Source organism: Sminthopsis crassicaudata, chromosome 3, assembly GCF_048593235.1.
Source record: "Sminthopsis crassicaudata isolate SCR6 chromosome 3, ASM4859323v1, whole genome shotgun sequence".
Lineage (NCBI taxonomy): Eukaryota > Metazoa > Chordata > Mammalia > Dasyuromorphia > Dasyuridae > Sminthopsis > Sminthopsis crassicaudata.
The window spans coordinates 342254719-342359512 of record NC_133619.1 but is presented as its reverse complement, the minus strand read 5'-3'; the positions used below and the strand labels follow the sequence as shown (position 1 = coordinate 342359512).

Sequence of the window (104794 nt, the reverse complement as noted above, 5' to 3'; positions counted from 1 at the left end):
TTTATTTGCATCTAGCTACATCAGAGTAGTAGACAGCCAACAATTATTTATTAAGTGCCTAGAAGAAAGGCAAAAAACAATCTCTTATCTGAAGGAGCTTGTAAATCCCAGAACAAATTCTTTTCAAAGACAGATTAAAGGGGGCACTGTGGATAAAGCAGATTAATAAGAAACAAAGGATCAGGTCCCTGATATTTGTGTCAGCTACATCGAACTTCATCTCAGGAAAATAGCAATCTTAAGAATCCAGCCATTCTGGAGAACAATTTGGAACTATGCCCAAAAAGTTATCAAACTGTGCATACCCTTTGACCTAGCATTGCTGTTATTGGGATTATATCCCAAAGAAATACTAAAGAGGGGAAAGGGACCTGTATGTGCCAAAATGTTTGTGGCAGCTCTTTTTGTTGTAGCTAGAAACTGGAAGTTGAATGGATGTCCATCAATTCGGAGAATGGTTGGGTAAATTGTGGTATATGAAGGTTATGGAATATTATTGCTCTGTAAGAAATGACCAGCAGGAGGAATACAGAGAGGCTTGTTGCTGAGTGAAATGAGCAGAACCAGAAAATCACTATACACTTCAACAACAATACTGTATGAGGATGTATTCTGATGGAAGTGGAAATCTTCAACATAAAGAAGATCCAACTCACTTCTAGTTGATCAATGATGGACAGAAATAACTACACCCAGAGAAGGAACACTGGGAAGCAAATGCAAATTGTTAGCACTACTGTCTATCTACCCAGGTTACTTATACCTTCGGAAGCTAATACTTAATGTGCAACAAGAAAATGGTATTTACACACATATATTGTATCTAGGTTATATTGTAACACATGTAAAATGTATGGGATTACCTGTCATGGGGGGGGGGAGAGGGAGTGGAGGGAGGGAGGGGATAATTTGGAAAAATGAATAAAAAATTAAAAAAAAAAAAAAAAAAAAAAAAGGAAAATAGTAATCTTGCCTATCACCCGAGATCCTATGTCAATTCTGTTTTAATATCAGGCCTTTCATTTCAAAGATAGGTTTTCTGCCTTTTGAAGAGTTCATCACCTCTTAAGAGATGTGTGAAGAAATGCAGACTTTAAGTAAGAATTAAAGTACCTGCCCTCCTGGGGCTTCCATGCCAGTGAAAGCTGGAATGGGGGTGGTAAAACATGTATGAAGCTAATTGAAAATGCACTTTGAAGTGCAAAAGGAGGCCTAAAGTGGAAGATTGTTTGTTACAGAGAGATTAATTTGAGAAGGTTTTCTGAAGTCTTTTTCTCATTTCAATGGATTATAAAGAATTGGGATCATCTAGGTGGCACAATGGATAGTATGTCAGGTCTAGAGTCAGGAAGATTCCTCTTCTGAGTTTAAATCTGGCCTCAGACATTTTACTATCTGTGTGACCCTGGGCAAATCACTTAACCCTGTTTGCCTCTGTTTCCTCATCTGTAAATTAGCTGGAGAAAGAAATGGCAAACCACTCCAGTACCTTTGCCAAGACAATCCCAAATGGGGTCACTGAATAATCAGTCATGACTGAAAAATGCCTCAACAACTGCAACATAAAGAATTGAATAGGAATTTAATAGATCTAAAAGCCAGAGAAATCAACAAGGGAGATGACAAGCAGCATGAGAAGGGATATTTTAATTTTATTTTCAAAGGTAACTACTGATGCCATTTGATATTCCCATTTTGATTGACTGGACAAAAATAGATCAAACCAAACAGAGAATGTCCCATGCCATGTCAAATACTCGAAATGTGTCCAGGATATAAGTAGTTATTAGCAGTAACAGGAGAACTTTTATGAAAAATCTTATTTTTCATATTTTATTTTATAATCAATCAGCAAAAATCTGTTTCTTCTCTCTCCCATCCAATATCCCCCATTAACAGAAGAAAAACAAAACCTCTGTTAAAACTTTCAGAGTTAAGCAAAACAAATCTCCACATTAGTTATATCCATGAAACAATTTCTCATTATGTATTGGGAATCCTTCATTTCTCTATCAAGAAATGAATAGAATGTTTGTTTAGGGTTTTTTTATCATTAGGCCTGGAATCATGGTTGTTTAGAGTTTCTAATTCTTTCTAATTTGTTTATATTTACCATACTTTAGTCATTGAATAAATTATTTTAATTTGGTTTACCTAACTTTTCACTAGGTCATACAAGTCTTCCCAAGTTTCCCTGGAATTGTCCCCTTCATCATTTCTTATAGTACAAAAGTATTCCATTCTATTAATGTATCATAAATTATTCAGCTATTCCCCAACTTATAGGCATCCCCTCAGATTCCTATTTTTTGCCACATCAAAAAGAGCTATACATATTTTGCACATCCTTAATTGGAATTTATTTTGCTTAGAAGTAATCCCTCTTCTCTAATACTCTAATCTCACTGCTCCTTCTTAGTGTTGGCTGATAGGATCTTTAACACTGAAATTCTTTTTTTCTGAGTCTTTGCAACATTTTTTCTTTAATCTGGAAGCTCTAAGTTTTTGATATATTGTTCTTGGAAGTTTTCATTTTAAGATTTCTTTCAGGAGATGTCTGCTAGATTGTTTCTATTTCTATTTTGCCCTCTGGTTCTAATAGATTTGGGTAGTTATCTTTTAAGAATTTTTGAAATGGAATGTTTAAGTTCCTTTTTTGATCATAGCATTCAAATAATCCAGTATTCTTAAATTTATTCTCCTTGATCTGGTTTTTCATGGCAGTTGTTTTAAGGTATAAATACCTCACACTTTCTTCTATTTTTTCAGTCTTGTGGCTTTATTTTAATATTTCATGTTGCTTTATAGAGTCATTACTTTTCTTTAGGTCAATTCTAATTTTCAGAGAGCTTGTTTCTTGGATGGGGTTTCATAACTCTTGTGCCAAATTGTTCATTCTTTTTCCAGTTCTTTCTTTCATAGATCTCATCTCTTTTCCAGTTTTTTCCTCTAATGTTCTTATTTTATTTATAAAAAATTTGTAACTCTTCTTTTATCTTTTCCAGGAATTCAAGTAAAAATCTGTCCTCAAGCTGTGTTTTTTATTTGAGATTTTGCTTGTAGATATTTTGGAATCATTTTCTTCTTCTGGGTTTGTACATTAAGCATGCCTGTCACTATAATAGTCTTTTTAAAAATAATATTCCTTTTTTGATTGCTCATTTTTCAAGCCTACTTCCTTAAGTACAACTTGATGTTATGTGTGTTTTTCTGGAGGGAAGATCTGAGAAGGTATTGAGTGTTGGCTTATTCCAGGATCTCAGGGGCAGCTAAAGCTGGGGCCCGGAAAACTTTCAGGGTCCTCAAAGTGGTCTGATCCAGACAAATTTTGATTGCTGTCCCTCTGGTCTTGTTTGCAAGTTCCTGACCTCGGTTTGATTCTCAAAAATAGACTACTGTGGATTTGGTCACTATCAGCCAGGAACCTCTGCTGGTTCAGAGTAACAGAACTTTGAACTCAGATTCTCAATGTAGCTATTCCTTTGCAGGTTTCAGACTGGACTAAGACTCCACTCTGCCCTGAGATCTGAGTCACTCAAATACTGCTTGCTTCTGAATCTGCTCCTCTCTCAGTAAATAAAGCAGAGGTTTTAGCCACTAGTGGCTATAAACACTATGGCCGGAATCAATATTTCATCAAGAATGAATATAAAGACCTGCACTGAAATCCAAAACACCAATTACACAAGTAAAGTATACAGAAAATCTGATATGATAATATTTCATGTGTCAAAGTTTTTGGGGAGGGGGGGGTTAATTGCTGTCAAGTTTAATACAAGCCATCAATTAATATTTATTTCTTAAGCATCTTCTACAAACTAGTCCCTGTGCTAAAATCTGGGGAAACAAAAAGAGGCAAAATAATTCCTACCCTCATAAAGTTTACCACCCAATAGAGACAATATGCAAACAATATGTAACCAAACAAGTTATATAAAGGATAAATGGAGATAATTAACAAAAGGAAGGCACTGGGAATAAAAGAGGTTGGGAAAGCTTCCTGTATAATGTGTGATTTTAGTTGGGATTTAAAGAAAACCAGAAAGGTCAGTAGTTGGGAGGAAAGAACATTCTCTAAGTAGGGGAGACAGTCACAGAAAAATGCCTGGAGACAACAGAAGGAGTCTTATTCTTGGAGCAGCTAGAAGGCCAGAATCACTAGATCAAAGAGTATGTGTCAGGGCCTGAGGTATGAAAAGATTGGACATTTAGGAGCAGACTAGATTATGACAGGTTTTGAATGCTGAGCAGAGCATTTGTATTTGCTCCTGGAGACAACAGGAAGCTGCAGAGTTTATTGAGGGGAAGAAGGTGTAGTCTGGGACATGATAACATTTGTGTTTCAGGAAAATCATTTTACTATGGGAAGGGAGGATAGTTTGAAGTGGGGAAAGACTTGAGGCAAGCAGACCCACTAACAGGGTATTGCAGTAGCCCAAGAGTGAGGTAATGAGGGCCTGCACTAGAATGAGAGCAGGATCAGAGGAGAGAAGGGGGAACATTGGAGAGATACTGCAAAGATAAAAATCAACAGGCTTTGGGAAAAGATTGGATGTGGGAGAAACAATAAGGAAGGCAGGATGATTCCTAGGTTACAAACTAGAAGGCTGCTGTTGTCCTCTATAGGGGGATGGAGGTGAGGAAGATTTAGGGGAAAAAATCAAAAGTTCAGTTTTGGATATATTGAATTTAAGGCGTCTAGTGGACATTCTGTTCAAGATGTCCATTGACAGTTGGCAATGCAAGACTGGAGGTGAGCAGAGAAGTTGGGAAAGGATAGGTTGATCTGGAAATCATGGTGATTAAATTCATAGAAGCTGATGCATATTTTAGAAGAAGATGAGAAGAGGGACTGAGGGACACCTATGGTTAAAGGGCATGATCTAGATGGAGATTCGGCAAAAGAGACAGAGAAGGAGCCATGCAGTAGTGAACAAAGTCAAGTGTGATCATAGGTTACATTAATGGATATGTAAATAGATATAATCTCATATGCAGTTCTAGGTGCCAGGTGGTAAATTATAAAACTAAATACTTCCAAGAAGACCAGGGAGATGCTGCCATTCAAGATATGATTGAAGAAACAGACTATTCAGCCTTGAGCCATGGTGTCAATTCAAACAGAAATGGCTCCCTCTAGGGTGCATATTGATTTAGAAGAGCTCAAATTAAGATTAGGTATGCTATATTATATTTTTCTTTATCTTGTTAAACATTTCCCAATTAAGTTTTATTCTGTTTTGACTGCTGAAGTATGACAACTCTATCATAAAGAATGGGAAAACTTAAACAACATGAACAAATGATATGGATCTCACAGAAAAATTCACTAAAAGGGAAAAATAAATGAATTTCAACAAGGGTTAAAAAAACAAAACTGGACATAGAACAAAACATCAACTCCAAAGGGAAATATGTTAAAGAAAATGAAAACAAAATCTCATGTCAGTTTTTTTAAAAAGCTAATTCTGGTATGTATAATGAATCAGTCACCATTAAAGTTGGAATAAGACAAGGTCATATAGGCAAAAGTATGACTGTGGAGAGAGGCATAATAGTAGAATGTTCTAAGCCTGCTGAATACTATGATTAAGGTAATGCTCCACACATGAGTAAAGAAATAAGCAGTTCTTTAAAGAACTTGAAAGTACCTCAACATGGGGCAGCTAGTTGGTGTAGTAGGTAGAGCACCAGCCCTGAAGTCAGGAAGACACTTACTGGCTGTGTAACCTAGGCAAGTCACTTAATCCCAATTGGCTCAGGAAATAAATTTTTAAAAAAGAAAGTACCTCTAAATTACATTTTAAAAAAGCAGAGAAATTTTTAATTAGGGCAAGAAATTAAGGGAAAATGAAATTCTCAGATCAGAAAATCAGTCAGCAGAAACAACAAACAGAAAGAAGACCAAGGGATAAGTCAACTGAATAAATACTTGAAAAGGTTACAAATGGGGAAGATACAATTAGAAGACAGAACTTAGAGGAATAATTTGATACATTGGACTGCTTGCTTAGAAAATTCCAGGAAAGTCTAACCACTATTTTCTTCAGGAAATTATTCAAGAAAAATTCCTAGAAGTAGTAAGATCAAGGATTAGATTACAGATCAATGGAATTCATCAGATTTCCTCAGAGAGTAATATCAGATTCAGCTCAACTAAGACATCTTCAAAATTCCAGAGTTTCATTATTAATAAAGGAAGATTTTCATGAACAAATAAGAAGGTAAATATCACTTATAAAGGAAGCATAAATTTAATCAATCAAGATCCTTTCCTCATGATGGAATAACATAGAAAACATCTCTCTTTTTTCTCTTCTCTTCTTTCTCTCTCTCTCTCTCTCTCTCTCTCTCTCTCTCTCTCTCTCTCTCTCTTTCTCTCTCTCTCTCTCTCTCTCCTGTATAACACCAAGGGACAGTAAAGAAAATTTAACTTCACCACTTCTGAGGGGTGGAGCCAAGACGATGGGAGAGGACACACATTTCATTCTACCTTTTCCTACAATCCTCAGACTAATTAGCAAACCCAGCCTCTGAATTAGCTCTGGGCCAGCAGAATCCAAAATATTGGGAGTGCAACAAATTACCATGAGGAGATAATTTCAAAGATCTCCAGAAAAGATCTGTTTTAATCAGAATGGAGAGAGACAGGCCAAGCACAAGCAGGCAGAGCGCAAGCAGGCTGAGCACAGATGCCAGCACAGCCCATGCAGGGCTTGGGGGAAGGGGTGCAGACTCCGCACTGAAAAGAACAGATTTCAAACCCTGAGGAGACTAAAAACAGATTGTCTCCAGATGAAGCCCCAAAAAGTGACATAACCTGGTCCCCTTCTCACAAGGCTCTCATTGAAGAAATTAAAAAGGATCTTAAAAGAGAGCTAGATGAAAAATGGGGAAAGGAAAGGAAAACTTTGCAAAAAATTTTGGAAAAATTATATAACTCATTAAAAGATAGATATGATACAATGGAAAAAGAAAACAACTCCTTAAAAAACAGAATTTGTGAAATGGAAAAAAATTCCATAGAACAAAATGACTCATTTAAAAATTCAATTGGACAAATACAAAAAGTAAAAAAAAAAAAAAGTAAATGAAGAAACTACTTCACTAAAATTCAGAACTTAACAAATGGAAATGAATGATTCAATGAGACAAGAATCAATCAAGCAAAACCAAAAAAAATGAAAAAATAGAAAAAAATGTAAAATGCCTCATTGGGAAAATAACTGACCTGTTAAAGAGATCTAGGAGAGACAATCTAAGGATTATTGGATTCCCTGAAAACTATGATGAATGAAAGAGCCTAGACACTATTTTTCAGGAAATCAGGAAATGCCCAGAGATAATAGAATCAGAAGGTAAAATGACCATTGAAAGAATTCACTGAACACCTCCTGAAAGAAACCACAAAATTAAAAGCCCAAGAAATATCGTGGCTAAATTTCAGAACTATTGGACCAAGGAAAAAGATATTACAAGCAGCCAGAAAGAAGCAATTCAAGTATGGAGGAGCCACAATAAAAATTACCTGGGACCTAGCAGATTCCACTTCAAAGGATTAAAGGGCCTAGAATCTGATATTCTGAAAGGCAAAAGAACTTGGAATGCAGCCAATAATAAATTACCCTGCTAAACTGAGCCTTTTCTTTCAGGTTAAGAAGATGGACATTCAATAAAACAGGTGAATTCTATTTATTTCTGATGAAAAGACTGGAGCTGAACAAAAAACTTGACCTTCAAATATAGAACTCAAGAGAAGGATAAAAAGGTAAAAAGAAAAAAAAAACTCTTGAAAAATGTATTTCTGTTATGGGTATAGACAGAGAGTGCATATATAATCTGATTTTACAATTATAATATAAAAAAGAATCTAGAGGTGGAAAGGGGAATGTAATGGGAAAAAGGGGAAAGTGGAGGTAAAATGAGGAAAATTATATCTCAGAAAGAGGCAAAGAGAAGATGGCAGAGAAGACACATGCAGCTCCTCTCATAACCTTCACTTCTAATTACCAAATTCAGTGCTTGACTAGTAAAATCCACAAATACTGGAAGTACAGCAATTTGCTAGCCAAAGGTAATCTGGAAGATCACCAGAAAAGGTTCATCCCAAGTGGCGGGAGCAGGCCAGTGCAAACAGGGAGGTAAAACCAGAGGCTAGCATACTGAGTGTACCAGGGTGGGGGCAGTCTCTGTGGATGAAAAATTTGCAGGGAGGACCCTACCACAGGTCAGCTGCTCTGCTTTGGTTGCAAAGCAGTAGATCAGCAGACAAATAACAAAAAGGCCAAAGGTAGAGTGTACTCCAAACAATGCAAGAATCTATCAGGATCTGGCTACACCCACCCAGCACCAGAAGTGACTCAGCACAGACCACAGCAAAACTGTGCAGCCACATTCTACAGCACAGGGCTTTTGCCATGGGCAGTCACACTTCTCAGGGCAGCCTCTAATCTGCCCAGGTAGCCACAAATCTGCATAGCAAGAGGGCAAGAGGGCTCTAGAACCGGGGCAATAGAACTGTGCTGTTGTGCTTCCCAGGGCAGAAACACTTCCCATATGCAGGACTCTTGATGATCCGCACACAGTGGGATTCTGCCTGAGATACTGACACTTTTGCTGCTCAGTGGCTAGCCCCAGGGCAGCCACTGATTTGCACAGGGAGACTATTCCCAGGGCAGGGACACTTCTGGTATGGGGTTATTCCCAGAGCACTTCCACAGCTCAGCCTCTCTTAGCAGCCCATTTGCAGGATAGCTACTGTCCATATATCTATCCCTGCTCTGCAGAGGAAGCTGGTAATCTTTCCTTGCCCTGAAGGCAGACCCTAAGGGCTTTTAAAAAATGAGTAAGAAGGCCAAGCATACACTAACATAGATAGCCTCTATACAGAAAGAGCAAGTTTTCTTTTTTTTCCTTTTTTTAAAATAAATTTTATAATTATAAATTTTTTTGACAGTACATATGCACAGGTAATTTTTTTGCAACATTATCCCTTGTACTCACTTCTATTCCAAATTTTCCCCTCCTTCCCTCCACTCCCTCCCCTAGATGACAGGCAGTCCCATACATATTAAATGTATTATAGTATATCCTAGATACAATATATGTCTGCAGAACCGAATTTCTTGTTGCACAGGAAGAATTGGATTCAGAAAGTAAAAATAACCTGGAAAGAAAGACAAAAGTACAAACAGTTTATACTCATTTCCCAGTGTTCCTTCTCTTGGTGTAGCTGATTCTGTCCATCATTGACCAACTGGAACTGAATTAGATCAGCTCTATGTTGAAGATATCCACTTCCATTAAAATACATCTTCATACAGTATCGTCGTTGAAGTATATAATGATCTCCTGGTTCTGCTCATTTCACTCAGCATCAGTTGATGTAAGTTTCTCCAAGCCTCTTTGTATTCATCCTGCTGGTCATTTCTTACAGAACAATAATATTCCATAACCTTCGTATACTATAATTTACCCAACCATTCTCCAATTGATGGACATCCATTCATTTTCCAGGTTGTAGCCACTACAAAAAGGGCTGCTACAACATTTTGACACATGCAGGTCCCTTTCCCTTCTTTAGTATTTCCTTGGGATATAATCCCAGTAGTAGCATTGCTAGATCAAAGGGTATGCCCAATTTGATAACATATTGGGCATAATTCCAGATTGTTCTCCAGAATTGTTGGATTCTTTCACAACTCCACCAACAATGCATCAATGTCCCAGTTTTCCCATAGCCCCTCCAATATTCATCATTATTTTTTCCTGTCATCTTAGCCAATCTGACAAGTGTGTAGCGGTATCTCAGAGTTGTCTTAATTTGCATTTCTCTGATCAATAGTGATTTGGAACACTCTTTCATATGAGTGGAAATAGTTTCAATTTCATCATCTGCAAATTGTCTGTTCATATCCTTTGACCATTTATCAACTGGAGAATGGCTTGATTTCTTATAAATTAAAATCAATTCTCTGTATATTTTGGAGATGAGGCCTTTATCAGAACCTTTAACCATAAAAATATTTTCCCAATTTGTTACTTCTCTTCTAATCTTGTTTGCATTAGTTTTGTTTGTACAAAAGCTTCTTAATTTGATGTAATCAAAATCTTCTATTTTGTGATCAATAATGATCTCTAGTTCTCCTTTGGTCACAAATTCCTTCTTCCTCCACAAGTCTTAAGAGGTAAACTATCCAATGTTCCTCTAATTTATTTATGATCTCATTCTTTATGCCTAAATCATAGACCAATTTTGATCTTATCTTGGTATATGGTGTTAAGTGTGGATCCATATCTAATTTCTTCCATACTAATTTCCAGTTTTCCAACAGTTTTTGTCAAATAATGAATTCTTATCCCAAAAGTTGGGAACTTTGAGTTTGTCAAACACTAGATTGCTATACGTATTCACTATTTTGTCCTGTGAATCTAACCTTTTCCACTGATCAACTAATCTATTTCTTAGCCAATACCAAATGGTTTTGGTGACTGCTGCTTTATAATATAGTTTTAGATCAGGTACAGCTAGACCACCTTCATCTGATTTTTTTTTCATTAATTCCCTTGAGATTCTAGACCTTTTGTTCTTCCATATGAATTTTGTTATTTTTTTCTAGGTCATTAAAATAGTTTCTTAGGAGTCTGATTGTTATAGCACTAAATAAATAGATTAGTTTAGGGAGTATTGTCATCTTTATTATATTCGCTCAGCCTATCTAAGAGCACTTAATGTCTTTCCAATTATTTAAATCTGACTTTATTTTTGTGGCAAGTATTTTGTAATTTTGCTCATAAAATTCCTGACTTTCCTTTGGTAGATAGATTCCCAATATTTTATACTCTTGACAGTTGTTTTGAATGGAATTTCTCTTTTTATCTCTTGCTGTTGGATTTTGTTGGTGATGTATAAAAATGCTAAGGGTTTATGTGGATTTATTTTGTATCCTGCAATTTTGCTAAAGTTGTGGATTATTTCTAATAACTTTTTAGTAGAATCTCTTGGATTCTCTAAGAATACCATCATCTGCAAAGAGTGATAGTTTGACTTCCTCATTACCTACTCTAATTCCTTTAATCTCTTTCTCAACTCTTATTGCTGAGGCTAGCATTTCTAATACAATATTGAATAGTAATGGTGATAGTAGGCAACCTTGTTTCACTCCTGATCTTATTGGGAAATGTTCCAGCTTATCCCCATTACATATGATGCTTACTGACGGTTTTAAATATATGCTCCTGACTATTTTAAGGAATAGTCCATTTACTCCTATACTCTCAAGTGTTTTTAGTAGTAATGGATGTTAGATTTCATCAAATGCTTCTTCTGCATCTATTGAGATGATCATGTGGTTTTTGTTAATTTGATTATTAATATGGTCAATTATACTAATAGTTTTCCTAATATTAAACCAGCCCTGCATTCCTGGTATAAATCCTACTTGATCATGGTGTATTATCATGGGGATGATTTTCTGTAGTTTTTTTACTAATATTTTATTTAAGATTTTTTGTTTCTCTTCCCAGGTTATTTTTACCTTCCGAATCCAATTCTTCCTTTGCAACAACAACAACATAAACAAAATTCTCTTCTGCACATATATATTGTATCTAGGATATACTATAACATATTTAATATGTATGGGGATGCCTGCCATCTAGGGGAGGGGGTGGAGGGAAGGAGGGGAAAATTCAGAACAGAAGGGAGTACAAGGGATAATGTTGTAAAAAATTACCTATGTATATGTATTGTCAAAAATATTATAATTATAAAATTAATTTTAAAAATTTTAGCATCAATATTCATTAAGGAGATTGGTCTATAGTTTTCTTTCTCAGTTTTCAACCTACCTGGTTTAGGTATCAGTACCATGTCTGTATCATAAAAAAATTTTGGTAGGACTCCTTCATTCCCTATTTTTTTCAAATAGTTTATATAGCATTGGGGCTAATTGTTCTTTAAATGTTTGATAGAATTCACATGTAAATCCATCTGGTCCTGGGGATTTTTTCTTAGGGAGTTAATAGTTTTTTCTATTTCTTTTTCTGAAATGGGACTATTTAAGCAATTTACTTTCTCCTTTGTTAATCTGTTAATTTGGAGGTAGTCATCCATTTCACTTAGGTTATCAAATTTATTGGCATAAAGTTGGGCAAAGTAACTCCTTATTATTGCTCTAATTTCCTCTTTATTGGTGGAAAGTTCCCCCTTTTCATTTTTAAGACTAACAATTTTATTTTCCTCTTTCCTTTTTCTGATCATATTTACCAAAGGTTTATCTATTTATTGGCTTTTTCATAAAACCAACTCTTAGTTTTATTAATTCAATAGTTTTTTTTTTAACTTTCAATATTATTGATTTCTCCTTTTAATTTTAAAATTTCAAATTTAGTTGGGGGTTTTTAATTTGATCTTTTTCTAGCTTTTTAAGTTGCAGGCCCAAATCATTGATCTTCTCTTTCTCTATTTTATTCAAGTAAGCCTCTAAATATATAAAATTTCCCCTTATTACTGCTTTAGCTGCATCCCACAAATTTTGATATGATGTCTCATCATTGTCATTATCTTGAGTGAAATTATTATTTCTATAATTTGCTGTTTCACCCAATCATTCTTTAAGATGAGATTATTTAGTTTTTAATTACTTTTTGGTCTATTTGTCCCTAACTTTTTGCTGAATGTAGTTTTTATGGCATCGTGATCTGAAAAGAAAGCATTTATTATTTCTATCTTCCTGCATTTAATTTTGAGATCTTTATGTCCTTATAGTCAATTTTTGTATAGGTTCCATGAACTTCTGAGAAGAAAGTATACTCCTTTCTATCACCATTCAGTTTTCTCCAAAGATCTATCATACCTAATTTTTCTAATATTCTATTTACCTCTTTAATTTCTTATATGTTTTGTGGTTTGATTTATCTAATTCTGAGAGTACAAGATTGAGATCTCCCACTCTTATAGTTTTGCTGTCTATTTCTTCTTGCAACTCTCTTACCTTCTCCTTTAGGAAGTTAGATGCTATAACACTTGGTGCATATATGTTTAGTATTGATATAGCTTCATTGTCTATTGCTACCCTTTAGCAAGATATAGTTTCCTTCTTTATTTCTTTTAATTAGATCAATTTTTGCTTTTGCTTGATCTGAGATAAGGATGGCTACCCCTGTTTTTTTTTTTTTTACTTCACTTAAAGCATAATAGATTCCGCTCTAGCCTTTTACCTTTACTCTGTATGTATATCTTTGCTTTAAATGTGTTTCCTGTAAACAACATATTGTAGGGTTCTGACTTTTGATCCAGTCTGCTATCCACCTCTGCTTAATGGGAGAGTTCATCCCATTCACATTTACAGTTAAAATTACTAATTCTGTATTTCCTGCCATCATATTATCCCCAGATTATGCTTTTTTTCCTTGCTCCCCCTGAACCCCTCCCCCAGTATTAAACTTATGTGCCCCACTTGCATCATGCAGCCCTCCCTTTTTAGTATCCTTCTCCCCTCCCTTTAAATCCTTTCCCCTTTCTTGTACCCTTCCCTTATTACTCTTTTCCTTTTCCCTTTTCCTCTCCCCCTTTTTAATGAGGTGAGAGAGAATTCTCTGTAAAACAAATATTTCAATTATTTTCTCTTTGAGCTAATTCTGATAAGAGTACGATTCACACAATGTTCCTCCCCCTCTCTAAATTCTTTCAGATATGGTAAGTTTTCTTTGCCTCTTCCTAGGATGTAGTTTCCCTCTTTTTATCTCCACTTTTCCCATTTTCTGACAATATCCTCTTTCCATTTCTACTTCCCTTTTTTTATGTTATATCAGTAAAATCAGATTATACATGTGGACTTTCTGTATATCCACAACAGAAATACAGTTCTCAAGATTTCCTGTTACCTTTTTCTTCTTCTCTTGAGTCCTGTGGTTGGAGATCAAATTTTTTGTTTAGATCTGGTTTTTTCCTTAGAAACAAATGGAATTCATCTGTTTCATTAAATGTCCATCTTCTTCCATGGAAGAAAATGCTCACTTTAGCTGGGTAGTTCATTCTTGGCTGCATTCCAAGTTCTTTTGCTTTGTGGAACATCAGATTTCAGGCCCTTCAATGCTTTAACGTGGAGCCAGCCAGATCTTGAGTGACCCTTATTGTGGCACCTCGGTATTTGAATTGTTTTTTCCTGGCTGCTTGTAATATTTTTTCCTTAGTCTGATAGTTCTGAAATTTGACCACAATATTCCATGGAGTTTTTTTGTTTTTGTTTTTGTTTTTTTTTTTCAGGGTCTTTTTCAGAAAGTGTTTGATGAATTCTTTCAATGCTTATTTTACCTTCTGGTTCTATTACCTCTGGGCAGTTCTCTTTGATGATTTCCTGTAAAATAGAATCGAGACTCTTTTTTCATCATAATTTTCGGGAAGTCCAATAATCCTCAGATTATCCCTTCTAGATCTATTTTTCAGGTCTGTTGATTTTCCAAGTAAATATTTGACATTTTTCTCCAGCTTTTCATTTTTTTTGGTTTTGCTTGACTAATTCTTAGTGTCTCAATGAATCATTCATTTCTATTTGTTTAGTTCTGATTTTTAATGAGTTCTTTTCTTCATTCACTTTTTTTTTACTTCTTTTTGTATATGTCCAGTTGAGTTTTTAAATGAGTTTTGTTCTATGGAATTTTTTTTTTCTATTTCACTAATTTTTGTTTTTAGTGAGTTATTTTTTTCAATTCACAAATCCTACTTTCTTGAGAATTTTTTTTTATCTTTTCCAATTCACAAATCCTACTTTCCAGGGATTTTTAAATCTTTTCCAATTCACAAATTCTGTTTCCCTGCACTTCCTGTGAATTCTTTATCTTTTCCAATTCACATTTCAGGACGTTGTTACTCTTTTGTATAGCTTCTCTTTCCTTTCCCCATTTTTCTTCTCTCTTTTGAGGTTTTTTTTTTTTTTTATCATTTTTTTTTATTATATACATATATATATATATATATATATATATATATATATATATATATATATATATATATATATATATATATATATATTTTATAATATTATCCCTTGTATCCATTTTTCCAATTTACCCCCCCTCCCTCTATTCCCTCCCCCCGACGACAGGCAATACCATACATTTTACATGTGTTACAATATAGTCTAGGTACAATACATGTGTGCGAATATCACTTTCTTGTTGCACAATAAACATTAGAATCCGAAGGTACATGCAACCTGGGCAGACAGATATTAGTGCTAACAATTTTCATTCCCCTCCCAGTGTTTCTTCTCTGGGTGCAGCTACCTCTGTCCATCATTGATCAACTGGAAGTGAGTTGGATCTTCTTTATGTTGAAGATTTCCACTTCCATCAGAATACATCCTCATACAGCATTGTTGTTGAAGTGTACAGTGATCTTCTGGTTCTGCTCATTTCACTCAGCATCAGTTGATTTAAGTCTCTCCAGGCCTCTCTATATTCCTCCTGCTGGTCATTTCTTACCGAGCAATAATATTCCATAACCTTCATATACCACAATTTACCCAACCATTCTCCAACTGATGGACATCCATTCATCCTCCAGTTTCTAGCTACAACAAAAAGAGCTGCCACAAACATTTTGGCACATATATGTCTCTTTCCGCTCTTTAGTATTTCTTTGGGATATAATCCCAGTAGTAGCGCTGCTGGGTCAAAGGGTATGCACAGTTTGATAACTTTTTGGGCATAATTCCAGATTGCTCTCCAGAATGGCTGGATTCTTTCACAACTCCACCAGCAATGTATTAGTGTCCCAGTTTCCCCACATCCCCTCCAACATTTGTCATTATTTGTTCCTGTCATCTTAGCCAATCTGACAGGTGTGTAGTGGTATCTCAGAGTGGTCTTAATTTGCATTTCTCTGATCAGTAGTGATTTGGAACACTCTTTCATGTGAGTGGATATAGTTTCAATTTCTTCCTCTGAGAATTGTCTGTTCATATCCTTTGACCATTTATCAATTGGAGAATGGTTCGGTTTCTTATAAATTATGGTCAGTTCTCTATATATTTTGGAAATGAGACCTTTGTCAGAACCTTTGTTTTTAAAAATATTTTCCCAATTTGTTACTTCCCTTCTAATCTTGTTTGCATTAGTATTATTTGTACAGAAACTTTTTAGTTTGATGTAATCAAAATCTTCTATTTTGTGATCAATAATGATCTCTAGTTCTCCTCTGGTCATAAATTCCTTCCTCCTCCACAAGTCTGAGAGGTAGATTATCCTCTGTTCCTCTAATCTATTTATTATCTCCCTCTTTATGCCTAAATCATGGACCCATTTTGATCTTATCTTGGTATATGGTGTTAAGTGTGGATCCATATCTAATTTCTGCCATACTAATTTCCAGTTTTCCCAACAGTTTTTTCCGAATAATGAATTTTTATCCCTAATGTTGGAATCTTTGGGTTTGTCAAAGATTAGATTGCTATAGATGTACCCTTTTTTGTCCTTTGTATCTAATCTGTTCCACTGATCTACCAGTCTATTTCGTAGCCAATACCAAATGGTTTTGGTGACTGCTGCTATATAATATAGCTTTAGATCAGGTACACTTAGACCACCTTCCTCTGAGTTTTTTTTCATTAGTTCCCTTGCAATTCTTGACCTTTTATTCTTCCATATGAATTTTGTTGTTATTTTTTCTAGGTCATTAAAATAGTTTCTTGGGAGTCTGATTGGTATAGCACTAAATAAATAGATTAGTTTGGGGAGTATTGTCATCTTTATTATATTCGCTCGGCCTATCCAAGAGCACTGAATGTCTTTCCAATTATTTAAATCTGATTTTATTTTTGTGGCAAGTGTTTTGTAATTTTTCTCATATAATTCCTGACTTTTCTTTGGTAGATGGATTCCCAAATATTTTATACTCTCAACATTTGTTTGGAATGGAATTTCTCTTTGTATCTCTTGCTGTTGCATTTTGTTAGTGATATATAAAAATGCCGAGGATTTATGTGGATTTATTTTGTATCCTGCCACTTTGCTGAAATTTTGAATTATTTCTAGTAGTTTTTTAGCAGAGTCTTTGGGGTTCTCTAAGTATACCATCATGTCATCTGCAAAAAGTGATAGTTTGATTTCCTCATTTCCTACTCTAATTCCTTGAATCTCTTTCTCGGCTCTTATTGCCGAGGCTAGCGTTTCTAGTACTATATTGAATAGTAATGGTGATAGTGGGCAACCTTGTTTCACTCCTGATCTTACTGGGAAAGGTTGCAGTTTATTTCTATTGCATATTATGCTTACTGACGGTCTTAAATATATACTCCTGATTATTCTAAGGAATAATCCATTTATTCCTATACTCTCAAGAGTTTTTAGTAGGAATGGATGTTGGATTTTGTCAAATGCTTTTTCTGCATCTATTGAGATGATCATATGGTTCTTATTAATTTGATTTTTAATATGGTCAATTATATTAATAGTTTTCCTAATATTAAACCAGCCCTGCATTCCTGGAATAAATCCTACTTGATCATAGTGTATTATCTTGGAGATGATTTTCTGAAGTCTTTTTGCTAATATCTTATTTAAGATTTTAGCATCAATATTCATTAAGGAGATTGGTCTATAATTTTCTTTCTCAGTTTTCGATCTACCAGGTTTAGGTATCAGTACCATGTCTGTGTCATAAAAGGAGTTTGGTAGGACTCCTTCATCCCCTATTTGTTCAAATAATTTATATAACATTGGGGCTAATTGTTCTTTAAATGTTTGGTAGAATTCACATGTGAATCCATCTGGCCCTGGGGATTTTTTCCTGGGGAGTTGATTAATAGCTTGTTCTATTTCTTTTTCTGAAATGGGACTATTTAAGCAATTTATCTCCTCCTCTGTTAATCTAGGGAGCCTATATTTTTGGAGAAAGTCATCCATTTCACTTAAGTTATCAAATTTATTGGCATAAAGTTGGGCAAAGTAACTCCTTATTATTTCTCTAATTTCCTCTTCATTGGTGGAAAGATCCCCCTTTTCATTTGTAAGACTATCAATTTGATTTTCCTCTTTCTTTTTTTTGATCAAATTTACCAAAGGTTTATCTATTTTATTGGCTTTTTCATAAAACCAACTCTTGGTTTTATTTATTAATTCAATAGTTTTTTTACTTTCAATTTTATTGATTTCTCCTTTTAATTTTTGTATTTCGAGTTTAATTTTTGGTTGGGGGTTTATAATTTGGTCTTTTTCTAGACTTTTAAGTTGTAAGCCCAATTCGTTAATCTTCTCTTTCTCAATTTTCTTCAAATAAGCCTCTAAAGATATAAAATTTCCCCTTATTACTGCTTTAGCTGCATCCCAAAGATTTTGATATGATGTCTCATCATTATCATTATCTTGGGTGAAATTGTTAATTGTTTCTATAATTTGCTCTTTCACCCAGTCATTCTTTAAGATGAGATTATTCAGTTTCCAATTACTTTTTGGTCTATTTACCCCTAACTTTTTACTGAATGTAGCTTTTATTGCTTTGTGATCTGAGAAGAAGGCATTTATTATTTCTGCCTTCCTACATTTAATTTTGAGATCTTTATGTCCTAATATATGGTCAATTTTTGTATAGGATCCATGAACTGCTGAGAAGAAAGTATATTCCTTCCTATTGCCATTCAGTTTTCTCCAAAGGTCTATCATACCTAGTTTTTCTAATGTTCTATTTACTTTTTTAATTTCTTTCTTGTTTGTTTTGTGGTTTGATTTGTCTAAATCTGAGAGTGCTAGGTTGAGATCTCCCACTATTATAGTTTTACTGTCTATTTCTTCTTGCAGTTCTCTTAACTTTTCCTTTAGAAAGTTAGATGCTATACCACTTGGTGCATATATGTTTAGTATTGATATGGCTTCATTATTTATGCTACCTTTCAGCAGGATATAGTTTCCTTCCTTATCTTTTTTAACGAGATCTACTTCTGCTTTTGCTTGATCTGAGATAAGGATAGCTACCCCTGCTTTTTTGGCTTTACCTGAAGCATAATAGGCTCTGTTCCAACCTTTTACCTTTACTCTGTATGTATCTCCCTGCTTTAAGTGTGTTTCCTGTAGACAACATATTGTAGGGTTCTGCTTTTTGATCCAATCTGCTATCCGTCTCCGTTTGATGGGATCGTTCATCCCATTTACATTTACAGTTAAAATTACTAATTCTGTGTTTCCTGCCATCGTATTATCCCCAGATTATACTTTTTTCCCTTGACCCCCCTGATCCCCCTCCCCGATATTTAATTTACAGACCCCCCTTGTGACGCGCAACCCTCCCTCTTTTTTTTTTTTTTTTTTTTTTTTAGGATCCCTCCCCCCTCCCTCCAAGTCCCTTCACTTATTCTCCTTTTCCTTTCCCCTTTTCCTCTCCCCCCTTTTAATGAGGTGAGAGAAAATTCTCTGAAAAACAAATATGTTAATTATTTACTCTTTGAGCCTCTTCTGATGAGAGTAAGATTCACACAATGATTCTCCCCCTCACTAAGTTCCCTCAGATATGGTGTATTTTCTATGTCTCTTCCTGGGATGTAGTTTCCCTCTTTTTATCACTCCTTCCCCTTTTTCTAAACCGACCTCCTTCCCTTTACCACACCCCCCTTTTTTTCTTTTATATCAGTAAAATCAAATTATCCTTGAGTATTTTTTATATACCCACAACAAAGTTACAGTTCTCAAGGGTTCTGTGTACCTTTTTCTGTTTCTCTTCAGTCTTGTGGATGTAGATCAAATTTTTTGTTTAAGTCTGGTTTTTTTCTTAGAAACATATAGAATTCCTCTGTTTCATTGAATGACCATCTTCTTCCATGGAAAAAGATGCTAAACTTAGCTGGGTAGTTCATTCTTGGTTGCAGTCCTTGATCTTTTGCCTTTCGGAATATCAGGTTCCAGGCCCTTCTATCTTTTAATGTGGAGGCAGCCAGATCTTGGGTGACCCTTATTGTGGCACCTTGGTATTTAAATTGTTTTTTTCTAGCTGCTTGCAGGATTTTCTCCTTTGTGTGGTAATTCTGCAGCTTAGCCACAATATTCCGTGGTGTTCTTTTTTTAGGGTCTATTTCAGAAGGAGTTCGATGAATTCTTTCCACATCTACTTTCCCTTCTGTTTCTATTATCTCTGGACAGTTCTCTTTGATAATTTCCTGTAAAATAGAATCTAGGCTCTTTTTTTGGTCATAGTTTTCTGGAAGTCCAATAATCCGCAGATTATCTCTCCTAGATCTATTTTCCAGGTCTATAGATTTTCCCAGTAAGTATTTGACGTTGTTCTCCAGCTTCTCATTTTTTTTGTTTTGTTTGACTGATTCTTGGGTTCTCTGTGAATCATTCATTTCTATTTGTTCCATCCTGACTTTTAAGGAGTTATTTTCTTCTTTCACAGTTTTTAGTTCTTTTTGTAAATGCCCAATTTCATTTTTAAATGAATTATTTTGCTCTATTGAATTTTTTTCCATTTCCCTAATTTTTTTTTTTGAGAATTATTTTCTTTTTCCAATTCAGAAATTCTATTTTCTTGAGACTTTTTTATCTTTTCCAATTCAGAAATCCTACTTTCCTGTGTTTTTTTAACCTTTTCTAATTCACTAATTTTGTTTCCCTGCATCTCCTGTGAATTCTTTATTTTTTCCAACTCCAATTTCAGGACGTTGTTATTCTCTATCATAACTTCCCTTTCCTTGCCCCATTTTTCTTCGATCTCCCTCCATTTCTTAAGAGCTTCTTCTAGGAGAGAGTTATGTGATGGGGGGCAGGAGTCGTTCCCCTTTAGGTTGTTATCTTCTGAATCTTTGCTGTTAACTTCCTCGGGGTTGGATACCCGCTCTTTCTCTGTATAGAAGGAATCTATAGTTTTTCTAGCTTTTTTGCTCATACTTAAAAAATGTTTTGTGGTCTGTCCCTGGGGTAGGAAATTATTTACTTCTTTACCAGCTTCCTCCCAGACCGGATGGATGCAGCGGCCCCTGCGCCCGCGCTAAGAGAGAGCTCTGGGAGAGAGTTCCCCACCCCCTCCCTGGAAGCGCCTCAGAGGTGATTAGCACTGCTGTGCTTCGAGGGCGTAGAATAGTGAAGACAGCAAGAAGCTCAGCCTATGTGTCCGGGTGGGGAGTGGACGTCTGCAGCAGGTGACGTGAGAAGCCCCTGCGCTCAAACTGGAAGTGTCTGCCAGAAACCGCGGTCCCTAGTTCAAAGGTTCCGCTTCTCTGGGACTTCCTGGAGCTGAGTTCCACTCCCTCCAGCTAAGCTAGGCAGTGTGTGTTGCCTTGGGCCGTATCCACCCACTTGTCAGTCTCTTAACTATTCTCAGGAGGTAGCTGAGGCCACACCCCCTGGTGCCTGAGTCACCCCCAGGGTCCGGGGGAAAATCTAATCTGAGTTTTAAAATATTTTGGCTTTCTCTTCTGAACTGCTAAATAATTAGCAGAGAAGAGCTAACAGCCTGTGCCAGATTCCTTTACCTCAGTGGCTTCTCTGATCCCAGAGCCCTTCCCAGCGCAATGGGCGCAGTGTGCCCCTACCCCACCGTCTGTGCTGGTCTTTCTTATTCCTCCCCTGAGAACTGACCTTTCCTGTTGAAACTCCAGATTCTCTTCAGCTGGTAAGTCGTGCTTCCAGTCCTTGTGGTATCTATCAGTCCTGAGCTAATTTTGAGACTTAATTTATCTAATTGGTTGTGAGGGAGTGAGGACGTTCACTGAGTCGTGTGTTTCCTCTCCGCCATCTTGGCTCCGCCCCTCTTTTGAGGTTTTTAATAGTCTCTTCTAGGAGAGAGTTATGTGATGGGGGCCAGGAAACATTCCCTTCAGAGTATTATCTGGAGACTGTTTGTTATTCGTCTCCTTGGGGGTACAAACCTGCTCTCTTTCTGTATAGAAGCTATTGATCATTCTCATTTTTTTACTCATTTTTAAAAACCTATAGGATCTGCCTTCAGGGCAAGGAGGTTACCAGCTTCCTCTGCAGAACAGGGATAGGTATATGGACGGCAACTGTCTTGTGAACAGGTTGCAAAGGTTCGAGGGTGGTCTGGGAGAGAGTTCCCCCCCCCACCGGAAGTGATTCAGAGCTGGTTAGCACAGGCTGGGCTGTGGAAATGCCCAGTGAAGAGCCCCCTGCTGTGTTGCCTAGTGACTGCCCTGAGGCTAGAGGCTGAACGGTGAAAGTGTCACAACCCCAGGCCAAAGCCCACCATGCAGCTGTGGATATTAGCAGCTGACTTACAAATAGCCCCTGAAGAGACAAGAAATGTCTCTGCCCCGGGAAGCACAGTCACTGCTGCAGAAGTTTCACTGCTGTGGAATTTCCACTGCCTCAGGCCAAGCCCCCCAATGTGCAGATTAGAGGCTGCCCTAGGCTATGTTCCACTGCCGGGCAGGTTCTTAACTGCCCCAAGGAAAATCTCGATACAGCAGAATGAGGCTGCTCAGCCATGCCATGATCTGTGCTGAGTCATTTCCACTTTGCAGTAGCTATAGGCAGAGTATAATTTCTGGCGTTTTTTAAAGTGGCTTTGATTTCTCTGATGATGTGCTGTTTTGCAAGCAGAGTAGAGCAATCAGCCTATGTCAGATTCCTCTGTCTCTGTAGCTTCTAACCCCAGAGGCCTCCCCAGCCCGATCTGCACTAGCCTAGTTCTATCACTGTTGGCCGCTGGTCTTTTTCTTTGCCCCTCAGGACAGACCTTTTCTGACGAAATTGCAGATTCTCTTTGGCTGATAAGTTGTTGTGGGTTTTACCAGTCTAACGCTATTTTTGAGGCTGAATTAAATAGTTGGTAGTGAAGGTAATAGAGAGCTTAGAAAGTTGTGTATGGCTTCTCCTCCATCTTGGCTCCACCTCAAGAGCAAGTTTTCAACCCCAAGAGACTAATAGCAGACAGTCGCCAGACAAAACCCCAAAGGAAGATGTAATCTGGTCCCTATCACACAAGGCTCTCCTAGAAGAAATTATAAAAGATCTTAAATGAGAACTAGAAGAAAAATGGGAAAAGGATAGAGAAGCTCTGCAAGAGTACAGAAAAGGCATATAACTCACTTAAAGAAAAAGATGATAAAGTGGAAAAAGAAAACAACTTCCTAAAATGTGAATTGGAAAAGGTAAAGAACTCCCAGGGAAACAGATTTTGTGAATTGGAAAAGATAAAGAACTCCCAGGAAAGTAGGATTTGTGAATTGGAAAAATAAAATAACTCTGTAGAAAAAATTTAGTGAAATGGAAAAAAATTCCATAGAGCAAAACAACTCAAAAACTCAATTGGATATATACAAAAAGAAATAAAAAGCTAATGAAGAAAACAACTCATTAAAAATCAGAACTGAATAAAAAAAAAAAAAAAAGAATGATTCGTTAAGACACCAAGAATCAGTCAAGCAAAAAAAAAAAAAAAAAAAAAAAATCTCCTGAGACACCAAGAGTCTCTGAAGATCCAATGCTATGAACCCCAAAGACTTTCAGGGACTTCACAGTTAGTAGAGATCAATGCAGAAACCCAGATGATGTTTGTAGGCCAGACCAAGTATGGCCAATCACCCATTCAAAAGTCAAGTAGGAGGCAGAGCCTGACCCCAGCAGAAATTCATGAATTAAGGCTGGAAAGATGAGTAAACAAAAGCCACTGACATCTATAAACCTTAAAAATAGATTCAGATGTACAAAGATATGCAAAAATACAATAAAAATGAGGAAATAACTCAATGTCAAATGCAAAGACTAAAAAAAAGTGGATTTTCCTAAAGGACTACATGAATACTTAGAAGAAATGAAACAAGAGACAAAAAAATTAAAGTCCTAAAGAACAGAATTGGAAAAAGGACACACAGCTTAGGGCAAACCTTATTCAAGTTATGGACTTCCTGAGAACTAGATAAGTTCAAAAGGAAATCAATAATTCCATGAGACAACAAAAAATATTACAACAAAATTAATAGTTTCAAAAAATAGAGGAACATAGAACATAAGTACTATTATAAACAACTAGCCTAGAAAACATGTTAAGGACAGGAAATTTAACAATCATTGGAATTCCCTAAAGCCATGATTTAAAACAGAAGACTTGAACACAATATTTTAGGAAATCATAAAAGAAACCTGACCACATCTTTTAGAACTAGCAAGCAACCTAAGGATAGAAATAACCCATTGGTCACCTCCTGAAAGAAAATCCAAAAGGAACAGTTCCAAGAATGTCATAAGCAAAATCCATAGCTCTTGCTTCAAAGAAACAATAAGCACCCAGAAAGAAACAGTTCAGCTATCAAGAGACTGCAGTTATTATCACACAAAACCTGGTAGAACTACTATAAATGAAAGGAGAGCATGGAATATAATATTCCAAAAACAAAAGATACAGATCAAGAAAAATAATCTACAAAGCTAATTATAATTCTACAAGGGAAAATATAACTTGTAATGGGATAAAAGACTTCCAAACATTTCTGATGAAAAGACCTAAGTTTACTTGGAACTATGAAATATAAACATGGGTCCAGAGAAAGCTAGAAAGGAAGTGAGCAATTAGAAAGAGTTGTAAATTGATGTAATGTTAATATTTTAATACAAAGAGAAGCAATGAAAGTTCCTTCAGAACCTTAATTATTTCATAGGGTACTAAGGGAGTTAAGAAAAACAAAGCATCTAAGATTGGATTGTTTCTATTCTGAGCTTTTGAAGAAGGGAAAGAAAAGAGAATTTAGTCAAAAAGTATTTGTTAAGCATTTATTATTAGTCAAGCACTTTGCTAAGTGCTAGGGGTACCAAAAAAGGGGACAAACCACAGTCCCTGCTCTCAAGGAACTCACATTCTAATTGGTAAAACAATATACAAATTGCTGATTCCAGAAAACTTATTGAAAAGCAGTTATGAGTAAATTAGAGAAATGCAAAGTAGTTAAATACAAGGTAATTTATTTGGGAGGGAGGGTCTAGGAACTTGGGAGATTGGGAAAGGCTTCAAAAGATGTACAAGGTAGTGCTTCTTATGCATCTTGAAAGAATAAAGAGAGACCAATGTACATTCCAGGACTAGAGGATGACCAATGCAAATATCTCACTGATTTCATCCTTGGAGAAAAAAATATATATCAGCTTTATCCATAATATTTTCTTGTTTTGATGGAAGAAAAGAGACGGGATACCATTTATCCCTTGGTTACCATTTAAAGAGGTTACTGAACACCTGATTTCTTATAGTGCTGTAAACATGAAGAACTCAATGATTTCCAGATGGGATACAAAATTCATTTTAGATCTCTTCCTCTGCTATAGTAGAAATATTATCCTCATTATATTTAATTGCTCACAGGAGCAATTAAAGGATAGCAATTAAATAGCAATTAAAGGGAGGATAAAAGGAATACATTAGAATATAAAAGAGGAAGAAGGGAGTAGAGCTTGCTGTTTCCCATAATTAAGAAACATGAGAAGAAGAAGAAAATTCCAACATGGGGGAAGGAATAGAAGAACAGACATTTACTGTCTTATTTGGACCCGACAAAGAGAACTGAACTCTTCCAAATAGTTTGATTTATGTAGAAATACATAAAACTTAACAAGGAAATAAGCAAAGATAGGAAGATGTAGAGGTTGAAGAGGAAGATAACACCCAGGCAAGCAAAACAAAAGCCATACAAATTCTAGCTCTAGGAAATTTGTTTAACATTCTACAAATATCTCATTTTATCCTCACAACTATCCTAGGAAATAGATATAAATATCCCACCTTTACAGATGAGGAAACTGAGGGCAGTTAGAAATTGAATTGTCCAGTCACATAATTAGTATATTTCTATATTTGAACTCAGATCTTTCTGACTCATTCTACTCACTGTACCACTTAACCTCTTCTGATTCTGAAGAATAGGAAAAAAATTAAAATTAAAAGAGAAGAAAACTAAAATGTAAGGGTATACCTTAAACTGTTTCTTCAACAATTGAGGAATAGCTGAACAAATTGTGATATATAAATGAAATAAAATATGTAAGAATTTTTTAAAAATTTGTTACAAAGATTTTTTTCCCTCTTCTTTCTCTTGGTTTTTAATTGAAGGAGAGGGATCAGCAGCCTGAAGAGCAAAGTGATACTTCAAAAAAGACCATTGAAATATTTTTTTAAAATGCACAACAGAGAATGAAATGAAGTTTAGAAGACACATTCCTATATCATAGGAATAACTATTCTCAATTTAACAGGGAAATAAAAGAGAACAGGGAGAGAGAAAAGGGAAAAAGAAGAGTGAGATTAGATTCAAGGAACAAGTAGGCATAACAAACCCTAGGGTTACAAGAGACCTGAAGATTATTCTAAAAGGAAATAAAAGATAAGGTGTGAAAAAAAAATTAAAGGACAGGGGAATAGACGTTAATTGCATGAGCACATTCCCTCACCACTCTTCTTGGTAAATAGGAAGCATGGATCAGAAGTGAGAAAAGGATAAAATAAGATGGAGGAAAATAATGAGTAAAACTGGGAATGTGGATGAGATGAAAAGTTTTAGAGATCCTAAACTCAAGTGGCAGCTTCTGGTAGACAGAGAAGGTTCTCTTTTCCTAGAAATTAAAGTATGGATGGAAGATGCCAAGATTAGTTTATTTGCAGTAAAGCCCCTGCAGAAATTAATCTTAATTCCATCAGATTAGCAAAGATGACAAAAAAACAAAATAACAATTTTTGGAAGGGCTGTGGGGAAACAAATGCACCAATGTGCTTTTTTTGGTGATGCTGTGAAATGATTCAGCCATTCTGGAAAGCAAATAAGAACTATACCCAAAAATTCACTAAATAGCTCCAGTGACACTATTGCTAGGGCTATTCCCCTAAAGAGATCAAAAAGAGGGAACAATCATATAAAAATAATCCCAGTAGCATTTTTTTTGGTAGAAGTAAAGAATTAGAAACTGAGAGTGTCCATTTATTAGGGAATGGCTAACTAACCTTATGGCAAATTAATAAAATTGAATAGTATTGGACCATGAGAAAAGATGAAATGGATAGTTTCAATGAAACCTGGGAAGACATGCATGAATACAGGTTAATGATGAAGAATTAAGTGAACAAAACCCAGTTAAACAATTTATACCCCCAAACAAATTATTAAGCGCAATAATTCTGAAAGAGCTGAGAACTCTGATCAATGCAATGATCAGTCATGATTATAGAGAACTGAAGATGCAAAATAAGATACATTTCCAAACATGGCCAATTTATGAATGTTTTGCTTGACTATGTATATTTATTTTTAAAAACAAAAAAGTTTTGTTCCATCCCACCTTTACCTCCCCACAACACACACATCTCCCCCAGATTGGGGTGGGAACAGGTAGGCAAAGAGGGATAAAGTAGCAAAAATAGAGAAGAGAGAAATTACTAAAGTATTTATTTTTTTATTTGGAGAGAAAAGTGATAGTTCCCTGTCTGATTTTCCTTCCATCACTGTGTATTCCAGCCAGTCACCTTGACATAAAGCTTGGGATGAACACCAAGAACTCATCCATTCAGGAAGAGATTGTCTCCCCCACTTTTTTTCTCTCAATTTGGGACCAGTAACTCTTAACTATGTCCATGGCAAGGAGGTTCCCTTGGCTTGGCTACAGGACTTGCAAACGCAGCTCAAGGTAAAAGGAGCCTTTCCAATCTGATCGTCTCTGCAAGTCATTCATTCTATTCTTTCACTCAGAGGAACACGGAGGAGTTACTTGGGAGGCAAAGCAGAGACTGGTGGCTGGGAAGGCTGCAGCCTTGACCCTGAGCTGCCCAAGAACATCACGTAGGCTCTGCAGTGTTTCAAAACCTGATATAATTCACACAAAAAGGGACCTTTGGAAGACCTAACCCCCCCCTTCTTCCCCTTGAAGCCTGGAAGGCATCTCCCCCGAGTGTGGTGAGCACATGCATCTCCCTGCTGCTTTATGACCAGCCTCCAGTGTGTGATCAAGAGGCTGTGAAACGGGTTTTCTGCCATCTCATGACATCTGACATAATCTTGATGTATCCACAGGAGTCACCATGTTAGCAGACAGTCTTGAAGACAGCACTTTGTTCCTCAGAAGCAAATATTTTTTTATTAGTCAATAAACACTAAATACAGTGTAATTTCTACATCTTTCCATCAATTATGCTACGTTAAAGACGTCGTCTTGGGAAATGGTGTTTTAGAAAACACTACTATTTCCTACTAATACTCTTCTTATTGATGATATTAAAGTATTTGAGTACAAGGATTAGTAAATGGGTAGATAAGTTCACAAGTGTTGAGGGTCTCTTCTTGATCACTTTTTTCAGTATTAATAAATATTAATTTATTTAGGTTTTTTTATTTGTTTAAATTAAATACATTTATTTATTTTAATAAATAAAAAATAAATCATATATCTCACACACACACACACACACACACACACACACACACATAAATGGAGATTAAAAGAGCAAAAGGAAGGCCAGAAAGGCCAGACAAGTAGGATAACTTTGAAAGTTCCAAGCTGATATTATAGCCTACTTTTCTGTTCTATCATATACACATTAAAGTCTGTTTTTTTGGTTTTTATTTTTTGGGCTTTGGGTTTGGGTTTTTTTGGGAGGGTTTTTTGGTGTTTATATTCGGAGTAAAAATAAAAGAGGCAGCTAGGGCAGCACACTGGATAGAAGTCTGGACCTGGACTCAGAAACACTCCTCTCCTTGAGTTCAAATCTGTCATCAGACACTTACTAGCTGTATGACCCTCCCTTAACCCTATTTACCTCAGTTTCCCCATTTGTCAAATGAGCTGGAGGGAAATGGAAAACCAGTCCATTATCACTGCCACGAAAACCCCAAATAGGGTCATGATGAGTGACTCAACTGCAAGAATAAAGCAAAGTTAATTTTTAAATTCTTATGGAATAGCCAGGTGATAAGCAGTGAGTGCAGTCTGCAGCTGAATAGGGCCAGTGTGTAGAGATGGATGCTGAGGCTTAACCAGAATAAATCAGAACTTCAGCGTTCCAAGCCAGTGGGAAGAAGGAACATCGCAACCTCAGGCAATGAGGTCCCTTTTCTTAGGCCAGATATAAGAATATGTGATGAAAGCTGGACAATTAACTTTTTTTCCCAACTTTGGTCCAACACATGTATCCCAGGATACATAGAAACAAGGAATAGAGAATGGGTTATACATTGGTGGAGAAGTACATCTTGTGCTGTGGTGACTTCTGCCCTTTGAATGGGGGACACGAGTTGGGAATTTTATATTGTTGTCAGTGACTCCTCAAGAGGGCGATTAGAATAGCTGGGATCCTGTTTGCTGGAAATCAAGGCAAGTGTGTCTGGGATGCCGAATCCCATAGAACCATCCAGTTGTGGCAGAGGAGTCCTGGAGTCACATAATCTGCCAGAGGTTCATTGACACAGGGACATGGGAGAGTGGTATGGGAGTGAAGGGTTAAAAAGTGGGGGGGAGGGGAGAAAGCAGCAGGAGCCTGGGCAGGCCCAAGGACAAGCCACTTGATAACAGTTGCTAGCTGAGAGAGAGTGTGAGAACTATCCTATGTCCTCCCCCAGCTTATTTAGTAGAAAATGTAATTAATGGTGAGTGTAAGGACTGATTGCTGGTTATCTAGGGCTAAGGCTTCCTGGTGCTGGGAAGTTGGAGAGAAAGGGCATCTTAGAAAAATGAAGTAATTAGAGAAATTTCTAAGGAAGAATGGGAAGATGAGCTCCAAGTGGGAGTGGGGAGCTGCAAGACACTGCCCAGCACGTTAGCCCCTCACAGGTGGTTCTGAGGCAGGAGTTCAAGAACTGGGGCAGCAGCACGGAGAGTAATGGGGGAGTTGTGCAGCAACACAAAGGCCTGGGAATGTTTGGGAAGAGGATCCAAATGTTCTGGATCTTAAGAATACTACGGCTAAAGCACACACTTCCATGTAAATAAATTTTTTTAACTAGATCATGGATGATCTATTTTCATTAAGGTGGGCCAATGCTGCCACATGGGCAGAGGTCATACTATCAGACAGGGGAAGGGGCCGAAGACTCAATGTTTTAGGACATGTATAGTGTTCACACACTCCAGTCCCAGAAGCAGCTTTCACTGGAGACAGGAAGCCTCTTGAAAGATCAAATATGTTCATTTTCCTCACAACTGCCCATTTTGGGCACCTCATCCCAATCCAGGCTTAGAGGGTCCTAGCCATGGGGAAAAAAAAAAAAAAACACTCTAAATGATTAGCCTCTCAGAGGTTATCTAATTGGCTTTTATAAAAACCACTTGAAGCCTTTGTTTTAAATATGTTCTATCAGTTTGGATTTGAAATGGGAAAGGTTGTTTAAAGAAAAAAAAGAAAAGGTAGCCAGAGTAGAATGTAGAAGCAAGTACAGGTTGCTAAGGGAACAACAGAATGGAGAGTAGGAAAATGAAATGCATTAACCATGGCAAAACACACCCTAAGATGAACATAAAGACTGGAGTGCAATTTTTATTACATTTCGAAGTCAATATTTAATTTGAACACAATAACTGGAAGAAAAGAAATTTTAAAAAGGGGGGGAATCATATTATTTGATACACAAATACTCACTATACAAAAAACTGTCCAGCAATATATAATTTTCAGATTAAAAAAAATCAAACTGCTTTGCAAATAGGTATTGATTAGACAGTTCTACACTCCTTAATGAGATATTACCCCTATTTTCCCAGTTTCTGAAATAGAAACCAAAAGTTTCTTAGAAGTGAAATAAAACTAGAATTTTAACCTTTTAAGCCTTGATGAGGCACAAAATATCAGCTACGCCAAATTTACTCTGCTAATGACCAATCACTGAAGCATCAAGATATCAGGATTAAAAACCCTAAAATCATTTCCAGCGAAGCGCATCCATCTGTGATTGGTTTATGATATCTTATAAATACCCACGCAGCTCCTTTGTGGCCTGCCTTGAAGAAATCATTTATAGTTTTCTGAAGAAGGCAATGACATAGTAGGGAGCAGCATATTAAGGCACACAAAGTATTCTTTTAGATTTAATAAATTTAGCAACTCTAACTTACAATTGGCATTCAAGCCCAAATGCAGGTTTCGCTTTTTCCAAAGCCAGAAAAACGAATGTTGTGTCTCCCTCTCCCATCACGAAACACGGGACGCCGGTCCCTTTCTGCAAGATGCTCAGAGGGGAATGTTTGCGTGCTTCTTCCAGGGGCCGGACTGCTTTTTGCTCGCTAACACATCTAGGTCATGGCAGATTCGGGCGCGAGTCACAGAAGGCTGGATGATGTCATCCACGAACCCTGTTTAAAACAGACAAGGAAACGGCCATTATTTCCATCCCAATTTAGTCCAAGAACGCCATGAAATAAGTAAAGCTGGGACAAGTAACAGCACAAGACTGCTCCTGTTCGGCCCAGCCTCGTTAACCACCAAGTTCTGGAGGCTGCTGGGAGCCCACAATGGCCGTGGGGGCTAACGTAGAGACAAGAAGAAAGGGCTGGGGCTGATCTGGGCAGGTGGGGGCGGGGATCCGAGGGAAAGTAGTAGGGAGCAAGTTACTGGGATCGAAGAGCTGCTGCTCACCTCAAAGTCTCAGAGGCTCGGGAGAGCAGGGAGAGAGTCAAGCGCCCGCTCCCTGCGTGCCCAGGGGGCGAACACCCAAGGGCCGGTTCCCTCCCTTACAGGGCGGGTTGTACCACGAGGCCTCCATAGTATTTCCAACCTTTCCTCTCATGCCGGGCTTGGTCTTTATGGGTTAAGCAATGGGGAGTCATTTAAGGCGCTTGAGAGAGGGAGGGCGGGATCACATTTACACCTTAAAATTAATCTAGAAATGACACGGGGGGGGGGGGGGGGGAGGATTCTGGGAAGATGGGGGAGGAGGTCAGTGATTTTCCTGCTCTCCCGATTTCCCCACAAATAGAACACATTTGTCCCTCGGGGAGAAGAACATAGCCTGGTGAAAAATCAGGAAGAGTTGGGGCAGAAGAGCGTCCTCCAGGTACAGCCCGAGAAGATCTGAAGAAAGCCGGGATTAACGCCAGAGACTCCCATCTCCCAGACTAGCAAATTGAGATCTGAGCCTGGAGGCCTGAGTGAACCTCGGCTGATTGAGATGGGGCGGGTCCTCTGAGAGCCTGAGAACGTGGCGGGGGAGAAGGGACCAGCAGCTGGTGAGTGCAGAAGCAGCGGGGTAGGCTGGCTGGGGGCACCTGCAGGAGGGGGAAGCTCTTGGTTTGGTCAGAGAGCCCAAGGGAAGTTTGAGGAACCATCCTCCCACACCACAATTAAAAAATGAACCCTATCAGTGAGACATATTATGACAACAAGGAAGACCGGGGTTCACCTTCAGAAGAGGACACTTAAATAAAAAAGCTTCTACCCCAAAGAGTAACATGAAATGGCTCCCTGCCCGGAGAGAGAATTTATAGAAGAACTCAAAAAAGGATTCAAAAACTAAATGATAGAGATTGAAGAAAAACGAAAGAAAAACAAGAACCTTACGGGGAAAAAAAAGTTAACCAACTGGAAAAAGAGATACAGAGTCTTAAAGATGAAAATAACTTTTTGAAAATTAGAATTGGGCAAGGGGAAGCCAGTGAAGTTATGAGACCAAGAAATAAAAAAACAGATTATAAAAAATGAGAAAATCGAACAGAATGTGAAATATAAGAAAAACAACAGATCTGAAGAACAGATCAAGAAGAGAAGATATAAGAATAATTGAACTGCCTGAAAGTTATGACCAAAAAGAGAGCCTTGACAAATAATGCAGGAAACAATCCAAGAAAATTGTCCTGAAATGATAGAACATGAGGAAAAAATAGAAGTAGAAAAAAATTCATCCATCACTATTTCAAAGAGAGCCTGTGTGTTTTCCACGCAGGAATATTATTGCCAAATTTTGAAAGTCCCAGATCAAAGAGAAAATTTTGCAGGAAACAAGAAAAAAAAATTCAGATATGATGGAGCTACAATTAGAATTGTATAACTCACCTGTAGCTACAATAAAAGATCATAGGTCCTGGAATCATGTCTACTGACAATCAAAAAAACTAGGCCTGTGGCCAAAAATACCATATCCAAAAAAATTATCTATAATCCTGAATGAAAAAAATGGACATCCAATGAACTTGCAGATTTTCAGGACTTTTTATCAATCAAACCCGAACTTAATAGAAAATTGAACATGTAAGAGCCAATATCAAAGATCAAATTTAAGAAAGATGGACAAATTGTTTAAACATAGACAAATTAAGTTCATATATATGTGTAGATAGATAGATAGATAGATAGATAGAGATAGATAGATAGAATAGATAGATACATCCACACATGTATGTATATAAAATTCACATCAACAATAGGGTAGCTCAAAAGAAAAATCGACATTTAAGATAAAAATGGCAATCACGTTATACAAAAGAGGTTCAGAAGAATAAACACAGTGACATTAGAAGGGGAGGAGGGCTGGTAGTTTCTGAAAACCTCAAATAGGGAATGGATTCAATAGGCAACACTACAGATGTACCATGAAAGACATAGCACCTTCCAAAATAGAAATAAGGGGGAAGGGATAGGCAGATTGGAAGCAAAGGGTGAAGGAAGGAGACAAAGGGATCTTTGGTTGGGGGAGGTCAAGTAATAGCAAGCAAGTTATGGAGCAGAACGTAGAGGCAACAGAAATAGGAAAGATGTGTGTATATGTGGGGTGGGTATGGTTGTATGTATCTATATAGCTATATATGAAAAATATATCTTTTCTTAAATGTAGCTTGTTGGAAGTGGTAAGAGGGATGAAAGGGGGCGGGGGGGGGGGGGGAAATGAATAAAATAAGGTGTGAAGCAGAGAACCGAAGAACAATTTACAAGAAAGTAAAGAAAAAATGGTCATTCATGAATATAATTTCTTCTACAAATACATATACTTTCTTGATCTGATAATTTGTGTTCATATATTTTGAATCCTCCCTGATGTTCTATTGTGCACATGACAATGTTCTCTTTTGTTTTGCTTTATTTTGTTTTGTGTTTCTTTTCCATTTCCCTTTTTTTCTTATTCTGTTTTTTCAAATAAAAAATACTTCCAAAATATATGAATAAAAAAATTTGAAAAAAAAAGAAATGACATGAAAGATACACTAGAGAGTGGAGAACAGAAGTCAGGATTCTTAGGAGGTTATAATAGTGGTCCAGGTGGGAACAGTGAGGAACTATTTACACTCTTTTCACAATGGAAGAGAGAAAGGATGGAAATGGGAAATATTACAGGGGATGAATCAAAAGGACATGAGAACTGGATGTAGCAGTGTGATGGAGAGGTCACATGGAGATTTCAAGAAGATTTTTGACAGAAATGGGAAAGTCCAAAGAAGGAGCAAATTGGGGGCAAACTCTGGAGCTTGGGAGATTTACAGCAAAATCTTCAGAGCAGCATTTCTATAGTAGTAAAAAACTGAAAATAAAATGGAGAAAGGGCAAGACAAATTATGATAGATAAATATAATGGAATCTTTCTAACTAAACAATAAACAACACACCAAAGCTTAATAGTCCAATCTCGGAAGTGACTAGATAATAATTAACACATGATAATTACTAATAGTACAATAATTATATAATTGATTAATGAGGGAACCTAGGTCAAGGAGTTTAAGGGATCCATCCATAGTCACATAGATGGTAGTTAGCAAGAGAGACAAGATTTAAAAATCAGACCCTCAAGACACCACACCCATCCCTCTTTCCACCACACTTGCTCTACATGACAATTATGAGGCCTTCAAAGAAACAGAGAAAACTTATATGACTGATACAGAACCAAGAGAACAACATATAAAGACTACAAATGATATAAGTGAAATTGTACATAACAGAGAAATCAGATTCAGGCCGATGACCTATCTTGGTTCCTGAGGGCCAATGATGACACACTTTTCCTTCTTCTCAGTAGGAGAGATGATGGACTTATGGGTATGGGATGTTGTATATGCTGTCATGTGACCAATGTGTCAGCTAGTTTAATATTTTATTAATATTAAATATTAATATTTAATATACAAAGGAGGATCTCTAGGAGTGGTTATTGGCAACTGATGGTGGTATAAAAACAAAAAATATCCATGATTATGTATATATATATATGAATAAATCTCAGAAAAAAGATCAGCACTCGAACTTTAGTTTTATGTGTGGTTAATGATGCATCTGATACTGTGTGAATGGTGGAATTGTCAAGGGATGGAATGTAGAGAGAGAAAAGAAAAAGAGCTGAAACCAAAACTTTGGGGGCCCTTGAATAGTCAGAAAAAAAAAAAAAAGGCAAAGAGGCGCCAGAGGAACAGAGAAGTAGGAGCGGAACTAGGCAATGGCACTGTTTCTGTAGCCAAAGGAGACAGATGAATCCACAAGGAAAAGGTGAGCAACAATGTCAAAAAACTCAAGAACTGACTAAAAAAAGTTCCATTCAGTTTGGAGACTGGGAAAAGGGAGACCTGGTCAGAAACAATCCAAGTCTCCTCTAGCAACACATTTCTGTCCGAAGGCTATCATTCAGCGTCTCTCAAGGCCAAAGCTCCGATTTCCCCACGAGGGGGAGACGGGAAGAAGCAGGGCGGGAATGGGCTCTGGGTCGGCCGAGGACCCTACCTCTCACTGCCGCAGGGAAGGGGTTGGCAAACTTCTCCACGTACTCTGCCTGGGCGGCTTCCACATTTTCTTTTCCTTTGAAGATGATCTCAACCGCACCCTGTAACAGGACAGACCGTGATGGCAAAACACACGGACGGGTTAAATGCCCCCCAGAACTCCAGTGGGCCTTCGGTGAACCTCGCTCCGGCTTCTGGCGCCATCAGAGGGCAAGTTCAAATTTTACCGGCATCATCCCTGGTCTGGAAACATCTCAAAGAAGGCTTACTTTTTTTTTTTTTTTTCCAACAAAGGGCTCTCCAGAATCCGCGTTCGTAATGTACTTCTGCCCCCCTCCGACCACAGATTGGCCCGTTCTGTGAGAAGCTCTCACTGCTCTGGGGTGCAGAATGACATTACAAAGGTGGGCTAATTCCCCGTCTTCGAGGGATCAGACTGGGAAATAGGGAGACAGGATAGAAGCCTCCTTTCACATTTCCTCAACTTATCTTTCTCCCTTTTTGCACTTTTATAAACAGACGTAATGCCGTGCCTTATGTTTAATTTTTCTTATTATTCTATAAGGGATGGTCGGTGAGGAGGGGAGATGTCCCGCACGTCCTCAGCTCCCCCGGGGTCTTAGCACAAAGCTAAGCATCCGGGGAACGTTCCGAGGCCACTCGTGGGACACACAAACCTAACTAGCCCAGGCCTGACCTTTGCCCCCATCACTGCGATCTCTGCCGTGGGCCAAGCATAGTTGACATCACCGCGTAAGTGCTTGGAGCTCATCACGTCGTAGGCGCCGCCGTAAGCCTGTAAGGGAGCACACAGAGCGTAATTACCGACCCTGATCCGCAGTATGGGGGCTTGGGATAATGCCGGAAACCAACAGAGCACTCGGGAAAGCAGAAGGGACGGTCCCTCCAGTGGTCACGGCCAGCCCGTCCCTCCTCCCCCACCCTTTCTCCGGCTTCCCTGCTCGTGCCCAGCCTCCTTTCCAGTTCACTTTGAAAGGTCTTTAGTTTCGCGGTGTAGGAGGGAATGCTGGTCTCTTGATATTTTCCAGACAACCAGTAGGCTCGGGCAAGTGGAAAGTGTAATGGGCTTGGAGCACTGGGTTTGAAACTCAGTTTGGCGCTAAACAACCTCTCCGACTTCAGGTTTGTCACTTTCCTTCCTTGAACCCCAGCTTTTTCATCTGCAAAGTGAGACTGGCTTAGACAGCTTCTGGAGCTCTTCCAACTCAAAATCTATACTCTCTTGATTAGCTCTTAACCACTAAATTAGCCCCTGCTTCTAAAGGGGCCTCAATGAAATGAAACGACGTTTCTTATCTTACCTTCCTTGTGATTACAGTGATTTTGGGCACAGTTGCTTCTGCAAATGCGTAAAGTAATTTTGCTCCATGTCGGATGATTCCCCCATACTCCTGAGCCGTACCTAAGACGAAATAAAATTCAAAACCTCTCAGCCTATATAAAGCGTTTTGCCCAATCATGGATTGGACTAACAAAACAATAGGGGAAGAGCTACTCCCACTCTTGTATCTTTCCCAAACATTCCCCCAAATGACAGAAATGAACATGTTTCACAACACTAAAAACAGTGAACACACATAGTTTATGCAGCCAATTTTTCTGGTAAATAATTTTTTCCAGTCCAAAAAGTTACAAAAAGACTGAGGATTTAAATTTTTCTTCCTCCCTTCTTTACAAGGATGGGAAACTATGGGTGTGGCACACCGAATAGAATATGACTCAAGTGGAATATTGCTTAGTTTTTTTGAACTGCTTTTCTTTTTAATCTTTGTTGTAATGGATGACACACATAGTGTAAGGGTTGGGGGAGGGCTCTATTTGGAAAGAAAAAACAAAAGAAATGAATAAAATTTTTAAAAATTCAAAGTCTAGTGTTTCTTGTAAGATTTCAAAAAGAAATACCTTTGTCCAATATGATCCCCATTTTACCTGCACACTACTGAAGGGTGAGCAGGAAGGGGATGGGGTGTAGAAATGAACTCAAGAGAAAACACCTCCCCACTGATTATTACTGACCATCAGCTATACCTACCAGGCAAAAAGCCAGGCACATCAACAAAAGTGATCAGTGGTATATTGAAAGCATCACAAAATCGGACAAAACGAGCACCTTTCACAGAAGAATTAATATCCAAACACCCTAATGAAAGAGACAATAAATACAATGATGTTAAGCAACTATCTTGAACTCTTTACATATCAATTCCCTAACAATTCGTCTTGAGTAATAACAAATAAATAGTAATTATGCTTTAAGAGGTCACCATACTTATTTTAAAGTTTACTTATGGGAAATATTATTATCTCTTCCACTCCAGTACTGCTCCAGTACAATTTGAATGTCTCCTTTGGCACATAAGTAAGTGTTTTGGGCACCAAAGGGACAGTCTGCTTCGCTCCCTGTGCTGCCCGAGGAACAGCCCCCTCCTGTTTGACTAGGCTCAGCCATGACAATTCATGAGCACTGTTTACTGGAGAACTTGCCTTCTGTAGTGGCGGAGGGAGCATCTAACACGTGAAATCACTGATGTCTGCAATAATAAATATTTCACGAAGCGTAGGAATAAATCAAACAAACTGGAACAATGTATTGGAGACAACAATTCACAGATTTGATTATACAAAGCTAAAAGAGTTCTGCACGATAAAAACTATTGCCTCTAAAATAAAAAAAGAAATGGATTGGAGAAATAGCTGTAATAAATATATCAAGTCTGGATATCCAAAGTCTATAAGGAACTGATGCCTTTCTATAAGCCTATAAAGCAATGATAAAAGGATATGAATAGACAATTTTCTCTTTCTTTCTTTCTTTCTTTCTTTCTTTCTTTCTTTCTTTCTTTCTTTCTTTCTTTCTTTCTTTCTTTCTTTCTTTCTTTCTTTCTTTCTTTCTTTCTTTCTTTCTTTCTTTCTTTCTTTCTTTCTTTCTTTCTTTCTTTCTCTGAGGTAGTTGGGGTTAAGTGACTTGCCACACAACTAGGAAATATTAAATGTCTGAGATCACATTTGAACTCAAGTCCTTCTGACTTCAGGGTTGGTGCTCTATCCACTGCGCTACCTAACTGCCCCTGAATAGACAATTTTCAAAAGAGAAAAGGCTAATATTTAAACTCATTAATTAATAAGAGAAAAATGAAAACCAAGAGCACATAAAGAGATAACTTTATGTTACATTTGCAGGGGAGAAGGGAAAAAGATAGAATCATCTAGGTGATGCAATGGATAAAGTTCTGGGCCTTTAGGTGGGAAGATTCAAGTGCAAATCCAGCCTCAGACACATACTGATCCTGGGCAAATCAGTTACTCTTTATTTACCTCAATTCTTCATCTGCAAAATGAGGACACATTCCAGTACCTTTGCCAAGAAAATCCCACAAACAAGTTGTGAAGAGTCTGACATGAATGAATGACTAGACAACAGCAACAATAACAACAAGGGACAAAAGATATTATACTATAACCTTCTGGGACATTAGATGGGTACAGACATTTTAGATAATAATATGGCACTGTCAGTAACCAGTGATCCTATGATTCCATTGCTAGAACTTCATTTTAAAAACATAACAAAAAGGGGGAAAAAAAGATCTACTTGTACAAGAACATTATTTGCAAAAGCAAAGAAAATGGAAATAAATTATACAGTCAACAACCGAAGAATGGTGAATAATATAACATATTAATGTAACTGAATATTATTTCATCTTAAAAGTAATGACTACAAAGAAAAGAAGTTTTTAAAGTAATGTAAAACAAGATTAGCATTACCAGAATGGCATATTAAAAAACAAACAAACAAACAAACAAACAAAAAATCCAGAGCCAAAGGCAAAACTTCATAAAGGCTTAGAAATGAAAAGTGTAAATGAAATTTGTATGCCAGTTGGCAGTTAATTCATTTAATTCTATTTCATAAAATACTAAGGGTTTTAAGTAGGTTTTTATTCCTCAAATAGTTTGTATATGTGATTTTTTTTGCAATATTTAATTTATTAAAATTTTAAAGTAAACAAAAATGAATATAGGGAAACAGGAAACTGTCAAAACATTTGTCCAAAGTCACAAAGTCAATATATGGGGAAATGGGAGAAAATGAGAATGCATTTAACTTACACATTGTCTAACTCTGAACATCACAAACAAGGGCCTTGTCTTCTTGTCTGATTGATTACTTTTTAAAGAGATTTTACACACAATCCAGGCAGAAATTTGCTGTGTTTTATATAAAGAATATATATTTATTTAGAGAAGCTAAATCAAGAGGAGAGGAGAATTTTCCAGTTCTACCTAATATATCAATAGCCAACATACAAATATGATTCCAACTGAGGCTTTGATTCTACCCATCTCAAAGAACGTTCACATTGACAAATGAGGTTCTTTCTTAGCCAACATATTATTAATGACTTAAATGAAGAGAGAGGTGGCAAGCTCATTAAACTTTGGGACAGAAAGGCAAGGAAAAGAGGTAGATGTCAAAATCAGGATGCAAACTGAGATTAATAGGTGTGATAATGGGTTCATGTGTATACACATACACATTAAAATATATACATGTGCTTGCAAGTATGTAATGCATGCAGACACACATACACATATCAGACACTGTATATCTGCACTATGTATTGTGTGTGTGTATATATATGTATATACCTATACAGAACTTTAAAAAACCTGAAATCACTCTAATTATTAGTTTTCTTATCCTCCAAATCACCTAGCACACTACACTGTAGCAAAGTAGGCATGCAGATGTTTTTGATTATGATGTGAGGGGAAAAAAATCACAACTGCAATAACTGCAATTGCAATTAATAACTCTAACTGCAATTTAAAATGTAGTAGAATATGTCAAGTCTCTCATCTCACCCTCCAGACCCAATGAAGAGAGAAAGAGGAGCCACTAGAAAGTGATTGATTTTAAAACCAAACCAATGTTTTAAGGCCCTTTAAAAAAAAATAGAAGTATGCCAAAAGTGCCCTTGGGTTTACCCTTATGGCCCGAATGCACCTGCAGACCAAGCTACTTGACCATGACCAAGGTCACCAGCCCTTGGTTAGGTTGTCTGTATTTGCACATGGAGCATATTAGGTAACAACATGGTACATGAAGCTAGATATTTAAATTAAAACTAAAAAGTCTTAGAGATTTCCAGAGAAAGTAGGTTAACATCTTAATTGGGAAATTATAGGAACATAAAATTATAAAACATAAAAAGAAGGGATTTAAGAGTCATTTAACCCAAGCCTTTCATGTGACAGATGAAGAGCAAAGGCCCTGAGAAAATCACCCCGAGCCACAAAATGGCCCTGTCAGGATGCAAAGGTTTTCTTTCCGCTGGCTGGCCTGGCCCAGATCAGATTGTCCTGAGAGGCAGAGTCAGGCCCCGGCAGTGAAGGAGGAGAACCAAGGGGAGGGACAGCAAGTCCTAAGCTTCTATGTAAAGGGACTCGGACAAAACCTAAAGAGAGGCTTGTTTCTGTAGTGCAGGAGGCCAGCACCGGGTTTTCCATCACGAAATGAAGTCATTAAGTAGCCAAACCACGGTCCTAGAACTGGGAAATATGAAAAAGTTCCTTAGGATGGGAATCGCTCATGTGTATGTCGGGACGAAAGCATGAAATTGGCTCAGGGGTCGCCTGAACCCAGACCTTGGCAACCGCTCCGAATGACAACGTGCAGGCAAAGCCGCATTGTGAAAAAGGAGGGGGAAGATGACAGAAGAGTGGCCACGGCTGCACACGAACCCCAGGAGACTCGGGCTGGGAGCGCAGGATGTACAAATGTAAAAGGCCCAAAAGGGAGAGAAAACCGCCAACGAAGCGACTTCGAGAGGCCTGATGGGCCTGCGGGAGGAGAGAATGAGGGGCCTGAGGACTTAGCTGAGCTCAACAAAAAGTGACAACGGTTCAAAGATCTTCTTTCTCAGCTGTCCCGCAGGACTATCCCCAAATCAGACAAGTTCGGCTCTCTTTGGACCTGGCCGATAAACCCACTCTAAACAGAGGAGGAGAATATTTTGTTCAAATAACAAGGGGAATGAGAAAAGAAGGGTCTTTGGCTCTGCACTGGTTGTGTGGATACACTCATAAGGAATACACATTTAAATACGCCACGTAAACCCGATAAAAGTGGAGCTCTGCGTGGGCAAGTCAACGTATAAGCAGATATCTGACAACAGGAGCAACATTTCACAGTTATTTCATTGGTTACACGGCAGATCTGGGTTCAGGATCCTGCGGGATTTACAGGTCCAATCTGGAAAGCCACCAGTGAGAGGAACCTCCTACCTGATGCCACTTTGGGTTGGTTGCCTACAATCCCCACGGTCTTTCCATTCATCCTCGCAAAGCCAATAATGATGTTCTTGGCATAATTGGGCATTATCTCAAAAAATTCTCTCTCATCAACAATCTGCAAAAAGGAATGAAAACTAGTCACAAAGGGGAGACAACAAGCCACAAAAGTAGACTCTGCCGCATATTTATTAGTTTGTTGTTCAGTTATTTCCTCGTGTCCAACTCTTCATAACCCGGGACTATACTACGGAGTAGTTTGCCATTTCTCTCTCCAGTGGATTAAGGCAAACAGGGTTGGGCTCTTGCTCAGGCGCATAGATCTTGCCAGTGTCTGAGGGATGGGAACTCAGGTCTCCCGACTCCAAGCCCAGTCCTCTGGTCCCCGAGCCACTCCTCGGCCTCAGACAGTTAGAGCTGCCCTTGGGTAAGTGCTTTCTGTAATGGAGATCCTCCCACAAGCTTCACCTATCCATATGCCATAACATATAAGTGGATTGGATTTAAGTAAGGGAGGGCTGTGCAGGGTCACCTGCCTCACTTTCCCTCCCAAGCCATCTGGGTACAGTGGCCAAATATAGGTCAGGACAACTGGAAGATGGCCCTGGATGCAGTGGGAAACTTTGGTCTTTTTTCTTTAAAAAACAAAACAAAAAAAAACCTTTATATTTAATATTTTTTATTTTCCCCAGTTATGTATAAAACAATTTCATTTTCATTTTATTTTGTTGCTGAGACAGTTGGGTTTAAGTGACTTGCTTAGGGACATACAGCTAAATTTTTTACATTAAAAAAAAAAAAAAAAACTTTTCCAGATTCTCTCCCTTCCTCCCCATCTCCACCCCCTATCAAAAAGGCACATGTCCAGAGGGAAAAGGATCAATATGTGCAAAAATGTTTGTAGTGTCTCTTTTTGTGGTGACAAAGAATTGGAAGATGGGTAGATGCCCATTAATTGGGGAGTGGCTGAATAAGTTATAGAATTTGAAAATAATGGAATATTATTGTTCAATTAAAAAATGATGAAGACTGATTTTAGAAAGGCCTAGAAAGATTTACATTAACTGATGCTGAATGAAACAAGTAGAACCAGGAAAACATTGAATACAGCAATAGTAAGATTGTATGATGATCAACTATGATAGATTTAATTCTTCTCAGTGGTTCAGTGATCCAAGGCAATCCCAATAAATTTTGCATGAAAAATGCCATTCATATCCAGAAAGAAAACTATGCAGACTGAATGTTCACTTTTTTTCTAATATTTTTTTTCTCGTGGCTTTTCCCTTTTGTTCTGATTTTTCTCTCTCAACATGATTCATATGGAAACATGTAAAAAATAAATGTACATGTACAACAAAAAGTTATTTTATATTTAATTAGGAAAAACATTTTTAAATTACCAAGAATGCACATGTGAAGTTATGCAAAACGTTTTCATAAAAGTCATGTTGTGAAAAAAAACCCAACAACACAAAGTTTTTTTTTTTTTTTTAAATAGAGTATGCTTCGATCTAAATTTAGAAAGAACTAGTCATTTTTCTGGATATAGATAGTATTTTTCATTGTAAGTCCTTAATCACAAAGTAATCATGGATCATTGTATTGCTGAGAATAGCAAAGTCATTCACAAATAGCTTACCCTCTCACAACATTATTATTACTTTGTACACAGTACATTTCACTTTGCTTGAGTTCATAGAAGGCTTTCCAGGTTTTCTGAGAGCTCATCACTTCCCACATATTAATAATAATATTCCATTGTAATCACATACACAATTTATTCTACCATTTCCCAGTTTCCATTTGCTCAATTCTAAGTTTTAAAAAATTATTCTTTCCCATTTGGCCAATTTTGCTTTTTAAGGCAAACATGAACTTTTTATATTCCCTTTGCATTACTCTCATTTTTCTTCCTCCACCTCTCTGACTTGATTTTCAAAACCATTTTTGAGCTCTTCCATGGCCTGAGATTAATTCTTATTTTTCTCAGAGACTTTGAATGTATCTTCTTCTTAAGGTATATTTTGATCTTCCTTATCACCATAGTAACTTTCTAGTCAGAATCTTTTTCTGTTGTTTCTGTTGACCTTTAATTCTATTAAAGTAGGGTTCTGCTTCTTGGATGGAGGATATAATAACCCAAGCTTCAGGGGTTTTGTGCAGCTGTTTTCAGAGATTCTTCTGGGGACATGCCCTGGAACCATGAGGAGGGTCCTCACTGCATCGTGGCTGTAAGATCCAGGGTGCTAAAGCAAGAGTCCTTCCTCAAGGCTGCTAAAGACGACCTCCTGGGGACTGGAGCCTCTGCCATCGCCAACTTGTTGCCCTCTCAGCCTGGTTGAGACAAACTTTTCCTGCTGACCTTCTAAGTCATCTTTGGTGTCTCTGGGCTGAGAGGTCTGGAAATGGCCAGTACTGCTGATCATTTGAGGCCCCTGCTACAGGCCGGGCTGGGGCCGGGGCTGCGCACTGGGCTCCCCTCCTGGTGCCACAGACCTTTCCTGCTGACTTTCTAGGGTGCCTACAGCTGCAGAATTGTCCGGCTCCATCTTTTTGAACGTTCTGAAGCTCTAAAATTTGTTTACAGTTATTATTTACAGGAATTTGGAGCGGTTTGGGGGAGAGCTCCACGAGTCCCTGCCTTTACTCCTTGGCTCAGTCCCAGCCCGACCTTGGCTTTTTAGAGCTAGGGTCTTTTGATTGAAGTAACACCCTTTTTGTGTGTAAGGCTAGAAAAGAAATGAGGTGGAGAACGGCCTCTCTTACTGTTTAAGGGAAAAACAAAACAAAACAAAACAAAAAAACAACTTGGGAGGGGAAGACCTGCAGGGTTTCTGCCAAAACCCAATTGCTATTTAGTTCACTCAGAGTCAGCCGAGCCCAAATATTGATAGAATGGGTTTGGCCCGGGGCCTTTGGTTGGCCAATCAAAGAGGGCTGGAGTGATTTGGATTTAAGGCGGGGTCCTTAAGAAATCTAGGCCGTAATCTCCCCAAACTCCAAGATATTTTTTGTGGTTTCAGTGATCAAAATTGATATTCCGTGGGCAGAACACCTACAGTTAAGAAAGAACACGGCACCTTGTGGGGACAAAGAGGGGGTCCTCCTCCTGCTGAGATTTGTGCTTCCTTCTCAGAGGCCCACCCCAGGAAGGCGAGGCCCTGGCGGGCACCGGCAATCTCTCCATCCATAACCGGGCGGACTGAGACCACCTAGGAGGCCCTGCCAGGCGGTGGGCCAGTCTCTACGGTAACCTCCAGGGGGTACGGAGTAAGAACTCTTTCCAGTCCGCCATGCTGCTCTACCTACGAAGGCAGCCACATCTCTTAGACTGTCTTCGCTTCTTCCCGTCTCAGCCTGTCTGGTGTTGGGAGTGTTCTCTCGCAGGTCCCTCTCCTCCCCCCTCCCCTGCCCAGCTCCTCTCCAACTCCGCAGACTCTGCCTTTACTTCCCTTCCCCTCCTCTCTGCAACGTAAAAACCCGAAGCATCTGGCCTGGTCGTATGTGGTTCTTTCCGCCGAGCTTAGAATTTGGCCCGTGAGCCATTTCATTTAATAAATGGCATCCTCTGTGGCTGTGATAAAGGTACTTTAATATACTTCTTCAGACAGCACCAAAATCCGCACGGCTTCGTCACATGACAAAGGGAGGAAGACTACCCGATTTACCACTCGGCGCTTGGGAAGCCCAGCCAAATATTCCCAATTCAGAAAGATGTAAACTTGTTCAAAGTATGATATATATATATATTTTTGGTTTTGTCTTTGTGCTCCTAGCACTCACCACAGTATTTTGCACATAGCCAAGTACTTATCTAATAACTTGTTTGTTGAAAGAATTCCTGTTCCTGATCCTCATAATGATGTTCTAGTTAGGAGTCCTTTCATCATTTTGCCTGTTCCTATCTGATCTATAGGAATCGACATTTGTCATAGAAACTTTCTATAAAGACTGTTTCCTAGTAGATTATATCTCCCTTTAACTAGTTTTGTTTTTGCAAAACTTTTAATTTTATTACACAAAACTTTATCTTCTTACCTTCTGAGCCAGTCTAACCTTTGTTTGGTTAAAACTTCTTTTATTCATAGTTGTGGAGGGTTTTTCCTTCCTTCATTCTCTAATCTGTGTATAAGTTTAAACCATGTCACCAAGCTTATCATGAACCTGAATAGTTTATGAACCTGAATAATGATTTATCTTAATCTAATTCCTTCCAATTTCCCCAGCAGTTTTTGTCAAATAGTTTGTCACCTCATTCAAATAATACAAGATCAACCCAAGGTCTTTGGGCTGACCAAACATTAGACTACAAGATTGGTATATTTTTATATGTTTCACAATTTATTTTACCGATTTAAAAAAAAAAATCTTTTTTTTTTTTTTTTTTTTCATACTACTGCCTAAAAGCTTTGATGGGGTACTGCCATGGCATTATCATATGAGATCTGGTACTGTTAGGCCCTCCTCCTTCCAAATTTTATCCATTTTTTTTCTTTGATGTTTTTGACCTTTCATTCCAGATAAATTTCATCATTTTTTCTATTTCCATAAACTAACTTTTTGGTAGTCATTGTATAATGACACTAATTTACACAGTTAACAGTTCATTAGCAATGAATATTTCTCCAATCATTTAGATCTGTCTTTATTTCTATAAAGTGTTTTGTACTTGTATTCATTAATATGATTCCTTTTGGTGTCTGTAGAAAGACTTCAAAATATTATGTACATTAGTAGTGACTTTGAATTAAAATTTTTTATACCTTTATTCAACTTATTGTTTCAATTAATGTTTAGTTGTCTCTTTTGATTTCTCAAGATAGATCCTATCATCTGAAAATGATTTTGGTTTTGCTTCTTCTTTGTTCTATTTGAACTCAGATTTTCTTAACTCCTGGTCTAGTGCTATATCCAACAAGTCACCTAGCGGCCTGATATTTTGTTGTTTAAATAATCTAGCTCTTCTGCTAATTTGAGTATTTTTTATTTTTGTAAACATTCATTTCATCTAAGTTAGCATATGTTGGCATATAATTAAGCAAAAAATGTGAATTCCATTTCTCACTGTTGTTTTTTTAAATGAAATTTTCTGATTTTTTTCTTCATATGCCAATTCTTCAGGATAAAATTATTTAATCTTAATTTTAATCTTGTCTTAGAAGGACCTTTATTGAATATAATTTTTATTGCACTGCCAATAAAGGAAATATTTAACATGTATTTTTTTTTGTTTGTTTTTTTACATTTTATGAAGTTTTTGTGCCTTAACACATGGCCAATTTTTGTAAAGATGTCATACACAGATAAGAAATATGTATGTATCTTTCTGTTCTGAATTAGTAGTCACCAAATAACTAGAATATCCTGCTTTTTAAAAAAACCTATTCATGGCCTTATCTTCTTTCTCATTTAGCTTTGTTAGAGTTGACTAGCTTTAAAGGGAGATATATATTGAGATCCTTCATTATTCTAGTTTTCTGGTTTGCTTCTTTTTATAATCAATTCCACTCAATTTTCTTTGAAAGACTTTGATGCTATGCCAATTAGTGCTTATATTAAAAGTATTGACATTAGTTCATTTCCTATGGTGCCTGAGGCATAGTTTCTCTTAAATCTCACAATAGTATCTATTTTAATTCTCTTACTATTTTTACTTTTATTCTTATTTCTCTGCTTAATGTCAAGATTTTTTATTTTAGGATCTTTTCCAAGAAATGACTGGTGAAGTCTTTCTATTTACATTTTGTCTTCTGGTTTTAATAGATCTGGACAGTCTTTGCATATGACTTAATATATAATATCTAGGTTTTTATTTTTATCATGATTTTTAGGAATTTTGAAGATTGTCATATTTTCTTTCCTTAATCAAGTTTTCTAAGTCAGATGTTTTTGACAGAATATACCTTAAGTATTTTTCTGGTCTCCCCCAAAGTCAGTCTTTTGATTTTGTTTTAATATTTATGTTTTCATGTTAAATGTGTAAATATGTATAAAACTGCGCAAGTTTAACATATATTGGATTGTTTATTGTCTAGGGGAGAGAGTGGGGAGAAGGGAGGGAAAAAAATTTGAAAAACAAGGTTTTGCAAGAGTGAATGTTGAAAACTAATTTTGCATTATTTTGAAAATAAAAAACTATTATGAAAAAAATTATGTTTTTATAGAGTTGATGCTTTTTATTTGGCCTACTCTAGTTTCCAAGGTGTCCAATTCTTGGATATGGTTTACCATGTTCTAAAATATTTATTATACCTCTTTTTTTCCCCTAGTCCTCATTTCATTTAATCTTACATTTCCTATCTCATGCTTCATTTATTCTGAGTATTCTTATAATGCTTGCACTACATGTATAGTAGGTATAGTAAGCATTTAATAAATGCTTGTTCCCATCTTCCCTTTCTGGGTTTACCTTCTTGGATTCTCCCAAGTCAAAGTCTTTCTTCCCTGAGTTCAGTATTTTCTTCTGCTTACTCAGTTTCTATACTAGAGCTTTGTGCTTGGGTTACATTGTTCCCTCCCATGCTCTCGGATGGTTTGGGCTGATTTTTCTCAGTCCTGGATGCGGTAGCTAACATTCCCCCATCTGCAGGAATTCTTGGGTCCTTCTGCCTCCTTCTCCTTGAACAACCCCAATGCCAAAGTTGGCTTTGTCTCTCCGGTGACCTAAAAGGGATTGTTTGGGCTGCTGGCCGTGCCCTGCAAGACCTGGGGCTCTGATTCACAGATGTTGGCTTGGTCTCCTGTCGCTTGCCTTATGGTTTGCCCACTTGCTGATCTGTCTCCTGCTATGGATTCTGATTGCTTACTTATCCTTCTGCATCCCCTAGCTTGGCTCCACTCAGAGCCTCTACAGATTTTTAGCAGCAGTTGTTTTGTGGTTTCCTTCATTGTTCTTTCTGATGCACTTTTAGAGTTTTCCTGAGATCTTTGAGGAGCATCTGGACTCCACTAAGTCTTAATACACTTGTCATTCTTAGCCATAAAAATATAAATGACATATTTTAACTTTTACTACACTCAAAAAATCCTTATGGAGCTTCTAAATATTTTCCATTAAGAAGGATCCACAAAACTATCCTTCTTTCCATCCAAAAGGAGCTTTCAATCTCTTAAGGAAAATGAAACAAAAGTAAGAAAAATAATGACACAGGGAAACATAAATTTAAGGACCTAATTTGGTATGACATATTAATCTTTATATTAACAATTGTATGTAACATAAGAACAAATAAAATTGAGCTAAGAGCTTACCAAAAAAATTAGGAACTAACTGTTTCCTATTTGAAGGAAAGACAGTATACTGTTGTAAGACCCAAGTCTAAAAAAGAAATCTATTTATCCAAATGACTCAGTTTCTCCTCCCTCACTTTCCATGTTTAATTAGTTTTCAAGTCTCATTGACTGTACTTTCATAGTTAAGTCAAGTCAACAAGCATTTGCAAAGAGCTATCATGTGCCAGGCCCTGTATTAAATTTTGGGGATACAAAGGTTAAAAAAAAATTCCTATTCTTAAGGAGTCACAGGGGAGACAACATGCAAATAATCTGTTTATATTACAATCTGATCAAAAAAGAATAGATTGGAGGTAATTAGAGTGAAAGTGAATTACTTTAAGGAATTAGCATTGAAAGGTACTAGAAAAAACTTCTTTGCAGAAGGTGAGATTTTATCTGGAATCCAGAGGAAATCAGAGAAGTTGGGAGACAGACATGAGGAAGGACAGCATTCCAGGCCTGGGAGATAATTAAGAAAAATTATTAGGAAAAAGAATTAGAAGATAGAAGTGTCATATGCAAGAAACTGCAAGGAGGCCATTGTGACTGGATCTTATAGGACATGAAGAGAAGTAATGGAAAGGAAGAAAGGGACTAGATTATGATGAGTTTCAAAAGCCAAAAAGAGAATTTCATAATTGATAAAGAAGTAGGGAATCCCTGGAGTTTACTGAATGGGAGGGTAATGCAGTCAGACCAAAGCTCTAGGAGGATCATTTAGACATCTGTGTCCAGTGGGTGGATTAGAATAGCAAGAAGCTTGGGGCAAGGGGACCACCAGAAGCCTGCTGTGAGGCTCTGTACCAGGGCTGCCAGCTTTCTCCTTATCTCTGCTCACTCAGCTGTTATCGAAGTTCTAGATATTAAAACAATCTCCAAAGGGGTTTTTCTGTGCCAATGCATCCTTTCTCCCATTCATCATCTACAAAGATGCAAAACAACCTTCCTAAAGCAATATCATTAGTCAATTCCCCTGTTTGAAAGCCTCTGGTGACTCCTTACTGTTTCTTACATAAAATTAAAATTATTTAGCCTACTATTAAAGACTTCATAATTTGGCACCAAAATGATCTATCCAATTTATCTCACATATTCCACTTCACACACTCTAGATTCTCATGGATATTTTGATGACACTTAAAAGTCATTGTCAAAAATTCAATTTATCTTCCTCTTTGCAATTCTTCTCAAGAAGAACCATTATCTTGTCCTAGAGACAAATTTCTGAATTCACTTTTGATAATTCATACTTTAGTTTCTATATCTATCAGGTCATCAACTAGGTCAATTCATAAGATAAGCTCATAGATGTAAAGCTAGACAAAACCCTAGAAATCACTGAGTATAACCTCATTTTTCAGATTTAGAACCTTGGGCCCTAAGAGATAAGTGATTTTGCTCAGGGTTTTTCAGCTAATCTTGTGGAGGAATTTGAACCCAGGTTTTCCTGATTTCAAGTTTTTATATACACTGCTTCTGCTAAGGTCACTTCTCTACACATCAATGCCCATCCTTTCTAGAGCTATGATAGGCCATTTAATACAGGAGTTGATCATCTCTTATTAAAATTACACAAAAACCCTTAATTCCTTTTATCTCTGTAACTTCTCCCACTTTAAATCCATGATACACAATGTAGCAATACTCTTATAAATACTGCTTTGATTTACATTATTCCTCCATCCAGAAACCTATTGCTTACTATGTCATGCTACAATATACTAAAATATGCTCTGTGTGTGTATATATATTTAGCACTACATATTTGTAGTGTAAATTAACATATGAAGAATACTAATATATTATACTAAAATATACCATATATTTATACTATATATATTTATTATGTATATTTAATACTGTATATTTGTACTATAAGATGTAGACTCCACAGACTCCTGCACAGTATTTAAATTGGTAGTTTGGTAAATGGTGACATAACCATTCATACATAATATGCTGCAGGGGCATCAGATATCTCCTGATAAGATTTGTTTCCTTGGTAAAAATTAAGGATTTAAAAGTACCCCGGGAGACTCCAAAGGCACTCTATAGGCTTCTTAGAAACTGGGATTCTTTCACTTATAGAAAATGGCTCACTCTTTCAAATAAGTTCCCACAGAGATTTACTTCTACTGTTTTCAAATGGGATTGGTTAAGATGTCCAGACCTTCCAATACCGTAATTCTATGTATTTGGAATGTCAGAATAAAGATTTTTTTTAAGCCCTTCAGAAATTAAATTATCATTCTCTACAAATCAATAGAATAAAAAATAGTAAGTTTCACATAGACTATGAATCTTTGGCAAGCTACCAAAGCTTTCAAATTTACTTTGAAAATAGTCAATATTTTAAAAACCAAAGTTCTCTCTTGGTCTATTTCTAACTACTATTTCTTACTTTTTTTTTTTTTTTTTAACTTTTTTATTGAAATAAATACAAAACAAGAAAAACACAGAATAGAAAAAGACAAAAAAGGAAAACAAAACAAAACAAAACAAAAACATAGTCATGTGTCCAGCAGAATATCAGAAAGGATAGAAAATATACTACAAAATATTTCCATTTCAAGAAAGCATAATAGAAGAAATTATATTCATGAGTGTTTTTTCTTTGTTTCCTTATAAATTATTCTTCTGTTCTCCGCTGTGTACTTTTTACTTTACTCATTTTTCTCCTTTCATCCCCTCTACCTCTCCCAAGTTGGCTATAGTTAAGTACAGATATGTTTACATACACACAATGTATGTGTCTATATAGATATATACAGGCACACACATATATACACAGGTATACATACACATATATGTTCACCCCCACATCCATACTCACACATATACATATATCCATATACACACATATACACCATTACATGCATACATACCCACATATACTCAGACACACATATATCATATGCATTTACCCATATGTAAATAGGCATGTAAAACTATTAATATAGCTGATGTATAATATAGATTTATCACTTGATTGAATCTTTAAATTTGATTTTGTCTAAGATCAATGCTCTACTTTTTTTTCTAACAAATTCTACTCGTGATCTTTGTTGTAGTGTTTGTGTATATATCTTAGTTCCTCTGCTAACTCTTCTACTTTAATTTTATTCCTTAATTTGCTTTTACTGGCTATGGCTTAACCCCCCCCCCCCCCAATCAATCCCTCCCCTATCTTCTCCTCCTACTTTTTCCTTCCCTCTTTATCCTATTCCCATTAATCTACACATATTATCACACTCCTGTTAATCTAAACACTCTTCTGTACCCCACTATTTCCTTCCCCCCTTATTTTTTAATAGATTTTGTAAGGTAGTATATATAGCCTTTATGCTATGTTTATGTATTGTTCCCTATTTAATCCATTCCCAATGTGAATGTTTTCAGAACTACGAACCCTCCTCTTCCTTTAATACCTCTTTAATGTCTCTTCTTCCTTTGCAACTCATCTGTGTAACATAATTATTATTATTTTTACCTTTTCTTAGAAAGTTTGCTTTTTAGAATTGGATTACTCAACTCTGTCCCAATCTTTCTTTTGAGCTACCCAATTACTGATGATAATCTTAAATATATGATATACATTTCCATGTTAAAAACATAAATGTGTCAAATGTTAAATTCCTTGAAGTTAATCTTTGATATTGCCTCTTATATGCTAAATTTTCTATTAAGTTCAGATTTTGTTGAGATAAATTCCTGAAAATCTTCAAGTTTGTTGGATGTTCATTTTTTCTTCATTCAATATTATGGACAATTTTGCTGGATATGATATTTTTGGCCACAGGCCTAGTTATTTTGATTGTTGGTATATATGATTCCAAGATCTGCAGTCTTTTATTGTGGCTACTGATAAGTCCTGTACAATTTCAATTGCACCTCCAGCACATTTGAATTGGAATGTTTTTTATTTCTTGCAAAATTTTCTCTTTGACTGGGAGATTTTGAAACCTGGCAATGATAGTCCTATGTTTTCTACAAAGGATCTCTTTGAAGTAATAATAGGTGAACTTTATCTATTTCTATTTTCCCCTCATATTCTATCACTCCAGGACAATTTTCTTAGATTATTTCTTACATTATTGTGTCAAGATTCTTTTTTTTTGGTCACAGTTTTGAGACAGTACAATTATTCCTATATTTTCACTTGATCTGTTCTCCAGATTTTCTTATAAAATGTTTTACATTCTTTTCTATTTTATTTTGTAATTTCTTGGTCTCTTATAGCTTCATTGGCTTCCCTTTGCCGAATTCTAATTTTCAAAAAAATTAAAACTCAGTAATTCCTTTTCTAGTTAGTTTCTACTCTTTCTTTCTTTTTTTTTTTTTTTTTTTTAATAATGTTCTTGTTTTCCTTGAATGGTTCTTTTCTTTTCTTATTTTTTTTTTTAAAGTTTTTTCTCAATCTCTCTCTTGATTCTTAAAGACCTTTTTGAGTTTTTCTCTAAATGCTTTCTGGGTGGGGAGCCATTTAGCATAACTGTTTGGGGCAGAAGAAGCTTTTTTTACTTCACTATTCTCCTCTGAAGATGAATCCCAGTCTTCCCTATTCCCACAGTAAGTTTCTATGAGTGAGTCTTTATTCTTTGCCTGTTCCTTTTTGTTTTTTTAATGAGAACTACTAATGTAAGCACCTCTGCTCCTGGGTTGGGGGAATGCGCCTCTGGCTTCCCTTCAGCACTCCCTCCCCCCCTGCAGGTGCCCTGTCCCCTGCCTCTGCACTCACCTGCTGCTGTCCCTTCTCCCCCAGGACCTCTTCCCTTTAGCACAGCTGGGCTCGGCCTCCTGTTCAGCAAGGGTTCCCTGGGTCAGACTCCCTCTGCTATCTGGGAGTTCCTGGGGCTCTGCTGAGGCTCCAGGCAAACCCAGCTGGTCCCAGGGACCCGGGTGGGTGCTCTTCCACTGGTTGGCCCCTGGCCTGGGAGCTTCTTTGGGCTGTCCCGGGACACCTGCTCCATCCCATCTTCCTTGTCTTTTACCAGTCAGTATTCACTCTGAGGCTCAGATTTATTCTGTTTGTGGGAGGACTCCCCAGAGCTTGAGGTTTTCCCCCCTGCTCTGCCATCTTCCTAGAATCCTCTGGGAAGACTATTCTGACAATGAGGTGTGCCCCTAGGACTACCACCATAAGCATAAGAGCAAAGTAGCTCAATGAAATAATCTTTTAAATCCTCCATGGCTGGTATTCTGAAACACCCAAAGCAGTTAGCAAGTCTGCCCCCTGGCTAGTGGGGAGGGTCAGCAAGGTCAGAGGGAGCGCTTACTGCATGGACGATATCCACCATGTCATAGGCTTTGGTAGACTCCAAGGGAACAAGCAGGTCCAGCTCGGGAACCAGGCGGTCACTGAAAGCAAGCACAAGAGACGCAGATAGGATCAGTAATGAATCCTCACGCACTTTTTTTTTTTCATTTTTTAAAATTAATTTTATAATTATAATTTTTTTGACAGTACATATGCATGGGTAATTTTTTTAAAACAATATTATCTCTTATATTCACTTCTTTTCCAAATTTTCCCCTCCCTCCCTTTACTCCCTCTCCTAGATGACAGGCAATCCCATACATGTTAAATGTGTTACCCTCACGCACTTATTAAGCACCCATCATGCCCTGGGTACTGGGGACAAAATGAAAAAATTAATTACCCAGAAACCTAGCTGTGAATCACTAAGGATCCACAAAGTCCAAAAAATGTCCATCAACTCTGCAGTCTTAAGTTTGGATGGTTAGAATCATAAAATCAATCGTGTAATTAGCACTCATAAATACACAATCATCAATGTTCATTTCAATATAAACAATCACTATTTTTTCCACTGAACAAGAATGGATTGCCCAATTAGTTGCACATTACTAATAATGGAAAACTTTAGCAACATTATCAACTGATACAATCTCAGAAACAGAAAAAGAGCTCATTTTAATGAATACAACTACTTCAAAAATATAAATCAAAAAAAAAGAGTGCTTTGGAAATACAAGTGCATGTTTTGCAAAGGCCTCCAAGCTTCAAAAAAACCATAAAGGGTAGAAGGCTGACCCCTGAAATCCATGAAAGAACAGGAATGTCCTTTTCTGTTGTGACAGGTGAAGCAGAGAGAAGGAAAAGGCCAAAGATTTCACTTAGCAATATCTGGCCTGAAGTGTGGCTTCACTGATACAGGGCACACCCAGAGGAAGAAATTCCCCTTACCAGTACAAGAAAGCACCTGTTCCAAAGCCACCTTTCTTTGTGTCAGGGCCCTTCTGGCAGCCTGCAAAAAACTAAGGACCCCTGCTTAAAAATCATGTCTTTTTAAATGCATAAAATAAAATACATAGAGTATAAAGGCTCATTACAAAAGTTAAAATGTGTGGGAGATTGAGATAAGCAGCGATGTGTTTCAAAGTAGTGGCCTCAGGTTTTCAGTGAACATTTTTCACTACCTCCCCCAAAGAGAGCAGATGCAGCTAAGAGAAAAGGGCCATACCCTCATCTGCTGTCACTGCCTGTCCAAGGTCGAATGGGGGCAAAGAGAATGTCAGCTAATTAACCTCAGAGCTCCAGAGTATGAGATCACAGAAAATGGGTCTCTGGTTCATCATCTTCCAACTGAGGAGACTGACCTTGACGACTTCCAAAATCCCACCCAGCTCTGACAGGCTATCCAGGATCCAAGCCAACTTCAGTCCCCCAAAAGGAAAAGTCACTGTTGGCAAAGACCCCTTTGTACAGCAGAGATCCAAAAGGACAAAAGGAAAAAGTGATTTCTTTTTTCTCTTACATAGTTGCAGCTCCTCTGGAAAGAGCAAGTATTGAGAATAAGCACAAAAATGTTTCAGAAGCAAAGACCTCTGAGACTTTGCTTTTCTTATAAAGATGGTTGTTATTATGTCCAGTCCTTTGGAAAACCTCTCCGTGTAGGAATGATTGTAATATCTTCTAGGAGCAGGTAGGAAATGGAATGAGAAAAGTAGATGAAGGAAGCTGCCTTGTTTAATGTAACTTTCCCCCCAAGAAACAGGGCATCCTTGACCCAGATTAGTTTGTAACAAATATATAATCATCTTTGTTAACCCAATTTAAAATCCTCATCCCACATTTCAATAGGCACAAATGTTTTATCTTTAAGATACAATTCAGATTCCAGGAACTTAAGTACCATATAGGGTCAAGAAATCAAAAGGGGACAAAGCCATCTATTGCAGTTTGGAGAAAACTTAAGGCTCTTATTCCTGCCAATGCTATGTCTTCTGGAAACTAATTTTCTCTCTCTCTCTCATCTTGTACCCCATACAACAAGCATCGATTAAACTCTTATTGTATGGAAGGAACTCGGCTAGCTGCTGGCCTAGGACACACTTATTTTACCAGTTTCCATTTGTATCGTGCTTGACAGTTTACAAAGTGCTCTTTACATATGGTTCTTCACTTTGATCATTATGTCAAAGACCTAAGGCAGGCAATATAGGCATTCATACCTCCATTTTACAGATGAGTAAACTGAGGCTCAGTATAATTAGACAATGTGATCAAGGTAACAGAGCTAGTATTAGGTGGCAAAGCACAAATACTTTCTAATTCCAAAGCCTGGTTTCTTTTCTCTCATGTCTTAAAGGGGAAAAATAAAACTAACTTTTTCTGCTATCTGAAAGGGCTAAGTCATTTGTCATTATAGTACACAAAAGCCTGAATGCACTCTTTCCTTTTCAAATTGCCCAAAAAGTAAAGCTATCAAAGATTTATCCTAAAGCTGGTTCAGACAAATAAAGCCATAATTCCAAAGCTCACTGAGAGGTTTCTGTCACTTACCACCGATCGTGACACTCCCGCACTGGAGCTGGATCCTGGTTACTCAGAGGTAAGTAGTTGAAGAACTCCCGAAGATTAAATAGGGCATCTATGTCATTTTCAAAGGCTCTGTGGGCCACTCCTAGAAAGCAAAGGCAAAAGGAAATTCGGCTGGAGCACAGACGCCTCAGCTGGCCCCCAACTACCGTGTGTGGGCAGCTCTCCTGCCATGGAAAGAAGGCCCTTTAACTGCCTGCATTCATCTAGCAGGCCATTCACCACGCACTTGTGCCATGAAGCCTGGGAAGGAAGGGTGGATTTCAAGTAGGAAGTGGCGGGTTTGCAGCTGGTCTCAGTACTTGTCATCTGTGATTCCAGGCCATCATCTCTGCTCCTCTTCTGTATGGCAGAGGGGCACACTAACCAGATGACCTCTAGGGCTCCTTCTGTTTCCAAATCCTATGACACTAAATTTATATAAGACTACTGCTGTTAAATAATAGCTCCTTCCTTAGGCTGCTTTTTTTTTTTCTTGCCCTAAAACAATATGGAGTCTTAAGGGCTCCAGAAAAGGTAAAATTCATAGCATAAAAGTAGCATCCAGTACTCTGATGGAATTGGATATCTTCAACAAAGAGAAGATCTAATTCAGTTCCAACTGATCAATGATGGACAGAATCAGCTACACCCAGAAAAGGAACACTGGGAAATGAGTGTAAACTGTTTGCATTTTTGTTTTTCTTCCCAGGTTATTTTTACTTTCTGAATCCAATTCGGAAGGGGTGGAGGGAAGGAGGGGAACATTCGGAACAGAAGGGAGTGCAAGGGATAATGTTGTAAAAAGTTACCCATGCATATGTACTGTCAAAAAAATGTTATAATTATAAAATTAATAAAAAAAGAAAGAAAGTGAAAAACACATACAAAGAGTACAATGGAAAGAACTGGAGCTAGAATCAGAAGATCTGAGTTCAAATATCATTTCTGGGGCTTATGGTTGTGACCTTGGTCTTGGTCAGGTGATCTTTGCAGGGCAAGATGAACTAAGCTGTTAGGTTTAGAGCAGCCGGCCTTGGAGCCCACCCTGCATCTACGCGAATTTGGCATGAGCAGATGTATAGCTGATGGACAAATCCTACAGCTTGTTTTTCTAATTGCATGTCATAATCCAGAGAGATGTTAATCATTCACTTGTTTTTTTCTTGTGTGAATAGTTAAATTGAATTCTTGAGGGATTCCAGATCTCCTCCTAATGGCTTCATAAAGTTCTAGTGCTTGATGTAACTAGTATGATGTTCCAACCCATGAAATCCTCAGATACCACCATCTGTAATTTATATTCAAACCTAAGAAGTGTAAAAATGGGCATTTCATTGTGGGAGCTGTCAGGTGGTGAAAGAGAAAAACAATTATTATTAAACATATACTACCCAGTTAGTTTGGATTTTAGGATGATATCTTAGCTCAAGTTTCAATAAATATTTATTATACACCTACTATGTGTAAGGCACTCTGCTGGGTGCTGGGGACATAAGGACAAAATGTTAAATAATTTCAGCTTTAAGGAGTTTAAAACCTATTGGAGAATTATAAGATATAAAGAGAAGGAAAAAGAAATTAATTTTCAGTAGGGAGGAATCCTAAAAGACTAACTTCAGCAAGTAGGTCAGAAGCTGAACCTTGAAGAAAAAGAGGAATTTAGTGACAGAGAAGTGAAGATAAAGTGAATTCCAGGCCCTGGGGATAGCTTGTGCAAAGCTCCAGAGGGCAAAGATAGAATTGTTAATTTAGGAAACCTCCAGTAGGTTAGATTGGCTATACTTTGGAGGAGGAGATAAAGGGTCCTGTGCAGGAGGAAAAAAAATCTGCGAAAAGAGTCTGGTACCAGATTGTAAGGAACTTTAAATGTTAAGCTGAGGAGTTTTTATTTTATCCTACAGGATAGCAAGGAGTCACCAAAGATTCTTTTTTTTTTTCTTTTTTTTTTTTAATTTAGAATATATGCATGAGTAATTTTTTTTTATAACATTATCCCTTGTATTCATTTTTCCAAATTATCCCCCCCTCCCTCTACTCCCTCCCCTTGATGACAGGCAATCCCATACATTTTACATATGTTACAATATAACCTAGATACAATATATGTGTGTAAATACCATTTTCTTGTTGCACATTAAGTATTAGATTCTGAAGGTATAAGTAACCTGGTCACCAAAGATTCTTAAGCAGAAGATAACGTGGTCAGACATTTTATGAAGATTATTTTGACAGTTATGTGGGAGGTGGATTGTAGAAAAAAGAAACTAGAAACACAAAGAACAAAGTTGGCTATACCTATTTCAAGCCAACTTTATTCTAGATTTTAAAAACTAAAAAAATTTTTAAAAAGAATATCAAGAAACTGGTTAACATTCTGTAATTTTTTTAGAGATATAAGTTGATTATCTAATTTAGGATGTTCTTATTATACTTGATTAAAATAAATACTTTCAGTGGTATGAGCACACCACCCAACAATACAAATTGCAAGTTCTCCTCATCTCCTCCTGGGAAATTCTGATCCCTATTTTTTCATAAACACAGTAAAAAAGCTATTAGATAGAGGCCTTCTTTTGGGTCTTTTAGTGTCTTAGTAGTACTAAGGTCCCAGAAAATTAATTTGTTATTTTTCTTTTTTGTTATATAATCAGCCCCTCTCCTTTTCTCTCATGCCTTTAAAGTCTTTGATTAAAAAATACTATTAAGAAAAATTTAGTCAGGTGAGACCTAATTTCATTAACTCCACATATCTAATTTGCTCAATAATCAATCTGAATCAAGATATAAGATGCCTATACTGTATTTCCCATCACAAAGAGAAGGGATGGTCTAAAGGAAGAACTTAGGATGAAAATCATAAAACTTAGAGTTGGAAAGAGTTTTAAGGATCATTTATTCTATAACAGGTTAATGTGTTTAAAATGATTGTACGTGTATAACCGACATCAGACTGCTTGCTGTCTTGGGGAAGGGGGAGGAAAAGTGGGGAAGAAGAAAAATTTGGCACCCAAAATCTTACAAAACTGAATGTTGTGTTTAACATATATTGGATTACTTGCCATCTAGAGAAGGGAAGTGAGGGGAAGGAAAGGAGAAAAAATTGATACACAGGTTTTACAAGGGTGAATGTTGAAAACTATCTTTGCATGTACTTTGAAAATAAAAAGCTATTATTAAAATTTTTGAAAAACTGAATGTTGAAAACTATTTTTACACATAATTAGAAAAATAAAATACTAGGAAGAGATCAAAAATAAAATAAAAACATGGGGGTAAAAAATCATCTAGTCTAGCAAGGCAGCTGGTAGAGCAATGGGTAAACCAACGGTCTGAAGTCCAGAGTTCAAATCCAGACTCAGACACTTATCCAGCTATGTGACCCTGGGCAAATCATTTAATCACCATTTGCCTCAGTTCCTCATCTATAAATGTGGATGCATTGGAGAAGGAAATGACAACCCACTCCAGTGTTTTTGCCAAGAAAACCCCATGGATAAAATCTATGAGATTGCTTAGAGTTGGACAACAAGTGAACAAACAACCACAATTGTGGTCAAGACACTTAATCTGGTTGTTTCCATTTTCTTGATTGTAAAATGGGGATAGTAACAATACCCACCTTACAGTATTGTTGTGAGGATCAAATGAAGCAACATCTGGCTCTTAATAAGTATTTGTTTCCTTCCCCTTCTCTCTACCCCTCCCCATTCTTCTCTCTAAGATCCTCATTTCACAGGTAAGGAAACTGGAAGCAGAAGAGTAAAGTGATTTGCCTAAACCTGCACCATAACACCCTCCCACACGTGTACATCACCCATGGACAGAGGCCTCCCACAACCAGAAAGGCTGTCTCCAGGTACACCTACAAGGGCAGAAGTGGTTCTCAAACACCAGCAGCACTTCCCCAGTCTGTTAATGGCGTCAGCCCCTCACTAGGGAGGTAGTAAAGCTTGAGCTGGTCTGACAACTTAACCAAGATTTCTCTTGGGGATTTTAGAATTTTAAAAATTGCAATGTAAACCCTTAAAGAAAAGTTACTGAAAACAGTCTATTTCCTCTCAAGTGCAAAAGGGACCTCTACTTTAATTTGGAGTAACCTTCCATGAATTCTGGGCAGTTATATCTTCTTGGTTCTTTTTACAATGAAACCAGCAAACACAACAGGAAAACAAAACAAAACAACAACAACAAAAAAAAAAAAACACTAGCAAAAAGCACTGCGGCAGCAACCTCCTACTTACTGTTTCTGGAGTCAGAAATGTTACCACTCTGGAAGCATGGAAATTTTTCTTTTTTAAAAAAAAGTTTTTTTTTTTAATTTTTAAAATACATGCATAGGTAGTTTTCAACATTCACCCTTGCAAAACCTTGTGTTCCAAATTTTTCCTTTCCCCTTACCCCCTTCCCTAGATGGCAAGTAATCTAATATATGTTAAACATGTACAATTCTTCTAAACATATTTCCACAATTATCATGATGCATAAGAAAAATCAGATCAAAAAGGGAAAAAAAAGACAACGATAACAAAGTGCAAGCAAACAACAAAAAAAAGTGAAAGCACTATGTTGTGATCCACTCTAAGTTCCCACAGTTCTTTCCCTGGATGCAGATGGCTCTTTCTATCACAAGTTATGAAAATCTTTTCTAGAAAATCTTTGGAAAACTTTTTTTTTTTATAGATTATGCTTATCATCCATTTTAAGAGGCGTTTCTGTCATTTTGTGGGAAAGAATAATTGGATGGCAAGAACTCCTCACCTGACACTGTGGTATGAGTCTTAGCCCCTCCAAGCTCTTCTTGGGTGACATCTTCGTTAGTGACAGACTTGACCACATCAGGGCCTGTGATGAACAGATAGGATGTGTCCTGCAAACAGATTTCCAGACAAGTTAATTGAGAATATCAGAGCAGGAAACGAGAGCCTTTAGTTTAGTTCAACCACCTCACTTTATAGATAAGAGAAAAAAAGCTCACAAACATCAACAAGCCTATCCAGGACGACGCAGTCAGTAAACAGCAGAGGCAATGTTAGATTGCAGGCTTCTTGATCCCTAGTCCAAAGTGAAGACAAATTTTTATGGTCACATTTTTCTTTCCCCCAAAATAGTCACTATTTCATCATGCTATATATATTTGCAATATTTGTAAAAATGCTATGTGATGTTGTATAGATGACATGAAGATATCTCTCCAAGAATAAGATAACAGTACAGGGTAAATAAAAGCACTCTGAAATACAATATTATACCAATCAGAGAAATGATTGTTATGATTGTAGCAGTTTGTTTTTAAAGTAATTTTCAAAAAGTATGAGTCTCTAATTTCTTTTATGTCTAAAAAAACAGCTGAAGAAAAGACAGGTGAAGCTCACAGACTAAAAATTGTACCCAGCAGAGACAACAATCCCCTTCTGAAAAATAATAATTTAAATCCATATGTTATTATTGATCACGTATTACTCAGCTACGAGTCCTAGGTTCTCAAAGTTAGTTTTATGACACCAAGATATTTCTAATCATCTCAAGATTCATGAAATCCCTAATACAAAATTATTCACTTAAAAAAAAATAAGGGCAGCCTTGAAAGAGAAAAAGTCATAAAGACATAGCTAAAGGATTCCCTCCCCCTTTTGGGGAGGGGAATGAGAACAATTTGAATTACATTTGAGTATCTTAGTAAGACAGTTTCTTATTAAGGCTCAGGGTGTTTTGGGGACATCACCATCATCATTATCATTAGGATCTCTCTAATCTCTTTTCTGATTCAAGTCACTCTCTATGCATCTTCCAGTGCCTCAAGCAGACAAATAGCCTTTATTTAATTTAATTCAATTTTTTTATTTATTATATTTGTTCATTTATTTATTACACAAGTTTGAATAAAACATCTGAAAGGTGACTCACAAAATTGCTGCTGTTGTTTTTTCAATGAATAAAAAAAACTTTATTTGAATCAAAAGAAATGTTTTTTTTTTTTTTATTAAAGCTTTTTATTTTCAAAACATATGCATGGATAATTTTTCTTTTCTTTTTTTTTATTATATATATATATATATATATATATATATTTTATAATATTATCCCTTGTATTCATTTTTCCAAATTACCCCCCCTCCCTCCATTCCCTCCCCCCGACGACAGGCAATACCATACACTTTTACATGTGTTACAATATAGTCTAGGTACAATACATGTGTGTGAATATCATTTTCTTGTTGCACAATAAACATTAGAATCCGAAGGTACATGCAACCTGGGCAGACAGATATTAGTGCTAACAATTTTCATTCCCCTCCCAGTGTTTCTTCTCTGGGTCTAGCTACCTCTGTCCATCATTGATCAACTGGAAGTGAGTTGGATCTTCTTTATGTTGAAGATTTCCACTTCCATCAGAATACATATTCATACAGTATTGTTGTTGAAGTGTACAGTGATCTTCTGGTTCTGCTCATTTCACTCAGCATCAGTTGGTGTAAGTCTCTCCAGGCCTCTCTGTATTCCTCCTGCTGGTCATTTCTTACCGAGCAATAATATTCCATAACCTTCATATACCACAATTTACCCAACCATTCTCCAACTGATGGACATCCATTCATCTTCCAGTTTCTAGCTACAACAAAAAGAGCTGCCACAAACATTTTGGCACATATATGTCTCTTTCCGCTCTTTAGTATTTCAAAAGAAATGTTTTTAAAAAATCTTTTACAATAAATGTATTTTGGAAATTTATTATTATTTTTCAATGTAGACATTCTTTTTTCCCCCTCTCCTTCCAAAGAGATGTCAATTAAGAATGTAGACTTTTAAGAGAGTACGCTAACATGGTAACAGATGGAAAGCAGAATTAGCAACCAAAAGGGAATCAATTTTCTAAGATTTCTTCCACCTTCAAAAAAGCACAGTAATTATATTTTCCAAGTCACTCTTGTATCCCATTGGATGTAAATACAATGACATTTTATATGGCTGCTTCTTTGCATAAGGAGTAAAGATAGAAAATACAGGGGTCATGGAGAACTTTATTAAATGAATATGTGACAAAGGAGGCTATGATACTGTCAGGCCCAGAATGCTTTTTTTTTTTTTTTTTTTTTTTTTTTCATTCTTGGAAGGTTGAAATTGTTGAGGGCGGTAGCCCCTTTGGTATTCCTTGTTTGATCTCCAACTTCCTTTGGGACTTGGACTTTGATACAAGATCTGGTCAAACTAGTCTGGGCTTATACCCAGCCCCCCACTGGATCTGAGCTGGCTTGGATAAAGCCCGCCAAAAATCTGGCCTTCTAGGAATTAACCTGAGCTCCGCCCATTACTTCTTCAAGCAGATAAAAAGAGCAAAGCTAGAACCATCTTTGGTTCAGAGATTTGAAAGATGCCAGCCAAGATGCTCGCATCAGAGATTCTCTGTCCCCGCCGCTTTCGGTGTGTATCTTCCTCTATCTAATGCTTTTTACTAACCAAACCTTAACCTTGCTTCCAAACCCTGCAATAAACATCTTTTACCCATCTAGGTTTTCGGGCCTGTAAATTCATTTACAGGGGACTCTCTCCACCACTAGACCTGATTTAACTTTGTATCCTTGCGCCGAATCCTAAGGGGGTTGCAGGGGAGCTCCATGTGACTCCCTGTACCCCGAATCCTGCCACTAGACCTCACTTAATCCTATTGAGGTATATACCTCATTATTAGGTATTTATCTCATGATTTGGTTCAAGTTACCTCATCATTTTGAGGTTCCCTATTACCTCATCAAAATGACATTTTTACTCTTCTGCTTTTTGATCCTGCTTACTTGTACATCCTCTCTATAAGCTGACACTGCTTGCCTCCAATCCTTTCTCTAAAAGACAAGGAGGAAGGGTAGGGAAATCAAACAAATCCTGTTTTAAGTCTAAATGAGGACTCCATTGAAAACAATTTTCAGAAATACTAATAGTTGGGGTTGAGTAAATCCTACCAGGAAGCAGGTAAAGGTTACACACTACAGGAAATGAAATTATGGATTGTCAGCCTTTGATTCTGGACTAAAAGAAGAAGTTCACCACCTCTTCTGTACTATACTTAAATCTGTTTTTCCAACTGCTAAACCTTTTAAACTGTGCTGATAATAAATTTGTTTCTAAGGGTTGATCTGTCTTCTCCTTTCATCTAGCTGGCTCGGGCTGCATACAAAAGAAAGAAGAAGAGGTATCAGTGTCCCAATACTAAGATTGGGCAAAATTCCACAAAAAAGAATTTTAAAGCCTTAAAAAAGTAGCTGAAGCCATATTTTATTTCATTTGGAAATGTTGGAATCCAATAGTTTTTACAGTGTTACTGTAGTTCTACCAGAAACAACTCACTTCAGTAGCCTAAATAAAGGCTATTTTGTAGAAATTCAAGTCACTCTTCCTGTGGGGACTTGCTTAGGAATCCTACCCCAGCCCCTTTCTTCAGGGGTAGTTTCTTTGTTCAGTCTGAGGAAGGATACCATGTGGCTGAAGATGGCCCAGGAGCCTCCTTCCAGGAGGAAGATCCTCAGTGAGCCTTCTATAGCCTTTGGAAAGAAAACAAATCAAAGAAACCCTTGCAAGAGGAAAAGGGGAATACTTTCCAGACATAGTAGTGGTAGTCTTCTGCACACTGTTAGCAATATCTGGACTATCCATCTTATTTGGTCACCCAAATTTTCAGTTTTTCAAAATCAAAATTATTTCATTTGAAACAATTAAAATTCAACAAGATAAACACATCTGGGGCTCAAATCAGCAAAACTATTAATTACTTTCAGAAAGAGATGAACAACTTTAAGGGGGAAGTTATGGTTTAGCAATTTTAAACACAAAGAAATACATGCTATCATAACAAATAACAGTAAAAGTTGCTGAGACAAGGGGAGAAAGAATTCTTTCCTACTCTGGTAGTTTGGTAGTTGGATTATTAGGCCACAAGTTTTATCAGGGTTAAAAATACAATGGTTAGATAGAACTTACTTGGAAAAACCTACATTAACGGAACCCAAGACAAAGAGCTAGGAAGCACAAAAGCTCCTTTCTAGCATCCAGGACATTAAAGGTTCAGGGCAGTTCTGATCCTAAATCAATGAGCTAAGAGGAATAAGACTGGAGTCTCTCAATATTAAAACACACTTTATTACATTAAAACTAGGCAATGGTATGACAATAAAAAGGCTGCTTACGGAATGCTGTTATATTAAACTTTAATTACAGAGGATATGAAATTCAAATAACAAATATTTTCTTCAAAAGATTTTTAATGGAAATAATTTTTTTTAACTTTACAGCTGCTGCTTTAAAATACAGATTTATACAAATATGGAATTAATTTAAAAAAAAACCCTCGGCCCACAATAAATTGTTTTTATTTAAACTTGCATCCACATTGCAGCATTAGAGGCCCCAAACACTGAATTAGAAAAGGTAGTGAGTGATTTGCAAAGTAGAAGCCCAATTCTGGGATCTGCAAATGCACCTAGATTCTTCTCTTTTCAACTATTTGTTGAAGAGCTTGAAAAGAAAAAGTAAAGCTAAATCTGTACCAAATTCTAATAGAAGGTTTTGTTCCTCCCATTGAATTCTAAATCTGATAAGCTGTAGCAAAAAACAATCATATAAGTGTAATTCTGGTCAAGAGACCCTTTTTTTCAATTTTGAAGGATAAGTCCAATTTTTGGAACTACAGTGTAGGGGAATCTTCAGGCAGCCCATCCTTTTAGCCACAAAAACCTTTGCTAAGCCAGAAGTTCTGAGTAATCTTGAGAAACGACTGCATTTATCACTGTAAAAATACTGACCAGTCCCAAAGAGGTCATATAATATTTATAGCAGAGATCTTTGTGATGGCAAGGATTTGGAAACTGGAGGGGTGCCCATCAATTGGGGGGCTGAAGGAATGTAATGGAATATTATTATTCTATAAGAAATGATGAGCAGGCAGATTTCAGAAAAATCTGGAAAGACTTAGATAAACTGATATTGAATGAAGTGAGCAGGACCACGAGATCAGTATACACAGTAACAGCTAGATTGTATGGCTAATCAACTTTGACAGACTTTGCTCTTCTCAGTAAACAATGATCTAAGACAATTCCAAAAGACTCATGATGGGAATGTCATCCACATCCAGAGAAAGAACACTGGAGTCTGAATGCAGATGGCAGCATACTATTTTCACTTTTTTGTTGTTTTTTCTTTCTCATAGTTTTTCCCTGTTGTTCCGATACTTCTCTCACAACATGGCAAATGTGGAAATGTGTTTAATATGATTATATACATATACCCAGTGTTAGAATGATTTCCATCTTGGGAAGGAAAAAACAAAACAAATGGAAATTAGAACATTATAAAAGTAAATGTTAAAAACAAATACAGTTACCAGCAGGAGGAATACAGAGAGGCCTGGAGAGACTTACATCAACTGTTGCTGAGTGAAATGAGCAGAACCAGAAGATCACTATACACTTCAACAACAATACTGTATGAGGATGTATTCTGATGGAAGTGGATATCTTCAACATAAAGAAGATCCAACTCACTTCCAGTTGATCAATGATGGACAGAAACAACTACACCCAGAAAAGGAACACTGGGAAGTGAATGTAAATTGTTAGCACTACTGTCTATCTACCCAGGTTACTTATACCTTCGGAAGCTAATAATTAATGTGCAACAAGAAAATGGTATTTACACACATATATTGTATCTAGGTTATATTGTAACACATGTAAAATGTATGGGATTACCTGCCATTGCGGGAAGGGAGTGGAGGGAGGGAGGGGATAATTTGGAAAAATGAATAAAAAAATTAAAAAGAAAAAGAAAATTGTCTATGCATATGTTTTGAAAATAAAAAGCTTTAATTAAAAAAACAAATACATTTTTAAAAATTAAAAAAAATTATTGGTCACCGCTAGCACTCTAGCAGAACAGGGCTAGTAGAGGGGGTGATCCAAATTTGCAAACAGTTTAGATACTTATTTCCCAGGCTGAGGAGGATTAAATGTAGCTCCAAAATAAGAAGCAAAGGGAATCGGGAATCTCTTCCAATTTTACTGGGCTGAGTGTTGGCCAGAAGTGAGAGTGTCTCTGCCAGGAGAAGAGTGATTTTAGGAGAGAAGTGGCACCCTGTCATGGAAGTGGGGGAGAAAGAATGCTGGACCCCTCCCCAAAAGCCCAGGGAAGAGAGGATGATGGCCAAAGGTTGGGAAGAAGTAAATTAGCTTGCTGGGGCACCATTTAAAACGAAAGGTATTTATTAATAAAAATAATGACCCCAGAACTGCCAATCTTTACTCTCCTTTTACAAAGGGAGGACTGAAAGGTTAGCCTACAAGCTCCATTAGTAATCCATTAAGCTTTCTGAATCACACTGGAAATTAAAACGTTTGTGTCTACTAAATGGCTGGTTATGACAGTAATAAATTTAAAAAGACTTTCTTGATACCATAAGTTCAACTAAGTGAACAATGGTGACACATGACAAGATCATTTGTTATAATACAACTTACAATTCAAATGAAAAAAAAATCAGTATCATTTAGAACATCTTAAGAGAAATTGCTTTTGAATAGGAACTTCCTTTCCAGTACATTTACAAGATGCATCTATAAAATTTATTACTATGGAAAATAAAGATAGTTTAAAACTTTAATTAAGGAGAAAATTGTTTTAATTAATGAATTGCTGCAACATTGTCCTGCTGGCTGAGAAAGCTTTAAAATTTCTATAGGCATCATTAGACACTGAAGCTCTTGAAGAACCACTGTGATGCTATATGAAATTTGCCATTTTGCTAGTATGGATATGTTTGGGTCCATCACTTCATTTGAACTATTTACTATATTCATATTAATTTTGTTATAATAAAATTAACAAATGGTGGGGTGCTTCTAAATTTTTAGGTCCACATTATTTTAAGATTTCATAATTATATTTGTTTTCATAAATTATCTTTGGAAAGCACAATAATTATTCTTTTCTATAAGTATGTGTGTATATGTTTCCCACTTGTTTATTCCCTTCTCCCTCTCTTTTAATCCTATCCTTCCTCAAAAGTGTTTTACTTCTGACCCCTTCCCTAATATGCCCTTTCTTCTATCACTTTTCCCTTTCTTATATTCCATTTCCCACCTCCTTTCCTGAGGGGTAAGATAGATTTCTATACCCATATTGAGTCTGTATGCTATTTCCATTTTGAGCCAATTCTGATGAAAGTAAGGTTCACTCCCTCCCTCTCTTCTCCTTCACTGTACAAGCTTTTTCTTGCTTCTTTTGTGGCAGATAATTTATGTTATTCCACCTTCCCCTTTCCTTTTCTCTTAATACATTCCTTTCTCATCCTTTAATTTTATTTTTTTTAAGATATTCTCCCTTTATATTCAACTCACATCTGTGCTTTCAACATAATATAGCAATATATCTAATATACTCTAATGATCTAGTTTAATTATTAGATAATCTAATTATCTAATAATAGTAATATACTCATTCTAATGCCCTAATAGTAAATTCTTAAGTTACTAATATCATCCTCCCATGTAGGAATGTAAACAGATTAACTTATATTAAGTCCTTTATGATTTTCCTTTCCTGATTAAACCTTTATACTTCCTCTGAGTCCTGGATTTGAAAATCAAATTTTCTATTCAGCTCTAGTCTTTTCATCATAAATGCTTGAAAGTCCTCTATTGCAATGAATATCCACCTTTTCCCCTAAATGACTAAACTCAGTTTTGCTAGGTGATTTTTGGTTATAAATCTAGATTCATTGCTCCCTGGAATATTCTATTTAAAACCTTCTGATTCTTTAATGTAGAAGATGCCAAATCTTGTGTTATCCTGACTGAAGGTTCACAATACTTGAAAAGTTTCCTTCTGAATGCTTGCAATATTTTTTCCTTGACCTGGGAGTTCCAAAATATGGCTATAATATTCCTGGGAGATGAAAACTAGGGATCTCTTTCAAGAGATGATTTGTGGATCCTTTCAACTTCTATTTTACCCTCTGGTTCTAGACTATCAGGACAGTTTTTCTTGATAATTTCTTGAAGGACAATGTCTAGGTTCTTTTTTTTTTTTTGATCATGGCTTTCAGGTAGACCAATAGTTTTAAAATTATCCCTCCTGGATCTATTTTCCTGGTTAGTTATTTTTCCCATGAGATATTTCACATTATTTTCTATTTTTTCATGCTTTTGGTTTTGTTTTATTACTTCTTGATTTCTCATAAAGTCATTAATTTCCATTTACTTAATTCTAATTTTTGTTGTTGTTGAGGCCATTGGGATTAAGTGACTTGCCCAGGGTCAAACAGTTAGGAACTCAGGTCGTCCTGACTTGAGGGCTGGTGCTCTATCCACTGTGCTATCTATCTGCCCCTCAATTCTAAATTTTAAAGAGTTATTCTCCTCAATAAACTTTTGTACCCCCTTTTCCCATTTGGTCATTTTTGCTTTTTAGGGCATTCTTCTCCTCATTAGCTTTTTGTATTTCTTTTTGCATCACTTTCATTTCTTTTCCCATTTTTCCTCTAACTCTCTTACTTGAACTCTTCCTTGGCCTGAGCCTAATTCATATTTTTCTTGGAGACTATGGATGTATTTTCTTCTGAATGTATCTTGATTTTCCTTGTTACCACAGTAACTTTCTATGGCCAGAATCTTTTTCTGTTGCTTGCTTATTTTCCCAGTTTATTACTTGGCTTTTAACTCTCTGTTGAAGTAGAGCTCTGTTTTCAGGGTGGAGAGTAAACTTTCCCAAGTTTTAAAGGTTTTGTGCAGCTGTTTTCAGAGCTCCTTCTAGGGACCTGTACTATGAGCCAGCACTGAAACCTGGAACTGTATAGGAGCAGAGTCCTGCCTCAGTGCTTGCATGGAGATCCCCATGATCTTCTTCTGACCAGCTGTCCAGCCCCCTTCCATGGACTGAGACTTCCAGAAGCCTCCACTGACACTGATTTAGTGGCCTGGGCTTACTGGCCTGCCCTTTGTTGTGACTGGGCTCCAGTACCACCTTGGTGCTGCTCCCGACCTTCTGAGTTGTATCCAGCTGGAAAACCGTTCTATTCTTTCTTTTGTGGATTCTGACACTCTAAAATGTGTTTGGAGTCATTATTTAAAAGTCTTTGGAGGGGCTTGGGGGAGAGTTCGGGTGGGTCCCTGCCTTCATTCACCACCTTGGCCTTTCCTCCCCAAAATCACTCTTATCCATCTTGGGAGGGTCACATCTCCACCACTTTCATGTCTCTAGCCAACGGTTCTCAATTTCCTTCAACAGTAGGAAATGTCAAGGGATCTTTACTCCCAAGCCCATGGTTTCTGCCATGTTGACAGACCATTTTATTTAACTTAATTTCTATTCACTCTATAGACAACTAGGGAATTATTGCCTATATGTGTCATTATGCTGTCTGCATAGTTCCTAGTTTTTAAAAAGTCATTCTGTCAGAAAATCTAACATACACATAGCTTCATTTTTGGAAGATAAAGACCGACTGTTTGGCATGTTCAATTAGGATAAAATAAGATTAAATAGTATGAAAGCTTCCAGAATGAGAGAATGTTGCAAAACAGTCTCACCTCTCTCAAAAATGATGAGGATACACAGTTAGTAATTGTTACTGTGTACAAGAATGGGAATGGATCAACCCAGAATCCTACATATAGAGAGACACACACAGAGAAAAGGTAAAGGGGAAGGGTGGTGGAGCAGAATGTATTCTGGCCAGCTGAACTAAAAAGAAAATAAATAAATAGGGGGAGCAATCCTGATCTCAGACAAAGCAAAAGCAAAAGCAGACCTAATTAAAGGAGAAAAGGAAGCAAATTACATCTTGTTAAAAGGTACCACAGACAATGATAAACCCAAAGACCCCAACTTCTGGGATAGAACTCATCATTTGACAAAAACTGCTGAGAAAAGTGGAAAACAATAGAACATAAACTAGATGCAGACCAACATCTCGTACCATCTACCATATAAGACAATCAAAAAGGGTTCATGATTTAGACATAAATGGTGACACCAAAAGCAAATTAGAAGAGCAAAACTGGTTAGATCTATACAAAGGGAAGAATTCATGCCCCCAAAAGAAATAGCATTATGAAGAACAAAATAGTTTTGATTGTACTAAATTAAAAGGCTTTTACACAAACAAAAACAATGCATCCAAGATTAGAAGGAAAGCAGAAAGCTGAGAAACAATCTTTATGGCAAGTGTCTCTGATGAAAATCTCATTTCTCAAAATATATAATATATAGAGAAATGAATAAAATTTATAAGAATACAAATTATTTCTCAATTGATAAATGACGAACGTATATGAACAAAGTAGTTTTCATAAGAAGAAATAAAAGCTATTTATAGTTATATGAAGAAGTACTCTAAATCACTTTAAAGAAATACAAATTAAAATAATTCTGAAGTTCCACTTCAGACCTATCAGATCTGTTAAAACATAAAAGGAAAATGATAAATACTGGAGAGGATGTGAGGAAACTACGATACTAATATACTATTGGTGGAGTTGTGAACTGATCTAGTGATTCTGGAGATCAATTTAGAACTATGTCCAAAAGGTAACCAAATCTTTTATCTAGCAGTACCATTACTTAGTCATATCCCAAAGAGATCGTAAAAAAGGAAAAAGAACCTGCATGTACAAAAATATTTATAGCAGCTGCTTTCATAGTGAAAAAGAGTGGAAATTGAGGAAATGACTATCAAATAGGAAATGGCTGAACATATAGTATACAAATATAATGGAATACTGTTGTGCACTAAGAATGATGAACAGCATTTTTTCCCTTTTTGATCTGATTTTTCATGTCTAGTATGATGTATGGAAATATGTCTAGAAGGATTGCACAAGAATTGCTTGCTATCTGGGAGTAGGGAGAGAGAAAAATTTAGAACATAAGGTTTTGCAGAGATGAATATTGAAAATTATTTTTGCATGTATTTTGAAAAATAAAAACCTATTATAAAAGAAAAAGAATGATGAACAGGTAGATTTCAGAAAAATCTGGAAAGACTTGTGCAAACTGAAGAAGAGTAAAATGAGCAAAAGCAGGAAAAACATTGTACACAATGTCACCAACACTGTATGATCATCAACTATAAATGGCTTAGGTCTTCTCAGCAACACAGTGTTCCAAGACAAGTACAAAGAACCCTTGATAGAAAATGCTATCCCTTCATGAGGCAAAGAATTGATAGACTGAAGGAAGACTGAAGCATACCTTTTCACTTTTTTTTTTTTCATTTTTTCCTTTTGAATGCAGAGGGAGTCAGGGTAGTGAGAAAAATTTGGAATTCCAAATTTTTTCAAAATGAAGGCTAACAATAGTCTTTGCACATAATTAGGAAAAAAAATTCTAAAAAAAAAATATTTTGCTTCTGATATAACTACCTCTCCCAATCTATTCTTCCTTCTATTAGTTTCCATTCCTTCCTTTATCCACTTCCCCTCATATTTCTTTGTAGGGTAAGATAGATTTCTAAATCCCTTTGAGGGTATATCTTACTCCCTCTTTGAGAAAGTAAGGTTCTAAAGTTGTCTATCCATCAAAATGAATCAATGTCCATCAATTGGAGAATGGTTGGGCAAATTGTGGTACATGAATATTATGGAATATCATTGTTCTGTAAGAAATAACCAACAGGATGATTTCAGAAAGACCTGGAGAGACTTACATGAACTGATGCTGAGTGAAATGAGCAGGACCAGGAGATCATTATACATTTCAACAACAATACTATATGAGGATGTACTCTGATGGAAGTAGATATCTTTGACAAAGAGAAGATCTAATTCAGTTCCAATAGATCAATGATGGACAGAATCAGCTACACCCAGAGAAGGAACACTGGGAAATGAGTGTAAATTGTTTGCATTTTTTGTTTTGTTTTTTTTTTCCCCAGGTTATTTTTATCTTCTGAATCCAATTCTTCCTGTGCAACAAGAGAACTGTTCGGTTCTGCACACATATATTGTATCTAGGATATACTATAACCTATTTAACATGTATAAAACTGCTTGCCATCTAGGGGAGGGGTGGAGGGAGGGAAGGGAAAAGTCAGAACAGAAGTGAATACAAGGGATAATGTTATAAAAAATTACCCAGGCATATGTTCTGTCAATAAAAAGTTATAATTAAAAAAAAAAGAGAGAAAAAAAAGTTGTCCATCACCTCCCTCCATATTGTCCTCTATTGTAGAAGCTTTTTTGTGTCTCTTTTATATAAGATAATTTACTTTTCCCGTCTCTCTTCTCCCAAGGCATCCTTCTTTCTCAACCCTTAATACTGTGGTTTTTAAAAATGTTGTCCCATTATACTCAACCCAAATCTGGGCCCTTTGTCTATATATACTCCTTACAATTACCTAAATAAAAAAAAAGTTCTTAAGAGTCACAAAAATCAACTTCCCATGTAGGAATATAAATTTTAACCTTATTGAGTTCTTTATGATTTCTCTTTCCTGTTTATTTTTTATGCTTCTCTTCAGTCTCATATTTAAAAATCAATTTTTTTTACTTAATATTATTATATTTTTTCAATTTCATATAAAGAATTTTCAACATTAATTTTTGTAATATTTTGAGTTCTCTTCAGCGGAGTTTTGTACCTCCTTTACCAAGGTATGAACTCTTTTTTTCTGTTTTCTTTCATCATTCGCATTTCTTTCTCCAACTTTTCCTCTACCTATTTTATTTGTTTTTTTTTTACAGGAATTCTTTTGGGCCTGAGACCAATTTATATTTTTCTTTGAAGCTTTGGACAAAGAAGTTTTGACTTCATAAACATCTTCTGAGTATCTTTTTTGATCTTCTTTTTCACCATAGCAAGTTTCTAAGGTTAAGCTCCTTTTTTTGTCATTTCTTCATTTTTCTAACCTATTTCTTGACTTTTAAATTTATGTTTGAGTTGGTTTCTGCTCCCAGAGTAGAGGGAGTACTGTCCTAAGCTTCAGATTTACAAAGCTAGTTCTGCGATTCTGTAAGTTTTCCATTTTTCCAAAGTGGTATGATCTAAGGAGAGGTGTGGTTATTGTTCTGCTGGCCTGTACTTTGGTCCATAAGAAACCACAAGTACTCTTTTCTGATCTCGAGCTATGACCAGCTCCATTCCCTGGTAGTACATTCCAGTATACTAGTGTTCCTCTAGGACTAGGACTTAGAATTGTGTATGGAAATGTAACAAAGTCCTGCCCCCCCCAGTACCAATAAAGGATGCCCTATAATCTCCTACCCTGCTGTCTGACAGACTATATTTGTACCCAGATCTCCAAAAGTTGCTGGCACTGATCCAATCACCCCAAGGCCTGATGCCAGCTTCCAGCTGCAGGAGCCCAGGACCTCACTACCGGCTGCCAGGTGCAGGAGCCCAGGAGTCCAGGACTTACTGATGGCTGTCGGGTGCAGAAGCCCAGAACCTCATTGCTGGTTTGCCAGGAAGGGCCTGCCCTGCACTCTACTCTCACTTCAGTGAGAAAGGCTTTTCCTTCCAACCTTCTAAGTTACCTTGAAATGGAAAGTTATTTCAGCCCTTCTTTTTGTTGGTTCTGCCACTCTAGAATTTGTTTTGGGACATTATTTGAAATTTATCTGTAGGAGAATTTGGGGGAACTCAGGCAAGTCCCTGTCTTTTCTCTGCCATCTTGGTTCTGCCCAGACCCACCCCTTCACAATGTGATTTTTAAGACTCTTTCCAAGCTCTAAATACTACTAGCTCAAATGAAAATAGAACCACTATATCAACATTTTTTATTATTATTGTTTTACAGAAAAGTAAATGTGACACTGATAATAGACAAATTTCAATTCAAACTAGAGAGCATTAAAAGAGGTTTGGGAAAAAGAGAGCTGGATTTGTGATTCCAAAACAGGAAACTCCTTCCACTGATAGAGCTCAGTATCTTATATCCCTATATAGCTCTGGAATAAAAGCAACCAAGTTCAAATCCTGTCTCTAATGACTGGGAAAGTCACTTAACTCCCCTCTGCACTGGTTTTCTGATTTATAAAATGAGGGGATTGGACAAGATGGTCTCTGAAGTCCCTTCCATCTTCCAATCTTGGAACCTACAATTGCCTGGGACAATGAGACTCACCTATGGTTATAAAGCTAGAATGGATTCAAGACAGAACTTGAAACCAGAGCATCTTGACTCAGATAATCTCTTTCTATATACTAGGCCAAACCAGCCTTTCTAAAGTAAAAGAAAAGCAAGGAAGCTAAACTTAAAGGTAACATTCAAAATGATATATCAACACATCAGATAATGTAGAAAGGAAATTTTTAAAGGATAGGTGCCTGTCCCTGCCAGGATGAATTAGGACAATAAAAGTCAATTTTAGGACTTCACTATCAAGATATTAAAAAATGTATGTAAAAGATAAATAAAATATTAGAAATCTTCATATTGTGTTAAACAAATTATAATCTTATAGAATAATAGACATGTGAATCTAATAGATTAATCTCTAATAGAATATGTATCTCTGTAATAGACCTAATAGCTATGAATAAAGCAATGGGAAAAAACAAGAATAATATCAATTACACATGGAAGATATGCTGAAAAAAATTGATTATAATAGGTCAGAGAAGTCTACCTCTAATTTAGAGACACTGTATATATATTTATGGATCTTGATGTACTTAAAACTAGAAGTAATTAATGATATAAGTTAAATCTGCAGGTCCATATGGATACTAAAAAGTGTCCTGATACCAGTAAAAGGAGATCTTGTAAAAACAACAGCAGATTACTTCAATGATAATGGCAATACAGATATAAATATACATAAGAAAATCTATTCGATGCAATCAAAACAATATTTAAAGGCAAATGTTTGACAGTAAATACATAAATTAACAAGAAAAAAAAGACACTTGATAAATTGAAACTGAGGGATTTTTAAAATTAGAAATCAAACAATAAAATTACCAGTAGAAAAAATAAAAAGGTAATGAAATAAAGATTGATAAAACTGAAAATAAAAAAAAACACAAGTAAAATATAACTAAAACTAAGATTTTTTTAAAAAGACAAATAAAACTGATCAATAATTAGAAAATTTAAACAAAAAAAGGAGAGAAAGTTTTAAGTTATCAAAATAAGATAAGGGAATCATAAGTGAAGAAAAAAAGAATTTCAGAGAATTTAAAGCTCTAAATGAATCAATTTCAGAACTTGAAAAAAGGAGACTAATCTATGCAAAAATGTTAACACTTAATTTATTTGTAAATAAAAACAATACCAAAAGGGTTGAAGCAACTTATAGGTTCCAATATCAAGGAATAGCTGAGAAATTTATGTTATTATTAATGTAAGAGAATAGAGCTATATCCAAAAATTGAAAAATACAAATATGAAAAAAGGAAAGACATACAAAATAAGAAACAGCCACATCCTCAGAATAAAAAACATGCATATTAATGTGAGAGAAGCAACACAGAACATAGTGGATAAAATGCCCATGGAGTCAGAAAGAGAAGGATTTAAATCTTCTCTTAAACACTGACAAGCTGTGAAGTCCTACACAAGTCCTGGATCTCTAGGAGTCTCAACTCCTCATATGTAAAATGAGAGAACTGGACTAACTAGATTCTAACATCTCTTCTCACTCTAAATTATGATCCTATGACAATTCAATATTAAAAAAAAAAAAAGACCACACCAACAAAATCTTAAAAGTACACAGGTGGAATCAGAAATGGACCCAAAACAAATCATTTTTAACATTTTGATAAAATTAATTTTACATAGGTTTCATTCTACTTTATACATGAAAACTGATATCTTGTGTGCCTTCTAAAGGGATGGCAATTAGGGAATTAAGAGGGAGGGAGAAAATTTGGGATTCAAAATTTTCAAAAACTTAATGTTTGAAATTTTTTGGATGTAGTTAGAAATCTTTAATAAAATAATTTTTTCTTAATAAAATCTCTAAAAAGTTTAAGTTTAAAGTTTGCTCCATATTGCTTGATTATTTTATTTGTTTAGCATTAATACATACATAACAATTAAATAAAATCATTTTTAACAAGATGAAATGGCCCCAATATAACAGAAAGTTAGAAAAAAAAATTCTAACATTATAAGGTATAAAAGCACTTTTCCTGGAGACTTTTGAGGACAGAATACAATGAAGTACAGAAAAACCATTGGAATTCATTTCACTTCTCTGGGCCACAGCTTCTTTTTTCAACATTTAACAGGAGAATCAGAATGATCTTTTCGGTTACTTTTGGCTCTAAAACTTTATGACTGATCTGTCCTAAGACACTAACAAATCAGATTAGTGGTGTTAAACTCAAATGGAAAAGGGGGCTGCTACACTGTATATAGAGATCCCTGAGGGCTTCATATTGATTTTTAAAAACCACATGCTCATTTTTAATTAATTAATTAATTTTAAAAAGTATTTCCCAATTTTAATCTGGTAAAGACACATTCAGGAGTATTGTGGCCTTACAGGCCTTATGTCTGATATCTTTGGCTTAATGATATTTGGAGATTATTTTCCACCCAAGGATTCAGTGTTTGGAATATATTTGCAATTCACTGACCATGTGAAAATGCATTTCATTCTAGTCAATGGAATCCCCCATCTTAATGACCACTGCCACCTTCTGACCACTTATCATGGGCAGCTCGCTGGAATCTAGTGAATTCAGATAACAAATGAGATCTAGGTCGGGCATTAGTGTTGCTACATATGAGAAACATCCAATTCTGAAAGGAACCATGGAAATAGATACCCAAGGCTTACCTTCACCATGAATGTGAAGTCTGTTAAGGCAGGGGAATAGACAGCTCCTCCTGCACACGGGCCCATGATCAAAGAGATCTGTGGGACAACTCCCGACGCCATGACGTTCCTCTGCCAAAAGAGAAAAGGCAAAGTCATCTGGTTACTGAGCACACTCAAGGCTTTATCTGCAAAAAGATAAAGGCAACAATAAAATAACATTTGGATTATTTACACAGAAATTGCATCCAGGTGGCTAGAGAAAAAAAATCCTATAATCTCTTAGTAAAGTTGTGTTTTGTTTTTTTTTTTCCTCTCTCTTCAGGCTGTCTCCAAGTAGCCTGGAAGGATACTGGATTGGGGGCCAAAAGAAGTTTGCTTAACTTTAGAGACCAACTCTTAATAAATATGTGGGGAAAGTATTTAATTTCCTCTAAATCTCAATTTCCTCATCTTTAAAATGGGGATATGTATATGTGTAAACCTACCCTTACAAATTTGTTAGGGGAAAAGTTCTTTGTATGAAGTAAAGTGTTATACAAATGCAATTTTAAAAAAATATTGTAGTTAAGGTGAAAGCTGATTAAAAAGTAGATAGGTTCCTTCCATCTACTTTTAGCCCCCTTTTTGGCCCCCACTATGATTTTTCTGTGGATTTCAAAAATCCCTTTAAAGGAGGGGTTATTAAGGAAGTCCACATATAAATTTCAGGAGTTTTGTGAATTTATATAGGAAAAAAAACCAACATCTTTATTTTTACTAACCTCTAAGTGAAATTTAGCATATATTTTAATTATGTATTTTAAGTATTATTCTGAGAAGGGGTCTATAATGTTACTTTACCAGACTGTCAAATGGGTCTATGACACACACAAAAAATTATTAACTCCTGCTCTAAGTTTCTGACAATACCCATACCAATTAAATAAAACAAAAAAAAATATGAATAAATGGACCTTTCCTTAAAATAAGTGGTATATATCTAATATCCAGGACCAACATCATATGTAGAAAAGATAAACAAGAGACTTTCTGGTAAGATCAGAGATAAAGCAAGGTTATCTATCATCACCATTACTATTTGGTATAGTGGTAGAAATACTAGCTATAGCAATAAGACAAGAAAAGGAAATTGAGGGAATAAGCATAGACAAAGAGGAAATAAAATCATCACTTTTTGAAGATGATATAGCTTAGAGAAGTTAGGGAGCCAACTAAAAATTAATTTTAGCAAAGTGGCAGAACATAAAACAAATTTACAAATTTATAAATCAACAGGATTTTTATATATTACCAACAAAACCCTGAAGGAAAATAAAGAAATTCCACTCAAAATAACTACTGGATATGTAAAATACTTCAAAGTATATCCACAAAGACATAAATAGGAATTATATAATACAACTATGAAACATTTTTTATACAAATAGACAGGTCTAAATAACTACAAAATTGCACTTTGGTAGGCTGAGTCAATGTAATAAAAATGGCAATGCTACCTAAATTAATTTACTTATTTAGTACCATACCATTCAAACTACCAAGAATTATTTTGTAGTGCTATAAAAAATGACAAAATTCATCTAGAAGAACAAAAGGTCAAGAATCTCAATGGAAATAATGAAAAAAAAAGAGAAAAAAAGGAGGTCTTGTTATAAATTTCAAATAGCATAAAAATATTATCATTAGAATGATTTGGTACTGGTTAAGAAGTTGATCAGTGATTTAGATTAAGTATGAAATATACAGAAACAAATGAACATAGTAGGCTAGTGTTCAAGAAATCCAAAGATTCCAACTACTGGGGCAGGAATTCACTATTCAACAAAAACTGTTGGAAAAATTGGAAAACAATGTAGTAGAAATTAGGTATAGACCAACCTCTCACACTGTAAATAAAAATAAGCTCCAAGTGAATCCATACTTAGACATACAGAGTGGCAACATAAACAAGAAAGCAAGGAAGAAATTACCTTTTGGATCTACAGATAGGGAAAAGAATTCATGAACAAACAACAGGTAGGAAAAAAATCACAGAAGATAAAATGGGCAGTTGTGATTATGTAAAAGTAAAAAAGGTTTACACAAACAAAACCAATACAGCTAAAAATTTAAAAGGAAACACAACTGAGGGAGAAAAACATCTTTGCAGCAAATTGATAAGGATTTCATTTCTAAAATATATAAGAAACTTATTCAAACTTGTAAGAGCCATTTTCTAATTGATAAAGAGTCAAAGGAGATGAAGTGACAGTTTTCTAAGGAGACTCAGAGACCAGGTAGTCAGAAAAGAATATATCTGGGGATAGGGGAAATAAAAACATATGAAAGTCTCATTTTAGGATGCTTAGATAAAGGTAAGAAAAGAAAAGATATAGTAGAATAGTATGCTAACAAGAAGCATAATCCTGGGAAAGTCAGGCTAAGGTGACAAATGAGGGACATGGGCAACACTATCAGTTGGGGTGTTAGATTCAAAATCATTATTTTTATTTATTTTTCTTCCTTTTTAAGGTCCTTTTAAAATTAATATTTTTAAACAAAGAAATTACATGCATATGACTACTTTGAGCCAATTATTTGCTTGATTTTGAGAGTTCTCTTATATTTATGTCTGAAATTCAGAATCTTGTTTTATGACATATACATCTATATGGACAATAAGGATCAAGCTGTGCATGATATAAGAGAAAACTGAAATGAACTGCTGCTGTTTACAAATGATGTGAGAAGGAAAAAATGGAAAGAAGTAGGAGTGCCTTTGGAAATGACATGAAATTAAAGTCACTGTCACCTATAGACACAATTACCCAAAGATTATGCACATCACTAAATAAGTGTTGGATTAAATTTGCTCTGATTTTTGATTATATTAAGTACTATTCACATAAACTTAACATTCAGAGTTATTCTTAGTTGGCTGTTTACAACTTTAAACAAATTAGAAAAAATGGTCATAGACAGATTTGTATATTATAGTAAAACCCAGTTATATGCACACTCAGAAGTTAATATGGAATTCTATAAACAGCTTAGGTATTTTATATGCATTTTCTTTTTTTGTCCAAATCTTTATAATAATTATCTTAATCATTAGAAAACATGTTTGTTGAAAGCAGGGATCATTTCATTTCTGTCTCTGTATCCCAAGTACTTGGAACAAAAGTAGGCTGAATGTTTGCTGAATGTTAAATGAACAGTTTTTAAAATAAAAAACTTTGTTATTTCCAAAATTTTTTTATAATGCAGGTCATATCATTTTATAGTGCTATATTAGAATAAATGACCTCTAAGATAAACTTCCAACTCTAAACTTTTGCAATCATGCTATCTTTGCCCCTCACCTATGTAAATTCTTAGGGAATTAAAAAATTTAAATGTAATTAGTGTCCCGTTTCTCTACTGGGACAGGAGTAGAAGACCACAAAGAAAGGTTAAGGAGAATGTATCAAGCCAATGAGCTAATCTGGCTCTTTGCTTAAACTTGGTTTTTTTTTTTTTGTTTTGTTTTGTTTTGTTTTTTTGGTTCCTAGATTAATTTTGTTCTAGTCTCTGCCAATAAATCCCCAAGAAAAAAATTATTCCCCCGGTAGACTGCTATAACTTTAGAATTCAGAGTACTGCCTTAGAGCTTAAATTCAAACAATAAAAAACAGCTCACAGGATGATAGATTCAGACCTAGAAGGGGAGCCCAGAAGGCATCTAGTGCAACTTCTTCATTTTATAGATGAAAAAATCCTGAGGGTCAGAGAGATTTGGTGATTTGCCCAAGGTCACACCAAATTCAAGCCTTCTGTCTCCAAAATCCCAGCCTTGTCTGCTGAACTGCAATGACTTCACAACTGAAAAGCTGTGAGGAGGGATGAACTGGCTAAAAGCACTTTAGCATGTTAAGTATTCAATAAATTGTGGTTGGTTGATTTATTTCAAACATCTGTGATAAACCACTCATGTTATATATAGTCCAAGGAAAAGTTAAAATATAACAAGAGTATCTCTCGGTGTTTTTTAAAAAATATATATGTTATATATGTATGTACATACATATATTTACATATACATGTATATTTTATACATATATATATATGTAACTAGAATTCAATATAATTGGTTTCCTTCATAAAGGATAATATATTTAATAACATTAATCTGGAAAATGTTGCATAGCTTTTACCAGACTGCCAAAAGGGTCCATTACAAAAAAGGTTAAGAACCCCTGCTCTAGAGAGTAATATCGCTTCCTGATTCAACTTTCTCCTCTCTATCTCCTTTTCTTTAGTTATGTTTGTTGAGAACTCTACCTCCTCTTACTTATACTCCTCTATTACTCTCTCTCCTTAAATATTTCACTGTTCCTCCTTTTGTGAAGCTATTTAGAAAATAAAATGAACTAAATTCTCTCTTCTCTTTTTCCATCTCCCTCTTGCCCTACTTTAATCTCTCCCCTAACCATATCATAAAGACAAATTTAAGTACATTTGAAAATGTAGTTCTGTGTTGAGTAAAGTTTTGTTTCTTGTTCTTGAATTTAAAATCATAGATGTTTAATCTAGACAAATGACCTATGAACACATTTTCCCCTGATTCAATATCGCTGACCATCATAGATATCTTTGCAAAACCAGAAGATATGTACTAACAAAAAGTTCATTAAAACAGGAGAAAATTCAAGAGAGATAATGAGACATACCAAAAGTTGAATAATTCCATATATTTTTACTTCATTCTCTTCAAACCAAGTCTCTTACCAAAAATATATCAGCATATCCAGCCAGAGATTCTACTCCCTCTTGAATCCGAGCACCTCCAGAATCATTCAGTCCAATTACAGGGGCCCCGACCAGCAATGCCTGATCCATGATCTGCAGGAAGCACAAAAACCTGAGTTATAACAACATCTCATCATTACCCATTGGCACTGAGATCATTTTAACACAAGTTCACAGCATTTTTCATGAAAGATTTACCAAAGTTGACAAAAAGAATGCAAGTTTGGTTCATTTTCTTAAATACCTTCGCAGAAGGAAAAACACTGAAGCATATTTAAAAGGCTACATCTTTAAAAACCCCTTGAGTGCCTTAGCTCACTCCCTAAATTTAGAAAAGAGAGAAATCTACTTTCTGTGTCAAGTACAGCTTTTCCTTCCACATGCTGACTTTCCCAATCACAGCTCTGATGCATTGCAGGTTGGCATAAGAAATTAAACGGGAATTTTTTTTTTTTTTTTGGAGTTTTGGGGGAAGCTGCAGATGATTCAGAAAAAGGTGAGAAACTCAAAAATGATAAAATATGTGTATAGTGTTATACAATATCAATGCATTTTATCTTTAAATTTCCTAATAATTCAGACTTCTCTGGTATGAAAGAAGGGCCAAAAATTTTACAAACTGTGAGTGTACTATGCCCCTAAATCTTCCTTATTTTTCTTCAAAATTTTTTTAAAATACCAGCCTATATGCTTTTTTATATGCATTCATTATATGCATTCGATATGCATTCAGTAGCCAATAATAGTCTTTTTGGTACACATAATAATTTACTATGTTTACTTGTTCAAAAGTACTTCTGATAGAGTGGGCAAACCTATCTGCATGGATATGGCAACCAAACTATGTATTCTCTGTCCGAGGCTCATGACAAATCATTTTCCTATGACACAGATACCCCTGATAGAAAAAAAGGTATCTTGGACATTACAAGACAACTATTTTGCCTTTATCCCAAACCCAAATCTCAACAAACTAATTCTCTACTTTTTTTTCTGCTCTTGGGCTTCAATGACACAGGCAGGCATTGTAACTGAATCACAAGAGGTTCAATTAGACCCCATTATATGGGCTGTTTTATATTTCAATAGACATTGACGTAAAATACATACAAAAGAGCATTTTTTAATGGTTAAATATTTACTTTACAGATTTTTTGGGCATGAGCTCCTGACAGGCTTCCTCCAAACACTGTAAAATCCTATAAAAAAGAAAAGAAAAGAAAAGAAAAAGAAATGACCATTAAAATTTGTAAAATACTGGAGTGGGGGGTCATGGAAAAGATTATTGCTCATTTTTTCCATGGATTTTAGAAACTTTACTTTTGTCTTGCAAAAATTTTGTATTGTGAATTATTTTTAAATTTCCATATTGTTGTTAAACTGCTTTTCATTCCCAAATATGATTCTAAAAGCTATGCTGCATGAAAACATGTAAAATTAGGGGCAGTAAGATGATATAGCAGATACAGAGCCAGGCTTGGAATCAGGAAGACCTGAGTTCACATCCAGCCTCGTACTAGCTGAGTAGCACTGGCCAAATCCCTTAACTTCTACTTGTTTCAATTTACTCATCTGCAAAATAGGGATAATGATAACATCTGCCTGTTAGGGTTGCTATAAAGATAACAAAATTACCATTCCCACTGTACTGAAATTAAAATGTATTAATTGTAATACCATTTTCATAGTTTCTGGAGCTGGATCTTAGAGACCATCTAGCCCAAACCACTTATTTTATAGTAGGGAAAACTGAGACTTGGCTGGAGTTAACACAGCTGGCTAAGTGTTTCAAGGACAGGATTTGAACCCAGGCCTTTCTGACCAAAAATCTCCATGTTGTGTCTCAGCTGCACTGTGCACTTTGCTAGCTAAAGTTGCTCGGGCTAAAGGCGTTTAGAGGCCATCTTCCCACCCTGAGTAGATCTCACAGGACTAAACATAGAGGAAGTGGTACCCTGTGCTGAAAGGCAAAAACAGAAATAATGGTGGAGTGAAACCAGCTGCACGATGCATGACAACAGGGCTTATAAAGCACTCTTCTCACATGACCCAGTATGTTGGTGGTCCCAATAGTTTTTTCCCCCACAATGACAAGCAAGAAAAGGCTGAGTGAGTTGCCATAATCACTTCTCGAAGAAAGGACTGACATCTAAATCCCAGGCCTTTCCATGGGCCCTCTCACTTAGGGAGAGATGCTTTCAAAGGTTAAGAAATCCAGAGCATCCTTGAGTGCATGGCTGCTACTGCTCCCACTCATCCCTCCCTCCCACAGCTAGACTTCCTCCCAGCCTGGAGCTGGTCTCTCTCTGTATCAAACTGAGGGGTAAATGAATATGAAATGTTCTAGAGAAGCTTGCTATATTCCAAACCAGTCTTCAGTTTTCACAAGTTCTCTGACGATGATAAAAATAAACCAGCAGAAACAGCAGAAACTGCTGCCAGGGAGAACTTGGAAGAAAGAGAGATTATAACAGTGTGGCAAAATGCACTGGGAATTTCTGCCCTTTAATTTTTTCAAATAACACTCTTTCTGTAGCATTCTGCCATGGAAGAGGCAATAGGATCCAGAAGACATATCTTTTTCTGCCTCCCTAATGTTGATGCTTTCTCCTATTCAAGTTTTTTTTTTTTAAACCAATTTTCGTACATTAGCAAAAAACTAAAGCTATTTGACTCTTTGAAAATGATAATTTGCAGCTCCATTTGGACTCCCAAAACAAAACATTTTCAAGTTAACTGAGTCAGTATAGCTGCAACTACTATGTAAATGAATAATATTTCAATAAATTATATAGGCTGCAAGTGGTGCAGGTAGCTGAAGTGTTAAGTCTGGAATTAGGAAGACTTAAGGTAGGAAGACCTGAATTCAAATCTGTATTAGCGACATGTACTTGGGCAAGTTACTTTAAAAAAATGAAACAAAAAACTTTGCCTCAATTTCCTCATCTGAAAAATGGGGATAATAGCACCTCCTCTAGTTGTGATATTTACATAGTACTTAGTAAACCTCAAAGCATTATGTAAATACTAGCTATAATTATTACTATTATAATTGTACTTTTGATATACTAAACCTACTTGATTTCATGGATAAATCAGGATATTCATAATGTATTTTATATTTCTAAACTATTTTTAGATCTGTAAAAGACACTAAAGTAAAGCATTACCCATATTTAAATTTACTTATTTCCAAAACATTCACCTGGAAAAAGCTGTTTATTTCATGTGGCCTGACAACAACTATAATTACAAATACTTTCAAGGGAGCACTTGCTTTTAATACCCAATTTATTGGCTAAGAAAAAATACCATAGTTATAAGCTTAGGATTATAGGCATAGTAGTATATGTAAGAAATATTCTCTATTCCAAGACATCTTCCATCTGGAACATTACCTCATTCACTAACTATCCCCAGGAGGAAACTCACAATTTCTAAAACCATTTGCACAGAGTAATAATATTCATTCCACTTTGGGAATCTCCTTAAAACCTAAAGTTGTACTAAAGACATATATTTCCTCCAAGAAAAATTCCTGAGACATGCACTTTTTACTCATATTCATTCTTTCATGTATTCATTAAGCATTTGTTAAACAGTCCCTGGTTACATTCTACTATAACTCCACCTTGTGGTTAACCTCTATTTTTATAGGTTTTTAATTATGGCCTTAATTTTTACTAAGTTTTATTGATGACTTTATATATTATATATATATATAGAGAGAAGTTATGCAAAACTGACCAACACAATGTACTCATGTCTGAGAGTATATATGACACAGCACCATAGTCCCTTATCTTTCTGAGAAAATAACTTTGGCCTTTAGATAGCTCTCCGCCTGGATTACAAATCTACCTACTATCAAGCAGGTTTCATTTCCTCAAGACCACCTGATTAATTCCTTTCTTGTTCCCTTCTACTTGTAGACTAATAAATTTCAACATATTAGATCAATTCTGATGGACATGGGCCTCTTCAACAATGAGATGAACCAAATCAATTCCAATAGAGCAGTAATGAACTAAACCAGTTACACCCAGAGAAAGAACTCTGGGAGATGACTATGAACCACTACATAGAATTCCCAATCCCTCTAATTTTGTCCTCCTGCATTTTGGATTTCCTTCACAGGCTAATTGTACACTAGTTCCGATTCTTTTTGTACAGCAAAATAACTGTTTGGACAAGTATACATATATTGTATTTGATTTATACTTTAACATATTTAACATGTATTGGTCAACCTGCCATCATGGGGGGGGAGGGGAAAAATTAGAACAAAAGGTTCGGCAATTGTCAATGTTGTAAAATTACCCATGCGTATACCTGGTAAGTAAAAACTATTAATACATTTTTTTAAATTTCAACATATTACATCAAGTTACAGCTAGATATAACTCAAATATTCACAATGAATATATTATACCTGACTGAAGACATAAACCAGTCTTCCATTGATCCTACCCCGGCCAGTTACCACACTATCTCCAGGAAACTACAGGAAAAAGAAATCAAAGACATAAGAGCCAAAACAGAAATGTTATCTATTTTAATTAACATGATTGTTGCTTTTTAATTTAAAAAATGAAAAATGAAAGCTAAAACAACACTTGGCATACAAGTATGAACAATGAATACAAAATACCTGTGAGCAATCAACACTGGATTAGAGATTGATCAGATTTCTAAATCTGCATAAGGAGGAAGAACTTTTAGTATAGTTTTTAAGTCTTAAATTCTGCTTCTAAAAACATGAAGCTCCCTGAGAGCTGGAGGTTTAGAATTATCAATTCCTATAATCACAGTCTTAGGTTTGCAAATGTTCTCAGAGAATGCTGAGTTATGTATTTTAACTTTTTTAAAGTAAAAAACCAAACATGGTGATTTCTCAAAAGGAAGGACACAATTATAAAAGAAATTTCATTGATCAATGGGAATTCTCCCAAAAAGATTGTTAGGACAATTTCCCAACCTCAGACTATAGTAGATCCATACTTAGAAAAACTAGACCAAGCTTAAAGTTACAAAATTAAGTACAGAGAACCACTCATGTCTAGTTATGTAATTGCTAGAATGCTGTGAAAATTAAATTATGATTCTTTTGGTTAAAAAAAATCATAGGGAATATCTTATTGGGCTCTCCTTACCTATACTTTGTCTCTCCCCCAGAGCCCAAAGCATCCATTAAATAAACATGAGTTGTATTTCTATTTCTTGTTAAGTTAAAAAATATATATGTAATGGTCAAACTTTGTGATTTGCTTTCTCAGCTAAGTCTGAATGAAGCTAAAATATTATTTTGAACATTTGTTCCAGGACCTTTTTTCTACAGTGCTAAAAATCTAAGCAACTAAAGCAGACAGAGCTTATGAAAGATGCATTATGATGAACTCCAAGCAATGTGCAATTCTAAAAGAATTGACTGCCTAGAAAAGATTTCAGCTCTTCTTCATTCAAAACTAGTACATGTAGATCAATTAAGAGCCCAACAGAGGACCCAGATAATCTGGGTATACTCCTCTGCAGGATCCATCTTAAAAATGCCTCCACCAGCAGTAAACAATTACTGAATACCAAGATACCAGGGGAAAGACCCAACCATTCTCTATTGTGTATCAGGGGATTTTTTTTTTTGCCTGCATCTGTGATTTCATCAGTGATTTCCTTCTACAGGGGAGATCAGCAACTGTTTCTAAGATTTCTCAAATCTTAGAGAATTATTCAGGAAACTCAAGTTGTAGTTTGTATCAGAGACAGAACTTAACCCTGGGCCTTTTTTGATTGAGACAGCCCTCTTCTCATGGTGCAATAGGGCCATTACACCTACATAAATAGATGTAATAATATCTGTATAGTAGAATTATACATGCCACAATTCTGAATAAATACCTTATTTTTATCCGATGCCATTCCAAAATCAGCACATCTATGTTCTACAAACATGTCAGTTTCAACAAAACTCCCAGGATCCAGCAAGACACTAATTCTCTCTCTGGCTGTTAGTTTTCCCTGAAATTAAAAAGTACACACAAAATACCCTGAGTAAAATAGTCTGTAAATCATATAAGGAAAACCAAGGGGAAATTAGCTTATCAGTGAGTGTATCATGCCTTCTGTCACTCTCTACCCATTTGTATTCTCTTAATCTTTCCCTGGTCCCCAACATCCCAAACCTGACTATTCTATTTGAAATGCTTGGTTAAGATACAGATTTAAGTGCTGTTTTCCCAATTTGGTAAAAATTAGGTTTAGACAAACATCTCATACCATATGTAAAGATAAGCTCCAAATGATAACAAGACTTAGCTATAAAAGGTCAAAGAAACAATCAGAAGATCAAGTATATAATTCTGGGTAGGGAAAAAGTTTATGATGAAATAAGAAATAATGATTTAATTACATTAAAATTTAAAGATCTTTCATAAATAAACCAATGCAATTAAAATCTGAAGGGAAAGTTAGTTGGGAAATAATCTTTAAAGTAAGTTTGTTTTTGTTATAGCCAAGATATATAAAATATTGAAATATCTAAGAACCAAAGCCATTATCCAGTAGTTAAACGGTCAAAGGATAGATCAGGAAATTGTTAAAATAAATCCAAGCCATGAATAGACATATTTTTTAAAATGTCCCAATCACTTACAATTATAGAATTGCAAATTAAAACAATTATGAAATTCTACTTCACATACATTAGGTCAGCAAAAGTGACAAATTAAAAAATGACAATGGTTGGAGTAATTTCAGGAATAGTCATACTAGCACTACCGGTGGAGTTTAGAAATGATCTGGACTTCTGGCTGGATATTCTGGAAATAATTTGAAAATATTCCCTTCCCCCTCAAATCACCAATCTGTGCCTAACCTTTGATCCAGCAATATCATCATTAGGCCTATACCCCAAAGAGATCAAAAGAGGAGCCAGAGATACAAAAATATTTACTTCAGCTCCTTTTGTCATAACAAAAAAATGGAAACTGGGGGGGGGGTACTCATCAATTGAAGAATGATTTGGCAAATTAAAGACAATTACTGTAATGGAATATTAGTGAACTCTAAAAAATTATGAAGGGGACTGTTTCAAAAACCTGGAGACACTTGTATTGAATTGACACAGATTGAGCAATTTGCAATAAAAACATTGTTAAGACAAATAACTTTGAAAGAAATCTGTCAATGCAATGACCACCTAAAGAGCTCAGGAGATAGCAAGTTATTTACCTCCCCATAGAGATGATGGGCTCAAAGTAGAAAAAAATTTGTTTAGATTATGTATATTTGGTACAAGATTTTTTCAACAAAGGGACAAAGTGGGAAGAAAAATAAATTTGTTAATCAAAAAAGTAAAATATAAGTTTTTATATTATGAAAAAATTGAAATAAAAAATAAATTTAAAACTGATCAATGCAACGATTAATCATGAGTTCAAGAGGACTTATGAGGAAGAACTGCTCAGTTCTGACTGAGAGGTTATATCAGGACTCACTGTACAGTGCTTTGGAACATGTCCATCTAGGAAAATTGTTTTGATTATACATATTTATTGCAAGGGTCTGGGTTTATAATTTTTCCTCACAGTGGGTTGGGGGAGAAAATAAATGCTTGCTGATGATTGAAAAAAAAATTTTAAGTATCGGAGGTGGTTGGAAGCGTCAGGGATTTTGTGAGTTCAAATTCAGTACCCTCTCCACAATCAGAGCGTGTGATAAATGGCATCACGTTGCAACTCTGTCAGACAGGATTAGAAGAAAGGACCCGAGGGGTGCGCTCAGCACCAGGTACAAGGTGGGAGGCAGGCTCTAAGCACCTCTTCTTCTCATGCATAAAAGGAGGGAGTTGCAAGCAAAGTTCTTTATGGCTCCCGCTCCCACCTCAGCTCTTCCTACGCGCCTGGCTCAATGCCTCCACCTGTTCCAACCTGCCCGGATGTCCCAGAATACAGGTCTTTAAGAGACAGAAACAGACAAATGCCTCTTACCTACAGAGACAGAGAAACAGAGAAACAAAGACAGAGAGAGACAGACAGAGAGAAAGAGAGAGGGAGGTGAAAGAGGGAGGGAGGTGAAAGAGAGAGGGAGAAAAGGAGGAAGAGAGGGAGGGGAGAGGAAGAACAAAGAGAAAGAGGCGAACTACTTTTAAAGTAACTTTAGTATAGGACTTTAGGGTGCCTAGAGTGGGGGAGGGTTAAAGTCCCTTTACTGAAACAGATTGAAAAATGGAAAAGTGGGAGGGGCTGGAACACGCCTCCTGTATTACACTTCGTTGATTGGATGACTCCAGGTGGGCGTCTTCGCGCACGCCACAAAATAATAGGCCAAGAGCGGATGGGGGCGGGGCTTAAGGCTTGTTGTCCTTCTGACTCACCCGTTTGTGCTGAGCATCGATACGGTTCTGACCGCCTCCGAGCAGTGCTTCTTGGCGTTTCTGTTCGATGCGCTCACTAACGGTGACGGGCTGGCTGCAATATCTCCGGGCCTGCGCCGTCCAGCCTCTGGTACTGCTTACTAGAGCGCACCGGATGGTCCCGGCCGCCGCCGCCCGCAGTGCAACCGCCATCTTTGTTCTGGTTTCCTGTCCGCCTTCTTCCCCACCTTTTCTCACTGCGTCGGCGCGTTGGGTGCATGGGTGACAATGAGCATGCGCTGCCTGCTCTACTAGAACAGCGCATACACAACCTCCAGGGGGAAGATGAACTGGGCCGGAGTACGGGTTGTTTTGTCTCTCAGTCCACGTGGTTGAGGCAGTTTCGACAATTTGGGGAGCGTTCTGCGCGTGGGAGAAGTCTAATCCTGAACTGCAGAATTTACCGTCGTGCTGCTTCCCCCATACGAACGCTATTCTAGGCCCTAAAACATTGCATGATTCCTTATCTTCCAACTGCTCTTCAAGTCTTTCCTACAGCTATCAGAATACTCCTTAAAAATTGCACTGATCTACTCAAAAGACCTTCTGTGGTACCCTTTGCCTACTTATTACAATTCAAAAAATCTATGGTGCAATACTAATAAATCCTGCTGTGTTTTATAGAAATACCCAAAATAAAACCTCATCCCAGCTAAGCTGAACCACATCACTGGACCACGCTTATACATAAACAACCTTCTCTCTACTAATAAATTTCTCAACTATTTTTCCCAACCTTGCTCTCCCAACAGTCACAGTCATGGCGTTCCTACATTTGGGGCACTGTTTAGCAAAATAGCAAAAGATAAATTTTTCCTGAACATTTTTGTTTGTCTATATCTGTTTCCAAAGAAGACTTGTCTCCAACAAGCTTGAATCAAAAGTCTGAATGCAAGCTTAGAACTTGGTCAGTGTGCGATGGGTGAAAGTTCACGGACTCAGGTTTTGCACCCAACAGTCAGAGATGACAAATAATCCTAGGTGTGAGCCGCAGTGTTAACTAAAGCTGATCATTAACCACGGTATACATAAAAGTGTTTAATGGGATGATGGATGTAGCTGCAGTGTAAATATTTCCTATGAGTCATGCAGCAATGAAAGCCCTCCTTTCTGCTCAACAATCCTTCTATTATTGCCTGTATCATTTCCCACCATAGTAGTTTGATACTTCAGGAAGAAGCATTTAGTAAACACTTAATATGTACCAGGCACGGTGTTAAGCCAAGTGCTAGTGATAGAAAGAAAGGCAAAAACAGTCCTTGCTGAAAAGAGGGAGACAATGTGCAAACAACTAAGTACAAACAAGATTAGAGAGAGAAACAATATAGATAGGCACATACATGATAAATGCATTTATGTATTTATTACATTAGATATATACATATATATTATTAAATAGTCAAAGAAATAATCACAGGAAAAAACTAGTACTTCTCTGAGAATGGGGAAGGAGTCTTGCATTAGATAGAATTTTAACTAATACTTGAAAGAAGCAAATGAAACCAGGAGATGGGAGTAAAGAGAATTTCAGGAATGAGGATGAACCAGTGAAAATACAAAGAATAGAGAGATGGTGTGTTGGTGTGTGGGAAGAACAGCAAAGAGGTCAATGTCCCTGGATTGTTGAGTATGTATAAGGAAGTCAAGCCTAAGAAGACTGGAAAGAGCTAAGCACCTCCCGGTTCCCTAAGTCACTTATTACAAAAGCAATCAAATCTTGCAGCACTGATACAACTTACCAGTTGAGCATCCTCAACCTCCCTTCTCCACATCTCAAATCAAGTTTGACCAGACTCTTCTTTCTCTCCCCTTCTCTTGCTAACTTTTTTGCTCTTGATCTTACCACTTCTCCTAATACCTTGCTCCATAAATCATCCTTCTCATACCATCTTCAATCCCTTAGTTCCTGCCATTTTAACATTAAAGAATAATATATCTTTTTCTGTTGTATTTTGTATATCTTTTTATTACATTTATTTCTGTATTCAACTGTGTATATGTATTCTTAGTGAAATTCTAGTGTCATCTGCTCTCCCCTTTTCTCCTTCTTTGAATAGACTTCTATATGTACCTCCTGATTAGATGAGATGATTTTCTCTTCTTTCTTTCTCTCTCTTCCTCCCCCCATATATTTCTCTTTCCCTCATTTTCCATTCTTGTCTTAAGACCAATACATAGAACTACTCCCAGACCCTCTTTGATTAAACTCCCTCTATGACCCCTGATAGTGGTAGAGTTCAGAGAAGACACATGTATCTCATCATGCTTAGATATAAGCAATTAATTCCTTTTAGTCCTTCAGTGTTCTTTCATGTTTATCTCTTTATGCTTGGCTTAACCCTATTTTTGAACTATTTCTATGTGTCCCAAGTCTTTTCATCAGGAATCCTTTAAAGTTCTAAATCAATTAAAAATTGTCTCTAAGATTATATTCAATTTTGTTGTTTAAGTTTTCCTCATCTATTAGCCTATATCCCTTGTCTTATAGAATATTATATTCTAAGCTCTCTGCTCCTTTACTGATGACTGCTAAATCATGTGTGATTCTGACTGATTCATTGATACTTGAAGTTTTTCTTTCTGGCTACTTACAATATTTTTCCTTTTACTTTGGATTCCAGGGAGTTTTCATTTTAAGTTTTATTTCAGGAGGTGATAGATGGTTTCTGTTTTAAATTTGCCCTCTGGTTCAAAGAGATATGGGCAGTTTTCTTTTTAACATTTTTTGAAGATGATTTCTAAGTTTTTAGGTAGTACAGTGATTCTTAATTTTTTTTTGTCTTGATTTGGTTTCCAGGTCAATTGTTATTTCCATGAGATGCCTTGTATTTTCTTTTACTTTTTAAAGCTTTTAGTACTTGTCATCCCAAGGAATCATTTACAGGGGTTTTTCAGGGTTTGTTGCTTGGGCAAAGTTTTGTACCTAGCTGTTAATTCAGGGTTTGTTGCTTGGGCAAAGTTTTGTACCTAGCTGTTAATTCCCTTTCTAACTTCTTCTTCTATGGCTTTTATTTCTTTTTAATTTTTTTCCTCTAGCTCCCTCATTTCATTTATGAAAGCATCTTAAAACACTTAAAAAAACCCAAACAATTTTGGCTTCATTCATTCCAGGAATTCTCTGTGCCAAAGCCATGTTTTCTTTGAGGCTTTGTTTGTAGATATTTTGTAATTATTTTCTCCTTCCAGGTTTGTCTTGAACATGTCACCATATGTGAGGGCCTAAACTCTGAAAAGGTATACTTGAATCAAGGACAACAGGGTGCTTATAGTTAAGCACTTATCCACTCAGTGTGAGATAATGGTTCTCTAAACATATACTTAATGTGATATGGTGATGTAATGGTTGCATATGATCAGTATGTTGTGGTTAATCATACTGAGGTATTTAAGGGCTGAGGGATACAGACACAGAAGAGTCTCAGACACAGACACAGAGACCATCTTTGATCAGCTTTGTGGTCCTGCCTTCATCATTCCTCCACCTAAAGACCAAGATTCTCCAGAGAGCTAGCCTGGACATTACAACCATATTTTCTTTTTATGATGGTATTCTTTTTTCTTTTACTCCTTCTTCCAGCTTACTTTTTTTTTTTTTTTTTTTACTTCAGACTTGATGCTGGTATTGGACTCTGTGCACTTCTGGAGAGATGTAGGCTGGTCTTTTTGCTATTTTCTTATATATTCACTATTGTTCGGTTCCAATATCTTATGGACAGCTTAAGTTGACCACCAAGCTTTCAGTGCTCACAAAGTAGTTTGATCAACTGTGCATATCCTTTGACCCAGCATTGCTGCTATTGGGCTTATATCCCAAAGAAATACTAAAGAGCGGAAAGGGACCTGTATGTGCCAAAATGTTTGTGGCAGCTCTTTTTGTTGTAGCTAGAAACTGGAAGTTGAATGGATGCCCATCAATTGGAGAATGGTTGGGTAAATTATGGTATATGAAGGTTATAGAATACTATTGCTCTGTAAGAAATGACCAGCAGGAGGAATACAGAGTTTTTAAATAAAAAGAGAAAGAAAAAAAAATCAAAATCAATCAATACTTCAGCAAAATAACAACCACCATAACCTGATGAAGGAGGAGAAGGTAATGTTAATGATGCAAAAATGAAAGATTAGTGTCAATGCAACATTTCTACAAGTTCAAAAAACAAAAAGAAGTTCCTGTCTTCATACCTGTCATCGGGGGGAGGGAGTGGAGGGAGGGAGGGGATAATTTGGAAAAATGAATACAAGGGATAATATTAAAAAATAAATAAATAAAAAATAAAAATAAAAATAAAAAAGTAGTTTGATCCAGGGAAAATTCTGATTGCTGCCTCTCTGGCCTGAGCTCTGCAAGCTCCTGATCTGGGTTTGGGTCTAAGCAATAATAAACTGCTGCCTAATTCAGCCCTATCAACCAACTGGAAGATTTGATTCAGAGTCAAAAGACTGCAAGCTTCAATTTGGTCTGGGATTCTTGCCATGATTACTCCTCTGTAGACTTCAGACAGAGCTAGAAGTTAGAACTCTGCTACTGAGGTCTAAGCCACACAAACTGGGATCTGCAACTGCTCCTTACTTCCAACACCCTCCTTATCCCTTACATCCTCTCTCCTCAGTCTGCCCCAGATGTATGGGCCAGAACTAGGTAATGAGCAACAAGGTTTCCAGTTGATACCTGTTTCCACATAAGATTAGGATGACCCATATGGGTCTTGGACTTCCTCTTGCCCTGGTACAAAACCCCTCCTTGTGTTGGAATGCTCAAGCCAGCAAGCCCCCTAGCATGTTACTGGACCGAGCCTATCTCTGTCTTCCTATGCTGATGTGTACTGGAAAAATCTCACTATGACCTTTTTTCCTGGATTTCCTCAATAGAGTCTAATCTGATATGTTGTCTAGATTTCTTTTAAGGAGTTTAGGCTAGAGAAGGGGAACTGACTACTTTTCTTCCTCCATCATCTGCTCAGTCTCTTTACAATATCTAACTATTGGCCTTCTTGAAAAAAAATTTACTTTATGTCTGATACTTTATTTCCTCTCCACCTAATATTTTATCAACATTTTTCTATGTAGCTCGTGTCCCCATAACTCTGCAGAAACTTCTCTTTCAATCAACAAATCCAAATCCACAAAATAAATTTTAACATTTATCCTATTAATTAAGAATCACAGAATTTCAGAGTTAGAAGTTATCTTAGTGACCATCTAATTCAACTTCTAAGTGGTTTAAAATCCTTTCTCTAATATTCCCAACAAATGGTCATTCATCCTTAGTTTGAAAACTCAGTAAAGAGTAATCCTTTCCTTCCTGAAATAGCCTCTTCTAGCTTGGTAGTTTATTATACCATATAATATAATATAATGTAATATAATTCCTTACTAGGAAATTTCTCTTTAAATTAAGTTCAATTTCTCTTCTACTATACCCAAGGATCATTTCTTTTTCTACCTTCTGGAGCAGAGCAAGTAGTCTTATATGGGACAGTGTTTCAACATAATCAAAAACTATTAACATTTTTCCTTAAATCATCTCTTTTCCAGGCTAAATATTCTCAGTTCCTTCAAAAGTTTATATCTGGCATGGATGCTAGTCTGGTCACCATCTTTGTTATACTCCTTTAGAAATCTATAACTTGTATATGACCTTTCTAAAAAAAAAGTTACTTTGAACTGTGTCTTGTACTTTGAATGTGATGATAAGAGCAGTTTATAGCAGAATTATTACCTCTCTTTGTTCTGAACACTATGTCTTTCAGTGCAGTCTATAATAACATTAAATATTTTGTCTACCCAAATGTTAGTGTAATCCCTGAGTCTTTGTGCATCAGTGGGTCAGAAGATCAGTTAACAAAAATAAGATGAAAGAATAATGAGAAAAAAATAATGGAAAAAATGTACTTTTTAAACAGGGCAGCTAAATGGCACAGTGGATAGAAAGCTGGGAATGAAGGCAGGAAGACATCTTCCTAAGTACAAATCTGGCCTGACATTAACTGTGTGACTCTGGGCAAGCCACTTAATCCTATTTGCTCCAATTTCTCATCTGTAAAATGAGCTGAAGAAGAAAATAGCAAAGCATTACAGTTTCTCTACTAACAAAATCCCAAATGGAGTCATGAAGAGTTGGACACAACTGAAAAACAAGCTATTTAAACAAATAGTATTTAGAAATGGGAAATATACAACAGAAATGACATTAATAATGACTTTAGCTAGGAGTTTAATCAATGTAAATTAATTGTCACAATAATAAAGCACCTTAGCAAACATCTGGTATCATTACATATTTAGAGCTACAAGGGACTTTAGAAGCTAGCAAATACAACTCCCTCATTTATAGATGTGGAAGTGAGGCTCACAGCATTTAAATAATTTGTTCAGGATAACACAGCTAGTGAGTGTCTGAGAAAATATTCACTCTTAGGTCTTCCAGACTCCAAATCTAGAGCTATATTTTCTGTTCCTTCTAGCTATCTTCTCTGGCTTATTTGCCAAACAGCAAATCAACTGCCAAAGGCAACACTGGTTAGACTATTAGTTCATCTGTAAAATTTTATAATTTCTTTTTCAATAGGAGTTCTTGATAACCTCAAAAAAGAAAAAAATAAATGCTTATAATCAGCAATAATTCATCTTCAAGACAGTATAGTTAGATAGATCTTTAATAGAACAGAAGACCTTCAGGCAATTTTGATAACAAGACTAGTGCTGAGCAGAAACAGAAATGCAAACATGGGAGTCAAGAGAAATTTAGAAAGGTTAAAAACATTTGAGGAAATAGACGGATCTAAATAATGCTTAAATGATGATAGAGTGACAGCTAAATGGGGAAGTTGATGGCATATTAGAGTTAGATTCAAGAAAATCTCAGTTTTAGCATTTAAACTAAATCCTGCCTCAAAAATTTATTAGCTGTGTGACTCTGGGCAAGTCACTCATATTCACTTTCCTTAAAAGTAAAATCATATCTACTTCATAGGGTTATTGTGAGGACTAAAAGTAAAATGCTTTACAAACTTTTAAGAGTTACATAAATTCTAGCTATTATGATATTCTTTTAAAGTGGGATTTTTATTGCTATCTTTTGTTTTTATATTGACTACATTTATTTCTGTATCTTTGTCTCTCTCCTTAGAAAGCCATGACATATGACAACGTTTTTAAATAAAAAGAGAAAGGAAAAAAAAAGAAAATCAAAATCAATCAATACTTCAGCAAAATAACAACCACCATAACCTGATGGAGGGGAAGGTAATGTTAATGATGCAAAAATGAAAGATTAGTGTCAATGCAACATTTCTACAAGTTCAAAAAACAAAAGGAAGTTCCTGCCTTCATACCTGACTTTCTATCTGGTTGGCATTTTAACTTGTTGAATATTTTATAAACTTAAATAAGCAGTATATAGTAGGGAATTACAGATCCATGTATAATACTCAGTATTCTTTTTCTGGTTCCCTTTTGTCTATGTAGAAATTGCTTATATTTTTGTTGGTATTTGCCAAGTTCAGAATTACAAAAATTGTTTTTAAGTAGTCATGGAAAAAGATCATGAATTATTATGACTAGTATAATCTCATAAAATAGACAGAAGTAGTAGAGGGCAAAGCCAGTTTATAGAAAGCTTAGCAAACTATCCAACAAAGCAAAAATCATTCTAGAGGCATTTAAGCATGAAAATGAAAGAAGGACAACAAACAGGAGAAAAATGCTTACAGAGGCAGTAGAATTGGCACTAAGGGAACAAAGACAAGAAAAACAGAAGTTTTGCATCAAGTACACAAAGAGGAAATCAATTCTGGAAGTGACACAATTGTGAGGATATTGAGTGACATATATACAGAAAAAATCTTGAATTTTAGTACTGAAACATCCAAAACTATTTACATATATAAATTTATATATATATATATGTATATATATATATATATGTTATATACTTCCCTCCCCAGCAATGAAAAGTCTTTATGAGACTCATCTATACGTAAAATGAAGACACTCTCAATAAGAGAAAAGATAGGTATTCACAATTAGTATTCAACAGGAATTACATCTTCACAATTAATTAAAAATTACAGACAACATAAGATCACATTAAATAATTTGTTTATTGACTATTAAATAGCATTTGATTCAATAGAACTTAATACCCAGTTTACAAAGTGTCTCCCCATTCCTCAAGATTTCTTGAAAGATACAATACTATTTCTTCTTTCACAACATGAGTAATATGGAAATAAATTATACATGATTGTACATTTCTTGCCATCTTGGGGAGGAGGAGAGAAGGAGAGAGAAAATTTTTCAACTCAAAACCTTTCTAAAAATGAATGTTGAAAATTGTTTTTATGTGTAATTGGAAAAAAATAAAATAACTATTCATTAAAAAAGATAAAGATACAACAACAGAAAGAATTTACTCTGTTGATCCTCTGATTATAAAAAGGAATCAAATTAAACAAGGATTAAATAAGGAAAAAATTTGGAACAGAAGTGAGTGCAAGGGAAAATGTAAAAAATTACTCATGCATATGTACCGTCAAAAAAAGTTATAATTACAAAATTAATAAAAAAGGAAAAAAAATTGATATATGCTTGACAGAGGTTGTCTCCACTGTGATGAAAAAAGATCCAACACTGTGTAAAGTTAAAGAGACTATATATGACTGTCGAGGTCCTTCAGATGCTTCTGTTTAGGGATTACATTGTAATCATTGTATTAAATCCCAGAACATAGCAAGGCCGTTTATAATTGACAGTTTCACTTCTCTTTTCACTCTTAACTCTGCACAATCTACTTTCTAACCTCTATTATTCAACTAAAACTGCTCTTTACAAAGTCACCAATAATGTCTTTTTTTTTTTAAATTTAAAAATATTTAATTTTCTTGTTGCTATGTGCAATGTTCTCTTGGTTCTATTCCACTTAGCATTAGTTCATGTAAGTGTCTCCAGGCATTTCTGAAATCATCTTGCTGATTGTTATAGAACAATATTATTCTATAACATTAATATACCACAATTTATTTAGCCATGCTCCAGCTGATGGGCATCCACTCAGCTTCCAATTCCTTATCATTATATAAAGGACCGCCACAAACATTTTTGAACATGTGAGCCCTTTTCTCTTTTTTTATAATCTCTTTGGGGTACAGGCCCAGGAGAGACACTGCTGGATTAAAGAGTATGAACAGTTTGATAGCCCTATGGGCATAGTTTCATATTGCTCTCCAGAATAGTATCATTCACAACTCCACCAACAATATATTAGTGTCCCAGTTTTCCCACATCCCCTCCAACATTCATCATTATCTTTTCCTGTCATTTTATCCAATCTGAGAGGTGTGTAGTGGTATCTCAGAGTTATTTTAATTTGCATCTCTCTGAGCAATTGTGATTTAGAGCATTTTTTCATATGACTAGAAATGGTTTTAATTTCTTCATCTAAAAATTGTGCTTTGACCAAAAAATATGTTTTGACCATTATCAATTAGAGAATGGCTTATAAATTTGAGTCAGTCTCTATATGTTTTAGAAATGAGGCATTTATCCAAACCCTTGGATATAAATTTTTTTCCAGTTTACTACTTTCCTTATAATCTTGTCTTTATTGATTTTGTTTATATAAAAACTTTTTAAATTAATAAAATCAAAATCATCCAATTTGCATTTCATAAGGAACTCTAATTTTTCTCTGGCCACAAATTCCTTCCTTCTCCACAGATCAGAAATTCTTCTAATTTGCTTATAGTATCACTCTTTATGTCTAAGTTGTGAACTATTTTAATTTTTCTTGATATAGAATGTTAGGTGTGGGTCAATCCTATTTTCCAATTTTTCCCAGCAATTTTGATCAAATAGTGAGTTCTTATCCCAGAAATTGGGGTCTTTGGGTTTATCAAACACTAGATTGCTATAGTTATTGACTATTTTGTCCTGTAAACTGATCAACTATTCCATTTCTTAGCCAGTACCAAATGGTTTCAATGATTGCTGCTTTATAATATAGTTTTAGGTCTGGTACAGCTAGACCACATTCATTTGCATTTTTTTCATTAATTCCCTTGAAATTTTTGACCTTTTGTTCTTCCAGATGAACTTTGTTATAACCAAGATCTCACACCTCATCTATGACAATAGACTTCTGAGTGGTATTGCTTCAAATCTCTTCTGACTCCAGTCCATCTTCTACTCCAAGGTCAGGTTAATCTTTCTGAAGCTCAGGTCTGATCCAACCCCCCAGGGAACACAGATACACAGTTCTTTGTTCAGTATTCAAAGCCATTCATCACTTTCCAGTCTTCTTATACCTTCTTAAACCTCACAATCCACCAGGTAATCTATAATACTATGATAATGGCCTCTCGGGCATTCCTAAAAGACATACCCTTTCTGACTCCAAGTTTTTTTTTTTTACTGGATTCTCCCATGCCTGGAATGCTCTCCCTCCTCATCTCCACTTACTGGCTTATCTTGTTTATTCAAGGCCTAGTTAAAATCCCACTTTTTTTTTTTTTTTTTTTTTTTTTTAAAGAAAGATGGAATGTTTATTAGAAAAGCAAATTTAAATAAAGAATTATAACTATCTTTAAATGCTTAAAGGGCTGTCATTTAGAAATAGGAGTAGACTTTTATCTTCTTAGTTCCAAGTACAAAAATAGGAATACTAAAAACTAATTTTGAGTTAATATAAGGAAAAACTGTCTAATTAGAGCTCTCAAAAGGTGAAATATGCTGGCACAGGAGGCAGTGGATTCTGCAGTGGAGGTTTTTTTTTTTTAATTATATATATATATATTTTATAATATTATCCCTTGTATTCATTTTTCCAAATTACCCGCCCCCTCTATTCCCTCCCCCCGACGACAGGCAATACCATACATTTTACATGTGTTACAATATAGTCTAGGTACAATACATGTGTGCGAATATCATTTTCTTGTTGCACAATAAACATTAGAATCCGAAGGTACATGCAACCTGGGCAGACAGATATTAGTGCTAACAATTTTCATTCCCCTCCCAGTGTTTCTTCTCTGGGTGTAGCTACCTCTGTCCATCATTGATCAACTGGAAGTGAGTTGGATCTTCTTTATGTTGAAGATTTCCACTTCCATCAGAATACATCCTCATACAGTATTGTTGTTGAAGTGTACAGTGATCTTCTGGTTCTGCTCGTTTCACTCAGCATCAGTTGATGTAAGTCTCTCCAAGCCTCTCTGTATTCCTCCTGCTGGTCATTTCTTACAGAGCAATAATATTCCATAACCTTCATATACCATAAGTTACCCAACCATTCTCCAACTGATGGACATCCATTCATCTTCCAGTTTCTAGCTACAACAAAAAGAGCTGCCACAAACATTTTGGCACATATATGTCTCTTTCCGCTCTTTAGTATTTCTTTGGGATATAATCCCAGTAGTAGCGCTGCTGGGTCAAAGGGTATGCACAGTTTGATAACTTTTTGGGCATAATTCCAGATTGCTCTCCAGAATGGCTGGATTCTTTCACAACTCCACCAGCAATGTATTAGTGTCCCAGTTTCCCCACATCCCCTCCAACATTTGTCATTATTTGTTCCTGTCATCTTAGCCAATCTGACAGGTGTGTAGTGGTATCTCAGAGTGGTCTTAATTTGCATTTCTCTGATCAGTAGTGATTTGGAACACTCTTTCATGTGAGTGGATATAGTTTCAATTTCTTCCTCTGAGAACTGTCTGTTCATATCCTTTGACCATTTATCAATTGGAGAATGGTTCGGTTTCTTATAAATTATGGTCAGTTCTCTATATATTTTGGAAATGAGACCTTTGTCAGAACCTTTGTTTTTAAAAATATTTTCCCAATTTGTTACTTCCCTTCTAATCTTGTTTGCATTAGTATTATTTGTACAGAAACTTTTTAGTTTGATGTAATCAAAATCTTCTATTTTGTGATCAATAATGATCTCTAGTTCTCCTCTGGTCATAAATTCCTTCCTCCTCCACAAGTCTGAGAGGTAGATTATCCTCTGTTCCTCTAATCTATTTATTATCTCCCTCTTTATGCCTAAATCATGGACCCATTTTGATCTTATCTTGGTATATGGTGTTAAGTGTGGATCCATATCTAATTTCTGCCATACTAATTTCCAGTTTTCCCAACAGTTTTTTCCGAATAATGAATTTTTATCCCTAATGTTGGAATCTTTGGGTTTGTCAAAGATTAGATTGCTATAGATGTACCCTTTTTTGTCCTTTGTATCTAATCTGTTCCACTGATCTACCGGTCTATTTCTTAGCCAATACCAAATGGTTTTGGTGACTGCTGCTATATAATATAGCTTTAGATCAGGTACACTTAGACCACCTTCCTCTGAGTTTTTTTTCATTAGTTCCCTTGCAATTCTTTTTTTTTTTTTTATATATATATATATATATATATTTTATAATATTATCCCTTGTATTCATTTTTCCAAATTACCCCCCCTCCCTTTATTCCCTCCCCCCGACGACAGGCAATACCATACATTTTACATGTGTTACAATATAGTCTAAGTACAATACATGTGTGTGAATATCATTTTCTTGTTGCACAATAAACATTAGAATCCGAAGGTACATGCAACCTGGGCAGACAGATTGTAGTGCTAACAATTTACATTCCCCTCCCAGTGTTTCTTCTCTGGGTGTATCTACCTCTGTCCATCATTGATCAACTGGAAGTGAGTTGGATCTTCTTTATGTTGAAGATTTCCACTTCCATCAGAATACATCCTCATACAGTATTGTTGTTGAAGTATACAGTGATCTTCTGGTTCTGCTCATTTCACTCAGCATCAGTTGATTTAAG

At 36.2% G+C, this 104794-nt stretch overlaps 1 protein-coding gene across 2 annotated transcripts; it reads right to left on the bottom strand.

The window, feature by feature from the left end:
• Positions 1-30448: 30448 nt before the first annotated feature.
• On the bottom strand, positions 30449-92179 carry PCCB (propionyl-CoA carboxylase subunit beta). 2 transcript variants are annotated; one of them, XR_012488124.1, is made up of 15 exons: positions 91928-92179; positions 89452-89571; positions 87989-88057; positions 84699-84755; positions 83536-83649; positions 78808-78918; positions 61790-61898; positions 57014-57134; positions 54483-54564; positions 41923-42046; positions 37664-37771; positions 36933-37033; positions 36282-36406; positions 35612-35848; positions 30449-31263 (listed from the first exon to the last, which is right to left on the bottom strand). XR_012488124.1 is itself a non-coding variant. In XM_074301600.1 (15 exons), exons 1-15 carry the CDS (start codon positions 92117-92119, stop codon positions 31142-31144), a joined length of 1629 nt encoding a protein of 542 aa, XP_074157701.1. In that variant the 5' UTR covers positions 92120-92179; the 3' UTR covers positions 30449-31141. The 2 variants fall into 2 exon arrangements, 1 of the variants encoding a protein (XP_074157701.1); XM_074301600.1 differs by having other exon boundaries at positions 35612-35711; positions 36308-36406.
• Positions 92180-104794: the final 12615 nt, after the last annotated feature.

Excerpts from the sequence above, each read along its gene's own strand:
- PCCB (XM_074301600.1), bottom strand. The coding sequence starts at position 92,119 with ATGGCGGTTGCACTGCGGGCGGCGGCGGCCGGGACCATCCGGTGCGCT. Across the intron at positions 88,058-89,451 it reads TGGCATCGGATAAAAATAAG|TTTCCTGGAGATAGTGTGGT; the intron begins GTATTTATTCAG and ends TTTTTCCTGTAG. Across the intron at positions 83,650-84,698 it reads ATGCCCAAAAAATCTGTAAA|ATCATGGATCAGGCATTGCT; the intron begins GTAAATATTTAA and ends TGCTTCCTGCAG.